At 42.3% G+C, this 139,517-nt stretch overlaps 12 protein-coding genes across 15 annotated transcripts in view; 7 read left to right on the top strand and 5 right to left on the bottom strand.

Moving 5' to 3' along the window:
• The window catches only part of clcn6 (chloride channel 6), a 16,888-nt gene extending 658 nt beyond the window's left edge, over positions 1–16,230 (bottom strand). The window contains exons 1-23 of one of the 2 annotated variants that reach the window (XM_020630379.3): positions 16,109–16,230; positions 14,903–14,962; positions 14,698–14,763; positions 13,968–14,033; positions 13,348–13,414; positions 12,976–13,082; positions 12,610–12,736; positions 12,075–12,142; positions 10,929–10,987; positions 10,692–10,824; positions 9,282–9,395; positions 9,027–9,193; positions 8,825–8,936; positions 7,898–8,027; positions 7,593–7,746; positions 6,562–6,718; positions 6,315–6,421; positions 6,043–6,229; positions 5,573–5,733; positions 4,487–4,643; positions 4,099–4,206; positions 3,473–3,598; positions 1–2,550 (exon numbers count right to left, since the gene is read on the bottom strand). The exon at positions 1–2,550 is cut by the window's left edge and continues 658 nt beyond it. In XM_020630379.3, coding sequence (XP_020486035.2) covers positions 2,470–2,550; positions 3,473–3,598; positions 4,099–4,206; positions 4,487–4,643; positions 5,573–5,733; positions 6,043–6,229; positions 6,315–6,421; positions 6,562–6,718; positions 7,593–7,746; positions 7,898–8,027; positions 8,825–8,936; positions 9,027–9,193; positions 9,282–9,395; positions 10,692–10,824; positions 10,929–10,987; positions 12,075–12,142; positions 12,610–12,736; positions 12,976–13,082; positions 13,348–13,414; positions 13,968–14,033; positions 14,698–14,763; positions 14,903–14,962; positions 16,109–16,183 — 2,589 coding nt within the window. In that variant the 5' untranslated portion in view covers positions 16,184–16,230 and the 3' untranslated portion in view covers positions 1–2,469. The remainder of the gene's footprint in view (positions 2,551–3,472; positions 3,599–4,098; positions 4,207–4,486; positions 4,644–5,572; positions 5,734–6,042; positions 6,230–6,314; positions 6,422–6,561; positions 6,719–7,592; positions 7,747–7,897; positions 8,028–8,824; positions 8,937–9,026; positions 9,194–9,281; positions 9,396–10,691; positions 10,825–10,928; positions 10,988–12,074; positions 12,143–12,609; positions 12,737–12,975; positions 13,083–13,347; positions 13,415–13,967; positions 14,034–14,697; positions 14,764–14,902; positions 14,963–16,108) is intronic. The other variant, XM_065961486.1, reaches the window with a different exon arrangement.
• A 948-nt stretch (positions 16,231–17,178) lies between these two features.
• On the top strand, positions 17,179–24,733 carry mthfr (methylenetetrahydrofolate reductase (NAD(P)H)). The gene is made up of 12 exons (XM_020630419.3): positions 17,179–17,327; positions 17,596–17,857; positions 18,114–18,352; positions 19,351–19,461; positions 19,564–19,757; positions 20,837–21,087; positions 21,443–21,577; positions 21,700–21,880; positions 23,012–23,194; positions 23,275–23,376; positions 23,469–23,588; positions 23,970–24,733. Exons 2-12 carry the CDS (start codon positions 17,610–17,612, stop codon positions 24,189–24,191), a joined length of 1,986 nt encoding a protein of 661 aa, XP_020486075.1. The 5' UTR covers positions 17,179–17,327; positions 17,596–17,609; the 3' UTR covers positions 24,192–24,733.
• A 3,513-nt stretch (positions 24,734–28,246) lies between these two features.
• LOC109981577 (solute carrier family 2, facilitated glucose transporter member 1-like) lies at positions 28,247–39,737 on the bottom strand. Its single transcript, XM_029276703.2, has 10 exons — positions 39,522–39,737; positions 37,830–37,922; positions 35,304–35,464; positions 34,978–35,218; positions 32,330–32,492; positions 31,978–32,165; positions 31,735–31,839; positions 31,537–31,638; positions 31,252–31,455; positions 28,247–30,356 (listed from the first exon to the last, which is right to left on the bottom strand). Exons 1-10 carry the CDS (start codon positions 39,537–39,539, stop codon positions 30,150–30,152), a joined length of 1,482 nt encoding a protein of 493 aa, XP_029132536.2. The 5' UTR covers positions 39,540–39,737; the 3' UTR covers positions 28,247–30,149.
• A 5,991-nt stretch (positions 39,738–45,728) lies between these two features.
• On the top strand, positions 45,729–61,825 carry slc38a5b (solute carrier family 38 member 5b). Its single transcript, XM_020630360.3, has 16 exons — positions 45,729–46,071; positions 51,651–51,779; positions 51,866–51,935; positions 52,799–52,914; positions 53,431–53,504; positions 54,149–54,241; positions 54,401–54,482; positions 55,478–55,560; positions 55,843–55,901; positions 56,574–56,690; positions 56,901–56,980; positions 59,185–59,285; positions 59,374–59,498; positions 59,747–59,891; positions 60,811–60,914; positions 61,019–61,825. Exons 2-16 carry the CDS (start codon positions 51,715–51,717, stop codon positions 61,121–61,123), a joined length of 1,419 nt encoding a protein of 472 aa, XP_020486016.1. The 5' UTR covers positions 45,729–46,071; positions 51,651–51,714; the 3' UTR covers positions 61,124–61,825.
• Positions 61,826–66,735: 4,910 nt separating this feature from the next.
• Positions 66,736–77,614, bottom strand: ccdc22 (coiled-coil domain containing 22). The gene is made up of 16 exons (XM_020630408.3): positions 77,191–77,614; positions 76,261–76,438; positions 75,607–75,739; positions 74,409–74,515; positions 73,456–73,540; positions 72,985–73,154; positions 72,561–72,776; positions 72,247–72,417; positions 70,899–71,018; positions 70,687–70,803; positions 69,925–70,026; positions 69,538–69,645; positions 68,301–68,396; positions 67,908–67,967; positions 67,737–67,811; positions 66,736–67,451 (listed from the first exon to the last, which is right to left on the bottom strand). Exons 1-16 carry the CDS (start codon positions 77,238–77,240, stop codon positions 67,338–67,340), a joined length of 1,902 nt encoding a protein of 633 aa, XP_020486064.1. The 5' UTR covers positions 77,241–77,614; the 3' UTR covers positions 66,736–67,337.
• A 954-nt stretch (positions 77,615–78,568) lies between these two features.
• Positions 78,569–88,722, top strand: tbc1d25 (TBC1 domain family, member 25). Its single transcript, XM_020630344.3, has 7 exons — positions 78,569–79,040; positions 80,508–80,617; positions 80,719–80,873; positions 81,601–81,728; positions 81,824–82,012; positions 82,624–82,899; positions 83,634–88,722. The coding sequence occupies exons 1-7, from the start codon at positions 78,996–78,998 to the stop codon at positions 85,320–85,322; spliced, it is 2,592 nt and encodes an 863-aa protein (XP_020486000.2). The 5' UTR covers positions 78,569–78,995; the 3' UTR covers positions 85,323–88,722.
• Positions 88,723–89,880: 1,158 nt separating this feature from the next.
• Positions 89,881–93,284, top strand: ndufb11 (NADH:ubiquinone oxidoreductase subunit B11). The gene is made up of 3 exons (XM_020630369.3): positions 89,881–90,103; positions 92,416–92,546; positions 93,077–93,284. Exons 1-3 carry the CDS (start codon positions 89,930–89,932, stop codon positions 93,201–93,203), a joined length of 432 nt encoding a protein of 143 aa, XP_020486025.1. The 5' UTR covers positions 89,881–89,929; the 3' UTR covers positions 93,204–93,284.
• Positions 93,285–94,688: 1,404 nt separating this feature from the next.
• rtel1 (regulator of telomere elongation helicase 1) lies at positions 94,689–110,048 on the top strand. Of its 2 annotated transcripts, none has more exons than XM_020630315.3 (33): positions 94,689–95,002; positions 95,502–95,700; positions 95,961–96,054; positions 96,171–96,252; positions 96,546–96,606; positions 96,805–96,880; positions 97,217–97,301; positions 98,245–98,310; positions 98,677–98,833; positions 98,920–98,958; positions 99,037–99,112; positions 99,280–99,377; positions 99,708–99,763; positions 99,855–99,926; positions 100,015–100,093; positions 100,197–100,329; positions 100,685–100,798; positions 101,447–101,487; positions 102,630–102,715; positions 102,797–102,874; positions 102,979–103,056; positions 103,270–103,416; positions 103,527–103,642; positions 104,490–104,613; positions 104,832–105,000; positions 105,104–105,261; positions 105,464–105,559; positions 106,756–106,966; positions 107,993–108,127; positions 108,739–108,861; positions 109,038–109,226; positions 109,486–109,611; positions 109,710–110,048. In XM_020630315.3, the coding sequence occupies exons 1-33, from the start codon at positions 94,898–94,900 to the stop codon at positions 109,778–109,780; spliced, it is 3,540 nt and encodes a 1,179-aa protein (XP_020485971.1). In that variant the 5' UTR covers positions 94,689–94,897; the 3' UTR covers positions 109,781–110,048. The 2 variants fall into 2 exon arrangements, with proteins under 2 accessions (XP_020485971.1, XP_029132537.1); XM_029276704.2 differs by having other exon boundaries at positions 104,832–105,006.
• Positions 110,049–110,827: 779 nt separating this feature from the next.
• On the top strand, positions 110,828–116,946 carry icmt (isoprenylcysteine carboxyl methyltransferase). Its single transcript, XM_020630414.3, has 5 exons — positions 110,828–111,072; positions 111,752–111,840; positions 111,929–112,098; positions 113,025–113,242; positions 113,391–116,946. Exons 1-5 carry the CDS (start codon positions 110,854–110,856, stop codon positions 113,568–113,570), a joined length of 876 nt encoding a protein of 291 aa, XP_020486070.1. The 5' UTR covers positions 110,828–110,853; the 3' UTR covers positions 113,571–116,946.
• Positions 116,947–117,315: 369 nt separating this feature from the next.
• On the top strand, positions 117,316–122,312 carry LOC109981494 (large ribosomal subunit protein eL22). Of its 2 annotated transcripts, none has more exons than XM_020630306.3 (4): positions 117,316–117,363; positions 117,911–118,021; positions 118,494–118,618; positions 122,115–122,312. In XM_020630306.3, the coding sequence occupies exons 1-4, from the start codon at positions 117,352–117,354 to the stop codon at positions 122,257–122,259; spliced, it is 393 nt and encodes a 130-aa protein (XP_020485962.1). In that variant the 5' UTR covers positions 117,316–117,351; the 3' UTR covers positions 122,260–122,312. The 2 variants fall into 2 exon arrangements, with proteins under 2 accessions (XP_020485962.1, XP_020485963.1); XM_020630307.3 differs by having other exon boundaries at positions 117,319–117,363; positions 117,914–118,021.
• A 1,365-nt stretch (positions 122,313–123,677) lies between these two features.
• On the bottom strand, positions 123,678–134,118 carry rcc2 (regulator of chromosome condensation 2). Its single transcript, XM_020630393.3, has 13 exons — positions 133,977–134,118; positions 132,410–132,632; positions 130,876–130,969; positions 128,506–128,649; positions 128,052–128,183; positions 127,880–127,968; positions 127,371–127,485; positions 126,424–126,590; positions 126,143–126,323; positions 125,919–126,024; positions 125,687–125,759; positions 125,519–125,596; positions 123,678–124,829 (listed from the first exon to the last, which is right to left on the bottom strand). Exons 2-13 carry the CDS (start codon positions 132,608–132,610, stop codon positions 124,725–124,727), a joined length of 1,485 nt encoding a protein of 494 aa, XP_020486049.1. The 5' UTR covers positions 132,611–132,632; positions 133,977–134,118; the 3' UTR covers positions 123,678–124,724.
• Positions 134,119–135,760: 1,642 nt separating this feature from the next.
• LOC136181056 (uncharacterized) overlaps positions 135,761–139,517 on the bottom strand; it is an 8,628-nt gene continuing 4,871 nt past the window's right edge. The window contains exons 3-8 of the mRNA XM_065961192.1: positions 138,600–138,734; positions 138,311–138,485; positions 137,850–137,948; positions 137,353–137,444; positions 136,413–136,553; positions 135,761–136,293 (exon numbers count right to left, since the gene is read on the bottom strand). Coding sequence (XP_065817264.1) covers positions 136,141–136,293; positions 136,413–136,553; positions 137,353–137,444; positions 137,850–137,948; positions 138,311–138,485; positions 138,600–138,734 — 795 coding nt within the window. The 3' untranslated portion in view covers positions 135,761–136,140. The remainder of the gene's footprint in view (positions 136,294–136,412; positions 136,554–137,352; positions 137,445–137,849; positions 137,949–138,310; positions 138,486–138,599; positions 138,735–139,517) is intronic.

Below are 139,517 nucleotides of genomic sequence, written 5' to 3'. Positions count from 1 at the left end.
TAAATAAAAACGCAAAGCGGAGGACTAAAAGGAATATTTAAGACATGAAATTCATTCAAAAGGGATTCCTGCAGTTTGTTGATCCGATACACCGTATTCTCACAGCGGCCATTTCTATTTAACATCCACTAAAATTGCTGTCAGGTTGCACATTTACAGAGTAGAGCGTCATCAGGTTTGCAAGATGCGTCTACGCTGCCGCCCTCTTGGAGAGGGCCAGCCGCGCCCCCTCAAAACTGTAAATCTTTAAGTGCTTTCACGCTTGCACAAAAATAAAAATAAAAACTCCTGGAGGTTTTTGGGTTTTAAATCCACCACGAGGCTGATTTGCCTAATCTATGCAGTACTACAGATGCAGATAGGACAGAAATACACATTAAGGACTCTTTTAGTTCTTTAAAGAAATCGGGAGACTATCCGGAGTAGACCTCCTGAAATTATCTGTAAATGTCAAGTGTGCAGATGTTAAACAGGTTCATGATGACAGTAGGTCTTAAAGATGACTATTGAGCTCGCTGTTTGGTGAAAATGGCTGCTGTGAGAACAAAGAGAGTCGACAAAAACCGGAGACTGTGAGACGTACAGTCCTTCAAGCTGTCACACATTCTAATACTGAAGTGACTGAAGGACGGTAAAGTTATATCTACATGATATCACAAGTGCAAATGAACAATTCTAATGTATTTACAAACAGCTAACACGGTCACTAAACTACTCTGAGGTTTAGTTTTTATATTCACTGGCCGTGAGGGACGTCAGCCTGCGTTTAGTGCAGATCCTCCAGTTACTTAAACAAACAAAAATAAAAACATGAAGACAAACAGTCCAAAAATAAAAGTGCTACAGTGACAACGATGATAAAGCGTCATTAAAAAAATGTCAAATAAAAAGATTCTGTTGAGAAGGTCGAAAGGAAACCTTTACAGGTGATATTTCACTTTGGTCATAGTTCAAAGGTCACATATTCTCCTCCTCTTCAACGCAGTGTAAATAAATCTCAGAGCTCCTCAAAACATGTGTGAAGTTTCTTGCTCTAAATCCACTCTGATCCTGTATTTGATCATGTCTATAAACCCCTCTATTTCAGACCTGCTCAGAACAGGCTGTTTATGTGTCTGTATCTTTAAATATGTAAATGAGCTGTGTCTGACCACGCCCCCTCTCTGGAAGGGCTTTGGTGTCTCGGTCTTTCTCGCTCCATGTCCTATTGTTTACAGTGAGAAGGCAGACTCAGAGGGCAGAACAAACACCTAGCTGTGGGAGTGTCACCCACCTGGGGGAGGGGCTACTGCCCTTTGTGATGTCATGAAGGGTAAATCTCCAAACGGCCTGTTTGAGCACACATTTTCTGAAAAGTGGAGCAGGCAGAAGACGGAGAGGATGGACTTTTCTCATGATTGGGGGGTTTGTAGACAGACTAGAGACACATATTAGTGTCGGCAGTAGATTTCCTGTTTTTTAAAATTCCTGTTAACTTTATAAAAACAAATTATTACAACTTCAATATCTGATCTCTGGAGGAATCTTTCCTGCAGATAACATTTTAAAATACACACAGCAGCTTTGAAAGTTTGTGCTCTCATTAATGACACTTGTGTGCAGATTGATTTTGGGGTTATTTCTGTAAATTTATAAGCAATGAACTTTAAGGCTACAGACAGGTGAAAAATTAAAGGAAAGATCTGAAACATGATCTCTGAAGGATGGCGAGTATTTCTTATCAAATGCCATGGCCTTACGGCGCTATTATCAAACTCAAGGTGCATTAAAACATCTCCTTCCTGACACACTTCTGGTGTCTGTTTCCTTTAATTCCTCTTTCTCTCCCAGACTTTCTGCTTCTCTGCGGCTCTCTGTTTTTCAGGTAGTACTTGTGTCTCGAACCAGCAGAAGCAGCAGCTGATGAGGTCACCTCATCTCTTTGAACAACTGAACAATTTGTTCCAGTCGACTCAAAGTTTGACCTTCATGTGTGCAAATAACCACGGAGATAACGCGGAGCAGAGATTTTGTTAAATGAGTCTGAATCATGTCGAGCCTTCTGCAGCGAGCCGGTCGATCACGCTCAGCTGATTTAAAAAAAAAGAAGAATCTAGTGTTGTTACCAGTTCTCTAATTGACAAGAGGTAAATTAGTTGATGAGTTTGGGAGAGATTAAAGACTTTTAAAAACATTTTCTAAACAAATCGAGATGGTGAAGTGAAGTCTAGTTCTGTAAGAGCGCTCGTTTCTGTAGCGACCGCTAGAGGAATGCTGACAACATGAGCCGTAAGTGAAATAAAACTGAACGGTTTCCTTTACTGGAGACCTGTGATCCATACTGTACCACAGAGTGTGCGTGTGTGTGTGTGTGTGTGTGGTAATGTGCCGTTTGGTTTGGGAACGCCTCCATGGGGTCGGGGCGCTGACAGGACGGGTCACAGACGAGGGCTCAGGAACACGGTCTGAATCGGGTCAGGTAGGCCGGAGTCAGATGGTGATGTAGTGTTGTCGCAGTTTGGCCACCAGGAACTCGTGGGTTAAATTATGTCTCGTGATGATCCCGACAATCTGGAAAAAAAGACGGTAAAAAAAAAAAGTTGGTTGACTAACAGATGTTAGTGACAGCGTGCGGAGCTGAAACTTTTTTATTTGGAGGTGAATCTTAATCAGAAAAATGGCCGAAAGAAAAAAACACAAATCATATTTAAGAAGTGGACATAACCTCCGAGTCTGAAGAGTAAAGCGAAGGCTGAAAGGCGTTTAACAAAATATCGGGGGCGTCTCCTGTCATGAAGGGGGAGGGGGATGCAGGTGTGGACCAGGGCGGGGTCTTACAGTTATCCAAGAGGATGGATGAGGAGAAAAACTAAAATAATCCTGAGCAAAAACAAACACGCTTCCTAAACTAAATAATGCACAGATAAGGAGGAACTTCGCCACAGAGCAGCTGACTTCTAACTAAATTGTCTATGAGACCCTGGCGTTTTTTTCTGAGCACCGGCGCCTTTTTTGCGCGGCTGCTCGGAACGTTCAAGATCAACTCTTCAGAAAGGCGCTGTTGACATCACCGGCGCTCTTTTCCAGATGTATGATATTCCCCGTAGATTTTGTGTCACATTGGGAAATAAACAATCTCAAATATAAAACATGCAGTAAAAAGTAAGGGAGCAGTGACGGTCATACAGCGGCCGTTAAAAAAAGGTGTAAAAGAGTAGAAACACATTTTGAAGTGTGTAAATGACATAGTTCGCGAAACAATCTGTAGCAGCAGCTGGTTAGCCATCTCTAGCTTACCCCTCGGTTTACTTTAGCTCCACCCACTTCTCCAAATATCATCTCTTCTTGTCCAAAATAACCCAAGATGGTAGCCGCAAAAACTGAACTAAAGGATGACATCATCATGGTGGCTTCATACACGTCTTATCTTCAGAACACACTCGTCTCGTAGGATCTTAAAACTCCCTCCTTCCTTATTTCCACGAGTACTCACCTCTCCGACTGCATTGACCACGGGTAAATGTCTCAGGCCCATGGTCCTGAACAGGTTGAACACCTGGGAGATGCGGGTGTTTGGTGACACTGTGTACGGACACGGGTTCATGTAGGGTGTGACGTCCTGGAGGAAAAAGGAAACAAGGTGGAATACTAGTCTGCAAACTCAAAAAAAAAAGTGTTCCACGGCTGATCGTGCCATGAATGTTGCAAATCTAGAAACTTCTATCTGCCTCGTCTGCAGCTGAGCTCAATCTCTGACAGCTGAGCATCAGATTATCAATGAGGCTAAATGTTCTTTTAAATAAATATCAGTTGACATAAATACACCTGGCATGACGATGCTTTTGTTATCATCACCTAAAAGTGGAGTTTGTAAATACGACTGTTGTTTTAATCAAGGCTTTTCCACACAGAGAGGAAGCAGATACTGCACAAAGCATGCATGTTGTAAAATGTAAAAATGTGCAAACACCACAGGAGCTGATTCACTGTTTGCTCAGCGGGACAGTAAGAGTTGCCATCTCATCCTCTGGGGATATGGTTCGTCTAATTTGTGCAGATTAAAGTGGACAGAAAAGATGCACGGTGAGTCCATCTGTTTGTGTTGAAAATGGGTCGTACCACTATCATGCGGGGGTTTAGCAAGGCGAGGTCCAAGTCGTGGATGTCAGGGTATCGTGGGTAATCTTCTGTCATCTCTGCGAAGGACAGCCTGGGCTGAGTGGCGCTCTGTGGAGGACGATGTGCAGAGAGATTCAGTTAGACTGACGGGAAACATTTATGCAAAAAAGTACTTAAAGGTGCGTTTCTTTGTTTGTTTGAATCGATTTGAGACATGACCCTGCAGAGTGAAGATATTTTATCAGTCACATCTTCAAAGTTTAAGAAACAGTGTGGAGTAAGTTTTGGTTAAGATTAGAATCAGGTTGAAGGTTCATGCAATCATGTCAAGAGGGTCCTCACAAAGGTATAAGAAGTGTTTTTGGGAGTGTGTGAGTGAGTGACAGACCGACTGGCTCTCGGTGTAGCAGACGCCTCTGATGAGCAGGTTGACGAGCTGCGAGCGCAGGATGAGGCCGTGGAAGGTGAGGGGTCTGAAGCGCTCCTCCATGGTCCACTCCTCGCTGGGGGACTGGTCCGGGCACAGGTTTGGATAGGGAGCGTGTCTGCAGGTGGACAGTTTAACAGTCAACTATAGGACTACCACTCTTTTTGAACAACGACTACACACTATTTATTTTAGATCCGCTTTGTCCCACTAGAGGACGTTTGTTTTGCAGCAGGAGAACACAGAAGACAACATCAGCAGTGAAAACAGACTCAAATGAAAATAAACTTTGAAGTCTGTGAATATGTCTGTGTATAAATGTGTCTTCTATAATATAATAATAATAATAATAATATCCTGAATTCATAAAAGCGGTTTTCAAGGGGCCAAAGGAAGCTTTACGTCAGCATACACAAACAAATCAACGGATACTTAAAGCTGATGCAGAGTCTGTGCTGCTCTCTACTGGAGGCTGATATGCATCACATGTCTTTATTCCCATGAGGTTCTTTGATTTGAATGAAGCATGAAAACTTTATGTTTTAAATCTGTGATTTCGGTAATTGTTATTATTTTTATTTTATTAGTCTGATTTTGTTGTCTGCTTGTTTACGCTCTGCCTGTTGCTTTAATTGTCTCTCTGCTTTTATTTTCTGTTGTAAAGCACTTTGTTACTTGTATAGAAAAGTGCTATAGAAATAAAGTATTATTATTATTATTATATTATTAAACAACAAATCTCTAAGATAAATCGCTGAAAAAGTGAACTGTAACAAATGTTTTTTCTTGAACTAAACCTCATTATATGCATGCATAAAATAAGTGCAAATCATTTAAATGAATGAAACCTTTATTGCCCCGAGGGGAAGAAGCCTTGCACAACCTCACAGCACAGCACATAAAAAACAAATCCACAAACTGATCGCTAAAGCAAGCTGTGCCAAGTTGTTCCTCTCTTAACAGAGCTTGTTGAGAAGATGAACGCTGCTCGTGTGTGTATGTGTGTGTGTGTGTGTGTGTGTGTGTATGTGTGTATGTGTGTCTCACCTCCTCTCTAACATCTGCTGCAGCAGGTCTTCGCCCTCCTCTGCCGGCTCTGCAGCAGCGTTCTGCTCGTCACAAACGTTTCTCAGCTCGCTGGACGGGTACGACTTCATGGACTGACAGCGCCGCCGCTGTTCTCCTGCGCGGGACATCACGCTGGATTTCTACAAACAACGACGGCAGACATATTAGAAATGAGAAAAAACACAAATATTAAACTTTAGGATTCATTTCTTACTTTCTGTCAAAAAATTAACCAATGTAAAAAAGTGATTGTTATAAACCTCCTGCAGACACTACACTCAAACCTATACCGCCATCTTGGATACAATAGGTCCAGTAGGTGGCGCTGTACTGCGTGCTTTGTTTTCAGTGTTGCAGGATGTGAAGAGAAAGAAGTTCAAATTCTCTGAAGCCCTTCTGAACATGAGTCTGAGCTTTGAAAATGTGTGTTTTGATTTCTGAGGACAAACCTTGAATCTGATGTTGTTGCTGACCAGGATGTTTCCCTTCATGAAGTCTCGCTCGTTCTGCCGGTTCTCAGTGACCACGGGGAAGGCGTGGTAGATGGTGGTCCGCAGGATGCTGACCAAAGACTGGACCCGGGTGTGGGGGTACACGTAGGTCAGGTTTGTCTCCATGATGTCGCTGGCTGTCAGCCTTGAGAAACAATACAACAAATAATGTTGAACACCCAGATTGATCAGAGAAACTTGAAAAGCTTCATTGCCGTTCCCACTCTTACTTGTCCATCTCGACCTCCGTCTCCCACTCCAGCAGGGGAACTCCTCTCAGCTGGATGTGGATGTCATAGATCCCCTTATTGAAGAAATCTCCGGTCCACTTTGCAACCTGATGATCAACACAAAAGCCTTTCAAAACTTAAACTGAACAAACAACATCTCACTTTATCAAACTCACTCTAAACCAATCAGACTCATTCCTGCAAACTGAAGACATGAAATGATTTGTATAAATATGTTTAATGTTACCATTAGAGTAATCATGATAGGCAGCCCGTATGTGATCTCATTGGTGGATTCAATGAGGATGACGGTCAGACTGATGGTCATTCTGACCACGCCCCCTAGGAAGGAGGCGGCTCCGATGAGGGCGAAGGTCCCGGCGTAGATGTCCATCCCCAGTTTCCTACCAGAGGAAACACACACACACACACACACACAGTGAGGACCAGTATCACTCCAGTCCGAGCGGTGGGAGGAGGCGGAGCTGAAAAGAACGTGTATATGAAGGGGACAAAGACTTGAGTCAACAGACTGTTTCTGATGCAGTTTTGTGTTGACAGACATTACTGTCAGCTGAGAGGAGCTCAAAGCCTGGAGGAGAAAACCGTCCAGTCAGCAGACGTGGATGGACGGACTGGTGTGGACCTGCAGCACCAGAAGGGATCCTACTGCAGGCTCCTCCTTTTCTCCACCTTTTCAAACAGTCCCCTGTGGTCTAAATGAAACATCTGTGCTGTGCTTTGGTCAAAATATAACGTGAATCAAGCACCAGAGGAGGTTTGTGACCCTGTATAAACCAGCTCTATCAGAACGCTCCGTTTTGGTGTGTGTGTCTCTTTAAATGCAATGAGCCACACATTTTTTTTCTCTAACTAATTTTTCATTTATTTATTTATTTTTTTTCTCACTACACCCCACTAAGTTCCGCACTTTAATGCATCATGCTGTCACGAACACATTCACACCTTTCTAACACACTAACTGAACATAAAAATCATTGCTTGACTTTCATCTCATTTGAATGTATTTGTCTGCATTGTTGCTTTGAATCTTTGCTTATGTTTTGCTATTTTCGGTCTATTTTGTCTGTTGTATTTTTATTTTATTTTATTTTATTTTATTTTATTTTATCTATTTTATTTTTTGTCTTTGTGTATTTGTTCTCGCTTTAGTTGTCATGTCTGTTATGTCTATATATTCTTGTTTTGTTCACCTTATCACCAATATAAAAAAAAAAAAAAAAAGAAAAAAAAAGATGAGCAGAAAACGAGTCTTACACTTTGAGGATGTTGGCGACCAGACGTCCAAAGGCGGCCCCGCAGAGCAGAGAGGGGACGAACAGGCCGCTGGGAACAGACACACCATAGGTCCAACACGCCAACAGGAAGTAGAGCAGGAAGAAGACGGACAGAGTCACAGGGCTGAAGTTACCTGACGGGAAGAACGAGAGGATGTGTCGTTTCAGGGCAGTCGAAAGGTCTCATGATTCCTCCTGAGAGGACTCTTACAGAAAGCGTAATGACTCTAATGTGCAGGAAATGAAATTTAACTTGTTCATCATGTGTGTTTGTGCTTGTCTCACCGTCCTGGTGGAAGAGCTGGTGGATCGCAGCCTCCTGCGGGTTGAAGAACAGCGTGGCCATGTCGTTGTACGTCTTGTTGGTGCAGAAGAACTGGCGGATGGTCGAGTTGATGTCTTCAACGCCTGACAGCTGAAAGAAAGCTCGAGATTTAATACGAGATAAACAAACAAGAGTCTTTTTTTTTTTTTATATATTTATTTTGGGGGGCTTTTTGTGCCTTTAATGGAGAGATAGGACAGTGGATAGAGCTGGAAATCAGGGAGAGAGAGAGTGGGGAATGACATGCGTGAAAGGAGCCACAGGCTGGATTTGATCCTGGACGGCCAGCTTGGAGGACTACAGCCTCTGTACATGGGGCGCGCGCACTAACCACTGCGCCACCAGCGCACCAACAGTCTGAATGTGGAGAGGATCTGGCAGAAGTTCAGCTCTACTTAAGAATATTAAAGACACATTTTTTGCCTGTAGCTTTTGAACCTCAGGTCTCAGACGTAAATGTTTGCATCTACAGTATTAACCGGTTGCTATGGTTACAGATCATAAATCATTAAAATAAGCTCCACTTGTTTGCAACTCAACAGATTATCTGCCATTTTTTAAAATTTTGTCCAACACTACTTCAAAAGGAGAAGGGAGAAGAATATTGGAGAAAATGGGATTCATACAAAGATAAAGACTCGTAAATATATCTTTTTTCATTACAATGTACCATCCATTATGTACTGTACCTGTGCCTTTTACATTCTTGTATTTGATCTTATTCATACTGTCTTGCCCTAGTCCTCACTTGTTCTGTGTTTCTAGTAAAACAAAAATGAAAAATAAAGTATAAAAAATATATATATATTTTGTCCAACACTGTTTTTAGCGACTCCTTTTGAACATTTCTCTCAATGAAAGCAAAAAAAAAAAAGTGTGATGCTCACTGTGCTGTTATGGGTCGTCGGTGTGGACATGTCACGACACTCGCCCAACAACAGGGACGCTGCAAATATCACCATTGTTGTCACCATGGAAACAAGCAGACACTCTAGGACCCTGGAACAAACGCAGGAATCAAATCAACGTCTGGATCACACGTTTCCAAAAAAAACTTAAAGCCGCCTTTAATGGACAGGTAGAACTCACCTGATGAACTTGGCCTTGGGGTGAATGTGTTTGATTCGATACTTGGACAGACTCTTGTTTAAGCAGTTGAAGAGCGCCCCCAGCAGGCCACCCACCACCCCCATCAGGACAAAGAAGGCCAGGTCCACCACCGTCCACAGGTGGCAGTTCTTATCTCCATCGGAGCACTGCTCAGAGTTTCATCAAATCAAATCAAATATGTCATAAGGAATAAATGAAAACTTCTACCTAAACAAGACTGAATAAACTTTTTACCTTGAACTCTCCGAAGTTGAGCAAACCGGGCAGCTGGAAGGAGCCCCACTTGTTGAAGTTGATCCCCGAACGGAAGAAGTTGAGAGTGAAAGTCGCCGACATGGAGCAGAAGAGCTGAAAGAGAAGAAGAAGAAGAAGACTCAGGCTGTGTTTATGTACTTGTATCTGAAGAGTCTTCATAGGGCGGTGATGGCCTAGAGGTCAGGTCGCGCTCAATGTGAGGACGTCAAGGTTCAAGTCCGACCTGTGGCTCCTTTCCCGCATGTCAATCCCCACTCCCTGTCTCCTGCTTTCCTACTCTATCCACCGTCCAATTCTAACCATCCATCCATTTTACAACTTATCCAAAGTCGGGTCTCAGTGGTAGCAGGTGAAGTTAGTCAGGCCAGATTTCCCTCTCCCGATCAACATTATCCAGCTCCCAGGTCAGACAGGATATATAATCCCTCCTCAAGCTCTGGGATACCATTGGGACTCCTCCCAGTTAGGCATGCTAGGAATGGAAGGATCCTAATCAGATGCTCCAAACTACCTCAACTGGCTCCTTTTCGATAGCAATAGCAGTTTTATTTATATAGCACATTTCATTACAGATAAACTCAATGGGCTTTACATTGAGGTTAAAAACAAAATCAAAACACAGCATACAAAAGAAAGTGTTTCCACAGTCATCAATAAGACACAGAGATCTAATCAATAAATTCATACACACGAAAGCAAAGCAAACATCAGTTACCACAAAAGTGATCATACATACACACACACACACAAAAAAAATATCTATTCATATGCTTTCGGGAACAGATAGGTTTTGAGTTTTGTTTTAAAAGTAGAAACAGTAGTGATGGACCTCAGGTCAGCAGGGAGTATGTTCCATAGAAAAGGACGATGTGAAGGAGTTGCGGCTCTACTCCCCAAATATCTGAGCTCCTCCCCCTCTCTCTAGACCAGACACCCTCCAGAGGAAGCTCATTTTGACCGCTTGTGTCTGCGATCTCGTTCTTTCTTTCACTACTCAAAGCTCTTGATCACGGGTGAGGGTCGGAACGAAGATCGACCGGTAAATCGAGAGCTTTGCCTTCAGGTTCAGGTCCCTCTTCATCACAAGTGTTCAGTAAAACGCCCGCAATACTGTCGATAGAGAATCTGTCTGTCAATCTCACTCTGCATCCTACCCTCTCTGGTGAACAAGACCCCGAGAGACTTCAACTCCTTCACTTAGGGCAAAGACTCACTACACCCTAACTGTCCAAAGAAAGTCTTCTAACCAACTAGATTCTCGTTGTGGAGAACAAGAACAATTCTCAAAACAATCTATCAATTAGTTGCTTTGATCTTAAAGCTTCAAAGTGAGCAGAAAGAGCAGAAACATCTCGTCCCTCTTGCTGTCCATTAGATAAGGTGACGTACCACTTTCCAGGTGAGCGCCTGGTTCCAGAACGACGAGCCCTCCTCCAGACTGAAGAGGGTTCCTCCTATAGGAGCTCCAAAGGCGGCAGCGACTCCGGCAGCAGCGCCCGCCGACACAAAGTCCCGCTTGTCCCTGTAAAAAAAAAAAAAAAAAACAGTGACGACACACGATGAGTGAGCTCGACTGTATCCGTCTCCAACAAAATCTGACTCTCTCAGGTTGAGCCACAGATTTACCTGTCGCTGCGGAAGTACGGGAAATCAAACCGGATCCTCTTGAAAGTGATGCTCTGAAACTGAAACAGGGAGAAGAAACATCTGCTGAGAACACAGAAGCCATGATAAGGAAACGCTTTTAATTAGGACCATTTACTGAGCTGCAATCATTAAACACGCTCCAGTGGACGGGAGAAAAGTTCACTTTGTCATTAACTGATTAATAAGGGGTTTAAACTAATGTGTAAGCCGAAGGGGCATTTAGTTAAGGAGGTCCGATTTGATAGGACAGACTCAGGAAGAGACGGGGCAGAGGGAGACCTCACTGAACCCGCTTTATTTCAGGAAGACATCGCGTTCCAGCAAGTTCATGGAGTCTTTAAATGCTGACAACACAAAACGAGTGCTGCATTCAGGAAACACGACCACGAGGTCACATGAGAGGCCGACTGTAACCTCTACAGGACGGATGGGCAGCTTTGGAAACAGCAAGGGCCATATTCGTTTAATTCTCACCGCCAGGGGGCCAAATTGTAGGATACAAAAACGATAACAGTCAATTATGTCTCAAATTTAACTCAACATATACCAGTGATCAAATATTATTATTGACATATTTCTTGTTTTCATGATTTCATGGCAGATTTTGTCATGTTTTCTTCATGTTTCCAATTAATTGATATGTAGAAATTGACTTGAAGGCCACGTTGAGGGTTGATGGGGGGCCGCATGTTGCCCACCCCTGAAGGTGAGTTTAAAGTTAGCTTTACATCAAACACACATTACTGTGATTTATGTGCTGTGATCAGATATCCTTCATTGGTCATTATTTCATTAAGGTGTGCAGTACGACATGAAGTTTAAAAAGAGTGTCATAGTGAAAGAAAAAGCCAAAGATGATCAGAAGCAACATTGTCCTTCTCTCTTTATCTCTGATGAAGCCCACAGTGTGCTGGACAAAGTCAGACATCTGATTCATATTATCAGGAATGACTTAAGTGATGATGAGGATGATGTGCAGCGTCAGTGCTTTAAACTGTACGCTCAAGCTAACATCCTGGCACTCAAATATCTAATGTGCATGGACACCATGTTCGCAGCTTTTCAGAGCTCACTGTGCTCCGCTACAGTAGAGCAGTGAAGGTGTTCAGGTGTGTTGTGTTGTACCTGAGGAAGACCAGCTCCCACGATGGCTCCACTGTGAATCATCGGACCTTCTTTCCCCACAAACAGACCTGAGAGGACGCACGCACACGCGCGCACACACACACACACACACAGTCAGCAGGTGGACGTCCTGACTCACCCACCTCACAATCCCAGAAAGATTTGTGGCTGGTTTGCATTTTAGTGTCCATGTAAATAAGTAACAAAACAGGCTTTTTAGAATGGGTTTGTTTGTGACTTCCTGTGCTTCTGCAGCCAGCCTCTAGTGGACACTCCAGGAACTGCAAGATATTGCATTGCCTTCATTTTCAACACCGGAGGTCGCCGCTTGGTATTACACAACTTACCGCTGATTATAATGCACAGTAATACATGAATAAATATTCTTCTTCTTCTTAGTTATTTCTAATTAAGCACATTTTCCTTTTTTGGTTATTTTAATGGATGTGTTGCTACGAAATGTATAAAAATGGTTTGAGTAAAAATGTCAGCTGTCAGTCTTTTCTGTTGTGAGTCCTTTGTGTCTGTATTTTACCTCCGGCCACACTGAACAGGACTCCAGAAGCTTTGCAGAGAAACGTTCTTAGCCGGACGATTCCGGGAATCTTTACTCCGTTCAGGTAGCTTTTGATTTCTGGGATCCCCGAACCTGCTGCTACGGGCTGAAGTCAAGACAAGAAAAGCTCTCATATGTTAGCATTACGTCGCGAGTCTACAGGTTGGTGTCACAAAATCCTTTGAGTTTCTTAAAAACACAAAACAGAAGAATCTATCGACACAGAGTGGGAAATTGATTCAAAGTACTCAAGACTATATTTTTTTGGAAGAGTTTCTGGAAGAATCCACAGATTTACAAATCGACAGAAAATGAAATAAACCAGAATGATCTCAAGCGTCTTACCTCGATGAGGACGAGCACACTGGCGATGAAGATGAAGGTCATGTTGATGGACAGGAGCTCCAGCAGAGACAGAGCGAGGCAGCCTTTATCTGTGCACTTCTCCACAGCTGGAGGCGTTTCATTACGGTGACATAACCAGCAACCCTGTAGATTACCCTGTTTATGTTTCATCTAATTAACCTGCAGTGTCAGCGTTACATTAAATTATGAGTCACTCTTGTCCTTACAGAGGAAACTGTACTTAAACTTGTTTTTATAAAATGTTTAAAGGTGTAATGAATGTGTCTTTAAGTGTCTCGTTCGTCTGTAGATCTCTGATGTGAGAGTGACTTCCTCTCTGTCATATTGAGTCGTCTGCATGTTGAAGGATACAATCAGCCACCAAAGACAACTTGATTTTGGTGAAGAGACGAACGAAGAAATCCACAAACAAGCCCACCTGAAAGAGACGTGCAGGTCACATCAGAACCAAAGATAGAAAGGTAAATGAGTGAATTCATCAAAAGATTGAAAGAATACGAGGTAGCCTAGCGGTTAGCTCCCATGTACAGAGGCTTAAATCCTAGAGAGGACACGGCCTGGGTTTGAACCCAACCTGTGGCTCCTTTCTCGCATGTCGTTCCCCATTCTCTCTCTCTATCCACTGTCCTATCTCTAAAATAAAGGCATCAAAAGCCCAAAAATAATTCAAAGAATACTCCAGAGAGTGTTTTTGCAGCTTAGACAGTGAGCAGGAGTTTGACTGGAAACAAAGAATTACACAACACTTGTTTGCTTGGACTTCTTTTTTGTTGACCTGACATCGAAACAGGTCATGCTATCATTTGATCTTTTACTAGAATCATACCAACATTTACAATTCTGTGCAGGAATGATCAAAAAATAATAACCAGAGACTTCAAAGGTTTCCTGTTTGCAGTTTGTTAAATATATTTTCTTCTCTATTTAACAGAAAATGTTGTGAAGTCTGAAATATCTCAAATGACACCTACCAGGCCGACTGTGACGCCGATAGCAAACACCATCAGCCACCGCACCGCTTCATACTTTCTGGCTTTCTGTTGGAACACAGAGGGGGAAAAACATTCACTGAGAATTTAGACAAATGAAAATTAACTTTTTTTTGTTTTTATAACTTTTTAATCAGAGCTGAGTTAAGTGACTGTTCGACTTTTATCAACCATTTTTCATTCAGTCCAAACAAAAGGACTGAGTTTTCCTTAACACTGATTCAAAGTGATAAAAAACTAAACTTATTTCATAACTAGTTGAGAACCACGATCTAAAGTAATTTCTAGAAACTAGTTAAACTGATCTAATGCAACATTAATTATGTAATAAATTAAAAGGTCAGTGAATAGACCCCTGTGGAACACCAGGTTTAATAGTTAAAGGAGCTGAGGTCAAACTTAAGTGGGGAAATCCCTTAAAGTAATCTTCAGGGGGACGCTGGTAGTGTAGTGGTTTGTGCGAGCGCCCCGGGTTCAAATCTGACCTGTGGCTCCTTTCCTGCATGTCACTCCCCGCTCTCTCTCTCCCTGATTTCTGACTCTATCCACTGTCCCATCTCTACAATAAAGGCACAAAAATCCCCAAAATAAAATCTTTAAAAAAATGGTATCTTCAGGGACACTGCAGTATATAGAGTACATCTCGACTCTGCAGGTTCCTCCAGTCTGCATGGTCTTCAAACATGTTATCCACCCTTTAAACGTATCTTACCTTGTTGTCCATCCCCTCCAGAACCTCCACATAGGGCTCGTTGATGCAGCGGTCATAATCCAAACTCTGTAAAAGCCAAAATAAACACAGTGTTACTATCGCCAAGGTCACACATCAGACGGTTGCAATGCGTGCCCCAGATGGCATGAAAACATCGACAGTGACCTTCTCTACATGTTTGTTTTCTGCCCCACACGTTTCTCACCTCGTAGTCTTTTCTGGGTAGGATCTCATCTTCTTCTTCGCGGATCTCTCCCAGGATTGTCTTTGAGGACAGACACATCCAGCAAAGCAGAGTTAACCAGGAATTAAACTTCGAGTCAATACCAGCATTTAAATTAAATAACAAAGAGGAAGGCTTTTGAGGTCATTTAAGGTAAAGTAGTGTAAGTATTGTTGTCCTTTTAACCTAGCTGCAAAATTTTACAATCCTAATTTAAAATTGGGCCAACTGATTATCTACTTAGCAACACCTTCTAATTCAATCAAACAGAGTCTGATGGACGTGGACCGGGTATAAAGGGTTATTATTTTAGTTTAAAGGGGACATATTATGACAAATCCACTTCTGCAGTGTTTTTGAACATTTATCTGGGTAACCTGAGTGTCTACTGACCCACAAAATATTAAATAAACCCACCCAGTCCTTTGTTTGTGGTCTGCATAAGTCTTACAACACAGAAAAAAAACGCTCTGTTTCAAATGTGCTCTCCTTGTGATGTCACAGTGGGATTCTGGTAAAAAAAAAATACCCTAACCGCCCCTGGTATTGCATTTAAAGAGACACACACACCAAAACGGAGCGTTCTGAGAGAGCTGGTTTATACAGGGTCACAAACCTCCTCTGGTGCTTGATTCATGTTATATTTTGACCAAAGCACAGCACAGATGTTTCATCTAGACCACAGGGGGACTGTTTGAAAAGGTGGAGGAGGGGGGGAATATGTCCTCTTTAAAGGGTTTGGGATCAATCACAAAGACAAGAAAAGTTAACTTTGCAAACCGGATGAAAGAGGGGGTTGTGATACAACATAAAAATACAAATATTGTTGAAAATAGTGAAATAACACCAATTAAGACAGGGGAAGTCTTAATTGGCAAGATTTTTAGACGGAGTTCGGTTTGAGGTCTTGAGCTCTTGAGCTTAAAGAAACACAGAAAGTAATATCCCCCTTGTGCAAAGTTACGGTGTAAGTATCATTGTTCTTTTAGTCCAGTTGCCACCTTTGCAGAATGAATGAATTGTAAGTTATTGCAGAAGATATGAAACAGAGTAGGGTCAGTGAGCAGCAGCAGGGTGGAGCGAGCAAAGCTGGACCTGTGCTCCGAGCAAAGTCCAGGAGAGACTCTGACTCAAACTAAAACCTGCAAGAGACCCCCACTTTCCCCCAGGTACCATAAATTAATTTACCAGTTCCTCCGGTGTCCGCGTCTCTCCTTCTCGGCAGCAACATTGGCAACAAAAACAGTTTCCACAACACGCCATCTTCGTTGTTGTGTCATGCTGTGTTCAGGGCCCGTGGTAAAACCGCCAAATAGAAGACATAAACGGCAAAATTTGTTAACGAATTTCCAGGAACCCATTTAAAAGCAGGTGAAACATTATAGTTTATATAAACTAAGATGTCCAAACTGTATCCATGTACTGACATTTATTTCCCCAATTCATATCGTTACTTTTGTTAGAATTAGTCATATTTCGCATGACATCTGAACGCAGCATGAGCGGCACTCACAGGGTCATGTGACGACAAAGAGCGTCAAAACTGCTTCTTATTTACGCATAAATAAGCCCGTATTATTCACAAAAGGTGAGAACAAACTCCTTAAACAAGCATAAATTGGTATACAAACAAAACTTTGTCATAATACATGATGATTTTATTTATTTAACAGATCTTTGTGAATAATATTTTTAATTTTTCGTCATGATTTCGTTAATAACATTTTCTTTCTCGTCAAAAGTCAGTCACAAGTTGAAGAAAATATTAAAATAATACGTTAATAAGATAATAATTTGTTGTTTTAATGAATACAATTATGACGCATTTATGATTCTCCGAAAAACTACACTGAGATATTTGATGCTGCATTCAATGCATATTGAAAGGCAGTAAATTCAGCAATCTGCGTACTTTTAACTTCAACAAAATAATTACAATAACCTTTGTTATTATTTCAAATAATTACCACCTTTTCTTTACAATAATCGTGTGATGACCTCGTTTGAATCACCCCATTACTGTATTTTGGATAAATTAATATATTCCCGATTAACATAGGCAAATACGATCAATGAGCAGCAAAAACGAGTTACACTTTGTATTAGGTGGCGAATTACCTAAAGTAATATTATTTGAGTTGGTAATGTTTATCTAAATGTCAGATTCTGAGTCGGGTTTATGGGAGAACAAAGAATTAAAATAGTTTAACGACGACTTCAAGAACCGGCACGAACGATGTGGGCAGCCGTCTGTTTTCTGTTTTCGTGTTTTCCGGGCGGCCCTGAACGCAGCACAGTGTGGACGGGCTCTCCGTTGTGATCATAGATTGTAATTCCCACGCTGCAGCCGCTGTTTTGTCCTGGATAGAAGACAGTCTGGCTCCACAAAGACAACCAGCTGGAGGAGGTGGGAGAGGCGATGTTTCATTTACGTTAACCGGCGTCAACACAAACGCACCTGTGTTTAACTTAACGGATCTTAAATGACTTTATCTGTTAGTTTTTCACAACCAATGGGCTAGCATCGCTCGTGTAGCCTGAGGGAGCTACCACTAACATACATCGGTGTTGATGAAACTTTCTCCACGGTCGTAATCCTCCTCCGTGCACCACAGATCTGACCTTCCTGACATGCACACTCATTTTGTTTCCTGTCCTCTTTGTCCTCCTCCCAGTATAATCTGCCATCATGGTGAACCACGTTCAGCGAGTGGACGGCAGCTGGCAGGCGTGCAAGAGCGACTCAAGCGGGGCCAGCAACAGCGGCGGGGAGAGCTCCAAGGAGAGCTCCCGGTGCTCCACGCCGGTGCTGGATGCAGACCGGTCGGACAGGCTGCGGGACAAGATGCGCAGGAGGATCGAGTCCGGGGACTGCTGGTTCTCTCTGGAATTCTTTCCTCCCCGCACAGCCAGTGGAGCAGTCAACCTCATCTCCAGGCAAGTGCAGTCAAACCAGACTTAAGTGGAATATTTAGTCCAAGAAGAGATGAGAGTAAAGCCCCCCCCCCCCCCCCCCCCCCCCCATGCATGCTCAAAAGACTTAGTGTAAAGTTGTGAGGCAGCCTGGTTCAACAATGCTATCCCAGTTGTTCTGAGAGGCTTTTCTGAATCCCTTCAGCCAAACTTTAGTGGGCTTTTTTTTTTTTTTTTTTTTATAATTCCCCTTTAATCATTTATGAAACATCTCTTTTAGATTTGACCGTATGGGCTCCGGAGGGCCCCTATTCATAGACATCACCTGGCACCCAGCAGGGGACCCGGGCTCGGATAAAGAAACCTCGTCCATGATGATCGCCAGCACCGCCGTCAACTACTGTGGCCTGGAGAGCATCCTGCACCTCACCTGCTGCAACCAGACCCGAGAGAAGATCACCGGCTACCTGGCCAAAGCGAAACACCTGGGACTCAAGAACATCATGGCGCTGAGGGGAGGTAGGGGACAAGTTTGCATTCTGTATGACTTGATGAGGACCACTCTATTACTCCATATTACTATTTAATATCTTTATTTTTATAGCACCTTTTAAAAACAAATGTTTACAAAGTGCTGCGACAGACAGAGCAAATACAGCAAAACAACAACAGAACAGAGGTCAACAGAGAGGGCAAAATTGTAAAAATGCAAATAACAGGAATGATATAGAGTCAACAGGCAGGTATGGAGAGGCAGTTCAATACATTGAAGGAAAATGAGTTTAAAATCTACCAGGAGAGAACAAAATTAAAATTGAGGGAGAGTGGGACGACATCACATCACAGGCTGTAAACACAGAATGAAGATAAAAAGAAGGGATAAACGGGACATTGGTTAAATGAATAAAGCAACAGAGAGCTTAAGAGTTAAACGATAAAAGGAGGAGGAATTTAAAAAAGACTAAGAGCAGTAAAATGAATACAGGAAGGGATACAGTTAAAGGCTAAAACATTTAAAGAAGAGAAAGATAAAAAGGTTAAAATCAATAAAAGGAAGGGATAGACCTTTAAAGGAGAAATCACATAAAAGCAAGTCTATAGAAGTGAGTTTTAAGAAGTGATTTAAAAGATGCCACTGACTCTGCCTGCCTTATCTCCTCCTTCCTTTATAATAGACCGAGCGGAGCACTCACACTGGTCAAACTAACTGGACTTTGGAGGTCAAACTTGCTTGGGCGCCGATTGACTAGTGTTCTGACTGATGATCTAATAAAATATTTTTGATCAATACAGATTATTTTACTCGGTCACCATGATGCTCTGACCACATTTCTTGAAGAATGACTGAACCATTTCCTAAAGCGTTTAAAAAATAAAGTACAGGAACTTTTCTGGCTTCTATAAACTAAAACCACTCAGTTTCAAAAACCTGGATCAGTTTTTCGATGGTAAAATGATTCCACATCAGACCTGGAGTTAATTATCCTTCAATATATCATGTTGTGATGTTTCTGCAGACCCGGTGGGAGCAGACTGGGAAGAAGAGGAGGGCGGCTTCAACTACGCCATCGACCTGGTGAAACACATCCGATCAGAGTTCGATGACTACTTTGACATCTGTGTTGCAGGTTTGTTTTTCTGCCTCCTCGTCGGTAAAAGTAGAGCAGGATTTAAAGCTTCAGTCAGCGATATAAACGTTTGAACATGTTGTTGTTGTTTTTTTTTACCAGGATACCCGACAGGCCACCCCGAGGCAGAGAGCTACGAGGACGATCTCCGACACCTGAAGGAGAAGGTGGACGCCGGAGCAGACTTCGTCATCACTCAGCTCTTCTTCAGAGTCGACACCTTTCTGAAGTTTCTGGACGACTGCAGAGCGATCGGTATAACGTGTCCCATCCTACCTGGGATCTTCCCCATTCAGGTAAAACTCACATTCTAGATGCCAAATCGGTATCTGCAGGCAATCCGTCAATCTGTAACCGCCAAGGAATATATGTTATATCTTTTAAGTAATTTCTAACAGCTGGACTTAAACTCATCTGTAGGAAGTTAATGTTTCCATATTCCTGCTAAAATCAATCTAAAGGAACAACAAAAAACTAAAGCCTTCAATCTTCATGCAACAGAAAGTTAAGTCTTCTGCATCATTAAGTTTTATGATTATTGATGTTGTCATTATGATCCTTTAAAATCCGGCCTTCCCTTTGCCACAGACACCCCCCCCCAGACTACTCAGGGGTCCGTGTCTTTGGCTAGCCCATGGCAACTCTTGTAAAATCATCATTATAGTCATAGTCAAGTGGCAACCTTCAGTGTTTAAAAGTGAAGCCGATGCTGAAGTGAAAAAATCCTGCAGTTCCTGGAGTGTCCACTAGAGGCTGGCTGCAGAAGCACATGAAGTCACATACACACCCATTCTAAAAAGCTTGTTTTTACAGCAGAGATTAACATGTTTACAGCCTGGTTCAAAACACAAAACAGGTGTGATTAGCTCATGTCTCGATCGACACACACTGTACGGGGGATGAATGTTTTGATGACTCATTAGTTTTGATTTGATGAAGGATAAGAGTTATTCACAAAAAGGCGTGTAGCTGACCTGATTGACAGGTGGGCGTGGTGTAATGGTTTGTCAGGAGGTTTAAAACCCGCCTCAGCTCCAGCTCTCAGCCTGTCGTTAGGTTGACTGAAAGTTAGACTGAGACAGCATTTCCAGCATGGAGACCGCCATCGATGGGACTCCAGCGCCCCCTGCAGGAACAGACGGGTGACCTCACTCAGGCTTCAAACATTCATATTTACAGTCTGTGCTCATAGACTTTGTTCGTCTGTGGCTCCAAATACTGGAGCTACCTCTGGGTGTTTTCAGCTGATTGTAAAAATGTAAAAAAGGATGTACAGCTCGTATGAAAAAATTGAGATATGAAGCTTTTCAAAATACACAAAGAAAGGTCTTCATGGCAATAACTGACCACGTCTGCTCCCGTCCCCCTCCTTCAGGGTTATCAGTCTCTGCGACAGCTCGTCAAGCTGTCGAAGCTCGAGGTTCCGCAGGAGATCACCAAAGTCATCGAGCCAATCAAAGACAACGACGCCGCGATCCGGAACTACGGCATCCAGCAGGCGGTGGAGATGTGCCGCGTGCTGCTGGACAGCGGGAAGGTGCCGGGCCTCCACTTCTACACGCTGAACAGAGAGGTGGCGCCCATGGAGGTGCTGAGACAGCTGGGCCTGTGGATAGAAGACCCCCGGTGAGTCACTCGCTCCCTGTCAGCTGACTGCACGTTTGTGATTTAAGGAGGATGATCCAATGACCCATTTTTTTTTAATTATCCCCCCCCCCCCCCCCCCCCCCCCAAGATTTATTTTTGGGCAATTTATGCCTTTAATGGAGAGATAGGACAGTGGATAGATTCAGAAATCAGGAAGAGAGAGAGTGGGGAATGATATGTAGGAAAGGAGCAGGAACAGGTGGGATTTGAACTTAGGCCACCCGCCTGGAGGAGTAAAGCCTCCATACATGGGGCGCGCACACCAACCAGCGCCCTACCAATGACCCATTTTTTATTGTGAAGTGTTTCAAAGCTTGTTTTGTTTTTCCCCCAGACGGCCTCTTCCCTGGGCCGTGAGCGCTCATCCAAAACGGAGAGTAGAAGACGTTCGACCCATCTTCTGGGCGTCCCGACCCAAGAGCTACATCTACAGAACCCAGGACTGGGACGAGTTCCCCAACGGGAGATGGTACGACCAATCACAGGCGGCTACAACCACAGATAAAAACACAACAGAACTATGATGTCACTTTCCCTTAAATGCATCTCATTGAGGGAATAATTCAGTCAAACTGTCGATTCGCTCCTCAGGGGGAACTCGTCGTCTCCAGCCTTCGGCGAGTTAAACGACTACTACCTGTTCTATCTGAAGAGCAAATCCTCCAAAGACGCTCTGCTGCAGATGTGGGGCGAGGAGCTGATGAGCGAAGAGAGCGTGTTCGAGGTGTTCACCAGCTACATCACAGCACAGCCGAACCGCGGCGGACAAAAGGTAGACCGGATTTAATAGAGATTTAACTTTAAACACGACTCTCTCTCTATCTCTTCTCACTCTCTCTCTCTCCCTCCCTCTCACTCTCTCTCTTCTCACTCTCTCTCTATCTCTTCTCACTCTCTCTCTCTCCCTCCCTCTCACTCTCTCTCTTCTCACTCTCTCTCTCTCTCTCACCCTCTCCTCTCTCTCTCTCTTTCTCTCTCTCTCTCACACACTAGCTCTCTCTCTCTGTCTCTCTCTCACTCTCTCTCCCTCTCTCTTTCTCACTCTCTCTCTCTCTCCCTCTCCTCTCACTCTCTCTCTCTCCTCTCTCTCCCTCCCTCTCACTCTCTCTCTTCTCACTCTCTCTCTCTCCCTCTCTTCTCTCTCACTCTCACTCTCTCTCCCTATCTCTCCTCTCTCTCTCTCTCTCCCTCTCTCAATCTCTCTCCTCTCTCTCTCTCCTCTCACTCTCTCTCTCCTCTTTCTCTCTCCCTCCCTCTCACTCTCTCTCTTCTCACTCTCTCTCTCACTCTCTCTCTCTCCTCTCTCACTCTCCTTCTCTCACCCTCTCCTCTCTCTCTCTCCCTCTCTTCTCTCTCCCTCTCCTCTCTCTCTCCTCTCTCTCTCCCTCCCTCTCACTCTCTCTCTTCTCACTCTCTCTCTCACCCTCTCTCACCCTCTCCTCTCTCTCACTCTCTCTCCCTCTCACTCTCTCACTCTCTCTCTCACTCTCTCTCTCTCTCTCTCTCCTCTCTCACTCTCCTTCTCTCTCCCTCTCTTCTCTCTCCCTCTCCTCTCCCTCTCTCTCTCTCCTCTCTCTCCCTCCCTCTCACTCTCTCTCTCTCACTCTCTCCTCTCTCTCTCCCTCTCCTCTCTCACTCTCCTTCTCTCACCCTCTCCTCTCTCTCAATCCCTCTCCTCTCACTCTCTCCTCTCTCACACTATCTCTTTCTCTGTCTCTCACTCACTCTCTCTCACTCTCTCTCTCTCTCCTCTCTCACTCTCCCTCTCTCGCCCTCTCCTCTCTCTCACTCCTCTCTCACTCTCTCACTCTCTCTCACTCTCTCAGTGTGTCCTAACTCGACCGCTGTACAGTCATTCCTATTGCTCCATGTTGTCTTAAACTCGTGTTTTCTCTCCTGCTAGGTGATGTGTTTGCCATGGAACGACGAGCCTCTGGCCCCGGAGACAAACCTGCTGAAGGACGAGCTGGAGAAAGTGAACAGACGAGGCGTCCTCACCATCAATTCGCAGCCAAACATCAACGGGAAACCGTCCACAGACCCCATTGTGGGCTGGGGGCCCGCAGGAGGATACGTCTTTCAGAAGGTAGTGAGTGCTTTAAATCAGAATTACATATTGATTAATTTCTGATATGCATTAAACCTCTTCTTTTTTTAATCTGACAGGCGTACCTGGAGTTCTTCACCTCCAGTGAAAACGTCACAGCGCTCCTCAACGTGCTGAAGAAGTACGAGCCGCGTGTCAACTACCACATCGTCAATGTGCACGTAAGTCTGAAGAGAGAAAAGCCCCAGTTTGATCATGTTAGTGTGTGAGTATCTGTTTATTAATATGTCATTTGTGAACGTTGTGTGTGCAGGGCCGTAACCTCACCAACGCCCCGGACATGCAGCCCAACGCCGTCACGTGGGGAATCTTTCCGGGCAGAGAGATTGTTCAGCCGACTGTAGCCGACCCGGTCAGCTTCATGTACTGGAAGGTAAGATCTAACTGCTCAGAACAGGGTCTGTACCTTTAAATATGTAAATGAGCTGTGTCTGACCACGCCCCCTCTCTGGAAGGGCTTGGGTGTACTCGGGCTTTCTCGCTCCATGCCCTATTGTTTACGGTGAGAAGGCAGACTCAGAGGGCAGAACAAACACCTAGCTGTGGGAGTGTCACCCACCTGGGGGAGGGGTTACTGCCCTTTGTGATGTCATGAAGGGAACATCTCCAAAAAGCCTGTTTGAGCAGTCCTCTACACAACGCTATAATGAAGTCAGAGTGAAACATTTTGAGTATTTCAGGAGTTTTGTGCGCTGTGTGAAAGCACCATGACTAAATGTTTTCTCACTAAACTCCTCCCCTTTCTGTTGTTCAGGACGAGGCGTTCGCCCTGTGGATCGAGCAGTGGGCCAAACTCTACGAGGACGAGTCACCTTCCCGGATGATCATCAAGTACATCCACGATAACTACTTCCTGGTCAACCTGGTGGACAATGACTTCCCCCTGGAGAACTGTCTGTGGCAGGTCATCGACGACATGTTCGAGCTGCTCGACGCCCCTCCAGAGCCGCCGAGCGACGGAGCCGTCTCCGAATAACGAACTTTTTATAACCACACTGAAGAAGTGTCTATGCATTGTCTACAGAAAGCTGCTAACTTTCAACAGAGATAACAGTATTTTTAAAGACTTTTTTTATAAATGTTTGTGAGTGAATGGAAGATGAACTGCACTGTCTCACTGGAACAAAAATCCGGTTGACATCCTGTAGCACTCCTCCCTGATTCTTGACCCCGGCTGTTGAGCTGTGTTAAGAATATCATAACGGATAAATCAACAAAGACAAAAGAAAAAAACACCACAAAATGAATATATTCAAAGTTTTTATTTTCATTTAGTTTTTATTTTCATGAAAGAAAATCCTTTAAAGAATGTGTGCTGTCTTGAGGCGGAAACCTACTAAAGAAGATTTTTTTTTTTTTAGTAGTGCGCGCTGACGATGATGATGATTTGATGAACCACATAAAGAAAGTTACAATCTGCTGCCTTAACATGCTTTAATGTGCATCATATTTATTTGTTTTCTCTGCTCATTAAAGAAATAGTTTTTACGGGACTTTTCCACAAAAACAAACTGAGTCGAGCATCTTTTATTCTTCAGTTTTTGTGGCTGTGGGTCAGTGGTAGAGTCGTTTTTTTTTTTTTACCTAAAGCCTGAAGGAGTGTCATTAGTTTTGCAGGTATTTGGTCACAAATCAAACCATTGACCAGATGTTGGCACTAGAACAAAAAGTCAGAGTATTTCTTTTTTATTTTTAAGATTTATTCTTTTGCTTTTTGTGCCTTTATTCGGGAGATAGGAGAGAGAAAGTGGGGAATGACGTGGGAAAAGAGCCACAGGCTGGATTTGAACCTGGGTTGCCCGCTTGGAGGACTACAGCCTCTGCACTAACAACTGCGCAACCAGCACCCTATAAAGTCAGATTATTTCAAACGTTATTTAGATTCATCCGGGTGCACCCGCTGAAATGTCCGGGCCCCTGAAAGACCCAGTGAACAGGCTCTCCCAGATTCAGATGTTAAAGGTGACATATCCTCCTCCTCTTCAGTTTAAGTAAGTCTCAGAGCTCCTTCTGTGTGAAGTTTCTTGTTCTAAATCCACTCTGATCCTGTATTTGATCATGTCTATAAACCCCTCTATTTCAGCCCTGCTCAGAACAGGCTGTTTCTGTGTCTGTACCTTTCAATATGTAAATGAGCTGTGTCTGACCACGCCCCCTCTCTGGAAGGGCTTGGTGTCTCGGTGCTTTCTCGCTCCATGTCCTATTGTTTACGGTGAGAAGGCAGACTCAGAGGGCAGAACAAACACCTAGCTGTGGGAATGTCACACACCTGGGGAGGGGTTACTGCCCTTTGTGATGTCATTAAGGGAAACTCTTCAAACGGCCTGTTTGAGCACACATTTTCTGAAAAGTGGAGCAGGCAAAAGACAGAGAGGATGGACTTTTCTCATCATTGGGGGGTTTGTAAACAGACTAGAGACACATTAGTGTTAGAGAAACATGGTGAGGTGTGTTTAGCAGAATATGGAACCTCTAAATCAATGTATGCACATTCAGTCAGTACTGTTAGCATTAGCCTCCTTGCTAACATTCGCTCCCATCAGCCTTTGGAGCTGATTGAAAAAAATTTGTTTACAAGCTCTTGTTTGGGTCAAACACCCAAGCCAGCTCCCTCCTTTTCTTCTTTCTTTTCTGGCATCCTCACTCTGTGCACGTCCTGGAATGGCTTTACTCATTTCGACATACCTGGCATCGCAGTTCAGTTTCACTGGGCTAGATCACGTCGGTAACGTTACAACAACAACAAAAGAGGCTCATGTCATTTTAAGAAGAGGGGGTTTTACATTTTGAAACAGGCTACAGTTAAAAGGTAAAGGTGTGTTTTTCTGTGTACTCTGAAACGTGGTCATTGTTGCTTAATATTAAGACTGACCATGTTTTTATTTTTTACACTAACCTCCAAGGACTCTCCCCATGTGACCGGGCCCCGAGAAAACTTTCACCTTTATCTCATAGATGGGAATAAGGGTGAAAGTTGAATTCAGGGGAACATGAAAATGTGTGGAGTTATTGAGACATATAACTGAAAACTACAGTCAGAAACATTGTGGCTGCCTTTCTATCTCTAAAATACGCTCCTACATGTTTTCCAAGTTCATTACAGCATAGGCTCATTGTGTACGGAGCAACATGATGCCACTCTCTCGGCGTTGCTCTCGCTCCTGCAACATTTCATCAGCCAAACTATTTTCTGCACGCAGATATTGGCAGAGCCTCCAGCCCTGTGACTCACGCCGAACACAAGCTCCTACATTCAAGGTCGGCGACCAGACAAACTGTGGTTCAGTTTGTAGTCAGAAAGAGAAAACAGAATTATTCTTCATGTCAAACACGCGGTCATTATCTATCATTCATATGCATTCTTCTTTTATTATTGCGTCTGCAGTAAAGCTCCTGTTGTTTTGAATTAAAGCGACTTGACTTGACATTTAGGTGAAAGTTCAGCAGTGCCATAAAAGTTGCTTCAGGTTGGTTGAACTCCGAACAGGATCGCACGGACTGAAATGCCAACAAGAACTTGTAAACAAACTTTTTTCAATCAGCTCCAAAGGCTGATGGGAGCGAATGTTAGCAAGGAGGCTAATGCTAACAGTACTAACTGAATGTGCATACATTGATTTAGAGGTTCCATATTCTGCTAAATACACTTCACCATGTTCCTCTAGCACTAATATGTGTCTCCACTCAATCTACAAACCCCCCCAATGATGAGAAAAGACCATCCTCTCCATCTTCTGCCTGCTCCACTTTTCAGAAAATGTGTGCTCAAACAGGCCGTTTGGAGATTTTCCCTTCATGACATCACAAAGGGCAGTAGCCCCTCCCCCAGGTGGGTGACACTCCTACAGCTAGGTGTTTGTTCTGCCCTCTGAGTCTGCCTTCTCACCGTAAACAATAGGACATGGAGCGAGAAAGACAGAGTACACCCAAGCCCTTCCAGAGAGGGGGCGTGGTCAGACACCGCTCATTTACATTTAAGGCAAAAAAAGGAATAAAAATGTTGTTGAGCCATTCTGTGAAAAGGTTTACTTTGGGCCTTTTATGCCTGTTTTGAGAGATAGGACGGTTGATAGGACAGATTCAAAAATCTGGGAGAAAGAGAGAGTGGGGAATGACATTCACAAGTCGGATTTGAACCCGGGCTGCCCGCTTGGAAGACTATAGCCGCTGCACATGGGACTCGCGCACTAACCACTGGCCCACCAACACTGCAGAGGATCAAGTTTTAAAGATCTGTGCAACTTTGTTTGAAATAATCAAATTGGACCACTTTGAGATATGGCATGGACTTAAGAAAAGATGATTTACCCCTCCACCAGTAGCACCATCACTAGACGCTCTACCGAAGAGGTGGTTGTGTTTGGTATCGCTGTCCCCTCACCTTGACTGCTCCTCTGTCACACAAGCGTAGGCTGGTAAAAAAAAAAAAAAAACACCAGCAGCAAACAGCTGTGAGATGCAGAAACTAAAACTTATCTAAGGGATAGTTTTCTGAAGCACGTGTTCGTTTTCATGTAGATTAAAGAGCTGAAAGCTTTATTAAACTGTACCTATGTGCCCAAGATTGAGGCTGTTTTAATGCCTGATCTGAGACGTGTGCTCCCTCTAGTGGCCATTCTGCAGTATTGCAAGGCGTGCCTTTTTAGCTGCACATTCACTGCCAATGTTTAAACAGTTCATGTACGCTTGCAGCCGTTTCAAACAGTTTGTCTGAGATTTGTGAAGTGACACCAAAGGGAAGAAACACAGAGACCAAATAGACAGCTAGGTAATCAGACACAGGTGAGACTAATAACACACAGGTGAGGGCAATCAAAAAGGGCGGGAAACCACAATGGGGCACGCACGCATGATACACACGGGCAAGAACTTCAAAATAAAACAGGAAATACTTTAAACTCAACTCAGGAAATACACAAAGGAAACAGAAACACAAGGATACAAGTTACAAAATAAAACAATCATCACAACTAGGCAACAGAATCCTGAATAAACAAACTATACAAAGGTCAATCATGACATCAGCCAGGGAGGAGGGGGAGGGAATGCAATTACCAATTATTTTTTTTAATCATATTTTATTTCCTAAAACCAGACACTGTACAGTTTAACTTTAGGACACAAGGATTTTGGTAACAAACACATGAAACCACAGTTCATTTATCCTGTAAACTTTAGCAGCTCGATAAATCTTCTTATGGACGAGAAATTAAAACGATCGGTTTCAGTGCAGCTGCAAACTCTCGCAGAAAAATCAGAATATACACAAAGTTCAGCCTTACAGTATTTTTTTTGTTTTTGTATAAAATATTGTTCCTTTTAAAAAATATGCATGAGTTAGAATGGTCAAAAAGAAAAACAGTCGGTGGTATGTTGAGGTTTAATTTAAGTAATTATCACCTTCAAAAAGAGTGTAGGGGAGAAGCAGATAATACCCCCACCCAGAGTCTAGGACTCCTATGTCATACCAGTCAGCTGACACCAGTCCATTATTCTCCTACAGCTGTTGAGCCTCAACCCTAAATTCTTCTCTCTCTTACAATCATCCCCATATCCCACATCCCTCGACCTTTATCCCAAAACCCTTGACCCTTACCCCCTATCCCACATCCCTCGACCTTTATCCCAAAACCCTTGACCCTTACCCCCTATCCCACATCCCTCGACCTTTATCCCAAAATGCTTGACCCTTACCCCCTATCCCACATCCCTCGACCTTTATCCCAAAACGCTTGACCCTTACCCCCCTCCATTCATCCCTCAACCCTGACCTTCATCCCTCTATTGCACATCCCAAGACACTTACCTCATCCGTTCATCCCTTATCCCTCCATTGTTACCCTCATCCCTTCATCATCCCTTGACCCCACATCTCTCAAGCCTAATCCTCATTTCATCCCACATCCCTGGACCCTTACCCTACCCTCATCCCCTTCATCCATCCACCCCTCATAATCTTCCCATCATCAAACCTCACTCATCATTTCTATCTCTGCCATCCATATTAAAATATTTTTTTTCAAATCAATACCGTTCTTGGCGTGGTCTTAGTGTTAGTGAAGAATACACTTATCTAAAAAATCAATACATGACAAGTTTGACTCTGAATCAAGTCGCCCTTCACGTCTTAACGTCTCATCTTAATAAGAAGTTAGAAGTCAACTTTACATCCAAATGTAGTGCAAATCGTTTTTCCATCAACTCCTGTTTTGAAATATAAGTTGTCTCAACTCATGCTTCAACTTCTGTATAGAAGCTTCAATGACTAAATGAAATAATGAAAAATATTTACAGTCGAAAACCCACCACGAACTCACTCTCAGATGACAAACTCACTTTCAGGAGCAGTGTGTGAGATTTAGTGACATCTAGTGGTGGGGGTTGCAAATTGCAACCAACTAAAGCCCTGACTCCCCCCCAACATACCCATTCTCCAATCCTTTCCCACCATGTAGAAACTTTTTTTTGCCCTTAAATGCAACAAAAGGCTGTTGCTGAAAGATGGCGCTGCAACTTTGCTGACTCCCTAAAAGACGCTAAATACATCAGTGCAAGGTAATAAAAACACAACAACTCTTAATTTATGGGATAAAACACAAATAAAAACATGATTATATAAACATTTCTGCAGATCGATCCCTGGTTCTTTCATGCTTGACAACTTAAAAAAGCTATGGGTACCATTCTTGCTGCCATGGTAGAGGCAGAGATCATAATTCCTAGACTACAGACTGATCCCATATTTACTAACACCGATAACCTCAGTCAGGTCATCCATCTTTTTTTTTACAGTCCATGTGAAGTCTAAAGCTTGTATGTAACACTCTAATATTGGCGTACACACATGTGAAACATGACAGTAATGCTCTAAAAGTTTACCCCAGGCGTGAAACGTAGCTTCACTGCACAAGAGTGTGTTTTCAGAGACAGGTTTTCAGAGGTCGGGGTCCTCCCCCCGCAGGGTGTTAAACTCTTCAGGAGCAGAGTATTTGTCAGCACCGTGACCCGCCGACTGACGGAAACCGGCTGAGATCTCGTCAAAGGTTCGGCCCTTCGTCTCGGGCACCTTGAAGTAGGTGAAGACGAAGAAGCCGAGAAGCAGGACTGTGAAGATGATGAAGACGTACGGGCCACAGAGCAGCTACAGGGATGAAATGTGAAGGGAAAAAAAAAGTGGTGCATCATATTCACAAGGCAGCAATGTACCTTGGAGGTAACGCTCAGGGAGGGAAGCTGAAATTCTGTTATGATGTTGTACTGCTTTGTTAACGGTTGCAAATAATCAGAGAAATCTGTATTATGTCGGCACATCAACGATTGATTAGCAAAAAAAAAGCCAACAGTATTGATAATCTGAAGGGACCTGTGCCTCTGGATTTGCAATAACCATGGCCTGTTCAGTTGCTGATTGACACAAAGCCATTAAGTGTTAACATTTTGTCAGTTTCCCTATGAGTATACAACTTGGAGCAATGCAACATTAGAATTGAAATTTAGTCTCCAAACCAGGAGCATTCATTAAAGACTTTATATGTGATTTATGTGTATATCCTCTGAAAATAACTCTGTGAGTAATGACTGTCTACAATGGGTGTAACACCCGAGTCCCACTGTCTGTGATGCTTTCAGAGTTTTCCGAGTCCTATCTTCAGTTTGTTTACATTGCCGGTATGGCGGCCGGCTGACTCCTCCCCTCACGTATAAAAGTTGTTTAATTGAGGGACTAGAGAAAAGAAGAATAACATACTGTACTCCCTGCTTAACTGTGTTTCTAGATCACGCTCATTTCAGGTAAATTTACATGCAGTGTGACGATACAAGCATAATAAAGATTGCTAGCATTAGCATGCTAACACAACAATGCAGTGCAAGTTGTTTTGGTTTCATGCTGGTGCTCAAGGGCGACACCTGCTGGATCAAAAAATCGCATATAAAGCCTTTAAAGGGGTACCAAGTAGTTATGGTAAGTGGCATTTCTGCACTGGAGATAAACTCAAGATTAACAGCAATATAGTTTTGGATCAAGGCTGTCTCACCTCAACATACTGGAAGCCCATTCCCACCATGAAGTTGGCAGACCAGTTGGAGAAACCGGCAACTGCAATGGCCGCAGGCCGTGGACCCTGGCTGAAGAGCTCGGCCACGATGAACCACGGGATTGGCCCGGGGCCGATTTCAAAGAAGGCTACAAAGCTAAAGATGGCCACGATGCTGATGTAGGACATCCAGCTGAAGTGGTCCTGATGAGCACAACAAAGCAAACATGTTCAGTCACTTCAGTCTTGGGAGCCGTGCAATAACGGGTGATCTCAGATACTTACCAACAGCGCCATAGCAACGGTTAGAAAAACTGCAGAGATCGCCATTCCCATCAAACCGATGAGGTGAAGAGGTCTCCTGCCCATTCGCTCCACCACAAACAACTGCACAGAGCAGATTGTGACTTGTTACAAAATGAACTGTTTCCCACATCCTGGAGTTAACCATCTGTTATTCATAAAGGTTAGTTATAGACTTACAGAAACCACAGTGAAGGCCACGTTCACCAATCCTGCGCCGATGGTTGCATAGACCGGCTGGGACACACCTGCTCGATGGAAGATCCCAGTCGAATAGTAAAACACCTGAGGGGGATGACATAACAACGAGAGATTGTGGAAGTGTGTTCATGGGCTCTGTGTTTTCAGACTACATAAGAACATGCCTCGACTCGCCGATTGTTAGCAAGTTTGTAAGAAGGACTTTTTGGTCCTTTGACTTACAGCGTTGATACCAGACAGCTGCTGGGAGAGCTGCAACATGATGGCGACAAAGATGGGCTGGCGGTACGATGGGGAACGGAACAACTCGAGGATGGTCACCTTTTTCTCCCTCATCATCTGCTGGCTCTCCTCCTTCATCTCATGCATGTCCTCACTCACCTCATCGGTCCCCCGCAGCTTCACCAGGACTGCAAGACACACAAGTACAAGTTACGTCGACATCAGAATGAAACAGGATTTACTTGTACAGTAAAGCTGAGGGTGCAAGGTGGGGTTGAAGTATGTGAAAAGAGAGATGATGTATGAAGTTGTTTTGTGAAATGTGTGCTAAATGTGTGTATGAGTATCTCACTGCTGCGGGCTTTGCTCTCCTCGTTGCAGTTGATGAGGAGGTATCTGGGGCTCTCGGGGCAGAGGGGAAGCAGGATGCACTGCAGCACGGCCGGCAGCAAAGTGATGCTCAACAGAACGGGCCACAAGGTGGAGTTACCCATGACCCCTTCAATCCCAAGGACCTACATGAACAAACACACACAACATGTTGTACAACACGAACATTACAATGGGAGAAGTCGGTCCCTTTAACATCTTTATTTAGGTCCATGCAGATAAGAAACAAGGTTCTGGACAAGCCTGTTTAATCTTGCTTCAATTGGTGCTTACCCTAAAGTCAAAATCAAAAACCAGAAACTTGGTAATGGCCGTAAAGAGGTGACAAAGAATGACTTTTACAATGGTCTTTAAACAAAAAATAATGTTTGACAAGTGTTGTTGCAAAGTTGAAAGCTTTACAAGCACACAATAATCTAATTACGACCAATTATCAGACTAAGGCTTTACTGAAATTAAGTTGTTGACATCGGACGCTTTTACGCACTCACTTTAAGTACAGCACTGTTGTGGACAGAAGGTGTAATCCTTAGAGACGGACCAGTTGTGTCCACACCAATCAAGTCACACTTTTTACTATTCACAAAATGTAGTTACTGCAAACTATGCATAAAAAACATAAATAAAAACAACGTGATTGCACTAAGCAAAAGTCTGGACAGTCTGCAGGAAGAAAACACCACCAATGCAAGACCACTTCCAATGAAGACTACATGAAGTGCATCATGTATAAGCAAGGTGCCTTGTTGGATAGATCATATGCAAATGCACGGCATAGATTTTTGAGCGTATAAAAGAGGCTTTGTGTCTTTTTGTCCTCTGAGCAGTAGTTCTGCTTCTGTGACCTGACAGTAGGAGCTCAAACTCACTCAGCAGGGAGAGATCAGGACAATTGGATATAGCCTTGGCCTTCCGCACGACCTTCTTAAATCCACAGTTTGTGTCTCGGAATAATAAAATCTGCTTCTTATTATGTCTCTGCCTTAGTTTCCTTTGCAGTGATCAGTGGATCTAGATATATTAAGAGAATATCTTTGTAGAATACCAATCAAATCATTGACTCGCTAAATTGGAAAACCTGAAATGATCCCTGAAACTTTACCCAGTGTTAATCCGTCACCCTAAATTCTACCCGATGGTTACCTTACATGTTAGGGATTTAACAGTCGTTGGTCTTTGTCAACCCTGTCTGGTGGCAGCTTATCAAAAATGGCACACTCAAAATAAAGAAATAACAGAAAACAGACGCCTATCAGAAGTTGCACTTGAGCTCCATCTCCTCGGTTATCTGCTTCCTGATTTTAAAAAAAGCTTCTCAAATGTTTCCAACTGTCAGCAGGAGACCTTTAGATCCAAGACTTATTTGAAGTAACACAGGATGATCTTTGCTCTTCTGATCTGCAACAGGATTTATCCCCCTCCCTGGAGTTTCGCCATTGTCTGGTGGCAAACACTGTGGACCAAAATGAACATTGGCCAATCCCAAAGTCTCTGGTCCCATCTTGGCAGATTGGTAGGTAATCCATTGGTTTGCTGTATCTTCAGCCTAAACGGTAATTGCCATTGCAGTGAAGGTGCAATCTCATGCTGCAGAAACTAATTCAGATTTGTTTGTTTGCTTGCTGCCAACTCAGGTACATCCAGGATTGAAACAGTCCAATTCTATTCACACAAAAAAACTATCATCAAAATCAACAATGTGTTCTTGTAGGTTCAGTGCATCTTAATGGATAGCGTTAATTAATTGTTGGATGTGTCTGCAGTGCTCTTCAGTGCACTGACTTGACCATAACACTCATCGATACATGAACTGTGTACCAACCTTTCAATGTCTAAAACAGTAGCTTTCATTTCTTTTATTTTTGTTACAAGAAAAACTCAAAGTGGGCCAACTGGTTGTTGCATTTGGTGTAGCCATTGTCGCGCTTTAGCCAGCTGCACCAAATGCAACCAAAATGAGGTAACGATGAATTTTCTCTCCCTGGATGAGAGCTATTTAGGCAACTTTGGAAGTCCTGCAAGAAAACATTGGTACATTCATTTCTGCTTTTAATGAGGTGTAATTACTCTCACTTCTGACAGAAAAAAACTCATAGTGGCCTCATTATTGGTGGCCTTTTCTGCAGCATTTATGATAAGGGTCCATTTTCTTGCTATCTCAAGCTGGCTGAATCAGAGACAAATCTTTGGGATGCTTGGGTAACTGCATTTTTTTGATTGGGCTTTGAGGGGGGAATTGGTTGGTTGATAACTACCCTTGGTCCACCACTACAATTTGTAGGAAAAGGACAGGGTAATTGGTAATCACCAGTCAAGTTTGCAGGAATAAAGAAAGGTGGTAATGAGACCAAAACTGTTTTACAAACCAGGCCGGGCGTAGCCGCTTGGTTAAACCAATATGTCCCCACTTGGAGATGTTGGCGAGGAACTTTCTATGGTAGCATCACCATCCAAAGTCCATTAAGCTATTAAATGTGACACCAGAACAGAATACTAAAGAAAGGCTTCATTGTCATTTTACATCACAATATATGGATCTTTTTTTTTTCTAAAGCAACTGGCGTTTGAAAGTAAAGAGGTTAATCAAGTTTCAAGAGATCTTGAACTCACCTGCGCCAGGAGAATGCCGATCACAACACCAAGCTGATGTAGAGTGCCTAATGCTCCACGCAGAGATGTGGGTGAGATTTCCTCAACGTAGAGGGGCACAAATCCAGTGGACAGGCCGGAGTACAGGCCAATGATGAAACGTCCAATGATGAGCATCTCAAAGGAACAGGCCAGTTTGGAGAACCCCATAAATGCAGCAGCAATAAAGGCAAGGACGTTGGCCATGAGCATGGAGTTCTTCCTTTAGAGATAATAAAAACATCATTGGTTGTTTTTTTTTTAGGAGAAGGCGTGGTTGAAAATGTTAGTGATATGAAGACTCATACCTGCCGAAGCGGTTGACAAAGAGTCCAACAGAGAAGGAGCCGAGCATTCCTCCCACAGAGAAGATGGCCACCGAGAGCGACCACAGAGCTGTTAAAGTGGTCTGAGAGATGTCCTCTGAAAACCTGCTGTGCCACGTCTCATTGTAGAAGTTCTCAATGATCTAAAACACAGAATAAAACACAATACCCTCAATGTGTGTGAGAGCAAGACTCTACATCTTACAATGACAGCTGACCAATCTGTCCACCACTTTGCTCAAAAAGAATAATGTTCAACATCTACAGACTTCTTTGTTATTAATTCTCATAGGACCATCCTCATCAGCACCAGGTGCAAGTTAGATGGCCAGTTAGCAATTTCTCTAATGTGCAACAAAGTCTTCCAATTTATCATATGGTAAAGTTTGGCGTGTTTATGTAGAACAAAGAGGTTGAATATTTGTGTAATAATATTTTGATTAAAGTTTCTTCAACATTCCCAAATGTAGTTTTTTTAAAGTTACTCCAAATTTTGAAGCATGTAAAAAAATACTTATTTGGAAAAAATAAACCAGCTGAAACGCTTTAAGATATGGGGAACGCCACATTGCATACATGACAACAAAATCAGGCAAAACTGCAAAAGTCTTTTTAAAATCCTTCGAAAAATTGGAGACAAGCAAACAATTTCTAAAAAGTATTTTGAATAGAGTTAGAGAGTCAACAAAGTCAGCTTGTAAGGTGAAAACCAACGCTGATTGGCTTTTTCCAAAACAGCTTTGCACTAATTTGCTGCTCGAATGGAGAAAAAGCTGATTTAAAATTGCTGATTAAAAATGTTGTGTTACTTTGTCTAAGTAAAGAACTCCACATTACCTTTGCCTGCTTGTTTAAAGTGTGCTTAGCGACCTTATCTCTGCCTGATCATTATATTTATACACAGTTTGGAACAGCTGTTGTTTGCAGTGGTCGATCGCAGCATGCACAATATGCTTAACTGCTCTGATAACCTTGAGCTCCTTTATCCTTAATGCGTCCTACAAACTGTTGCGTTATCTCATTAACCCACTCCGTGTCATTTCAAGTTTCTGTCAGACCACCGTCAGATGCAGTTGACAGGCTCAGAGGCTTCCCAGTGGCCTTAAAGGCTGAGATTAACATCCGAAACACAAGCCGGTGTCACGCAAAGTTGTTGGCATCCCAGAACACAAACTCTCCTCCTCCGTCTCACTGGTGGAGAACAACATCGATTTTCCTCCCAAAATTAACAGTTGAGTTCAATTCATTCACACTCACACAAAGTCCCCTAACTCTTCATCCAGCACGATCCAGATGAGAGGAGCTCTAATTGATCGACACATTCAAATGCTCTGTCAGATTGAGTTATAATTGTGCGCTCTCTGGAGATAAGCTTTGTATTAGGGGTTTTTCATCCTGGATTTAACCTCTCAGGCAATATCCTTTGAGCTGCTGTACCTCCTCTTCTTGTTGGAGGTTTTTGGGGCTGAATGCAGGAAGTTAGAAATCCTGAAGACACTGTAGACTTGAAGCTGAAAATGACCCCAAACTGCACTGCATGTTTTGGGTGAAAAATACATTGAGCTACTTTCTTTGCAGATGATTCAATTTATTACCAAAGTGATAAAGTCAAAGATGATTGTTTTTTTAATAAAGGTAGAATTGAAATAGTTTTACAATTTGGGCATTAAACTTGAGCTTTTTGTCGCTTAGAGTTACTACAACGCTTGATAGCCAATGGACCTGTTTGGTTGGTTTGCCAGATATAGGCTGTGTGACTCCGGCTCTGATCCGAGTGCCCTTGACCTAAAATTCCGGTTCATTTGATCAGAATCAGAATCAGAATCGGGGTTTATTGCCAAGTACATTTACACATACAAGGAATTTGACTTGGTGTATTGGTGCTAAACAATTAACAAGGAAATAAAGCAGAACTAGCAACAACTTAAATAATACAGTATAAGAAGCTATTACAATATTATAAAATAGAATTTAAAAATGTAAAATATAAAATATATTGATCACAAACGTACCGTACTCGTACCATACTCAGGTACGATTTATGTGTACTCGAGTACAGTCTGCAGGAGATGTAAACACAACCGTATATGACGTAACTCTAAACGGCTCCTGTAGCCTCAAAAACTGTCATGTCTGTGCAGCACTGGCTCGTTTCAAACTCTGAGCTGCAAGGTACATGTGGAAGTAGGAAGAGGGTCGATGTTGGCGTCTCAGAAATAACAGCCTGCGAGTGGTTTCCATGGTTGTTTCTGCTTTTTTGCAGATTTGCAAACCAACTATGTGCATACTGCCACCTGTTGTATCGGACAAGTGTAATCAGGCACAGAACGATGATACCAATGTAAATGCATTCCAGTGGGGGAGGGGGTGGAGGGAGCAATCGTGTATGAAATGTGAAGTTTGGGACTGATCCTCTCAAACAAGAAGGTCTGAATAACTTCTTCGAAAGGGAATGGATTCAGGGTGAAGTCATAGAGTTTAGAGTCTCTCTCACAACAAATTACTCACGATCTGAGGAGCATTGATGACACCTGTGTTGTAGCCAAACTGTAGAGAGCCAATCACAGCCGTCCCCACAGCCATCATCAGCTGGGGTGTCACCTGGGGGTTATGGAAGAGAAACACAGATTATGTTCAGCAGGAAATCACATATCTGCATTACATCACACAACAGATCTTAATGAAAACAAATCAGCAATGGAGTCCAGGAAGAATTACTCCAAGGGGACAAAGCAGCGTGCGTATCATATCCATAGACTGTAAATATTAATGTTTGATGCCCGAGTGATGTCGCCCGTCTGTTCCTGCAGGGGGCGCTGGAGTCCCATCGATGGTGATCTCCATGCTGGAAATGCTGTCTCAGTCTAACTTTCAGTCAACCTAACGACAGGCTGAGAGCTGGAGCTGAGGCGGGTTTTAAACCTCCTGACAAACCGTTAGATGGCGCCCACCTGTCAATCAGGTCAGCTACACGCCTTATTGTGAATAACTCTTATCCTTCATCAAATCAAAACTGATGAGTCATCAAAACATTCACCCCCCCGTACAGTGTGTGTCGATCGAGACATGAGCTAATCACACCTATTTGTTTTTTTCAACCAGGCTGTAAACATGTTAATCTCTGCTGTAAAAACAGGCTTTTTAGAATGGGTGTGTATGTGACTTCCTGTGCTTCTGCAGCCAGCCTCTAGTGGATACTCGAGGAACTGCAAGGTTTTTGCACTTCAGCATCGGCTTCACTTTTAAACACCAGAGGTTAGAGCTTGATCGTATCGTATCCTATCTCATCCTATATCGTATCGTGTTGTATCATTTAGTATCATATATCATATGATGTCACATCATGAACAATGTGGATTCAGGAACCATCCATTCCTGCATTTCAGCTTCAGAAAGTAAACAAATGGTCTGTCACAAATCTACTACTGGTAGGACCGCTCGATGGAAACATCCTCACACAGAAAACTTAAAAACACTTTCCAGAGGTTTTTATGTTTGCAAACACAAGACAGAGAACCTCTCACTCAAACAATTAGTAACCCAAACGAACCCTCATGTTCATCTGCTGCATTCAAATTAAACTCCTTTACTGAAGCACATCTTCAAATGTGGACTAACATTGTTATGCAACCTTCAACATACTGGGGCTCAATCCCCCCCCCCCCTTTCACTGCATCATGTTCATGAACCCTATTGTCCCTTAGTGCAAACAGAAGACACCTGCAAAGACTACATGCATTTAAAGAGCACCAAAGACATTCCTCACTTGTATTGCAAACACTTAAAAGTGAATATTTAAGATTTTCTATGAAATACTAAATTTAAGTTACTTGACTTTTGTTTTTATTCTATTGTTTTATATTTATTGCCATGCACCAAAACACTAAAACACTAAAACAGATCCCTCTTTTGTGTAAAACTACATCATGTGTGATTTTATTTTTACTTTTTGCTTCATCTTTGTGAATTAGCAGAGGTCATCAAATGTCAGTTGCCGGTTTCCTGACGCTGCAGAATTGGTGACTTTAAAGCGTTAACCTGTGTCGAGCTGACAGAACTTCCCATAAAACACAAGTTGCATGTGATTTAAAAAAGTGCCACAGTGAGTGCTTCTGTGTGCTCTGCAGTGAAAAATATTGCTTTGAGCGTGATCGTCTAAGTGCGTGACAGTCCTGTATGGCTCACTCGGCATGCAGTTACCTTGCCGCTGCACTCCATCCCGGCCTCCTGGATCACTCACAAACTCCAGACTTCACCTTCACACTGAGAAATAAATCCGGCAGGTTTTTTTTTCTAGTAATCTGTCTGCTTCGCTCGGTTCTATTTTCTACGTCGTCATGATGCTATCTGCACTTTCTTTCATTCCAGCTTCAATGTAAACAGATCTTTCTCAGTTTCTCCCTCCATTCACCTGCGGCCGCGGTAAGCAGCTTAGTGACGTCAACGCTAAGTGGATCTTAATGAGCTGGCGTGCATCCAGAGCATCCAGAGGAGCGCTACAATCTCTGCTGCTGATTGGCTGAGAGGCACACACAGCAACATGGACACGTGTAATGTCCGATGATAATACATTGACAGATTATTACTGGATATGGATCAGATATGGGAACCTTCTTGTAAATACAGCTGATTAAATCTGCAGGCCTGTACTGTGTCTGGTCAGCATATATGCCTTGTTAAAACAGGTGTACACATTCAGCAGGTGGCAGCTATTTCCCCTCATAACTCCATGAATATAGCTGGATTAGCATGTCAAAAACTTCCAACTAAAGCACCAAGATCTTCCAAATAGACTCCACATCTTTTGCAGAGTTTTCTGTAAAACTCCTCCCGATAAGTTTAAGACAAATACATTCGTGCACTTGTCCGTACCTTCTCTTTTTGTTCACCTAAAAGGTCATTATACTTTGTAGTTGCACTATGCATGGTGTCTATAGAGGCTGCAGTGAACATCCAATATGCACAGACTGAAGGGATTAGTGGACATAATCAGGTCCTTCAGCTCAACTTCGCCCCCTGGTGTCCCTGCAGAAGATATAAAATCACTGCCATGATCTTCCGAGTCCGTACACTTGTTTGAATGCATTATTCAGTGATTTGTCTGCTATCAGCATTATATTCATTTGTTGTTGTTTTATTTTTTTAAGGGGGGGTGCTTTTGATGCCTGTATTGGATAGGACAGCTGAAGAGAGACAGGACATGTTGTGAGGAGAGAGTGGCTGGTAGATGACATGCAGCAAAGTGCCGAGGTCAGATTCGAACCCTCAGCTGCTGCGATGAGGACTGCAGCCTCTAATAATGGGGCGCTAAAACGCTTGTATATCTGCACTCCTGCCTGTGGTAAAGAAGCCACATGTCGGATTTGAACCCATGGTCGCCGGCTCGGAGGACTGTAGCCTCTGTGCATGGGGTGCAACCTAACAGCTAGGCCATCAGCACCCATATTTCTTATTTAGTCATTTTTACACCTTTTTTTCCTGATAAAAGTTACACATAACTTTAATTGTTTTAATATTTCCCGCTGAACACAGTAAAAAAATATTCAGAGAACAGGCGTCTGCTGCTGTTAGACACCATGCTAGGAAAACCCATAAAACCTGATAGACGCTAAAAAGATTTGTGGAGCTCAGAAAATAGTGAATGGACTTGAGCTTGTATATTTCTTTTCTAGTCTTCTGACTACTCAAAACTCTTTCACACTGCAGGTCACACCTACACATTCACACACTGATGGTAGAGGCTGCTGAGTAAAGAGTCTATCAGTATTAACTCATCCATTCATACACATTCACACACTGCAGACAAAGCAGAGTGAGCAACTTGGGGTTTAATGTCATGCTAAAGGACACATTGGACATGTTGCTGCAGGAGCTGGGGAACGAACCCCTGACCCTCCGGTTGAGAGACAAAAAACTCTACCACTGGGCCACAGCCGCAAAGATATAAATATTTCTATTTGTATGATTTATACTTAACTCCATTTGAATGACACTTTGTCAGACGATAAGGAAGTGAACCTCAAACCTTTTAAATCAAGGTTTTTGTTTTTGTTTATAAATGTATGACTATTTTCTTAGTTATTAATCAGTCTGAGATTATTTTCATGAGACACGTGTTATCATATTTGAAATATTTGAAACATGATCACCTGAGCGTGCCATTCCACATGTTAGTATCATGAACTCCCTCCAGTATTATTTCTACACACAGACGTGAGCAGTTCAAATCCCTGACTCAACACATCATTGCTTCATAAACTCTCTAAAGCTGTGTGTGTGTTGGAGAGTGTGTGTGTGTGTGTGTGTGTGTGTGTGTGTGTGTGTGTGTGTTCCTCATGTAAGTCCAGGTGAGAGGCAGTGGCTCTCTCCCTCTCTTTTTTAATCCTGTGGGGACAGCAGCTATTTATACGTACACTCTGTGCAGGCAGTGAAGCCAGCACAGAGTGACCTGATGGCCACTCTGCTGGTTATCTATGATTTTTTCTACATTTCATTGTTGCACTGTGTTTTCCAAATCGGGACAGACATTTCTCAAACTTGCATTCTTTCAAATGACCAGCAGGGGGGGTGACTACTCCTGTGTGTTGAGTTCTCACTTAACCTCAAATGTTTCCAACAGTTTTCAAAGCCAGAGAAATCCTTCATGTTATAGTTGTAACAGGACGTGTCTTGTCGACAGGGCCTATATGTTTTAGTTGCCATGGAAACACAACTATTACATCAAAGACCGCTGCATAAGGAAGCGTGACCTGCTACTGAAAGCTGCCGAACTGTTGCTATATGTGCTGCTGTGATAAAAACATCATGTTAATTATACTCTGATACATTAGCTCGTTGTGAAACATATTCTCTTCCTCAGGTCGGATTCACCCGGTCGTCATGACTACAGTCAGCTCAGAGTTTGTTTTCATTGGGGGTGGGGGAAGGGAGTAGCAGAGAGGTTATCTCCCATGATTCCCTGCCAGCCTGGACGTCATCTTTTGTTATCGTTTTGATTGAGAGCCCACTGGTGGCTGAATGTACATACTGTGGGTGTACGTCTGATATAGCTGCTTTCACACTTGCACAAAACTCCTAAAAATTTGATTCGGGGTGGGCTGCATGTAAACGCTAACAGCCGAATTTATACCTCAGACTTTGTGCAGAGTTTCTCCTCCAGCATTCTCGTATTTATTCTGCAGAAAGTCAGAGTGAGCTGATGTGAGAATGCAGCAGGATATAATCAGGAGAATTCAATGCGAGCGAGCTAGTGGTAGGGTATGGTGGCGTTTATTCCCTGCATGTAGACTCTAGCTATATGCACGCCATCTTAAGATATGGGCCTCCACCCAAAAGGGGGAAGCCTCTGTGTCAGCAATGAATCACTTCAATATAAATAGAGAGTTAGAAGCAGAGCCAACAGTCTGCCCAGTGACAGGTGGAGGGTTTAAAATGTGGTATGATTAACGATGTGAAGGATATCATATTTAACCAAACTGAGTATTGACCAATAACAAAAGTGTAAAAAATACCACAAAAATGACTTTGAGGAAAAGTCTGAGTAGCAGAGAAGCAACTGCAACCAAAATGCACATTTTAGATTTCAGCTCATTTTCTCCAACTCACACACTCATACGTTTCTCTCCGACGAGAACCGTGTCAGTGTGTTGAATTTGAGCGGTGCTTTCTTGTTTTTGTGTGAAGACAGTCGAAATGAAATGTGGATCTCTGGTGGAGATTCCAGATGGAGGTCTGAAATTCACTCAGAGGTGTAACAATCTGAAACCACAAAATACACTGAGGGCGAGGAAGGGTCAGAGACTCTCCGAGGACCTGGCGCCTCTTGACAATAACATTTTAGTTTACAGCACATGTAGTTCATCTTAGATTTGTGTTTATCTAAATACTACTGCAGCAAAGAAAACTCCCTGTGGACACCAACATCAAATCCATAAAATCTATTTGCAGTATACAAAAGCAAAGATCTGGAAGACATGCATCCATATACTTTATTAAAAATTATTTTGCCGGTGATAAATAGTAATCTCTGGGTGCTTCCTTAAAGGCTTTATATGCAATTTTTCACACTTAAATGTAATAGAAATCAAGTGAAAATAACTCTGTGAGTCATGACTGTCTACAATGGGTGTAACACCCGAGTCCCACTGTCTGTGATGCTTTCAGAGTTTTCAGAGTCCTATCTTCAGTTTGTTTACATCGTTGGCCCGACGGCTGACTCCTCCCCTCGTGTATAAAAGTTGTTTAATTGAGGGACTAGAGAAACAAAGAATAACATACTGTACTCACTGCTTAACCGTGTTTCTAGATCACGCTCATTTCAGGTAAATTTACATGCAGTGTGAAGATACGAGCATAATAAAGATCACTAGCATTAGCATGCTAACACAACAATGCATCGCGAGTTGTTTTGGTTTCATGCTGGTGCTCGATGGAGACATCTGCTGGATCCCAAAAATCCCTTTAAGATCTTGACATATTTATCTAAAGTCCAGACTTGCAAAAACACAAAACAAACACAGAAACAGTCCTAACTTGTTTGTTTTGTTTTATTTTAACTCACCTCATTAGTGTGGGCAATGGCAGCAGGACGTGTCGGCGTCCGTCCCCTCATAGTGACCAGAATTTTATTTTGTCTTCTTGATTGCCAGAAAATTATCCCGAGATGACATCATGAGTTAGTCGCGGTCTCATAAAAAACAACAACTGGAAACTGTTCGCTAACACAGTGTTAGTGTATGAATACTTTTCCACTTTGGGCTTCAATGTGTCTGGCCATCACGTCTTCATCAGGGACGTTTTCTTGCAATACAAATATGTAACACAGAACAGCACTTTGTAGTTTCCTTCTTTTGCGTCTCTGTGTTTGTTGTTGCAGGTCACTGGTAGGCAGGGTTTCAGTGACCTGGAAGCCCGCTGCTCAGTGTCAAACAAGCAGAAACGTCCGTTTTTTTAAAATGAAGCCAATGTGGAAGTGCAGAATCCTGCAGTTCATGTGCAGTGAATGGGTAAGATAAAGTGACAAGTGATGCAAAGGGGAACTGAGACACTTTTATTTATCTCCTACCAGACGTCTGAAAACACTGAAAAGGTATTTGAATAAAAAAAATCTGAAGTTAAAATCACATTCTTTTATGACCACCATTTTTTATTGTTTTCAAATAACAGTACAATACCAGACAAAAAATTATATAGAACAAAACCCAACAAGAGTAATACTATCAATGCAAGACAAACAGAAAAAAACAAAAACAGACCTGACAAACAAAAATTATAATTAAGTCAAATTAAAAACAGGAATAAAGCAGGACGATTAAAATATATGTAAATAAATAAAAACATTAAAAAAAAATTTAAAAAAAATTCCACAACCACAACATGGTTATTTCAGATTAGGCTGCATGGAAGTTTTAAGTTGGCTAAAATCACATTCTATCTGTTAGCTGAACAGAAGTAGGGTGAGTTACACAGACATGCACAAACAGGATCCTGTGGACATGCACTAATGGAGAGATGTCAGAGTGAGGGGGCTGCACATGAAAGAGCGCCGAGCCGTTCAGGGGTTTAGTGCCAGACATAGTCCTCGCCAGGACTTGAGCCGGTGACCCTCTGGTTCCCAACCCAAGTCCCTACAGACTGCAGCTACTGTAAATAACTCTGCAGCTACTGTAAATAACTCTCTCACTAATGGTGAATTGTCTTTATACACTCTTTATTCTTGAATTCTCCTTTTCAGCTCACGCTCACCTCAGGGGGAATTCAGAGTGTGTGTGTGTGTGTGTGTGTGTGTGTGTGGGGGGGGGGGGGGGGTGGTCTGAATGATTCAACAGGTTGGAAAAGCATTTCAAAACGTTAAATCATAACGAGACGGATCAAATGTGTTCAGGAACATTGTTAGAGTGGCAAAACCTCCACACACACACACACACTCACACACACTTCTAATCAGCACACACACACTCATTTGAAACTGTGTTCCTGTGTGGGAACAATGCACCAAAATAACCCTGGGAATGTGTGTATCCTGGACCATCTGTTGGTTTAAACTGCCTGGTTCAGCTGCAGGACCCGGGACACCTCGGACACTTCAGGGGGGAACACTGGTTTATATATTTACCTCCAGTTTGGCTGGTTTCCACATCGATCTAATGAGGGCTAGCTTTTTCCAGTTTGCTCTCCAGGCATCAGCAGCAGCAGAAGCAGATGCAGGAGCAGGGGCCAGGCTCTTATGCAACGCCGCCTATCACCTCAACATATTTCCACTGTTAGCACTGGGAAGAGAGCTGAAACATGGAAACAATTCAATAGGTCCAGTGTGTGTGTGTGTGTGTGTGTGTGTGTGTGTGTGTGTGTGTGTGTGTGTGTGTGTGTGTATGTGTGTGTGGAGGCCCAGACATTTCCCCACAGACCCATCCATCAACAGAGGCCTGAGAGAAAGTCACAGTTAACTTTTTTAAGAGGACTGCCTTCACATGTGACATCACCAGAAACCTGAAACCGTCATTTCCAGCCGCCCTCCCTCCCTCTCTCCCTCCTCTCACACCCGTTGCTCCTGCTCCAACATTTGCTCTCCTCTCCTCTCTCCCCCCCCCTTCAAACCTCTCCCTGTGCTTCTCTGCTGGGCTCCAAAAACAGGCTAGTGTTCCCGTCCCCCCCCTCCAAGAGCCAAACTGCTCCATTGATCCCGGGACGTCCAGCTCACAGGGTTCCTGCGTGTTGAGCTCTGAGGACCCAGCTGAGCGTCTTCCTGCAGGTTAGTGACTTCTTCATGCTGCACTGTCTGAGCTGGAGCTTCTGTGTTTGCCACGTGGGGTGGACACTTGAGTCGAGTCTTGGGGGAACCATGGGAGAGGAGAGCAGGCAGAACTCATGGACTCTGATTTGTAGAGGCTTATTAGACTCATTGTGTGGGGCACATAATCCAGCTGTGCTCCAGATGTTTTCTTACAGATTTGACACTTCAACCCCTTTTTTTTATTTACTGTAAACTCCCTCAAACTTATTAGCAGAAAGCAGCATGATTATTAAAAAGACTGCAGTGTTATTTGCAGAAGTATCCTGATCCTAGAAGTATTTAAGTTTTAAAAAATGGGTTCTTCTGAAATGCAATTTTGTATAAATATAGTCGGAGTTGGCTGCAGTGTTTGAAGTCTTTGCACCACAGGGAGTTTAGATATTTGCCAGCGTGTATAAAGATATCGTTTCTGCTCTGTTTGCAATTTTATTTTCTGATGTTAAACATTTTAAGACTGTACATTTAAAAGGCACTAATAATGAGATGTGTTTTAGATGTTCATGACAAAAGAAGAGGGTAAGAGTGTTTTAAAAAACAAACAGTTGTGGTTATTCTCTGGTGCTGAGTTAAACTAAAGCTCAGGAGACGTGTGTGTTGTGCTGTAGATTTCAGAGGGTTTCAAAAATAAGGCTATAGGTGACAGTATTACATAAGGCCATAGATATCTGCACAGTCCACGATTGGAAAACAGGGCAGGGCCTAAGTCAGGCACACATTGTACGCTATATGTTCCCTCCCCCCCTCTCCTTACCTCACTGTGTGGTGGTCTCTGTGTCCTGTCACAGCCTGATGAAAACACGGTCTGTGTCTGAGATGTCTAAACAGGGAAAAGGCTTTCTTTAGCCTCTTCATGGTGCTTCAAAAGCCTTGTGTTTAATGTAAAAAAAAATTAAAAGTATAATCTCCAACATGTAGGAAATAATGAGTTTGTCTCCGGGAGTGAGACACTCTCAGGGACCCTTCAGTTGTGCACAGATTAAATAAATCAGATGGATGTTTATTGAGTGGTGTTGCTCAGTTTATTTTGGATTTCTGGAGAGCCTCAGGCTAGCTGTTTCCCCCTGCCTCCAGTCCTTATGCTAAGCTACGCTAACCAGCAATCGGTCTGCACTTGAAGCTGTGGTCCAGAAGATTATCAGTTAGTCGGTTAGAAGACTTTTATTTGCTGATTGAGTTGCCAGAATGATGATTGAGTTAGTAACGACATCGAATAAGAAGAGAAAGCCTTTTAGAAATGCTTCACCACAAAAGTGTACAAACATAAAGGCTACAGGCAATCATCAGCAATAAACAACTTGCATTCAAGCAGGAAAAGAAGAGGAACAATGTTTAAAAATATTTACAGGCGATGACGTATTCTGCAGTATTCTTGCTACAAGTAAAGAATATATTGCAAAGATAACAAATATGTTTTCTGCAGGTAGAGTGTTTAAATAGTACCGGTAAAAAACAAATAAAAATGTTGGGCCTTACCGATATAAAATTTTTGGGGCCGATACCAATAATGGGGGGGCTTATCGGCTGGCTGATTTATCGGTCTGGCTCTGATACATTTATATATATATATTTATAAATGTATCAGAGCCAAAATACCCCAAAAATATATATATATATACATATATATTTTTGGGGTATTTTGCAGGAAAGATAACAAACCCAGCCGAGGGTAGTCCGCATGAGAGAGTAAATAGAAGCAGGGCAGTGTTTCTGTGGTTTCTGCAAAAAGTATAAACGGTTTCTCTGAAGACGAATATAGAAATGACAGATGATTTCACTTTAAAATAAGACTCAATTCAAAGATCTCAGAGCTCGGATGAAGACTACAACTGTCAAAACAATCAGGAAGATCGACTCTGTTAGAAGGATGTCCAGAAACACAGCGTCAGTTTCTTTTTATGAGCGTTCATTCTGCATAAAAGGAAGAAATGGAGCTTGATGAAATAGTTTCAAAAGCCTGAAATCCATCTGAACATCTCGCTCTCAGAGAGAGAATCAGAAATGACCCAAATGTTGGACTTGTCATGTCCTTTGTTATGATGGATCAAGTGTTTATTCACTTCAGTTTAATTTACCTTGTTGTGTTGATACCTGCTGGTTTCTGTGCTGGCTGGACGTCGTATTTTTAAATCTGAGGTCAAAATAATCTCCACAGCGGATTTCTGTCAGTTACGTAATGTTTGAGCCCAGAGTCTGGCATAAATAGACGTTTCTGTTTACAGTCGTAAACGTGTCTACGGTCTAAAAAACGTTGGCAGGACACTGTTGAAGCTGATTGGTGCTCAGGGTGGGCGGGTGTACCTCCAAACAATCCGTCAGATAGTGACAGGTGAGCACGCGGATCTACCAGACTTTGACTTTACTCAATGATCTTTATTTATTTGATATATTTTTATTCTTATATGTGGAGTTTCTGAGCGTCCATGTTTAGGTTGTTTTTGGTATTTTGTGGATGTATTGTCTGGTGTATGTCATTTAATGTGGATTACAGATATGACCTCACCTGCACATGTACTTTTCTTTTTCATTTTCTGCTTTTGCATATTTTTCATGCAAAATAAATAAACTCAACCTCACTGAACTAGTACTGAATGAAGATAGATCCCTGCAGAGACTGATTATTCACCTAATGTAAAACAACAAGAAGCTAAAGATACATGAAAACACTTTTTGATCATGTTTGGACATAATGCTGAAGACTCATGTGCTTCACAAATCTTATTATTGAAAGAAGGATACTGAGTATTTTTTACGGTTTAATTTTAGAATTTTTGGGCCGTTATTTTAGAGATAGGACAGGATAGAGTCAGATATCAGAGAGCTAGACAGAGAGTGGAGAATGACATGTTGGAAAGGAGCCACAAGTCGGACTCGAGCCTTGGCCGCCCTTCTGGAAGACTGTAGTCTCTGTACATGGGTCGCCCACCAACCACTAGGCTATCGGCGCCCCAATACTGAGTTAAAAAAACAAACATTTTAGATAAATTTGCCGTATAACCAACGATTGCTGCTCCAGAAATCTGTCAGTATCTCCAAAATCCCTGTTACTGAAATGATTTTCCACACACACACACACAAGATTAGAGGTACCCAAGAGGACTTGCATGACAACCTCCTCCACAAAAAGATCAAATGATACGTGTTACAGCAGGAGGAAGCTTTAATAACTATATTTTCTCCTGATTCAAACACATTTCTTTACCACCTCGCTTTGAAATATTTGAGAATTTATCGGTTTTGCACACACAGCATGAGCGTGAAGGTCCTCTTCCCGGGGACAGTATTTTACATATTATTTACAAATAGAGCCCACATGAGGACTAGCGAACAGAGAGTCAAAGTCTGAGGAAGTGGCCCGTCAGTCATGTTTGAGCAGGAGGTCATTCTCAGCTGTTATCTGTGCGTCTATGGTTCAGCGAGCCGGATGGGCCTGGCTGCTCTCTACACTCTTTATCTGCACAGCCACGTTGCTTTTAGCTCGGGTTTCAGAAAGATGTTGGCACATGTTGGCTGATGTAGCATTGTTTGTTTTAGCAAAGAGAGATTAATACCTTCTGTTTGTCAATAAAGTGATGAGAGGAGATGTTTAGAGACCAACGCTACAGTCAATATTGGATGAAGCCTGAGTGTCGTCACCCGTCTGTTCCTGCAGGGGGCGCTGGAGTCCCATTGATGGTGGTCTCCATGATTGAAATGCTGTCTCAGCCTAACTTTCAGTCGCCCTAACGACAGGCTGAGAGCTGGAGCTGAGGCGGGTTTTAAACCTCCTGACAAACCGTTTTAAAAAATTCACCCCGTACAGTGTGTGTCGATCGAGACATGAGCTAATCAGACCTATTTGTTTTTTGAACCAGGCTGTAAACATGTTAATCTCTGCTGTAAAAACAGGCTTTTTAGAATGGGTGTGTATGTAACTTCCTGTGCTTCTGCAGCCAGCCTCTAGTGGACACACGAGGAATTGCAGGATTTTGCATCAGCTTAATTTTTCAACACTGGAGGTTGCCACTTTAGTTAGACTAGGTATCACAATATCCCAAGCCAGGGCAGGGCTACACCAATACAGTTACATTTTTGAGGTGTATGTCAGGTTTTAAGCCTCCTGTGTGCCAATCGAGACATGTGCTAATCAAGCAACATAATGAATTCTAATCGAAGAGGCCCATCAGTTACCCAATTTGCCGTGGGTTAGTTTTCAGTTGATCACATTAATAACCAAGGTCTTGACATCTTTGTGTCATTTCTTAACTAAACAAACACTACGAGGTGAATGTGTGTGTGTTAATAATGTCATATAGTGTTTGACCTGAGTCCTTGGAGAAACTCTGCACTGTTTGTTTGATTGGCTCGTCTGTCGGTACATGCAGACCGGATACAGACACATGGAGAGGAGTGTGTGTTCCACATGTGTGTACTTTGATACCCTAGGGTTAAACCGAGCTGCTGAGCTCCCCTAATTTACTTTCTCTCTCTCCATCTCTCACTGAAGCCTGTGTCATAAATCATAAATATTGTATGGATCACATTAACAGATGATCTAGCTAAAAAAAATCTGTGAGATCCTACGTTGCCAAAAGTCAAAGCCTACTAAGCAAATATGTCTGATTTATAGTCCGAAATATTTAATTACACTTACTCAAAAGTCCAGATAAACATTGTATTATGAGGCATAAAACCACATAAAAAAGGGCCATACTACTTGTGATTAGTAGGGATGTAACAATTTGTTTATTTGAAGTTTCTTTAAACAGGAAAACCTCATTGAGATCATGAATCTCATTTTCAGGAGCGTCCTGGCCAACAATATCTCGCAATACAATTTTTACGATGAACAATTTAAATCCATTTGACAAAAACCTTCTTTTTTTTACCAGCAGAGGGCGCTAGCTTCTTTTGTCTCCCCTTGTGTGATGTCAGTAAAGTCTGGCGGACACTGTGCGATTATTTTAAAAAGTCACACTGTACGACTGAGTTGTTTACGACGCACGACCAAAGCTCAAGATTTATGTGCTCACTCTGTACGGCCGGATTGTCGAGCATGATATAGCATTCACAGTTGTCAATGTGCATTTCAGTTGTCTCATATGCACGGCTCAAATTCACACACCTGCAAAAACGCACACTCACACTGATATAAACACAAGCCAACTGATACCTAATCATAACAAATATTTCCTGTCAGCCAGATGTCCTCTAAGAAACTTCCTGCCAATGTTTCTTTAATAATCGGAGGGAGAAAGCAGATTAAACAGGGATGCCTGCTGTTGCCACAGTGATTTTTTCTGAGAGGGTTAAACCAAAGACTCCGATGCAGAGATGAGCAAGACAGAAAAAGAAAGTTATGAGCTTTAGGGCAGCCCGAGCGAGCACACAAATTCAGTTAAAGAGAAGGCAAAAATACCAAAATATCTGAAAATGAAGTCATGAGTCAAAGCCGTGAAGAACAAAACTGCAAACTGCGGGAAAGTGATGCACACTAAAGGTTAAAGGCAAACCTGCGGCTGAAAATGAGAAAAGTAAAAATGTTGTCCTTTTTGTTTCAGATTCCCTGATTTGAAACTTGACATCTATCCAAAGAAATAAGTCATCATATGTACCTGCCATAATATGGAGCTGCAGAAGCTATCAAATGGAAACCACCACCATGACGTTGAAGTGCCTTCGGATGGCGGGTAGGCGTACGCTGAGATTGACGGTCATCAGAGTTACATATGGTTTTAAGCTGATTATTCCTCATGTGTTTGTTATTCTATCACAGAGTTCCACCTGAGGAGGAAAAGTTCCTGCCACACAAGAGCGATGGATTGAAGACAGCTCAGTTCACAGACGTGAGTACAAGAGAAAGAATAACCCTGCGTGAGTACGTGGACTACAACAACAATGGTGGACTCCCAAATTCAGTTTATGCTAATCACTCCCAGCTAACTTGATAGCATTGTTAGCTTAAAATACTGGTGAGTCCACATCAAACACATGGAGGTTCATGATACAAACAAAGGACTTAAATTATCGATCGAGACATGAGCTAATCAAACCTATTTGGTTTTTTGAACCAGGCTGTAAACATGTTAATCTCTGCTGTAAAAACAGGCTTTTTAGAATGGGTGTGTATGTGACTTCCTTTGCTTCTGCAGCCAGCCTCTAGTGGACACTCGAGGCACTGCATGATTTTGCATTGGCTTAAATTTTCAACACTGGAGGTTGCTGCTTTAGTTAGACTAGGTATCACAATATCCCAAGCCAGGAGAGGAAAATCTAGACCAATCACAGGGCTTGGGGTCTACGCTGTTTTGACACAGTTACACATTTTTGGAGGAGGTGAACGCGTCAGGCTACGTACGCAGGCTTCTCCGTAAGTACAGGGCTACACAATCAAAGACTCTCACCATTTTTGGCCATGTTGATGGCGGTTTGCTGCCGTAGTAGGCCATCAGGAAAAGATGTTTTCTTTTCATTTTAACAATTGTATTAATCATTTAAAGACATATCAGTTGCACTTGAAAATTAACATAATTCAAGCAGCAGCGAGTTCCCCCAAAAACTAAAATATTAATGCACAACAGTTGCATATTATATATATATATGGTATGGTAGGTTTTACACTGTTTTGTGACAGCATACAAATACAGGCTATAATAAGATCCCTTAATATGTCTTTAAAGTTAACTTTACAGTCTTGTGTCTTCTCCAGTTTGAGGGTAAAACCTCTTTTGGGATGTCCGTCTTTAACCTGAGCAACGCCATCATGGGCAGCGGCATCCTGGGTCTGTCGTACGCCATGTCAAACACTGGCATTGTCCTCTTTCTGTGAGTAATACAAATACACACACGGCGGTGGTACACAGAGTCCAAATGACCGTCACACACACCCCTACACACACTGTACCGCTGTATGCAGTTCTCTGAAAACGACAGTCGACAAACAGACGCACGATGAGACAAGGTGCATGTTACTCAACTCCGATAGTTGTGTACGTCACAGTTATGACATAGTGTGTTCTGGGTAATGTTTATGAAACACAAACAGACAAAGTTAGCAAATAAACAGAGTGGACAGTAAGAAATCTAAATGTGTCTTATAATACAAAGACAGAATATAGAAACACATGATTAATAAGCATGCAGTGTTTCATTACAATGTTTGTTTTCTTTAAATTAATCATATGAACTCATAATCTCCATACGTCAAATACATTGTGGAAGACCTGACCTTATGTAGACTTATAAGGCTAAATAGTGATATTTTTATATACATGTGTCCTTGTTTGTTTCAAGTAAAGGGTCACAGAAAATGAAACTGTACTGTATCTGTACTTTTTGCAGGTTCTTGCTGACGTGTATCGCATGTTTATCCTGTTATTCCATCCATCTGCTGCTAACCAGCGCGGGTGTTGTGGGTAAGACGATCGATTTACAAACTGTTGTAGTTTACCTAAGGTCTACGGATGTGTCACAGTGTTAGGAAAGTAGGACCCCAAGTGCAAAAAACAAAACTAAAGATTTGGTTTAACAAAAGGCAGAAAGGCAAACAAAAACAAACTCAATTTCAAATCTAAAAGAAAACAAGTCCAACAAAAATCCACATGTGGAAACAAGGGGACACATATTACATAACACCAGGAAGATAACCACATAGTACATACTGCCTACTACATACTCAAATATATACTGCATACTAACTTGACCTTTAGAATGCCGTTAGCAACAGACGTTTGATGAGCTAGCATCAAGCTAGCGCAATCGTAAATTATATTTACGGGCAGACAGTCGCGCTAGCTTGCTTCTAGCTCGTCAAATGAAGCTTGGGCGGGAAGTACGTCACATGACCCGTATTTGAGTATGTTGGCACAGTATATTTTGAGTATGTTCCTCTCTTACCTATGTCTAATGAGCATTTTATTATTTATTGAAAAATGATAATACTGGATGCAACCTTAAGAGTCAGAGAATCGAGTACCATATTTCATTGTGGTAGTCCAGTTGTGTAAATACAAAAGACATCCGCTTGATAAACATGCCTCTTTGTTTTTGCTCTCTGCAGGTATTCGTGCATACGAGCAGCTCGGCCTGAGAGCTTTCGGTCATACTGGAAAGATTCTAGCAGCGGTCATCATAACACTTCATAACATTGGAGGTAAGACTCTGACATACAGGTGTGGTATTTGAAACATTGGTGTCGTTTGAGTGGGTGGTGGTGGACACTCATCGGGAGTGGGAAGACACAGTTTTTGGAGGAACATGCGCGGAGATGTCGACTTATAAACACCTTTTCTCTGTTTTTTCTCTTCTGCAGCCATGTCCAGTTACCTGTTCATCGTCAAATCTGAGCTACCGCTGGTTATACAGGCTTTTCTCAACCAGACGTCCAGCTCGGGGTGAGTACTGATGACACCTTTCAATTAACCAGAAAGTAATTTATCATCAGTTTCACAAGTACAAGAGTAGAAGATAAAAAATTAAACTGCCTGTTATGACTTCATACTCATGATGGTAATGAGGGAATGTGTCACTAAAATCCAGTTTCCACCAAGCGGTCTGGTTCAGTTCAGTTCCAATGGCTACGCATTTATTAACATTTCCACCGTGAAAAGTTGGGAGTGGTACCAAAATAACCGCTCCGTGTTGTCCTACTTTTTAGCTACCCTTGTGTTGGGGTTCCAGGCGAACTGATTGGACCCTAAAGGGTGGAGCTAGACACACTGCAGTCCATTGATTGGTGGAAAGAACCGTCACCATCTGTACGACAGCAGCAAATAAGGACAAACGCAAAACGTGACATGCTAAAATATCCCCTGGAGTAATTTCAAGACTGTTTATGCTTTTGGTAGCACCGCCTGACTGATGACCTCAAAGGTCAATTCAATTCAAAAAACTTTATTTGTCCCCGGGGGGCAATTCAAAAGGTGCAGATCTTCCTGGGGAAGAACACAAAATGCCGGACATTGTGTGTCGTTTCTTTTTTTCATTGAATATATGGGCGGCTGCATTGCGCCGCGCTACCATGATGTAATGCTCCAAAGTAGCTGACGCGGCTATCGCCATCTTGCTTACACCCAGCCATCAAAGTCAAGGTACGATCGGCTGTGGAAACACAAGCTAGATCAATATTTACCGTACTGGACCAAACCGCACCACTTAATGGAAATGGGGCTTTAAGGAGGTGACGTCCTGAATCATTGCTGTGATTTCTTTTACAACAATAGAAGAAGAAACGACAGATTAGAAATGTTCTCAGTTGCAGACTACAAATGCAGAACTCTTCTGATTTAAAAAAAAGAAGAAACTTCATCTGCCTACAGACTCTGTGTTCCAGTACAGAATCTGTAAAGAGAAATAACCATCCGTGTCATGTTGTGTTTTCTCCCTCTAGTGAATGGTTCATGAATGGAAACTACCTCATCATCATCGTCACGGTGTGCATCATCCTCCCGCTGACCTTGATGAAACACCTCGGTACGTCACTTCTTCTCATGTTACCGATTTTGTTTTTTAGGGACATACTTTGGACATTTTTTAACAATTACTTCAAGTCTTTGGAAATATTCTGCAGTTATTTTCTTAATGTATACGTATAAGCTCAATTCAATACAGCTTCCACAAACCTTTGTCAAATTAAGGACCAGTTCTGCTCACAAATATGAGTAAAACATTGATAGAAACAAGAGCAAGAGAATCATGTAATTCATGAATTGACCAAACGTGTTTTTGAGGGTTTGTTTTTCTCATGTTCAACAGGGTATCTCGGTTATACCAGCGGCTTCTCTCTCTCCTGTATGGTCTTCTTTCTCTCTTCGGTGAGTCACTAGAATTATAAAATTAACGACCACTGAGCTAACCTATTACAGCCACTAACAGATCATACCTTGTAATTTACCTAGCAGTAATTTACCTTATAAACTGCATGTTTTGCATGTTAAATTATAGATTCAATATCAATATTATTCTTAAACCAATGAGTCAAACAACAGACTCATTGCATTTTAGCCTCTTTTAGCTCTTGTTTCAAAAACTACTTCGCAATAAAGTTTCGATCTGTGTGCTGTTATCAACCTGTTCTCCTGGAAAGTGTGTTTTTCAGAGCAGAAAACTTATAGTATCGAGATTTAAAGACCCGGGAAGGAACATTTTAAACGCCAGACTAAACAACAAAACAAAGAATGACAAAAATGATTCTGGGCGCTGCAGCTGACGGGCGATGAGCCCAGGAGGAGGAGCCCAGTTTAAATGTTGTGTTTACAAGCTGCAAAGAAAAATGCCATTGACCCTACCTTTAAATGTATGAGGGTTTGAGCTGCGCTGAACGTGGTCATAAAAACATAATTAATCTGTGCAACACTTTTGGGAAAGTGGGAGACATTTTTACAGGACAAAATAACTCTCCATGTCACGTCCATGCTGCCTTAAACCCGTTTATTAACGGACGATTGGGTGGGAGTAAATATAATGACTCTTCTTTGCTTCATCAGGTCATCTACAAAAGATTCAACATCCCTTGTCCTCTGGAAGCGTTCGGAAACTTCTCAGTGAGCCCCGTCGTCCCAGATGAAATGTGCACGGCCAAATTCTTCACCGTCAACCAAGAGGTCAGAGAGAAAGCACTCCCCGAACTCCCCTTACAAAAAAGATGACCATTCAAGCTGCTCATGTATGGTGATCTGTGTTCAGAGGAGTCAGTGCTCAGCACGTGTACAGTGCGGGAACTATTTGTGGTTGCATCGTGTTTCACGGGGTGCTGTAGGGTTCATGAGCTTTCTGGAAGACCTTGTGATGTCTCTGTGTTACTTGACTTGCAGACGGCGTACACCATCCCCATCCTGGCATTTGCTTTCGTCTGTCACCCTGAGGTGCTTCCCATCTACACGGAGCTGAGCAAGTAAGATGCACCTGTTATCACATTCCTCACATACTGTACTCACCGAGCACTTCCACCGCTCGTATACCCGACACCTTTTAGTTCCTACAGTGTAATGAGATATAAGGACATGCTCTTAAGTGCATCCACTTTCTTCTGGTTTTTGAAGTTGCTCTCCTGAGTGTAAGGGGTCACAAATTACACAAGTGTTCAGCTAACATTTAGGTTTTTCCCAGCACCAACTCTGGTTTCCAAATATTGAGCGTAGCGACAGTTCAGGCAGGTCACAGAGTCGTGCTCTGCTAACATGCTAGTGTTTTTATTTTATTTTTTATACTTTATTTTTCATTTTTGCTTTACAAGAAACACAGAACAAGTGAGGACTAGGGCAAGACAGTATGAATAAGATCAAATACAAGAATGTAAAAGGCACAGGTACAGTACATAATGGATGGTACATTCTAATGAAACAAGACATATTTAGGAGTCTTTATCTTTGTATGAATCCCATTTTCTCCAATATTCTTCTATTTTTTTTTCCATAAAGCTGATGGAATTCACAATGTTCCTCAAGAGTCTCATGGTAGGAGGGTTCCTCTGAAGCCAACATTTAGTAATCACTTTTTTACTTGCCACCATAAGAATCTTTTTTATGTCCTTTTTACGAAGACCTTCAGGAATTTTTCCGAGGTAGAGGGATGTGAAAGAGAAATCCAATGTGATGTTCAGAGTCTCTGCGGTTAATAGTTTCACATCTTTCCAGAAGGGAACACGCTAGTGTTTTTGATAACAGCTGATCTCAATGCAACCCTCATCAGCTGATGGCCAGTGGCCAATTGGCTCATCACACTCGTGCCGCCTTATTTAAGCTACTCTTTTCTGCTCCCTCTGCAGCCCTCCTCCACCCCGGCTCCTCCTTTCATGCTGAGTCTGCCTAAATCCATATCACTATGTTGTCAGTGATGCCCGCTCTGTTTGGTGTTTTGCTGCTTCTCTCCCTGCCGAGGCTTTTCCTCGAATGCACAGGAAGGGCAGGAATGTGTGCTGTTCCTGCTCGATGCTTTCCATGTACATGTGCATGTGAAAGGGCAGGGAGGTCCAGGAGCAGAGGTATACCACCAAATATAACTTAACTGCAAAGGAAGTTTTGACTTAGTGGTCCTGACTCAAGCACAATTTGGCTGAGTAACCTTGCCATACCAGAATATTACTCTGAATAACTGCGGTGTACTTCTACCCTGTAGGGATTTAAAGCTGTTATCACTCCTGAAAATGTTGAGAACATTTCAGGACAGCCTGCTACCGAGCTGCTTATTCCCACGTCCCTAACAGCGTGGAGTTTTCCCTGAAAGATGGGAAGGGGAGTGGAGGGGTTTTTGCGTCCAAGAAGGCAACACATGATGTAAAAAAAAGATGCTGCAGAAATAAAAAACAGCAGACAAAGCGACAGAGTCCGACATAACAATGGGAGTTTTTGCCTTACTCTAAATGGAATTGGAAAAATTCAGAGTAGAGGCGAGTGTGAAGCATCCTCATTACTTACACAAAAATAACAACCCTTCAACAACAGTCGCAGGATATAAACATGGGACATAGTTCAGCTTGTATAGCGTGTTTTTAGCCTTCAGACAACTCACCGCCAACGAAGCAGCGGGAGAAACTTGGGGTTAAGGACACTTTGACCTTGACCCTAAATGTGCCAGCAGGAGGAGCTTGGGATTGAACCCTTGTACTTCCTGTTGAGAGATGACCGACTCTACCACTGATCCACAGCCCCGATCCGTTCACCCGCAGTAAATGTTAGTGAGTTTTACCTGCAGTGTTCACACTTGGGCTCATCCTGATTTTTTGCGGAAATTTTACTCAGAAGCTGACTGCATAAAAAAAGCGACTTAAGTCGTCTCATTTGCGTTCACAAATGCAGCCCAGTCCAAAGAATTTTGAGACATTTTTAGGAGATTTGTGCATGTGTGGAAAGGCCAATATTGACAACTTTGAAAAACATTTGTCCAAAGTGTGTTGCCCACTTTATCTCAAAGTCAAAGGAAGTGACTGAACCTTAATTGTCTAACGTGAAGTTTTGTTTACAACCTGCACAGATGGCCAAAAAAAGAAATCCATGACAGCAGCTGATTTCATGTTTGAGAGCTGTAACACTCATGCCTCTGTCTTTAAAGACTGTGGTACTGTATCAGTAAAACATCTAACACTTTGATTCCTTTCAGCCCAACAAAGAGGAGAATGCAGAATATCGGAAATGTTTCCATTCTGGGCATGTTCATCATGTACTTCTTCACCGCCATTTTTGGATATCTGACCTTCTACGGTGAGGAAACTTCTCTTTAAATCATCTGCAAACGTATCCCGGTGTATTGAGGATGAGGTTTTATATTTCTGTATCTGTGTTGATGTAGGCTTTACGGAGGCAGAGCTCCTCCATACCTACAGTAAGGTGGATCCTCTGGACACCCTGATCCTCTGTGTTCGTCTGGCCGTCCTGGTGGCCGTCACCCTGACCGTCCCCGTCGTCCTGTTTCCTGTAAGAACACTGTAAACAGGTCACAGAATGCAGGAATACAGAATGAGATCATTAAGACACCTTTTCATGAGACATGAGGAGCTGAACTCAAAGTTTATTTTGTGGATTTTCAACCGACTGCGTTCACTTTTTCCAACATTTGTAAATGGCACACATGAGCAATAAATTATGCACTTTCATTTTAATAATGATGACTTCCAACACACTGACTTGGTGTCATACTGAATCAGCGTCTGTGTTTCTGTCAGATCCGTCGCGCTCTCCTGCAGCTGCTGTTCCCAGGTAGACCCTTCCACTGGCTGCGTCACATCGCCATCGCCGTGTGTCTGCTGTTCGCCGTCAACCTGCTGGTCATCCTCGTTCCCAACATTCGAGACATCTTTGGAATCACTGGTGAGATGTATTTTAAATTAACAGACCCTAACTCTCAGTCTTTTCGATGGCTAGTGTGTCCTTTTAATTCACTCTCACTGTCACTTATGTGACTCATACTCGTTGGCAAAAGTGGAGTCATCAAAAAAACAAACTGAGTCATTAGTTTCAGTTTTAAATGCAACATCTATCTTTAGTTTCTAAAAAGAAGCATCCTGGATCTCTTTGGTTTTACTGACGCCGAGTTCAGCTCTGTTTTTGAAGTAGCTAGCTAGCGTACTTTGTCCTCTGTCCAAAGTTTAAGTCTTGATTTGGAACATAAGCCATGGTTTGGAGGATGCTGAGCCTGATTCACCAGTTGCTCTTCTTTCTTACCCCTTACTTTGGGTCATAGTTACCAAAAGAGACAAGCCCCAAAAATGTGTTTTCTCCAGGTGTCTAGGCTCAGATTTACGAGCTCGGAGTAAATCCACTGCTCCTCACATCGAAAAGAGACAGTCAAGGTCAAGGTAAACTTTATTATCCCTGAGGGGCAATTTGCTTTACAGCCAGCAGTGAATCTGAAATACACACAACAATAAATTACACACACCAAAGGGGTGAGGTGGTTTAGGCTTCTGATTAGGATACATCCTTGGCGCCTTTGAGGTTTTCTGGGCACGCCCAACTGGGAGGAGACCCCGGAAAACCCAGAGCTCAGTGGAGGGATTATATATCCAATCTGGCCCGGGAACACCTCAGAATCCAGGAGGAGCTAGGAAAAATGTTGCTAGGGAGAGGGAGCGCTGGATTGGCTCGCGACCCGACCCCAGATAAGTGGAATAAAATAGATGTATGGTTTATGAATTGTACAGTTGGTTACAGTTTTTAAAGTGAGGATAATTTATTGTGTTGAAGAATTACAATGACTTGATCTATTTTGTCTTCTCTGTTTGTCCAGGTGCAACCACTGCTCCCAGTCTGATCTTCATCCTTCCAGGACTGTTTTACATCCGCATTGTCCCCACTGACCAGGAGCCCATGAAGTCCAGACCCAAAATCCAGGTAGATTCATTCCCCCACCCCCGCAGACAGCAGAACGACAAAGTCAATGGAAGTGAGAACAACAAAAGTTGAATCCTACGTTGTGTCTTTTCTTGTGTTTCCAGGCTGCATGTTTCACAGCTCTCGGTTTCATATTCATGTCCATGAGTATAACATTCATCGTGCTCGATTGGACGAGCGGAGAAAAGCGAAGTCTTGGTGGTCATTAAATTCCAACACCCCAAAACCCTCCAGCACCTGCAGGCCAATGCTGCACCCCCTGGTCCTCCAGTCCTCTGGACAGGAACCAAGACTCAACCTTTCTGCTGGAAGGTTCCCAGCTTTTGTGGGACTGTTTTTAGTAATCGTAAAGACAATCTGTCCCTAAAAAGTGGTGACAGGAGCCCACCCAGGTTGATATAAACCATCCATCAGCATATATCACAGGTGGTGTTCCTTTGTTCACGAAGAGCCGCCAACATGTTGACCATGGACGCCCCGTAACCACTCAAAGCTATTTGCCTTCACATAGGTATAATGTGGTGTTTTATAACAGCTACAATAAAAGCAAATTGGACGAATGTCACGATAAAAAAAGTTTAATTTTAACAGCAGCTTTTGATGGAGTAAAGTTATTTTAGGATGTGCTTTCAATTTTCTTTTGTATTTAAAAAATGGATTCCATCGTGGTGTTCAAAATCAAAGTCCAATCATTTGTGTTTATCAGTGAGCTGAACCGTGTCAGATACCTAAACTAAAGTGTTCAGATGATTCATTTTAATTCGTCTGTTTTTGGTTATTGTAAATCTGAAGGGAAGTGGGCTTCAATCAGCCTACGTGAAGTTTACACGACTGTGAACCAATTAATTTGGGAGAATTAATTAGTGAATTTATTCTTGAGTGGATATTGTTTAATAAAAATTCACAAAAGATTTAACCTGTTGGTGTCATTTTTGTAGTGCAATCGAAATTCCTGTTCATAGGAAGAAGACACCGATGACATGACCTCATCAAAGAAGCCACACCACTAATTATGCATGGATTAAACTCAGAATAGTTAATTGACGATTTATACCAAAACTCCCCTCCCATACTGTTGTCATGAGTAGAGAAATGAGCTATAGAGAGGCTGTACACATGTTTAACATTGTTGGACATTTTAACATGGGGCTCTATGGGGACTCACTTTTCAAACCAGCCTCAAGTGGACACTCAAGGAACTGCAGTTTAGATTACTGCCAAAGTCCTCATGAAGAAGAACTTCGAGAGTATCTTATTGCCGTGTCTTGGTGTATTTATTTCAAACTGAAAGGGGATGAAACCAATCACAAGAGAGAAAGAAGGACTTAACATTGGGATGAATTTAATTGGATGGTGGTTTTTTAAAGAGATTTTTGGGCCCTTTTTTGACTTTATTGGATAGGACAGCTGAAGAGAGACAGGAAATGATGGGAAAAGAGGGGAAAGGGCCAAGGTCGGATTCAACCCATGGCCACTGTAACAAGGACTATAGCCTCTGTAAAGTGGGCGCGTTACATACCTCCTAGGCTATCTATCGTTTTATTTCATAAGAACTTTAACAGGAAAACAGAGAAAAGAACACTGAAGAGGAAACAGAACGGGTGTCTGAGGACTGACAGGATGGGAGAGATGTTTTTCTTTCTTGGGGAATTCCCCTGATAAGTAAATCAAGTACTGAAGCCTCCTCATAACAAAGGAATCTAATCATCACACCAAGATAACAATTTACTGTCTTCAGGGTGAAACATGACTTAAGTAATCCTTAAATCTAAAAAGCTCCAGACGAAACTAAAAGTAGCATGATCTCAGTGTAACATTCAACTTCAACTTTTGAACTCATGGATTTGCTTGAATAGAGAAGTATTATCAGAAAAATGTTCTCACAGTCTCAAATGTAAATGTACTTTATGATGTACTAATGATTCCCCTCCATCGCTGGATAGTAGTTTCATGTTAAAATAATATTCTTTACATTAAAAAAAACAGAAAGAATGTAGAGATTTAAAGAAATACTCCCAAACCATCCTTCAACTGAAACTTTTTTGTTTTAATTAAGTTTTAGCATGATAAAACTTATTTAAGAAATTAAAATATTTGTGTAGAATGGAAACAGGAGTGGGCCTAACATTGAACCCTGAGGAACCTCACCAGTGTACAGTCTACAACCACGACAATTCATGCAATCAACATTATTGCCTTAATGATAATAATCCAGTAATATATCAAAGCACTCAGGAGTTATTTTTTATAATCTAATATGGTTTTGCTGATAATTTGTCTATACATTTTCAAATGTTTTACGACAAATTGTGGGTTTTACACTAAAGTACTCCTTATTTTATCAAAAATCATTTTTCGACCAACAACATGAGCAACGTTTGGAAGCTTTTAGACCTTTCACCGAAAAAATGTTTTAACGTCAAGGAAATGTCTTAATAACATAGTGTTCCTGGTCACTTTTGTTGCCATGAGAAAGCTGAATAACTTAATTTACACATCAGGGGAATTCCCCCTTTCTTTCTTTTTAAAAAAAATGCATGAGACAGTCATCAGAAACCTCCACCCTTTCCGCATAACTGTGTTTATACTCTAACATGGTGGCATTCATTTAAAAGCTAATAATTATCATCACTGAGTCTGCGATGTTGCTTTTTAAGCCATTCACATCATTCTTTTAAAGTCGTGTCCTACCTACTTAGACCCCCCCACCCCTCTCCTGTCCAACAGGGATAGTCTCCTGCTGTGAGGTACAGGTGTGAACAAGCAACTCAGGAAGATTTCAGGAGCAGCCTGCCGGAAATTGTCTCGAACTTTTATAGGTGCATGTGTGAAAACGGCTTTAATATGTTTTTTTCTTGTCAGTTTGTCAGTGGCTCCTCTCTCTCATTTCAAACACCCAACATAAGCACTCATTTACATAATGTACATGAATCAGGTATGGTTGATTCTTAAAAACATTTTCATCTAGTCTAGTGAAAAGCTGAGATCATAAATAAGAAAGAAGAACCATGACAAAGAGGAAGTAAAATCTAAAATATTCCAGGGAATGTCTGAGGGGAAAAATGCAGATCGACAAGTAAGACCCAGGTGAGTTGTGCTCAGGTGACATGGCAGGATTTGAGGTAAACGTTGATATAAAAGAGACTGCAGCTCAGATTCAGAGGCAGTGAACAGGATGGGTGAGACTCTGTGAGTGTGACAATATATTTATGTGCTTTTAAACAGGAATGTATTTCGTGTTTGTTACATTTATGCGTTTAGATGGTTTTTTTTTTTATAATTCTAAGTTACTCTGAACTTTTGTTTAAACCTTTCAAAAGGCTTCTCTCATGAATATCGGGCTCTTATAATATCAAATCTCTTTGAAATAGAAAAAATCAATTTGCAGAATGCTTCAAATAAAAAAAGACAGAATTAATAAATAGATCAAATACAGCTGAGTAATAGATTTTTGTTTTGCAAATAAACCTGACCTGAATTCTAAAAATATGCTCTTAATGTTTTCCTGTTTGCAACATTTTATTACAGAAAACTCTTGTGTTCAAGTTTCAGACATCATCATGGCAAGCCGTCAGGTCACCATTGAGTTTTCAAACTTCTCCGTGGTGAGTTCAGACTTCACAAGGAGAGGAGTTTCAAGCTTTTCATTTTTCTGTGGTAATAAAACTATGTTAGCAGTTTTCCCCTGCATTTGGTCTTTGTGCTATGCTAGGCTAACAACATCCTGGACACAAGCCTGAACTGGATGCTCCAAAACAATATATTGTTGAATGAATTGCAGGGGTGTGTCCAAGATTTCTGGGCCCCATTAGTAGCTCTCACATTGGGCCCCTCCACCACAGCCTCAGCCAACCCTGTTTTAATATTATATTATAAAAGCAATAGAGTTTAAAAGAGGGACAACTTTAAAACTCTATTTCTATTTAACTGAAACACTAACAATGAATTACACTACGTAGTACATGCATCTTTCTGGCATTTTAATTATTTTTAATCTTTAAAAAGGTTGTTAAAATTGTGTTTGCTGTTTGAAGAGTTAAGAATGAAAGCAAATTTTTTTCTGCAGATATGACCTTCACTGTGACAGTTGTAACCAAGGCCTGGTCCACACGTAGGCGGGTTGTCAAAAACACCAGTGACTACGAGTACAGTGGATTCTGTGTGAGTCCTTTGCCCCCGTATCTTGACTCGGACTCGTCTAACTCTGGCAGCGCTGTGTTCTCAAAGTTTGACAACTCAATGTGGGGAACTGCAAGAGTCTGTTGGAACAATGGCCGTCATGTTCTCTAACCCCAACAACTTTGCGTCGTACTCTAACTGGTTTGCAGTGGGAGTGTTTGAATCCGGTAAAAGTTATCTACTATAAGATGTATTACGGGAAAGAGAAAGGGTTCGTCCGAGGTAAAGCCAAAGATTTGGACCTGACTTATGATGGTCAAGCTGTTGCCATCAGCGGCACCATGTCAGACAATTACACACCTGTCATCAAGGTTCAGGTGAGCAACTACTAAAAAAAATTAAGCAGCCTTCAAACCATCAGACTGCTAACTTTATATAAAGATGGATGACCTGTCTCTACCTCATTCTGTTGTATGACAATTGAGCCATGACACCCCCGGGACTAAAACACACATTTCACCTCCTGATAAATCGTCAGATAAAAGGTCATAGGTCCCTCAGGTGTGTGTCCGTTTGAAGCAGATACTCACTCCCTCTGACTCGTGTTACTCGCAATCGCCACATAATCCATGCGAGCCAAATTCTGAAGGCGACATCCGCTCCCACTCTAGTCAATGATTGTGATTCCACGCTTATGCTCCAGAAATGGATCAAGTGGACTTTCAGAAAAAATTACAACAGGACATGAATTAGCATAAGAACTAACTTTGATGACGAAACCCTGCTTAAAATGTTATAGGGTAACCCATGTGTTAATATAGAGGAGGCGGAGCTTATGACCTAAACTGCAGACAGTCAGTAGGGGGAGCTCTAACTGCTTTGGCTTCACTTTGGTGAGCTGTCATGTCATCCATCTTTTTATAGTTTATGCTTCACACTTTTTTTTTTTTATCTTTGCTAACAATATTATTTTTTTATTTAGTTTTTTTTTTTTTTTTTGCAGAAGGTTAAATATTTTCTTCCATTCCGTAAAACTTAAATTAACAGCTCAGGCTTTTATTTACTTCAATCAATAAAATGACCCTGGATTTATTTGGGACAGGCGTCAATACGAGCCGGGCCCCTTAATTATTTTTAAAACAAACCTCGAGCACAGCAAAGATGGCGCAGACCATTATATCGTAAAGTTCTGTGCACAGAAATGAGGACATCGATAAACAAATAAAATAACAAACCACTGATTTGGTTTGTAAGATAGACCATCCAAACCAACCTGCTGCACACGTGAAGGGAGACACTCTATTTATATATCTTTAATCTGCAAAAAAATAAATCAAGCTAGGAGGTTCCTGGTTTGAATCCCCGTCTGACAGGAGTCTCTCTGTGAGGAGATTGCATGTTCTCCCCATGCATGTGTGGGTTCTCTCCTGGTACTCCGGCTTTCTCCCACAGTCCAAAGACATGATCGTTAGGTTTGGTGATTCTAAAATTGTCTGTAGGTGTGAATGTTTGTGTGCTTCTCTGTCTCTGTGTCAGCTCTGTGATTGACTGGCTGACAGTCCAGGGTGTAACCCCACCTCTCTCGCTATGACAGCTGGGATCGGCCCCAGGACCCTGAATGGGAAAGGCGGTAAAGATAATGGATGGAGGGTTATGTTAAAGGTTAAGGGGATCCAAATAAACAAAAAACAGAGAGCTACTGTTCAAGTTTGTAAGGCATCTTTATTGAAGCTGGTACCATATTTACAACAATACTCTGCTGATGGGTTGGACGACATTGTTCATGGATTACATTCAAAGGCCATTCACTCATCATACTCAGTTCAAATAGAATCATGACCACAAAGGGACCGCTAATGTCTGAAAACCGTGGACTAACTCCTGTATTAAAAATTCAAAGATTTAAATTTAATCAAGAAATATCTTATGAAAACATTTTATACATTGATATGAATGACTTTTACATTTGAAGAGAAAAAGGGGCCGACAGCGCCCTCTGCTGTCCAGTGTTGTGTTTCATTTGGGTGCAGAGCGATCAAAACCAGCATGAGGACCGTCGGGGAGCGAGTCCAGCCACAGCAGCCCGTCTGAAATGAACATCCTCTCCATCCATCCACTCAGCTTGTGCATCGATAGGCCAGGTTAGTTCAAACAGCAGCTCGGTCTCCGTCAGAGGGGGTTTGGTGTTAAATGAACGGCTGTATCTTCAGGTGTGAAAACTGCGGCGCTGTTTCAGGTCCGTCTGCAGCTCCGGGGGTTTGGGTTCAGCCTCAGCGGGCAGAGCGGAGAGAACCGGAGCTTCCTTCAGCCTTCTCTCACTTTGGCAGCGAGCGCTGAGTTCTCCTGTCGGATCGCCTTGTAGTCGTCCAGAATCCTCTCCAGGTTGGCCACCGTCTTGTTGCCGTTTTCCGTCTCAATCTGTTGATAAAAAAGAAGAGTGTCTAAGACTGTTGCTGTAGGGTTGTTTAAGCCAACATGAAGACCTCTACACTAGGATTGTCTCAAAACCAGAGATTTAAACTTTAATACGATGCTAGTAAAAATCAAGCGACACAGATACCAGTTTTGAAACCATGACAACAAAAATAGAAGTCCTTTGCACCAGGTATTGGGTAATCTCTTGGTCTTTTTTTCACCAACAACTACCTCCTCTCTGATTCTCACTGATGATGTGATAACACAAAGTTTGACTTTGAGTCCTACCTGCTCCTCCAGATCTCGGATCTCCCTCAGGATTGTACCAGTGTCCTCGATGGTTTGGATCAGCTGATTACAGTTCTACAGAGAAACACAGGATTTTAAGATGATGAATAAAAAACGTTTTCTGATCACAGCGATGGATAAAATGAGATACATGATGACAGGAGGACTTACTTCGTGCAGGGCCGCCAGGTACTTGTAGGATTTGCGAACAGATTCATCCTTTTTGGCGTCCTTAAAACAACAAGAATTAAGTTATTTATTAACAAACTGTTTATAAAATTGTGTGCACACAATTGATGATCTGTTGAAAATGGAGAGAATTACACCCTTGCACATTCTTAGTGTGATGAATTGAGTTTGTTTGTTGGCTTTAGTTTGCTTCCTTAACTTGACTGCAGTGATATTTACGCCCCTGTAACGTTTCTCCTTTAATCTGAATGACATGGAGGTGTAATAAGGGGACGAAGTGACCCCCCCCCCCTCCCCCCTCTGAATCGTCTGTGGAGGTAGTAACAGTTTTTCCGAACCTTAAAATGTAAAAAGTTGTGATTTTTAAAAAGCTACCTTAAAAACGAGCTCATCGGTCACAGCAAAGGTCCGGTCCAGTTTCCCCGTCAGGTTGTTGATTTCTTTCTGGAGTTCTTTAGTGTCCGATAAAATCTGAGGGGAAAGTGAGCACAGTCATTATGAGGGAAAAACAGCCGGTACAGAGGACAAGCTTAAAGGTATGATACATTTGTGTTCACTGAAATGTTTGCAGCTAAATCCACTTCCCCATGTTCCTCTAACTCTAATGTGTCTCTAGTCAGTCTACAAACCCCCCAATGATGAGAAAAGTCCATCCTCTCCATCTACTGCCTGCTCCACTTTTCAGTAAATGTGTGCTCAAACAGGCCGTTTGGAGATTTTCCCTTCATGACATCACAAAGGGCAGTAGACCCTCCCCCAGGTGGGTGACACTCCTATAGCTAGGTCCCTCGCATACAGCAGATCTTTTCAAAATGTTTTAGAAGCTGGGGCGCTGGTGGTGCAGTGGTTTGAGCGAGCGCCCCAGTATGGAGGCTGTAGTCCTCCAAGCGGGCGGCCCAGGTTTGAATCCGACCTGTAGCTCCTTTTCCCACATGTCGTTCCCCACTCTCTCTCTCTCCCTGATGTCCAGCTCTATCCACTGTCCTGTCTCTCCATTAAAGGCACAAAAAGCCCAAAAATAAATCTTTAAGAAAAAAAAAAAAAGAAGGTTTTTGAGGCTGAGTTAAGAAAGAGGACGGACTGAAGTCTACCTCGGTTCAGTTTGGTTCGGCACAGTATGCATTCATTTTCGTTTCCATTGTCTTAAAGGCTTAATATGTGATTTTTCACACTTAAATGTCATAGAAATCAAGTATATCCTCTGAAAATAACTCTGTGAGTCATGACTGTCTACAATGGGTGTAACACCCGAGTCCCACTGTCTGTGATGTTTTCAGAGTCCTATCTTCGGTTTGTTTACATCGCCAGGACGGCCGGCTGACTCCTCCCCTTGTGTATAAAAGTTGTTTAATTGAGGGACTAGAGAAAAGAAGAATAACATACTGTACTCACTGCTTAACTGTGTTTCTAGATCACGCTCATTTCAGGTAAATTTACATGCAGTGTGAAGATACGAGCATAATAAAGATCGCTAGCATTAGCATGCTAACACAACAATGCAGCGCAAGTTGTTTTGGTTTCATGCTGGTGCTCAAGGGCGACATCTGCTGGATCAACAAATCACATATAAAGCCTTTAATGGGATAATCTCTTGAGTTGCTATAAGGCGTACCTTAGTAATTTCCTCTTTCTGTTTCTTGATGTTGCCGACGATCTCGAGAATCCTCTGAGTGTACGCAGACCGAGACGCGTCCTGAGGCAGATTCTCTAACTCTGTAACCTGCGTTTGAAGAGAAACAGGAAACAGACAAACAAGTACATTCAGAATAGAGCTGGATCACCTGCAGCTAGCCACAGTAACTTTAACGTTTTATTGTACACTTCCTGTTTTACTCTTCTTTATGTTTACTGTTAGCTGTGTTGTTTAGGACGGCCATGTTGGAGCAATCTGGGAACAGAAACTCTGTCTGACTCTGGACTAACAAAGTTCTGTCTCATAATATGAGCTAACAAACATCAGTACTCGTTTGCTGCTCCTCAAAGAGCTTCAGCTCGTTACCAGCTGTTTGTAGATTTCTTCCTTCTTCTTGGCCTCCTCTGTGGACACGCGGATTTTGTTGTGCAGCGACTTGATTTCCGTCAACTTCCTGGACGACTCCAGCTGCGGAAAATGGAGAGCAATGGTCAAATCAAATGTGCATATCGTGTTGCATAGACTTTATTTTAAAAAAATGGACAACGTGACAGCTCCCCAAAAGTGAAGTCAAAACATTCAGAGCTCCCTCAACTGACAGGCTGCAGTCATAGTTCTTAGGCTCCGCCCCTCCATGTAAACAGATGGGAGTCGAACAACAAATGCAAATACATCAAATACATTTTTTTCAAACATGGTTTCTGTCGTTATACTTTGTTCTTACGGTGCTGATTTATGTCTGTTTTCAGTTTTTTTTTTATAAAAGTTGATTGCATCTTTTATACTTTGAAATTTGAAATACCGACACACACCCCCACCATCACCCACTGCTCGTGACTTGGAGCAACTGAAAATTCACCCTGTATTCATTGAGTGTAGCAACGTAGTCCAGGCTTCACTTTTTACCACCCTGTCTCTCTCATGAGGTCATAGTCATGCATTTAAAGGAAACGGCCGTCTATTGGAGTGCTCTTTTAAATGACCTTTGCTCTGTAAGTTTAATTGTTTTTTTTGGTAGGCAGGAGCGAGACATCAGCTCCACCAGTCGATGTCTCCTGCAGAGACTCCGCCTCAAAATCAAGAAGACGTCTATCTTTATACAGTCATCTGTTGTAATGCACCACTCACATCCTGGTTGCTGCAGATTTCTTTGAGCCTGCGGTGCTCGTCGATTAGCGGAGCGCGGTGTTTCTCCCACTGAGTGGCCAGGTTCACCACCCGCTTGGCACTGGCCTCCACCGTGGCCTTGAGGAGGAGGAACAGACAGGTTAAGGACTTCCTGCTGAGTTTTAAGAGTTAAATAAGTGATCAGAAAAATCCCACTCAGCCCTCCGTCCTACTTGAAGCTCCAGCAGGTTCTCGTCTGCTTCTGGCAGGAGGTCGATGGTTTTCTTCTTCACCTGCATCTTCTCCCCTTTTTCTGAGTTTCCCAGCTCTCTCTGCTTAAACTCATCCAACACCTGGAGCAAAGAAACACACGAGAAAGATTAATGATGCCGTCTGGACAGTCTGTCGGCTGAGGCCCACATTCGGGGCGCTGGTGGCGCAGTGGTTAGTGTGCACGCCCCATGTATGGAGGCTCCAAGCGCCCCAGTTTCAAAACCAGCCTGTGGCTCCTTTCCTGCATGTCATTCCCCACTCTCTCTCTCTTCCTGATTTCCAACTCTATCCACTGTCCTATCTCTCCATCGAAGGCACAAAATGCCCAAAAATAAATCTTTAAGAAAAAAAAAAGAGGCCCACATTCAACTCATATTGCTCTAAAGAATCACAACAAATGAATCCACTGACTCCTGTAGGTGTTCTTTGTTTTGCTTTTATCAAGCAGATAATTTTATCTCTGTACTGTAGCTTGTTAGTTTGCAATAAATCAGTAAGTAGTTAAAGCATCATGACAGGGCAAACATCCTGCATGGAGGGACTGATTTCTTATCGACTTTCCACCAGTAAAAAAAAATGCACAACTAGAATATTAAAACTGTTAAAAAAGGTAATCCCAGGGGCGGCGGTCTGCATTTAGACTCACTTTGGCACATCTTGAAGAACCTCCTAGTTCATCTCAGTTACGTTGATATGGTGTTGCAGCAGCGTGAAAGACTTCAAAACGGGCTCAACTTTTGACGTAACAGCGGTTATACATGCCTGAATAAAGACATTGTGAGGTAAATTCACAATGTCTTCTAGCAATCATCATGAATAATGCCGAGGTCAGACTGAATATCATAAGCACAATTAAAGCCAGATTCGGCAGACGTAGGGTTTTGGGTCCTGATATCGGCCCAAGAAATTGATTTTTCTTTTTTTTTTTAAATCTTGTGTAGTGTGTCAGAGTGAACGATAATTAATGCCACATCTGGGACGCCTCCCGACAGAATGTCTGGCATGTTTGATCCCCCCCCCGCCTTCTATCTCAGTGACATCGACCAATGAAAGCACAGAGCTATCAGCATGCGCAAAGGTCATGAGCCTTAACACACAAAAATGGCGAGGCTAAAGAAGAATGATGAAGGTGGTGCTGCGAGACGGAGGAGGCGTTTGTCGAGCTCTGGCAACATTTTTGTTTTTGTTTACAATCTTCTTTCCAGGTTTCGTCTAGCCATCGACCATCATGAAGGTAAGCGTTGATTCTGTCTTTTTCTCTGTATTCAGGGATGTGTGTGTGTGTGTGTGTGTGTGTGTGTGTGTTACCTGTGTATTTGTGACACTCATGTGCTTCAGGTCTGCTGCGAGCTGGTCGACGTCACTGCAGAGCTGCTGGAACTGCTGCTGAAGAGAAGTCAGCTCCTCCTGCTGACGGAGCTGGATCTCACTCTCTGACTGAGGCCCAGTGGGGAGGGGGCTCGTTACTGGTGCAGCCTCCTGGAGGACACACACACACACACACACACACACACAGACAGACACACAGACACACAGACACACAGACACACACACAGAGTTAGAAAATGCTGCATGAAGCTCTAACTGCAGAGTCAGTTGTTTCAGACCGTTGTGCTCCTCACCTGTGTGAAGGTGAACTTCTGTGTGTGGGTGAAGTGGGTGCCCTTGGTCAGGATGTGGTCAGAGGGGGCGGAGCCTCTGAAGGCCTGCAGCAGCTCAGACAGGTCAGACGTGGAGCAGGGACCACCAAAGGCACTTTCAGGAGAGGGCAGTGCAGCAGAACGCAGCTGCTCCTCGATGCGTTTACGCAGCCGGGTCAGTTTCCTGGAGCGATACTCCTGTTCGATAATAACGGTCAAGATTAGTTTGAGTGAGAATGAGAGATGGTCATGTGACCCGATGCAGGTTTTAAACCGATACTTAATATCAATAATAGTAAAAGTTGAAGTAGCTTTCTTGAAGGATTTTCACCGGATCAAAAATCCTAAGTTTAACATGCAAACTGTCTGGACTCTAAATAAGATCACTATGAGTTTAAAGACTCGCCTGAGGTGTGAGGCGGGACAGGAGCCCCTGACTGTTCCACTCATTGTCCCACTCCTGAGCAGCACTCAGCTCAGCCGTGTGCTGCTCCAGGATGGACGCCACCACAGAGGCATGATGGGAAGGCTGGGCGGTCACAGGAGGAAGAACGTCCCGCTGGTATTCTTTCTCCTCTGAAATCACAGCGACACAAACACTTCATTCAAACCGCTGTGACGGGCGTGATGCAAACACTCTGTTTGTCCTGTCGATTGTCAAGCCTCACATTGCTCTAAAATCTTTCAATATTATGTTTCCACAAGCTGGAACATGTCTTATATCTGCATAAACTAGAGCACTTTTTATAGTTAATGATGTTTTTAAACACTGGTTCAGACATTAAGGAAGAAATATTACAATTTCATCACAATTTTTAGGAAAAGTTGCAGCTAATTTTTAAATCAAGACCACAATAACGTGCAGGAGGAGGCTTACCTTTCAACTGCTTCTTTCCTGAACCTTTAGTGCAGTGTGCTAAACTCAGCGGCTGGACGTGGAATCTGTGCAGTTCTCCTGGACTCTGAAACAGGAACAGCATTCATGTAGTCAGGAAGTTTTCAACATGTGACACATCGTGATGAACAAGTTTTCTCCCTGCGTCCTGACGCTGAGATGAAAGACACAATGATTTCATTCTGACTGGAAACTTCCAGATCCTAAAACAATTAACATTTGCTGATAGAGTTTGCTAGCCTACAGCCAGTCAGCAGTAATTCATAAACACTACACTGCCGGGTGAAAAGCTTTGCATTGAGAAAACATGACAGCCATCACAGCCTTCCTCGGTTTGGTTACCGGTACATATCTTTGTAACAAGTCAAGTACATTTCCAACCATCCACTTAAAAATCTTATAAATGTTCAGGATTATCCAATGGTGGGGCCCAATCACACAGAGACGCGTCACCTAAAATCACCTGAACTCATCTGGAGCCTAAGCACGCTTCACCCCTAATAAAGTTTTAAAAAATTAAAGTCCAGTTCTTTTGACTAGTGTGAGTGCTTCCTTGCTACGTTTGGAAGAGGTGTGCTTCAGCACGGTACAGTTCATGCAAGAGCAAAAACATGCGGGTACACATCGTGGACAGCATTCATTATGGAGGAATCCGGAAAATTGGAAAGATTTTCAATTTGATTGCTCAGAGCAGCCACACAAAAAAGGCGACGCACTCAGGAGAGGGGCGCTCCAAAAAAAAAAAAAGCTAGCCCTGCATACCACTGACTCAAACTGCTGCCTGATGTTTACTTTCTGTGCTCAGGTGTTTTATTTTTACAGCTTTACAGACTAGACGTCTGTCTGTCTGATTCTCTTGACTCCTGTTCATCGACTTCCCAATGAATACAAACTTTATGCAGATAAACAAATATATAAAGATGTAAAGTTTTTACTTGTGTTTCACAGTTCAGTGGCAGTCTGCAGTTTGGAGGCAGCCAGGGCACAGACAGCTGGGCTTTGATAGCAGCGGCGATGGATCTCTGAAGGACCACCGATTTACCTAGAGGAGGAAAAACAGCTTCAGTTGTCTCACAGATACACAAGAATAATTAAGAGACATCATCTTCAGAGAGCAGGACGCACAAACAAGGCTGAACTCAGAGCAGCACTTCCTAATTTCTGCAGAACTGTGTGAGTGTTTGTTAATCATTTCCTGTCATGCACAATGTTTATGATTACTAATATCTTTTAGGGGATTGGTTATGACAAGATAACTGACACTGAGCTATCTCTTAAAAAGCATTATCTAAACACACAGCAGGGGTTTATATTTTAAACAGAATATTAACAGTTTAAAAACCTGTTCAAAATCCGCAGAAAGCACATTTTACTGACTAATTGGTTCTGTCTCTGAAAGTGCCCTTATCCTTTTAAGAGGCTTTGCAACATTGACAACCTGCAAGCGGAAAAACTAGACATCACATATTCTGCAAAATCCACTTCTCCATGTTCCTCTAACTCTAACATGTGTCTCTAGTCTGTCTACAAACCCCCCAATGATGAGAAATGTCCATCTCCAAACAGGCCGTTTGGAGATTTTCGCTTCATGACATCACAAAGGGCAGTAGCCCCTCCCCCAGGTGGGTGACACTCCCACAGCTAGGTGTTTGTTCTGCCCTCTGAGTCTGCCTTCTCACCGTAAACATCCTTATTTGGATAAATTTGCCAAATCTTTCCCTCTATGATTCTGACATATCATCAAAACTTCACTTTAGTCTTGAAACAACCATGACGTTTATTTTAAATAAAACAGTACTCGATGTATTTGACTCCAGCAAATCTTTCGAGGTCTCAGATGAACAATAATTTGAGCTAAAGTCCAGGATGATGCTGTCTTACACTACGACACAAATAAAACCTGTAGGAGTAAATGCACCATGAGTCATCTTTCCCTCAGAGGAGATATAAACTCTCTGACACACACACACACACACACACACACACACACACACACACACACACACACACACACACACACACACACACACACACACACACACACACACACACACACACACACACACACACACACACACACACACACACACACACACACACACACACACACACACACACACACACACACAGTACCTGTTGGCTGGTCTGAGGTCTCTGCACTTTCTCTGGGCAGTTTTTCCACCAGGTACATGAGCAGCGAACGGATCTCAGGCTCGTTGCTGTACAGAAACGTCTGATAGCCGATCTCTCCTTTATAACCAATGTCCTGGAATAAAAACAGTTTGACATGTTAGAGAAACGAGCAGAGAAACAACAACTAGTGGTTATATATATACATCAGCCCCTCAGTGTTTCCTTGTCTCTTTAGGATCTGAGTAACAATACATGCTGACTGTCCTGTTGCCCCCTGATATGCTTTCTGATTGGATTGTGATTTTAGAAAAAGTATTACATGATTAAAAACAAATTAATTTTAGCAACAAGCTGTTTGTGTTTTGGATGTCTGGGGGGTGCCAGAGTTTTGTCAGTGGGGTCACAGGCCAGAAAAGATTGGGAACCACTGAGTTAAGTCGGACTTGAATGTGCCTGAAGATGATCTGTGAGACGGAAACTCTGCTTCTGAAATTGAAGTTGCTGGGACATTTTAATACAGAGTGCGGATCTTTTTTTTCATCCTAACCATCCTGACCCTTTGATTTTCCATCCAGCACCTGTGTACATTTGTCTTTGCATGTGCCTTGTACCTTGTCCTGTCTCAAGGTCATAACCCAGAGGGAGGAGTCTTACCTGACAGGCCTGAGCGAGGCTCATTCCCACCCTGAAGCGGGCAGACATGCCTGGAGGGAGGGAGGTGGGCAGCCCGCCGCCCAAGCCGGGGTCTATCACCCGGATACATCTGACCACCGACTCCACAATCAGCTCACTGGTGAACTGTTTGACACTGTCCACCTCGTCGCTCACCTCTCTGCGGGTCACACACATACAAACTGTCATTTACACACCTTGGTTTATCTCACTCAGGGCTATGAGGGACAAAAAATGACTAAAGTATAAATAAATAAATACTGGGAGAAATGCATACAATAATGTATAAATAAATAAATAATTAAATAAATAAATGTATCAATAAATATATAAATGCTGAAAATAATACATCAATGAATACATAATAAATACACTTTGTTAATGAAAAAGGCTATTTATATATTTTTACATGTATTCATTTATTAGCGTATTTCTACAGTTATTTATGTATCAATGCATACATTTCCACATTAATTGAGTTATTCATTTATTTCCGTATTTTTACATTTACACGTCTATTTATTTCTGTGTCCAGGTCGTAAGAGGAAAAGTAGATATGTAAATTAATTGACATATTTACTTTTCCTTGTACAAGATGGACACAGAAATACATAAATAAATATATGAATATATGTATTTATTATTTTTTATATGAATTGTTGCATTTACTTATATCTTTACTGATGCATTTATTTAATTATTTATACATTATTGTATGCATTTCTCCCAACATTTATTTATTTATACTTTAGTCATGTTTTGTCCCACACAGCCTTCACTCTGTGATGTCTCTGATCATATGACAGGCTAACAGTGACTGACAGTGACGTTACTAACCAGCTAACATCGTTCCCATAACAGGGTTAGCACTGACACACAGCTGGTCAATAATAAAGCTCTATTGGTACTTACGTGCCGACTTGTTTGAGGGCGTGAATCAAAATTCTGTCCACTTCTTCCATCTTTTTTTCTGAAGATATGCTTTGCTGGCTAACAAGCGGGTTTATAGCAGAGCATCTGATGCTAGCTGGGTTATTTATTAACACTCAGTTAGCTCATGTTAGAGAGGGGTTATCCATGCTAGAGAACTAGCTTCCATCTTCTGCTAGCTAACTTAGGAACTAGCCGTTGACAGAAACCATCGTAAATATCCGCTGCAACGACACGAATACGCTTTTTCGAGAGTAAACGAGTCCGCTACATCGCCCGCGAACTGGACCTGACCCGGGTTAGATGACACAAACGTAACAAATCTGACATTTCTGCCTGGTTCACTGTGGAAACGAAGTAATGAGGGGATGTAGCGCCGGTGTTGGTGGGAGGTGGAGTTCCATCCTGAGCTCCAGTCGAGAGGAACAAATGGGGGAGTGAGTGACGTGGAAATACACTTCCCAGCATGCACCGCGAAGCACAGTCTCATGACCGGAAAAGTGCTGGATAGTTGGATGATGTTTGGTTGAGATTGGATATGATCTGTCACAGTTAATGAAACTGTGAATCACATGATCTTATTCCACCTTTGAGTGAAACTGGAACTGTTTACATTTAATAAATGTTTTATTATTTTACTCCATCCAGAGGTTTTAGCTGTTCTGTTTTATTTACACACTTTCTTATGGTGGCTGGGAAGTGCAGAATCATAGTTACAAAGTGTGAAACACATGCAAAACTTGAGACAAATTTACATTTTGGAAAACATTTTTTAAATGTATTTAAACAAAATTACATTTACAGGCCTACATACATTTACTTTTACATTTTAGAAAACAAATGTATAAGATGCAAAACACTTTTACGAGCGCTGACACACATTTATAAGTGACCAGACAGACAGACAGACCGATATTCCAATTTAAGACCTTGTCCCTTTCACTACCCTGATGTTGCTGCACATTTTGACAAAAGAAAGCAGGTATTGATTACAGGCCCTAATGCCTCTAATGCTATCTTTGCATTGCAAAAATATTCTTTCAATAATTAAAGGCCCATCTGGTATTGAAGCCTGTCCAGTGGCGATTCTACAGTCTCTTAGATTCCTAGGCAAAAATCATTCGGGGGGCCCCAACCAGCATGTCTGCCAGTCGACGCTTACTCCTCTTCCTCTTTTTTCTCACTTATAGACGGCTAATTCTTCTTAATTTTTCTTGTGTGACATTCATTGAAAAACTTAGTTTTTCACAGCAATAGAGTGAGTGCTGTCAGATTAGGCCCCCCAAGTTTCCTACTGTCATTTATATTTTTTGCCTTACTTGCCTGTTGTCAAGCAGCATCTCTGCACCTGTCCCAAATAAAGGCAGGGTCATTGTGTAGACGGATGTAAATAAAGGCCCTGGCTATTAATTAAAGTTTTATGCTAGACAGATAAATACTTTATTAATCTAGAGGGAAATTCAGAACCAGGACTAATTTGTTAATGCTTAGAAGAAGATGGTAAAGATGATTGTCCAGTAGATGGCGGTAATGCATCACATTAGATACGAACCGCCCTTTAAACCAACAAGGAAAACGAAAGCGCACACTCAGCTTTGTCCACTAGAGGGCGGTGGCGCAGCCGTGAATCCGCAGTGAAACGAGAGCAGAAGAAGATCCCGAACTAGAGGATCTTGGCTGGAGCTGCTGCTGCCCCCCCTATCATGTTATTGATGCTCACCATGTCGATGTAGAGGGGGAAACCAAAACCAAGAACGACCATCCTGACCCGAAACGGAGTCTGTAAGATGGCCGGAGAGGAGGAGAGGGGGGTGGTCCGCGTCAAAGTCAAGGTAGGATGTTAATCAAACAGTCCGCCGACGGCTGCTAGTCAGCTAGCAACCCAGTTCTCCTGGTTATTGAACTAACTGCTTGACTGTGAAAACAAACACGTCGACAGGTGAACACACCTATGAGGACACCTGCTGTGTGACCGTGTTTGTTCAGAGCGAGTCTCCACCTCTGTGTTTTGTTTACCGACTGCTCTGTTGTTGTTGTTGTTGCCGCTGACTGCAGTGTGTGTTATCTGGAGGGGGTTAATCATTATTCACACCTGTCAGGTGTGTTATTAAGACCTCACGTTTAGACGGACACTTTGACCATCATGTGTCAACAGCTGTTATTATATGTAACCGAACAGCAGTGAGCCCTCTCAGACTCGAGCTGACGTCACCTGCCTGCTCAGCATTTACGTGCGTGGACGTGGATGCGCGCGTAACTAGGCTTCATGACGTCACACGGTACCTGAAGAGGAGGCTTTTTTTGTGCTCTCCACTCATAATGACTCATATTTGTGATTTAATCAATGTTGCAAGAATAAAATAAAAAAAGTAGGTTCAATTATAGAGTATGTTGTGTTTTTCCGTACACATCGTCCAAATATTCAAAGATACAAAACAACAATTTAAGAAGCAAATCTTGGTCAAAAACGCTAAAACCACAAACACATCAGGGATAAGATCTACAGCCAGATGTGTCCACCTTACATCCTCTTAAAAGCATCCAATGAGAGCAGCTCGTTAAGTTACAAGTAGAGGGAGCAGCAAACTTAAACAGCTTTTTTTCAGGCTCAGGCTTGCCAGGTAAGACCCCTCCCTCTACAAGTCGGTTCTAAGATCCTGAGACAGAAGATTATAAGTCTCTGTTCTCGTCTGACTGATGGAGGTCATAAAGTATGAAAGACCTAAGATAGACTCATAAATAAGAATACGTCTTGTGTGTGGACAAAAAATACCATCCAAGTGTTTCTTGATGACCCTGATGAAGGCCACAAACCGAAACACGTTGGTCTAACATGTCTATAAAGGTGATCTTCGTACTACAAGTGTTTCTGGAACTTTTTGACCTCTGAAGTTGTGCCAGAAAATCCCACTCTTCTTCTTTAAATTCGTGATGAACCTCAGAGTTCAGAGCATCCCAGCTTTGAGACGAGGCGTGCATTTATAAATATCATCATAGTCCAGCACAGGAATAAAAGTGGCAGCAGCTATAGCATCTTCTTGCAAAATCACGATAAATATTCCTCCTCAAAGAAGTTTTTGATACTTTAAAGTCAGCCAAGAACAGTTTTTAACCATGCATCACTTACAGACACTAATTGAAAAAGTACCTGAAACAATGCAAGGCCACTCTGTACCAATACAGCAGATTATTGGTGTTATTGATTGATTAATATAAAACTGAGATACTGTCCACGTCTTTCTGACAGAATCTTTATTGTTTTCTAATTATTTGGTGTTGGTGCTGTATGTGTTTTTCAGAAATGCGATGGCGTGCTGCCTGTGGAGTTTCGCTCCTTCGCTGTCGACCCTCAGATAACTTCCCTGGAGGTCCTGCAGCACATCCTCATCAGAGCGTTTGATCTGAACGGGTCAGTAAAGACACAAAGGCTTTCTGAGTTTGTCCCCAATGAGAGCTTCACTCTGTGGGTGTCAGCATTTTCTTTCCTTTTTTTTTTTCTTCTCCAACCAGGAAGCGGAATTTCGGGATCAGTTACCTTTCTCGGGACCAGAGCGGAGCTGAAATGTATCTGCCTCTGCTGTCCGACCGGGATTTGGATGTCGCTTTTCTCTCTGCAGCCAAACCACATCTGCAGCTCAAGATGGACATCAAGCCGTCAGAAGACAGTAAGAACACCAATTTATCCCCAAAACAACAAAACACAAAACCCGTTCATACATTTTTCTGTGTTTCTTGCGGTATATATGACTGAAAGCAGATGTTCCTCAAAGAGGTCACATTTAAAGAAAATACACAACGTAGAGACAGACAGAGGTAGCAGACATGCACTACAAAATTTAGATCAATCTCTACGTCTTAGATGTGAAGGTTCTGATTTGTTTTTCAGTGGAAAAACTGAAATCAAAAAGTCTTAACGACCAGAAAAAAAGCAGAGCAGATCATTTCAAAGTGGACTCGAGATTGAGCCGCTGTGTGGTTTGAAAGTGGTTTCTGTTTTAGGACACAACATTTTCCCTGTATTGAGTGGGATGTCTTAGAAGAGAGGAACACAGTGCCATAAATAGAACTACAAGACGTTTGGATTGTGTATCCAGGAGAGCAGTGTCTTGAATGTGCGCTGCACAAAAGCTGCAAAGATATTTTTTTTTATTTCAGACGTCTCAGCAAGCCGGGATTAACGCCGTTTAAAGTGTGAGGATTTTATAATGAAAATAAATAAAGTGTGACTTTGTAAAATAATAAGTCAAGAGAGAGAGTGATTTATAAGACGTCAGAAGTGCATAAAGAAGGAATCTCTTAATATCTTTAGAAATGAGTTAAACGCCTCTTTCATGTTGGGAGCTCAAGACAGGTCAATGATTGTTCAATGTGCCGTTGTCCAATCACCTGCAGGTCCTGTCATGGAGGACTGGGACATCATCAGCCCCAAAGATGTGATTGGCTCTGAGCAGCTCCTTGCAGAGAGGACCAGGTCTTTGGCATCTGCAGCTCTTCCGTTCACACAGTCTCTACTCTCTCAGGTTCGTCCCCCGTTCTGTCCTCGTCATCATAAAGTCTCTTTAACCGTCTTCGAGTCAGGAGTTTTTCTCACACACTCTGTTTCTCTCATCTTCAGGTGGGGCGGACCCTGACCAAAGTGCAGCAGGCGTTCAGCTGGACGTACGGGGAGGAGATCAGACCTTTCAAACCCCCTCTGAGCGACGCAGAGTTTCATAGTTACATGAACGGACAGGGTCAGCTGACGCGGCCCGAGGAGCTCAGACTGAGGATCTACCACGGCGGCGTGGATCCTTCACTGCGCAAGGTGCCGCGCCGGTGTTTGTTTTACCAGCATTACATTACATGACGTGAATCTGAGGTTCTGCAGGCTCTCAAATAAACAGAGTTTGATGTCAGTTCATGGACTTTTAGTTAGAAATTAAACCTTTCACAATTTTAATAAGATTTTAAACTCTAACTCTGCACTGTAACTTTTAACTCTTTTTATATTTTTACTTCATTTATTTATATTAATTGCATTTGAATTATTTTTATTTGAACATATTTTCAGATTTAATCATTTTTAAATTTTCTATTTTAATGTTTCTTTTCTTTCCTCTGTCATGGTGCTTTTGATTTCTTGTGTGAAGCACTTTGCCTGGCCTTGCCTAGAAATGGACGTTAATAAGGAAATGCCTTAAAGCTGCATTTTCTCTTAGACCGGCAGGAGGAGGGACCTGCTTCCAAAAATAAGTCTGTTTGTAAAGAAGTTTATGAAAAATAGGCCCACGTCTCATGATTTATTTTAACAAGAAGATAAAAAGAGCAAAATAAGGCTTAATTTGCTTAATTTGCTACATGTCATACCCCACTCTCTCCTCCCACTGTAGTGAACAAACTGTTGATTAACTTCTGTGTTGCTGCTGCTGCTGTCAGGTGGTGTGGCGGTACCTCTTGAACGTCTACCCCGACGGCCTGAGTGGACAGGAGAGAATGGACTACATGAAGAGGAAGACGCGGGAGTACGACCAGCTGAAGAGGGAGTGGACGGCGCGGGTCAGCGGCGAGGACCTCGAGTTCATCCGCGGTAACGTTCTCAAAGACGTCCTGAGGACCGACCGGGCTCATCCGTACTACGCCGGCTCAGAGGACAGTCCACACCTGACGGCCCTCACAGATCTGCTCACCACATTTGCCATCACACATCCACAGGTGTGTAGGGATGTGTTAGGATTAGGTCGGGGATATACCTGCTTTTTAACCTTGTATGTGCGTACTCAACTGGATGTTGAATGTAATTGTTCACACTGGCTGGATGCAACTACCAGTTGGATGTAAACTATAAACACTCAAGGAGGTTACATACTATATTATTATTCTTATTTTAATATACTTTATTGCAGGCTGTTTAACTACATTACAAGTTGTCATATTTCATCACAGTTTTGTTCATCCTGGCACATTTTTATATATAATTTTTTAAACATACAAGAATACATTCAACATAAAATAAAATAAAAATCCAAAGAAAAGGTACGAAGAGAAAATAGATAATTAAATTAAGATTTAGAAAGAAAAAAAATGACTAATAATAAAATAAAAATAAAACCGTAAAAGGTCCGGATAGTAAAGAGACAGTGGTGCAACTTCCTTAATTTTTTTAGGGTTGTGCACCACCAACACTCCAAACAGACGCAGGGAACGCCTGGCATCTGTCATAGTTTCACAAACACGTAGTTCAAAGCAAGAAGATCTGCAGCCTTAAAATGAAGTAGCTATTAATATAATCCAAAGATGTTTTTCCATATCATCCTTCTGAATCTCTTTAACCCTTTTAGATCTCATCTGCAGTCACATTAGGTCTTATTATTATTATTATTATTATTATTATTATTATATGTAAACTTCAGACCTCTGTAACTTTGTGTGGCTGTGTTGTTTTTCAGATCTCGTACTGTCAGGGCATGAGTGACATCGCCTCACCTATACTTGCTGTAATGGACAATGAGGCCCACGCATTCATCTGCTTTTGTGGCATCATGAAACGTCTGGAGGGGAACTTTCGTCCGGACGGTCAGCTCATGTCCGTGAAGTTTCAGCATCTGAAGCTTCTTCTGCAGTACTCGGATCCAGAGTTCTACTCTTACCTGGTGTCCAAAGGAGCAGACGACCTCTTCTTCTGCTACCGCTGGCTGCTCCTAGAGCTGAAGAGAGAGTTTGCGTTCGACGATGCCTTGAGGATGCTCGAGGTGACCTGGAGCTCCCTGCCTCCAGATCCCCCTGAAACCGAGGTGGAGCTTCTGGGATCGCCGCAGGAGGCCGAGGAAACAATATCCTGCAGAGACAAGAACAAGGCTGTGGAGAATTTCCTCAGAGAAGATAAGGAACAAAAGGAGAAGCAGCGTAGACGACACATGCTGAGGCCTTCAAGAGAAGAACCAGATATGAGCAGGAATAATGTCTCAGAAGAAAAAGGAACTGAGAAGGGAAGCGAGGGCAGCGAGTGTCCTACCCCTCGAGTGAACATGGAACAACCAGACATGCAGGCCGTTCCCTTTGAGAGGCAGACTAGTTTCGGAGAGTTTAAATACTACACAGCTCGAAACGAGGATAGCTTTGATATGGAGGACGCTGAGCAGCCACGGGACATGGTGGTCTCAAAGTCCTCCACGAGCATCCAAAGTCGTCAGTCCACAGTGGACAGCGAGGAGGACCCAGGAGAGAGAACACCTCTCATAAAGAACTGTGAAAACGGTCTCTCTCCAATGTCCTCCCCGCCTCTGCTTCCTAATGGCCTTCCGATCTGGAAAGCAGGCCCCTCTGCCTCCCCCACGTCTTCAGCTTCACCCTCCAGCTGGCCGGGCGCTTCTCCAGACTCTCCTCCCAAATCCACATCCCCATCCCTGTCCACTGGAAGAGAGGCCTTCGCGAGAACTGTCCAGAAAGTCTTGACCTCCTCTGCCCAGGTGCTCGGCAGCACAGGGATTAACTCGCCCACGACCCCCACTCTAAAATCATCTGTTGCCTCTCCCTCCCACACTCAGAGTCGCTCCCTACTCTCCTCGCCCATTCTGTCCTTTGGAAGAGGCCCGTCGCTGTCTGGCAACAGGTTATCTTCCAGCAATCTCCCTTCACCTGGCAACAAAACCCCCAGCACAGCAGCTAACACGCCCGGCTCCTTGAAAGCCGAGACCACCAGCATCAAACCGTGCTCCCTGCCGCCTCCTCAGGAGTTCGGCAAAGGAAACCCCTTCATGCTGTTCCTGTGCCTGTCCATCCTGCTGGAGCACCGAGACCACATCATCAAGAACAGCTTGGATTACAACGAGCTGGCCATGCACTTTGATCGCCTTGTGCGGCGCCACAACCTGAGCAGGGTGCTGCAGCGAGCCAAGGCCTTATTCGCAGACTACCTGCAGAGCGAAGTGTGGGACTCAGAAGAGGGGGACGAGGTTAGCTCGGACTCTCCGACGACGGCCACAGCTGCTCCACACTCCCCTTCTTCCCCCGTCTCTGCCAGACCCATCTACAGCCCTTTAGCCTCGCCTCAGGCATCTTCTCCGAACTCAACCTACAACCTCGCCACCACCATTCCCTCCCCTACAGCTCAAGTTGCAGTTTCTTCCTCGTCCTGAGTCCTTAGAGCATCCCCGGCTCCCCCTCCTCACTGAACTCCTCCTAGGTAGACTGTTTGTTGGAGGTGCAGAACTTTTTTTTAGAGCAGCCTCCCACATCGGACTGAGCTGTTTTTAATCTTCTCATTCTGCGTATGCTTGAAAACATATATTCCTTGCGTCTGTAGTCATCGCAAATTTGTATTATTCATCAGCCTTTGAACTTTTTTGGTTGTCTGTCTTTAAAGAAGGGAGAAAGGGCAAACTTTCTTATCCCACCCTCTGTAGTTGCTGATGCATGAAATGTAAAAACCCTGTGATTCAGGTGTTTGAAGGTCAGACTGTTTGTCTGCTCCAGTTTGTCCGAACCAACAGAAGCCACTTGGTGCATTTAGTCTGTGTTGCCCTCTTTATTAACCTTTTTTTACACGCTCGTCTTTATGTCCAATAAGCCACAAAAGTGTCTTAACAAAAGTACTCAAGTTACATTACTTACAAGTAAGGAAATGAGAGTCTGATTTGTTGAAAGTTTTTTTTTGCTCAAAAAAAGTTTTCTCAGCCAAACTTGGAATCAAAGCAAAGCCAGCAAACGCTATATACTGACCGATTCCTCCAGACCTAACCTGTCACTATTAACCCCAAATAAAAAAAAATATGAATGATAGGGTGTTAAAAACTTCTGCTGAGACGCTCCTTAAAACTGTGTTCTCAGTAAGCATATGAGAAGCAGCGCAGCAGCATTCAGAGTCGACGCAAACAGAGTCAAAGGATTCAAATACGTATGAATTATTTGTGCGCATTCCGGAGATGATTTTAAAAAAAAAAAGTTCTGTCTCTTTATCCTGTTATCTTGTTGCCGTGGACTGAATCATTTTGCAGATTCTGCCAACAAGGTTAAATGTTTCTGGAAAGGCTGACTGCTTCTGTAAAAAGTTCCAACAGGATTTTATTTCTCATAATGCAGTAACTGTGACGTTGAGGAGACGTTTGTGTCACAGACGTTTTGAGCTTCGTTCAAACTCGCATCAGCAAGAGATTCTTGGGTTCGTGCAATGATTTAATGTAAAGCTAAAAAATGCTGAAACACTCAGAAATGTTTTCATTTGCTTTTTGTGTTTAATGTGTTTGTAATTCACAATAGAAAGAAATAATTCTCTAGTTGAACATGACAAAGTAGATGATCATGTTTTGACAGACTGTGTTAGGAGTGAGGTACTTTTCAATACCACATGTTTACAATCCAATCTGGGTTATTTTGATAACCTGGAAGTAATGAAGCTTTAGAAAAGCCCATCAGATCTTTGGTCGTTATTTTAACTAAAAGCTGTGAACAAAAGAGGGAGAGCACTGTCGATACGTATCATCAGAATCAGAAATACTTTATTAATCACTGGGGGGAAGTTCAGTAAATACGTTGGCACATTTCAGTCCTGAAATATTAACCATGTACCTGTATTTGTGTGTCCACCTCTGCTCTCTTGCTGTTTGTAAGAGACCTCAAAGTTTCTTTCCAAACTTTATGGGACACCAAAAGGATTTGAAAAAGTCAGAGTGGTCAGTATTTGGACATACGCTAATCTCTCTCTCTCTTGCTGTTGGCGACTTTGTGTTAAAAAATATGACAGAAGATCTGAGGTGTTTTGAAAGCTCCCGCACTTTTCGACACTATCCATTGTTAAAAAAAACTTTATTGATACAGTTTAGACATTGTGCTGGAATTTGCCTGCACATTTTGGTAAATAAAAACAAGAAATTACCCAACATTGGGGGCCTAGGACTTCTAAGTATTGTTTCTGTGGTATTGAAACAGGTATCCATAGTGATGAATTTGAACAAGTGTAGTACCTACGTTTAGAAACCTGGTATTGCGACGACCCTAGTTAAGCTGTAAATGGGTGCAGTTCTGCAGAGATCAGTTTATAATTGATCTGTGCTGATCCCATTCTGTTGATTCTCTGTGTGTGCTGGACTCATGAAGTCAAACTGCAACAGCAGTCAATGAAGTACTGTATTTAATGTAACGCCGTGTCGGATCATTTCTCAGAGATGTATTATTTCAGCACTTGCTTTTTCCCAAAGGATTTTTTTTTTTCTTCTGAACTTGATTTCCTTTTCTAATTGAATGCATAATAACTGACAGTAACTGTTCTTTGTGTTGTTGTGATGAGAAGGGGAATCCTGGCTGTGTAATTGTCTTGTCGATAGCATTCTTCTGTGTGATAGACAGATTATAAAGGGGAATACGACGTGCTAAAACTTGACATGACCAATGACAAAACGTTTATCTTGTGTGCAACCTTTTGGCTGAGAAGTGCCTCACTTGTTTTAATCAGTCAGAAGCCTTGTTTTGTGTTTGTTTTGTGCTCCTCGTCCATGTCCTTATCGTCTCATCACGGGCTGACTTATAATTCTGGGCTGCGTGGAACTTGAATTAGATAATTATTTGACAGATTTAAAGGGAATCCTGTTGTGGGAAAAGTGATGACTAACTCCTGATCCTGTGTTTCCATTTGATTTAAAATTGCTGAAATGCAACTTCAACTTTAATTTTCATTTCCAAATTTGAAAGAGCTGAATGTTCAAATGTTTAAGATTCGTAGAAATGTAAGTTTTGACAAAAGAAATCCACCGGTCAGCCGTAGTGTGCCCATGTGGAACCACTATATTCCTTTGTTTTCATGATGTGAACATATGGACATGGCTCAGCCTTATATGATGTGAACTATCAGTTAAAATAATGTGGATGAACGCTGTGCATGGCTGCAGACTGAAAGGGAAACAGTTTGAACTAATGTGTGTATCATGTGTGTATAAAACCTAAGACGTAAACAGCTTGGTTATGTAACGGCGAGCCCAAAACCTTAACTTTTCTCTCCGCTCGTTGCTGATGTTTTGGATCTCTACTCAAGCCGTGTGAGAAATGAAGGATTTGGTGCCACAAAAGCAAAGACAAGGAGGTCATTTAATCTCTGCATTGCTTAGCTTTACTTAATTATTTCTTTTCAGTGGCCTATATTACATATCCTCAGTAGTCTGTGATGCAGCAGGCTGAACAGGAAGTCTGATAAATCCACCTCCAATGGGGAGATCCCTCTTTGACGATTTAATCTGTCAAAGCAGAAGCTAAAATATTCTGATATGTTCAGAAAGACCCCATGTGATTATTGTGGTTGTTATAATCCAACATTTGGTTTTTGACTCCTTTTTGTATATCAGTATTTAACAGCGTATTTAAAAAGAACTAACATAACTGGATCGGCTGGACTACGAGCTGGCAATATGTGCATTTGTAAAAAGGAAAAAAAAAAGGATTTGTTTATCTCGTTAAATTATATATGTGCACAAAAGTTACAATTTTTAAACATACGACACAACAATGTTACTGATTGTATATTGGACACAAATAAATAATCAATGCAAATTTCTGAGTGAACGATGTTGGTTTTTTTTCTTAGCACATCCAGACACAGATGATGTAAACATAATCTATTGTGTCCAATTTAAAATATTGGACCAGATGACCTCTGATGTACTAAAAGATACATCAGAGGTCATCGACACATTATTTGCTCATCAAGAATAGCAGCACAGTGGTGAGAGCTGTTGCTTCACAGCGAGGAGGTTGCTGGTTTGAATCCCCGTCTGACAGGAGTCTCTCTGTGTGGAGTCTGCATGTTCTCCTCGTGCATGTGTAGGTTCTCTCCGGGTACTCGGTCTTCCTCCCATAGTCCAAAGACATGCTCATTAGGTTAACTGGAGACTTCAAATTGTCCATATGTGTGAATGTGAGAGTGGCTGGTTGTCTGTCTCTAAATGTCAGCTCTGTGATTGGCTGACAGTCCAGGTGTATCCCGCCACTCACCCAATAAGCTGGTATCATCTCCAGCCCTCCTTGACCCCAAATGGGAAAAGCGACATAATGGGTGGATAGATGACTAGCAGCGGGGGGGAACATTTTTTAAATTAAACTGCTAGTTTGTGAGTTAGCTTGTCATTTAAAATACGATCAATGAGATATATCGACTTAAAGAGAAAGGTACAGTAAATCTCATTTCAACTCAAAAATTAGGACTGATCCTCTAAGAAGCATGAATTCATAAAACAACAGACTTTGCATATCGATATAAGAAACTTTTTCTAGCAGCTCTGACATAATTTTTTGCCTTATTGAGAAAAGTTTTTTGTCACAGTTTGTATGCAATTGAAGATGCTTAATAAATATAAAAACATACATTATTGATAATAATGTACTGAAATAGATTTATGCTAGTGTACTTAAATAAAATGTAATAAAAACAAACACTACAACATGATGACACATGGGTATAAAATACATTGTATTGTGTTTTTTTATCAAAGAAATCCGCCATGTTTATATTTATTCAGATATTTTTTAAACATCACATTATTTATCAATTAATCGTAAGCAACACAGACTAGAAAATATAGTTATAGTGAAGTTTGTAAGAGGACCATCTATGAAGCAGTATTCCCAGACTGCATTACCGCTGATCACCTCTTGGTGGCGGCCATGTGCCACACAACCCCTAAAAAAAACGAAGAAGAAGAGAAAAGGGTTACTGTTTCCAGTTCCGGTACAGTGGTGGTATCCTTCACAAACAGGCGAAATGTTGACCCGACTGTTGCGGCTCGGGCCCGCTCTGCCCCGGTTATTGTTAAACCAGCCGGCCCGGTTTGTGTCTCAGTCCAAACCGAGCGGTTCCGCCGGTTCGGCCGCTGTGACGCAGCTGCACCCCGCGGTTGACCAGGGTGGACATGGCGAGGTCGACCCGTACCTCAAGGTGAGCTTCTAGCTGTCTCCATTAACTGTTCACTGTTTCTGTGCTTTACAGACATTCAGCTGCTTGACTAGCAGGGACTGTGAAAAGTTCTTAACATGTGTGATGTCATAGTTTGGATCCACATTGAGCTGCGTCAGAAAGTTAACGTGAGGCAGCTACAGCGTTTATACAATACTGCACTTTAAAGTGTTTCTTATTTGATTTGGCTCAGTTATCAAATGAGAGTGACTTTGTTTCAAAACATGAAGTCCAAATCTCTGGACAGCTAAATGTGTTTTTCACAACATATTATAATTTCTCATCCATTCAGGCAAACTGCACGTTTTGGTAAATCATGAGTGCAAAAGATTGAGTATAAATGTTTGTGCAAAAAAATAATTGCACAATAACTTAACTACCTGTACCTGACCCAAACTGATGAGTTGAGTCTCAGTCAAAATGTCAAGCTCTTCACAACTTCTTTTTTTTTCATCATCTTTTTATTTGGGATGGGTAAACAACGATCTGTACACAGAATGTCATTATATCCCTTCCCTCCACCAACATGAACACACACATACATGTCTGCATGCATAGGCCTCCATGCATACACAGAAAAACAAAGCAAAAACAATCTTAACTGTAATACCAGTCATCAAAATGGGAGTCAGACATGCATGTTTATTCCATAAATATCCATAACATGGGATGTTTTGTTGTCTGCTAAATTGGCAAATGAGCTGCCAGCTGATAGTAATGAACTAGGAAACACATGGGTGTCATTCTGTGGCAGATTTTCTGTATACAGTACATGTAAGACATTTTTACACAAACAGATTCACTGCATACAGATGTATTGATCCTTATGTGTACTGCTATATTGTACAGAATAGAAATGTTTTCTCTCAGTAAAACTTTACCTAATATTGAAATCTTAATCTAAAAAGCTCAGTATGATGAAGGAGCATGCAGCAAGTCGAACGGGATTGTAGAACAGTAAGCAATCAGTGTCAACAACAATGATGGAAAAATAGAGATTTTTACATCGTAAACTTTTCCAGGTCGACTGACATGGTGACATAAAGATGAGAAAAGACAGAAACATTTTGACCAGTGTGGATTAATTTGTTGTTTATTTCGGAGGCATTGACCAATTATCTGACAAGACGACTCCGTTTTTAAACAAGAATGAAATGTTTTGGGTGAATTAAGACCTTTTGCAAACATGCACACATAAAGTTTTGCTGTCCGATTAAACAGTTGTGACAATCTTACTAATGGTTTAGAGACATTTTCGAAATATGAGCCAAAGCGATGGAGAAAACTATAAATTCAGCTTACATTTTTAAAAGAAGTTGCCAGTGGTAATCCTGTTGTTTATACATGAAACAAGGTATACATAATAACTAGCTAAGACAGTATCCATATAGAGAAGTCAGTATTTTACATTTCAGAGCCTTGACTCTGTAGGATAGGTATGTTTAGCTGTTGCTGTTTTGATTTATTAATGTAAAATAAATTGTAAAACCTCTTAGGGCTCTATTCAAAAAATGGATATAGCAATATATTGTCATGTGCTCCTTGCAAATACATATCAATGCAGATGTTCCTCGATATGGCTGCAAAGCTGTGACGACAGTTTGATGCACTTCACTTAGCTACAGCGTTGGGATTAAATTGTATTAATGTATTATAGTAGGATTTCTGAGGACCTGAATTGAAGTGTTTTAAATTGTTGGGATCCTGATGCCCCTGCTGTTATTCTCTACAACAACAACATCTGTTGTAGTGAACTCTGTGTAGGACAGGGTCATTATCCAAAATCAATGTGGAGTTGTGGGATAAATACAAAAATATACTTAATTTTGAATGATGTTAGTGCTGCATTATGTGCTTACAATTAATTCGATTGTTGTCCCAATCTCACTGCTGCTGACTGGAGTACAGTATTCTGAAGGTTTATTGATGTAAAAAAGTTTCCATATCTAGATCCAAGGTGTAGAGCTTCAATATTGTGTTGAATTACCAAATGTTCCTTTGACATTAAATGTATGTTAACTATTTTGATAAATTGTTAACCTGTTTGTCATTTTCCTTGAAAAAGATTCACCGGGAATGAAAAAGATTATCTTTTTTTTATTTTTTTTATTACGGGCACTGTCAGAGCGTTGCAGATTAATCAAAAACACAAATAATGGTTTATTTTAGCCATATCAGTGACCTAAAAGCAAAAAAAAAAGACACATCAGTTCAAACCACTCAAAGTACTCTGCTGTATCAGAGTTCACTATTATGCTGCCTAAAACCTCTTCACTCTTTGTTTTTTTGCTCAGAATCCAGACTACCATGGCTTCTCCCAAGACCCTCATGTGGATTTGTGGAACATGAGGATGGCCTTCTTCTGTGGTATCTCGGTGGTTCTCGTTATAGGAGGGACTTTTCTCGCCTATATACCAGACAACGCGTGAGTTCTGAAGATTTGATGTCTGCTGTCAAACGTGACCTGATGTTGTCAGTAGTGCACTCAACTTTTTATTCTTCCAGCGGTCTTCAGTTTACATTGCAACAGGTCCAATTAACACATTCATATTATTACTTCTTGTGACGCAGTATACATCAGACATAGAGTAACTAAAAATAACTCCTGACACAAATTAATTGACACTTTGAAAAATTGAATTTCAAAGGCTCATACTGCCGGTTTAGCTCGGATGTTATTGCGTGTGACCTCTGCACAGAGGCTACAGACCTCATCGCAGCGGCTGTGGGTTTGAATACAATTGTGCACTTTGCTGCAATTTTCCCCTCCGACATTTCCTGTCTCTCTTCCGATGTCCTGTCAAGTGACGGGAAAAATTTACCAAAAAATAACTAAACAAAACCTGTGTATATGTGAAAACGACTTCAGAGAGTTTTTTTGGGGTTTCTCTTTTTTTTTTTTTGTTGATTTTTTTTAAATCTGAAGCTTGTTTTGTCTTGCTCTGTGTTTCACAGTGAGACTTGGGGCAGGAGGGAGGCAGAGCGTCTGATTGTGCAGAGAGAGGCACAGGGTCTACCTCTGATAAGCGAGAACTACTACGACCCGAGCACGATCGTCCTGCCCACGGCTGGAGAGGAGTAGAGTCCAACCTGCACTCACTGTATTCATAATTATTGTATTTCACCAGGAGAGAATAAAATATGTACTTGTTTAATTGTTTAATTCTTATGTGTGGACAATGATTTCTTGAAACAGCTTCTGAATCTTATATTGACGAAGAATCTGAGTGAGTAACTTAAACCTCTTAATGCCATTTTTCAGAGTTGAATAACTTTTAGTGCTTGTGTTTAGCCTTAAGTCAGTCTTGATTCCAAACCCTTAAAATAACTTCTCTCAGATACAATAGACATGCAAGGTTACTCAGAAGTCAGTCCTCTTTTTAGCCACCAATGAGATGCGTTTAAAGTGCATCCTATGATTGCTGTGTTAATGTAAAAAAGAACAATAAAACCAAAAGAGAAAATATATCAATTTACCACATGCAGTCACAGAGTTGCAGCCGTCAAAATCTAAAATGTACCCCTGGAGTGTGTTCTCTGATTTGCATCTTCATGGAGGTGAATGTTTCTATTTCAGTATTTTCTGGGCTAAAAGTACTGATTATGCTCACCTTCCAATAATTTACAAGTAAGAACCAATAAATGGAATAGTTGATGAAGCCGTAAATAAGTACCAAAAAAAGATTTCTGTCCCAAATCCCAAGAAAATGCTTTCAAATTTCCATGCTATTTTCGACACCCGAGAGCTTATAGATTTATTTTCATAGAGAATGAATGCAACCAGAAAACATCACATTTTAAGAAGCTGTAATCAGAGAACCTTGTATTTAATCATGTAATACACATCCAATTAGTATTATTATTGAAATAGTGCAAGATTATAGAAAATCTTAACCAATCATTTCATTTTTGAGGCCTTGTACAAACCTGATAAAGGACGTGTGGAGCTTTTGGGATCCATTCCAAGTCCATTTTTGCATTCATGATGCCATTCCTTGCCACATGTATATATGGTTATTGTATTAAAGGGGCAGCTGTAGCTCAGTTGGTAGAGTCAGTCATCTCTCAGCTGTAAGGTCAGGGGTTCAATCCCCAGCTCCTGCAGTCAACACATGTCCTTGTCCACTTAACCCCAAGGTTTTTTTTTCTGGTTCCTGTTTTTCTCTACTTTGTTTTACAAGTTGCTTTAATTGACAATTCCTAAATATGGGATAAAATCAGGAGAGTTAAGCATTGCATCTTTTTGTTCTCTTAACCACTTATCATAATGGCCTAAATAAGAATATTGTTTTTTGGAAAATGGAAGAAATTACAATAAAATAAAAATGTTAATGTTACTCAAACACTAAATTATAATAAAGAAGAACCAGAGAGAAACACATTTTTACAGTGATGTCCTTTTTTTCTGGAGCTGCATATCTCTGAAACAGTCCAGTCTCAGCAGTAATTGAACCATTGTTATTATTATTCCGAGGTATAAGGAACGCATAATGTGTTAAATATTCCGAGGGTACGTGAACGCAGCGGAGGCGTATCGTTGTAGTGCGCATGCTCTGTAGACTGAATGGAGGCGCCAAGCTAAGAAATGTTCCCAGAGTTGAGTGACTTTAAACTACTTTTTACAGCGGCTAAAGCTGTCAGTATTATCTGCTAAATTGACCACACGTTTATAAGTTTAAGTAAACCCGCAGTCAAGAGGAAGCTTCTCAAAGTGCGTCATTTTTTAAAACTGCGTTATCTTGTTTATTGCTGCTACTGACTAAAGCTAAGAAATTCATGATGACTTCACTGACTCTGAACGGAGTCACGGTGAAGTTTCCTTTTCCTCCTTATGACTGTCAGAAGGACTACATGAGCAAAGTGGTTGAATGTCTTCAAAAGGTAAGTACAGTTTACACTAGATATGTCTAGTCGTTAAGCGAAGTTGGTTGCTAAGGAAACCTGCTGTAACCAGGGTGGTCTTACATCAGTTTCGCAGCAGCTGTTCAGTGATGCAGGACACTCATTCACAGTTTGATTACTGCCTATAGAAGCATAACTAGGAGCTGCTCCAAGCCTGAGCCTGGTCCCCCAGCAGTCTAAGCCTATAGCAACATAACTAGGAGCTGGTCTAAGCCTGAGCCTGGTCCCCCAGCAGTCTAAGCCTACAGCAGCATAATCAGGCCTGTATGAGCCTATAATATCACTTCTTCGATATTTCAGTTGGGCTTTAATCAAAATAATAAGAGTTACATGACTCACATGCTAACATTGATCTTCTACATTAATCACAGTTGATTGGTGCAAACTAGCAAATCGTGAGGATTAGTGAAACATGTTTTTCTGTCACGAGTTCTCTGCAAAGATGAAACCAGTGTTTCTGTGTACCTGTGTGTTGCAGAAGGTGAACGGGGTCCTGGAGAGTCCCACGGGTACAGGCAAGACCCTGTGCCTGCTCTGTGCCACCCTGGCCTGGAGAGAGCACTTTAAGGACACCATCTCCGCTCGTAAGATATCAGAGAAGCTGGGCGGGGAGGAGATGTTCCCGAACACACCCATGGCATCATGGGGGACGGCCGCCACAGACGGAGAGACACCGAGTACGTTCAATGAGTGCTCACTGCAGATTGAAGTATTTCCTACCACACATGTACACTTCACAAACTAGTTTTAGATATTTTGAGCTCATAAATCACCTGATAACCTAATAGAGGACAGCTCTTCAGCAAAAGGTCAATGGAAAATCATAAAATCTACTGCAGAGATAAGAGGGGCATACCTGTTTAACTCGAGTACTTTTCAGAGAAACAGCTGCTGACTTGTATGAATAATGATCATTTGGTGTTTTTCTGTTTTTCAGCCTACTACACAGATGTTCCAAAGATCATATATGCATCCAGGACACACTCTCAGCTGGCACAGGTGATCAATGAGTTAAAGAACACTTCATACAGGTAAAATACATCTTCCTCTACAACATATAAGAACATTCTGACATAGGCTATTTGTCTTTATACGTTTACTTTGATGGACGAGATCAAATAACTCCAATCTGTCTCTGCTGGTTCAGACCTAAGGTGTGTGTGCTGGGATCCAGAGAGCAGCTGTGTATCAACCAGGAAGTGATGCGTCAGGAGAGCAACCACATCAAGGTGAGGAGCAATGGCCTATTGACACTATAATCTTTAAAAAGATAGATGCGCCAAGGACGTTCAAGCTGCACATTCTCCTGCCGTTATCTCATTATCAACATTTTTTTAAATCAAACTCTTGAGTTGTTTTGAGATTTTAAGCAAAGTTGAGCTTTTTATATTTTGGGTAATGTTCTGACATTAGTTTAGTAAGTGATGCTACTTCAGTAGATCACACACATCTACTTGTAATAGTGTTACCTCAGTGTGTGCAGGTACAATGAACAGTGTGTTTCTTTGTGTTGTATTTTCAGGTCCATATGTGCAGAGCAAAGGTCTCCACCAGGTCGTGTGTCTTCTACAATAATGTTGAAGGTAGAGAGATTGATATATTTAATTTTTCCTGCACGTGAAACATCTTGTCTGTTACACAAATATCCGTAACACTGTGAGACACGTGGAGCTCTGATGCTTCTGTTTTTGCAGCAGTGATGGTTATAGAGCTTTGAAAATATGTCTCTCATTGCCTAAATCATTTTTAAGCTGCTTATTTTTTTGTCTTTTCTGCTTCAGAGAAGAGCACTGACAAAGACTTGGCAAACTCTATCCTCGACGTGGAAGACTTGGTGAAATATGGCAACAAACAAAGGTGAGACTTGAGTGTTTAACTAACAGGTCACTGTCATGGTTTATTTTAAGTCCAGTGAAACAGCTGTTAGGAACAAGTCCTTGTCGTTTAGAGACATAAACCAGAGAATTTAATAAATTTACAAATGGCCAATATTTGACTGTAAATATAGCTGACGATTAAGCAGCAGATATGATTTTTTTTTTAGCTCTCAGGCTTTTAGCTTCAAAAGAAAGTTTATTTCAGTCTTAATATTTTTGTATTTCTTTTCCAGAGCTGTATTTTAGAGCGAATCTAGTGACTGTGCTGTGTTAAACTAGCACTTCCATCTTTCAAAGTTAAACTTTTCTCCTGCAGGGTTTGTCCTTACTACCTCTCCCGTTCCTTGAAACAGCAAGCAGACATCATATTTATGCCGTATAACTACCTGCTGGATCCAAAGGTGAGCCGACTCCTCAGAGACTGATGTGAATGAGAAGCAAGAGCTCATGGCCTGCTTGTAAAAAGAGAAATACAAGTTATGGATGACTTTAATTTCAGATATTGCACTTATCTTATTTGAATTTCATAATAATGACACATTTTATTTTAAACCCAGGACAATAATTAACTGTTCAGTTAGGGACTGAGCCAGCGGGTGAAGAATAATAGAATCTAGCCAGTTTGCAAATATGTCTCTTGATCAGACATTAAGGAAACATGCTATGTTGAAGTGCTTGCTTCTCTGACAACAATGCAGCAGCCAGTATGTCCTCCTTCTAACTTTAGATTCTGGTCCTGAATGCTCTGGATTTGTTTGGAACCAGAGAAGGTAGGCGCTTGTAAGATGACCCCCACACACGGCCGTTTTGGACGCCCCTCGGTTTGCCGGATATGAGAGCAGTTATCAGGTCAAAGCAACAGGTGTTGCAGTGATGGAAGCGGGCAAGAGAAGTGGTTCAGAGAAGTGATTGTACCCGACCTAAAAACCCTCTGCATGTTTCTAATAAGCTCCACGAGTAGAAACGTGCTCAAACTAGGATCAATATTGGAGATGCTTTTGAAAAATGGAGAGAGGTTAGAACACAGAAAGGTTTACAGACCCATGCAGAGCTGGATAAACACTGAAGCTTCAGTGTCCACCACATGGTGACCTGTGTGAGCTTCCACTCTAGAGAGGAGGGGGCGGGGGGAGACAGATCTCTACAATGTTTAGAATTTAGACTGCAGTACCCACTTTAAACACTAGGTGTCAGAGTTACATACTGCTCCTTTAAGGTATTTTTCAACATAAATTTTCACTGCTTAATAAACATCACATTGCATCAATGTAGACTTTATTGTGATGATTGTGACGTCATATCCAGATACATGCTGATATCCTGTTTCGTCTGTTTGTTCCACAGAGTCGCAGGGCGCACAACATCGAGCTAAAAGGAGCTGTGATCATCTTTGATGAAGCTCACAATGTGGTGAGACTCTGCTCTCTGTGACCAGATAATGTATTTGATCCATTAACTGATACAAAATACAGACGAGGGTCAGGCTATTATCATCGGAATATGTAGAGTTTGAATTCAAGATTGTCTTTCAGGTCGTCAGGGCAGTAAGGGAAAAGCTAACAAACATGACAGCAGTGTTTGATCCTTTTATCGAGGCCACATTTTTTAATATATAATGTAAATTTAGCATCTCATTAAATGTGTGAGAACAGTTTCCTCAGCTTTATTAACAAAACCTTTTTGGTCTTATCTAGAAAATCTAAATATTAATGCAGATAACTGTCACATGGATCCTGCAGACTGTAAAAGGGAGGTGATGTTTCTGTTGTTCTGCAGGAGAAGACGTGTGAAGAATCGACCTCATTCGACCTGACGCCTTACGATGTAGCCTCGGCCATCACAGCTGTGGACCGGCTGCTGTCTGAGCAGGCGAAAGGCGTCGGCAACGGAGACTCTGTGTCCGAAGACTTCAACGTAGAATCACTCAACTCGGGTCCGAACCAACATCTGTGCCGTTTAAAAGATTCAAAGATGGAGACTTTCTGTGTTACTGAGCCGGTATTCTTTGTTGTGTTTCAGGTTTAAAATTAGACATTCAGTCGGTCGCTAAGATCAAACGTAAGTAACAGAAAAGGTTTAAAGATGATGAATAATCAAAGTGAGATTTTGAGTCTCATGAACCGTTTGCTCTGACAGAAATTCTGCTGGATCTGGAAGCCGCCATCGATTCCTACGATGTTCCAGGTGACAGAGGCATCACAAAGCCAGGAATGTAAGTGAAACATGGCGGTCGCACTCACGCTGAAACAGAATCATTTGATTTCAGGCTCAGTTGTTGCAAACATTAGGCTCTAATTAGTCCTGTCACTAGAATAAAAAAAGAGTCTAACCGGAAACTTTTGTGTGGCTTTTACTCATGTCGCCTTCTTTCTGCCTCAGCTTCATCTATGAGCTGCTGGAGAGAGCACACCTGACCTACGACACCAAGACACCCGTTTATGAAGCTCTGGAGCAGATCAGCGGACACTTAGCAGGACGTCAGTGTTTTATTTTTTTCCCAAGTTTGTGTTCACAGAACAACATGTTGCCTGAGTACACAAGTTTATGTTGAGCCTAAAAATACAGCCTAAGAGTTAAAGACAATGGCCGACGTACTGAGAGTTACAGCAGGCCGCCAGAGACGTTCTCCATCTTCTCCAGGGAAGTCAGATCGTCCAATTATAATGCACGGCATGTTGTGGATGACTTCATCTACAGATTTGATCTGGCAGTTTATTGACCTCTTCATCCTGTATGTCTGCTTCTGCATGATACAGAACCAAAAAACTCTCATTAACTAATTTCTTGTGTGACATATTTCTCACCAGAATCGGGAATATTCATGAACACAGGGGGACTGCAGAAGCTGTCGGATATCATTCAGGTATGCTGCACGCTGGACTTAAAGGAAATGGACTTCTGCTATATTGAACTATGTGATAGAAACAGTGACTCTTTGTGTCTCTGTCTTGTAGCTCGTGTTTTGTGGTGAACCAACAGAAAAGGACAGACAGCTGAGGATGCAGTCCAACACGGCTCATTTTAAGGTGTGTGTTGGTTAAAAAAAAAAAAAGCCTCGAGCAGCTTTGTTGAAATTATGTGATGTCTCATGTAAACAGTGAAGTCTAACCTCAGGTTCACATCCACCGAGACACCAGCAATCAGAAGAAGAAGAACACTGACGTTTGGGCTTCGTCTTCATCAAAGAAACAAGGTGATGATGCACAGCCTGTCACATAAAAATCTGATTTATTTTCTGAGTCATCTTCACTAAACTAAACTAAACGAGCCCTTTTGTGTCTCTGTCCTCCTCATAGGAAACATTTTGAGCTATTGGTGCTTTTCTCCGGGCTTCAGCATGCAGGATCTGAAGAATCAGGAAGTCCGCTGCATCATTCTGACCAGCGGGACTCTCTCCCCTCTGACCTCGTTCACCTCTGAGATGAGGATGTAAGTTACCCGTCTCTCCTCAAACCTCAACTCACCCGCAGAGGTTCAAAATGAAGTCAATAATAATCAGCAAAGTCTCAGCAGACGGCTGAGTCTGATTCTGCTCGAAGTTTCTTTCTCGTAAAGGAAGTTTTTCTTCCTCTCCGCTTTAACTTTTCTAAATGTTGCTTAGTGCTTGTGATGGATTAATCTCAGGTCTTTGTAATATGACAATGAGTAAGGTCTTTAACCTGCTCTTTTCTAAAGTGTCCCGCAATAACATTTGTGATGAATTGGCAATATGCAAACATATTGATTGTTATTACCACATGTTTCTTCTTGATCTTGATCCTCCGGTGTTGGTGTTCCTCTGTAGAGAATTCCCGGTGACTCTGGAGAACAAACACGTGATCGAGCGGGATCAGATCTTTGTCACTGTCATTGATCGAGGCCCCGATGGAGTCGAGTTAAGTTCAGCGTTCGACAGAAGGTTCGTACTCCGATCCAGTGGCCAACATCTGCACTTTAAACATATTTAACAAGTTCTGATGTATAAATTGTTGTGTGACGTAGGAAGCAGGCTGAACTCTTTACGTCAAATTTTTTCTTTTGATTAGTTTTTATTTTTTTAGCTTTCTAAATATAGATTAATCTACTGCAGAGGTGCCAAGGCCGTTATTTAAGCAAGCAGGACTTCATTACTAGGGACTCATGTAGCATGAGTCGATGTTTATTTGTTGAGCCAAATCATTGCTGCCTTCTTGTACCACTAACTACTTATTCAGAGAAGAGGTTTTTTATGAGCAGGTGATGATGTCACCTGTTGGACCAACTCCGACTTGTTTTTATTGTCAAAGATGAGACAAAATGGCGGCATTGTGGGAGTCTGACACCGAAAGAAGATGTGGAAAAACACATTGAAAACAGCAATCTGCTAATTTTCTCTAGTTATGACAACTTCCCTCTGATTGGAAGAAAAATAACTGGCCACTCGAGGACGAAGCCGCCTTTTGTTCTCTTCTGCAGCCTTTTGTTTGGTTAAAGTTTTATTTTGAATACAAACTCTATTTAGTGAGTTTGTAAGTGTAAGCTCAAATTGCATTTGATACTCATTTCATTTCCTTGACTCTTGTTGCAGGTTTATTCCTGAAAACATGGCGTCCTTAGGAAACACAATTGGTAAGATTAAAGATTGTGTTTTTCAAGTTTGTATGAGAACTATGACTGACTGCATGTTACGAAAGCCCTCTTCAGACTGACGCTTCAAGCTGCAATATTTACGCCCCTGTGACGTTTCGGCCAGAATCTGAATGTTACAGAGGCATTATGGGGGGGGACGAAGAGGTTCCCCCTCTGTCTGTCTTCAGAGGCGTTACAGAGGAGAGACAGTCTCAGGAGGGGAGCGCTGTGTGTGTGTGCGTCGCCGTGCGTCGCCGTGCGTCGCCGTGCGTCGCCGTGCGTCGCCGTGCGTCGCCATGCGTCGCCGTGCCGTGCTTCTGCAACCCAGAGACGAAATGTGACTTCATAGACTGGGACAGAGTCAGTCAGTAATCAGTATGAACGTACAAAGTACAGTCCAACTGATTAATCTGCCAGCCGATATCATTGTATCCAGTGACTATCAGTATTGGCTAATTTTATCTCTGATATTACTCGATTTATTCACCAGTCAAAGAGCATTTCATTTGAGTTTCATTGTATTACACTAGCAGTTCTCTGTCACCAGTAGAGGGCGCTATATGGATTACAACTATCATTATCACTCTGCAGAGTGTCAAGCGGTGATGCAGGTTCACGCTCAGTTATTTTCCAGTCGAGTGACTATCTTCATCTTCATTAAATATCTTTTCCACAAGTGTAACTGCATTTCAGGGATCAACAAATGTGTTTGTTTATATCTATCTAGCTCTACAGATCGACGATAGATCTTGGAAAGATATTGGCCGAGATCAGATACCAGATTTGTTCTTTCCCTGAAAAAGGATTTATTTTACATATTTAAAATACATTTAAAATCATTGTTGTTAGACTAGCAGTTCAACGCTGCTCGCTGCCTTCAATGCGACATATTGCACAGTCTGACTTCATATTTTCTCTCGTCCTAAATAGTGCAAAAAATCACATATCGATCGTGCCCTAGAATCAAGACCTGATGACGACTGAGCTAAGTTATGGTAGTCTTGGCAGTCTGAAAAGGGCGATGTGCTGATTTTAGTTTAGTCCCTACAGAAACATTTGTGATAAAGAAGAGCGTTCTGTTGCCTTAATGATGTTTTATCATTTTGTTTCTCTCTGTGTTTATTGCCGGGTTCCCTCCTCAGCCAACCTGAGTCGAGTGGTCCCTCACGGCCTCTTGGTGTTTTTTCCCTCCTTCCCTTTGATGGAGAAAACTCTGGAGTTCTGGAGAGTAAGTGGAGATCAATCAGAAAACGTAATATCTGAATAAAACGTAGGATGAGGTGAGAGTTTGTGTCTTCTGTCTCTTCAGGCTCACGGACATGCAGACCGCATAGAGAACGTGAAGCCCATGTTTGTTGAACCGAAAGGAAAGGGAACCTTTAACGAGGTCTGATTTATGAAATATTCATGCAATAGACTTTGAAAGGTTGTTTTTTTTAAAAAAGGTGTCGTGTCAGCTACAGTTCATCTCCTCTCTGCTTCCCTTCTCAGGTTATTGACGGATATTACAGCAAAGTCAACGATCCAGCATCCAAAGGGGGGTCTTTCTTTGCAGTGACCCGAGGGAAGGTGAGGTGATTTAATTACCCTGAGACTGAAAAGTCTGAAAAATGTTTCAGTATTTTATGTTCCAGTGACAACTCCGCCTCAAAGTGATTTACTTTGATGATTATGATCCCCGTTTTAAAACTCAACATGTAGTGTTGGAGAGCAGCTCTCACCCTGGCAGCCCTGCAGCGTTCTGCCGACACACATCCCATCTAAATGTTTCTTTTGTCTCAGGCCAGTGAGGGTCTGGATTTTGCCAACACCTTTGGTCGGGGTGTCATCATAACCGGCCTTCCTTTCCCTCCAAGGATGGACCCTCGAGTCGTCCTGAAGATGCAGTTCTTGGATGAGATGAGCAGAAAGAAAGTTCCTGGAATGAAGGTGAGGAGAAAATGTTCCCAGAGGAGTCACTGAAAAGGCTGGATATATGTTTATGTCTGTGTGTGTCTGTGTCTGTGTCTGTGTCTGTGTCTGTGTCTGTGTGTGTGTAGTACCTGTCTGGTCAGGAGTGGTATCGGCAGCAGGCTTTCAGAGCCGTGAATCAGGCCATCGGTCGAGTGATTCGACATAAAGACGACTACGGAGCCATCTTCCTGTGTGATCAGAGGTCAGACATGGAGCTGTTGGTCTCATAGGTAGAATATAGACTTCTACACCAATAGGCTGATAGGCACTTAAAGGCTTTATATGTGATTTTTCACATAAATGTGATAGAAATCAAGTATATCCTCTGAAAATAACTCTGTGAGTCATGACTGTCTACAATGGGTGTAACACCCGAGTCCCACTGTCTGTGATGTTTTCAGAGTTTTCAGAGTCCTATCTTCAGTTTGTTTACATCGTCAGGACGGACGGCTGACTCCTCCCCTTGTGTATAAAAGTTGTTTAATTGAGGGACTAGAGAAAAGAAGAATAACATACTGTACTCACTGCTTAACTGTGTTTCTAGATCACGCTCATTTCAGGTAAATTTACATGCAGTGTGAAGATACGAGCATAATAAAGATCGCTAGCATTAGCATGCTAACACAACTATGCACCGCTAAAGGGCGACATCTGCTGGATCAAAAAAATCACATATAAAGCCTTTACCATCCCAAGGTGAAAAAACAACCATCTTTTCAAACATAACACCAGTAAAACTTGAATGTAAACCTACATTTGGTGGCATTAGAGGAAATGTGCAGCCATATCTAATTCTCTCATTTCATTCATTGTACAATAAAAATATCAAACATTCTTCAGGTTTGTCTCTCTGCTCGGGAGAACTTCCAGATTTTCTCTGTTCAACATTTTGATACTCTGTATCAGTTGTTTTGGTCTTGTTGGTCGGACAGAACAAGGAATGTTTCGCTTCATCTCATGTCACATTAGACTTCTTCCACACAAAGGATGTTTCCCTTTACACTCACAGGTTCTGCTTGTGAGACTCATGTGTGACTTTTTTCTGACAGGTTTAAAGGCTTCTCCGCTCGGGATCAGCTTCCAGCGTGGGTCAAGCCTTACGTGCGTGTGTCCGACAGCTTCGGGAACATAGTCCGAGACGTCTCTCAGTTCTTCAGGGTCGCACAGAAACTGGTAAGTCATTGATTTAACAGTAAGTCTGTGCATGCAGCGATAGAGCAAACATCACTATAAGCAGAGAACGTATGAGTGTGAGAGCAATGAGAGAGTCCACATGTTCATGCAGATGTGTCACAGCTGAAAAGCATGAAAGCTTCCAGAAGTCAAACCTGATTGTGAGTTGGCAGTGAATTGTGTTGAATTTTTCAGCTCATATTGATCGTTTTTATCAGAGGCCTTTTGTGGAGAAGAAAGCTCCTGCAGAGCAGAGCGGTGGGACAGCGTGGGAACCCGCCCCTCAATCCTCTGGCTTCACTTCGTGCTCCGCCTCCCAAAGCTCGAATGCGCAGAAGGCCAAGGCGCTGGACGCTCACCTGCCCAGCCTGAAGAGGAGGAGACTCAGTGAGTGTAAAGTTTTTTTTTTGTTTTTTTTTGCCAGAATATTTCACAGAGAGAATTTGCGGCTCCATCTTTGACTTGCTTCCTGTTTTTCCTCTTTGATCAGACAATCAAGCTGGAGCGGCCGGGATGGCCAAGATCTGCATCGAGTACGAGCAGGAGGTGCAGGAGAGTCACAGGAGGCCGGTCAACCTGCTGGATGCTCTGGAGCGAGGAGACCACTGCGGCGGAGAGGACGGGGATACTCTTGTGGGAGAGGAGAGGGTAACTTAATGTGGTATCTTCTACCCGTCACAAGATTTAAACATGACAAAACAGGGTTTGTGGGAAAAAGCATCCAGTGTTTAAAATGTCCAGTTTTGGGGGGAGGAAAGTGAGACTCATGCTGTGAAGTGGGTCAGAACAACTATTACCAACAGGACGTCGATCTTTGTTAAGTTGTACATATTTTTTTTTAATTTTGAAGGCAAACCGTTTGTCCACGCTGTCTCTTCAATATGACAAGAGGATGGAGGACGAGCTGCGGGGGGGCAAGCGGAAAATCAAACTGGTCCAAGAGCAGGTACGTGTGTGATGTAACAAGAAGCCGAGCCTTCACAGCGTTTATCAGAGGCTTCAGTCAAGAGCCTCCACTGGATTAGTCCACACTCAGTGCTTCCTTGTTGACGGCTCAGTTACACACACACACACACACACACACACACACACACACACACACACACACACACACACACACACACACACACACACACACACACACACACACACACACACACACACACACACACACACAGAGTGAGAGGAAGTACGCTGAGTAGAATCTGATCGACTATTGTGCTGGAAATTTCTGTTCTGGATGGTTTGCTCCTTCTACTTGCAAGAAGAATAAAAATCAACAGAGTGTCAAGACAGTCTGCAGGAAATTTCAAAGTAATCACAATATGCATACAGATGCTTCACAGAAAAACCTTCATGTCTAAATAAGGAGTGTCGATACAGGCGCAGTCACAAATAACGAACAGATTCTGTCATACATTTCTCACAATTTCAACTCGTCGCACAAAAGTAATGTCAAGACTTCAGGTTAGGATATCTTTGGTATTTTGGTATGTGTGAGAACCCTTTATCCACGCAGTATAAACAAAACAAGAATATGCCTTTTAATAAGGCAGTGTTTTTCTTACCAATGTAACTTTTGCTGCTTTGCTAAATTGCTCATGATGGATTAAGCCGGGTCTTTGTAATATAGCAATAAGTAAGGTCTTTTACCTGCTTTTTGTAAAGTGTCTCGAGATAACACTTATGAGTTGACACTATACAAATAAAAATTGATTGAATATTACTTATGAAATTGTTGTTGCATTTCTCACGCGAGCTGTGAGTACAAAGTGTTCTAGCCAGAATTTTTCCATTACCCTGTGGGCAGGTCAGATTTCTTCCTCGGATGGCTTTTTGAAGATGGATTTGTGTAAGTGGTCAGATAGACGTTGTGTCCAGACATCAGCATGGGTTGCCGTAGTAATGACTCAGGTGTGAGTAACTACGTACGATGCTGAGGAGGAAAGAGAAGCATCCAGAATCATCTTTTCTGCACAGAGTTCTATGTGTTGTCCTGCACACTGCTCGGCTTGTAGCGTCATGGATTCATCATCAGCTGCTCTGACACACACGTGTGTTGTCACTGTTCATTAATTTGGATATTTGCCAGAACTCACTTGTGAAGACTTTGTTGTTTAGTGTCACTTTTCTGTGTTGCAGAGAAAGAGCTCGTCTGTGGACGCTTCTGATGAGGCGAAAGCCGGCAGAGCGAAAAACTTCCTGGCAGAGATGAAGAAGTCTCTGAGCGCGGTGAACTTTGACCGCGTCGTGAAGGCTCTGCAGACGTACAAAAAGACGGACGACCTGGACGCTCTGCTGACTGAAGCCGCCGTCTTAACTGAAGACGCTAACACTCACAATCTGCTGCGGGGTGAGTCTGCTGCCGAAACATTTCTGCGCACAATGAAACAGTTTAAGAGGTGGCTATACTCCACAGCTTGATCCTTGATATTGAGGTTGTTTCCCCTCTTATCATCCAATAATCAACTGAGCTACATAGATAAGCCTCTCTGGGTCATGATCACAATAATGTTTGTGCAATAAATTGGAAGTTGTTAACCTCCTGTGAAGAATCATGCAACTTCTCAGCATATGCACAAGTTTTAAAAAGATATATATATAACAAGTGAAATCCTGCAGAGTGCTTTGATTCTGCAGAAATAACGTCAGAAGGGACCATTTTAAAAAGAACTTGCTTGTCTGGTTTTGTAAACAGAGCCTAACAGTCCTGACAGAGTTTACATTTTTATTTGAGTAAATCTGCATCACAGAGTAGTACACCTTTGACCTGTATGTTGTAATTAAATCACAGGAGAAATCTGTTTATTTTTGGTTCACAAGAGTAAGACCAAATTCAGCCAACGTGTGACTGAACTCCGAGAGAAATTCTGACACTGATCCAAGCTAACGGGTCGTCAAACTGGGAACTCGTAGCTGGAACTCGTAGCTGGAAGAAGCGGGAAAGTTAATCTAAGTAATGTTATGAATAGAGGAGAGGGCAACATGTTTGGTTTTCTGACTTCACAAAAGTGTGAAGATTGAAGGATTTTGTTTAAGCAAAGTGAGCAAACTCAAATAATACTGCAGGGAAATGTGTAAGGAAAGTGTTAAGGCAAATCTGCACTTCTTTTAGACAGCGTTTTCTGAAAAAAATACCGTAACTAAGCTCAGCGTTCATCACATCTTTGTACGCCTATAGTGTTTCCACTACGGCGTGATATTGGTGTCTTGGTTTGTGAAGTCACATTGGGTTTCGGTGTAGCAGAAACTCCACATACACACACACAGTTAGACATGCACTAACACACAGCGATTCACTCCCCCACTGGCTCAGCTGAACCGTCTGGCCTCTGTTTCTACCTCTGAAGAAATGTGTAATGATTCCTCCGTGTCTCAGGCCTCTACCAGTTTGTTCGGCCTCATCACAAGAAGAGGTTCGATGAGAAATGTCAGGAGCTGACGGGACACGGCTGCGGATACAAACCGGAACACTCGCTGGCAAAGGACATGAAGAAAGCTCTGGTGCAGACCGGTAAGAAACACTCATCACGAACCAACACACACACACATACACACATACACACATAAGAACAACTGAAAGTATCCGGTAGTCTTGTAGTCAAGACCACACTAACCGAGACCATGGTGCTCTGAGACCGAGACAAGACGAAGACACTTAGGGAGTAAAAGCGGTGTAAAAGCGCTTTGAGTAGTCGGAAGACTAGAAAAGCGCTATATAAGCTCAAGTCCATTTACCATTTATTCAAAACCAAGACATTTAGGGATCGAGACCTAGTCAAGACCAAGACCAAGGCAGGGCGAGACCGAGACAAGACCAAGACATTTAGGCCAAGACCATAAATATCACTGAAGAAAAATCATCAATCTTATGTGCAGCACTTAAGGTGAAAAAATCAGTGGTGGTCTTAATTTAAAATCCTGAGTCCGCCCAGTCCGAGACCGAGTAAAAATGCTTTCGATTCCGAGTTGAGACCAAGAACTTCAAAAAATGATCTCGAGACCGATCTTAAGACCAAGACCGATATCGAGTACTCCAACACGAGTATCCGGTATGTCCTTGTCTGTACTATCAGAAATCTGTTCCAAAGTCCAAAATCATCTTTAAATGTTGTGTTTTGAAAGCGTCAGACAGACAGCCTGCTGCAGGTCTCACCTCCTCCACCTCCTGCACTCAGCTGAACACTCAACAGCTCAACAAAGGAGGAGAACACCTGAGCCAGCAGGGACTAAAAGAACCTCCGAAAGGTCAGGAAAAAAAAAAATTACGTTTTAATTCTTGCTTTCTGAAGTGAACTTGAGAAGTTTAGATACCAGGAGTGATGCTTAAGTTATCTTTAATTAGAAATATCTTTCTTTGACTTGTCCCAACAGATACCTACATTATTATGCATTAAATAAAGTGTTGTTCTCATGTTCTCCAGGTTCTGCTCCAAAGAGTGAAGTCCACACCGCTTTTCTGGCAGATGTGAAAAAGTCTCTCGGCGCAGAGAAGTCGTCTCAGCTCTTCCAGGCCGTCCTGAGCTACAAGAAGAGCGACAGCTATGAGAACCTGGTGAGCACGGTGGTGAGCTTATTAACCGAGAGAGACGAGGACTTCAACCTGCTGATCAGTAAGTTCAAATCACTGTTATGTACTGTATATTTCCATTTTTTAAACATTTATAAAGGTATGAACCTCTTGATTCCGAAGATGGAGGTCTGCGCTTTCTGAGAATGACCTGAGATGTTAAAAATATGATTCAATGGACTCCTTCTCACGAGCAGAATCCAAAATAAAATACTGGAGCAGACAATTCTGAGTGAAGGAGTCCACTGAATCCTCTTCTTAGTGTGTTGATCTTTGTTATTAATGTATTTTCTTTTCTTCAGGATTTGGCACGTTTATTCGCCCTCACCATAAGAAGCAGTACAAAGAGATGCTGGATGCTCTGATCGGTCGGTCGGATTCTGCTAACGATGTTTGTGCTGCTGTGAGGAACGTCCAGCAAGAGAACAGTTAAGGACGACCCTATGTACTATAACCATTATGTGAATAATAAATATTACATCATTCTTGACAGCTTACCACATGTTTATTGTTTTTGTTGTTTCAGATTTATCGTCGACGCCTTTGAAGACACAAAGCAAGATATCCGGTTTCTTTTCAAGCAGCCAAAGAAAATAGAATCATGAACGTGTTTCACAAAGTTTGTTCATGTTTCTGCTGAATTTGAAAAAACATGAAGCAGCCGAGCTCTGTTTCAGGGCAGCGGTCTGACTCAGTCCGTGTAGACGCTGAAAATGGATCCACCTCTCTGACTCGACAATTTAAATAATGAACCTGAATCGTTTTTGGACTCCTACCTTGAAGACGACACTCGGATGTGAAAAATGATGTTGATGGACAGAATACTTTTATATGTTTTTATTTAATTAAATGTAAATGAAGTCTACACCTGCCTCGTGATTCTTTTGAAACAGCCGTGCTCTCTGCGATTTCTGACTCTGTCCTATCTCTCCAATAAAGCCAAAAAATACATCTTAAAATAAATAATTAACATATTCACAAAATTACCAAAAAATACCTTCTAACAAGAAACCCAACACCGGTCCGGATAAACGCACTTTGAGTCACTGCTGCAATCCATTTTAACGATTTTAAACTAAGAATATGAAAATGTTCAAATGGTTTTATTACTAAAAAATAAATTTGAACTAGTGTCTGGTTTTACTCATAAACTGTCTATAAAGGACATTATTTATAGACAGTTTATGTTAACTCATAACATTTGACAAAGTTATGGGTCAACATGTTTTTAAATACTACTTAGAACATACTAAACAAAACTTAATGCGCAAGAAATAACCAGTTTTGTCGTTTATACGCTAATTTTTTTTATTATTATTATTTTTTTAATTCTTAAAATATTAACCGTCTTTTATCGACTTTAAATAAACAGATACAATAACGTTTGTTGCAACAATTACATTTTAAACAGGTTTTATTTATTAATTAATCACATTTATCAGTATCCAACGTAAATGAATAAAAGCCGTAATAGTTTTTTTTATCATTTTGAAATATAATTATTTTAATGTAATTGAACGTGTGTTCATGTAAACATTTGAAATAAGTGCAGAATTTGTTAAATAAATAAAACAAATATGCGTAACTTAGGAATTTGATGTAGAAAACATTGAACTCACGTGGTTGCCTTTGGAGTATCGCGAGAGTTCCTGAAGCAGAGTACTTCCATCATGGCAGGCTGTAAGTTGGTGCTAGAAGGTAGAGTTAGTGTAAACGCGTTTATTTTAGGAGTCAGCGTGCTTGTTATTCCGCTTATCAGAACCTTTTTCGGACACCATGACTGGGTCTTTGATTACCTGACGGAAACTCCCGGGAAAGTCGTGATTTGCGTTCATATCGCGGTTGTCAACGGCCTCTTGCTAACCATATACAGAGGACCTCTTTACAAGGTAAGCGTCAACTTCCTGTTCTCTGTTTCATTCATCTCTCTCTTTTTGTGTCGTTTAAAGACTACATGTTTAGTCGATCGGTGTTATCTTTCCGTAAGCTAACGCCGCGGGGTCTGATATAACTTCCTTCACCTTTTATTGAAACTGTAAGCTAACATTAGCCCCCCTTAACATGTCTTATGTTAGCTGATGGGATTAGCTGCAGCAGAGAGAGAGAGACAGCTGGTGTTTATGTGCTCAATATAGAAACCTAAGCCAGGTAAATCCGCTGTGTCTCACCTTCTTCTTGTCCCTCAGAGTCTTTAATTAACTTATTAGCAGCCCTGGCAGCTTCTGCATGCACAGTGAAATCAATTGATACAGAACCTCATTTAGAAATGTGCTCATTTTGTGTCACCTTGGTGTGTTTCTGATGTTATTTGTATTTATGACATGACTTGAGATATTTTAACGATTATACAGACTCCTTGTGCAAATTCGGCGATATCAACTAAATGAAATAGTGTCAAATATGTTGGCTATCATCACATCAGTGAAGTGAAGCCGTATTTAACAACGTTGTACAAATGACACTAGCAGGGTTTCCCACGCGTCCTGGAAAAGCTGGAAAACAGTTGAACAATTTTCCAGTCATGGAAATAAGAGGAAAAAGTAAAATAAGTGTTCTAACTTGTTCCAGGTTGCTGTGAGAGCCTGCTTTCTGGGAGTTACTTTTGGCCTCGGCTTAATGATAAGCTGCTCCGACACCACATGGACACACTTTGGCTGGTATGTAGATATCCCTCCCCCCTCCCCCCTCGTGTTTTTGGCAGCAGTTACATTATTTGTTCTGTAAAGTAACGGTTCCTCTCTGCAGGTACATGTGCTCCCTGTCGTTTTTCCATTACTCTGAGTACCTGGTGACGGCCATCATCAACCCTCGCAGCCTGTCACTGGACTCGTTCCTGCTCAACCACAGTGTGGAGTACACGCTGGCGGCTATCTCATCATGGGTGGAGTTCACCATAGAGAAGCTCACAGTTCCAGGTTGGTCTAATCTCCGCTGCGCTCATCCACTTAGAAATCATGAGTGTAGCAGTTTACACATGTGCACACCTGAATCTAGATAGATTATATCCTAACCCCAAGGACATGCTGATGAACTGAAAACATAAATCAATTACCTGCACGGAGATCGAAGTGGTTGCATGCAGACAATTTATGCGCCCAAATATCAAGATATCAATTATCGAGTTTTCTGCAAGTGTAAAAGTGTTTTCTTCTCTCACTTCATTGCTTCTCTGTCTTAAAATCAGAAGTGGTAAGGTCTTTAGTTTGAAAGTCATTTAAAAAAAAAAACAGAGCAGCTTTAGTTTAAGTTAAAAAGGTTGAAAGAGAAGTGAGTGAAAGCAGCGGCTTCCCTTGATTGCTCGTACTTTTTCAGGATTTTTTATTCAACCTTGATCAAGCGCTCATCCCGTGTCTCTAAAGTTGCATCAATGCATTCCACGCTTGCGTCTTTTTCTTGGGTCTTAGTCCCTCCCACCAGAGATGCACGGGGGGCATAAAGAACCAAATCAAAGGAGAGAGGAAATGTGTTTTGAGACACACAGGTGATGTCTCTCCTCCCTCCTCCCTCTTCTCTCCTCTCTCCTCCTCCTCCTCTCTCCTCCCTGTTCCCTCTTCTCTCTTCTCTTCTCGATCCTCCCTTTTCCCTCCTCCCTCTTCTCTCCTCCCTCCTCCTCCTTCTCCTCTCTCCTCCCTTTTCTCTTCTCCTCCTCCTCATCCCTCCTCCCTTCTCTGAGCAGCAGTAAGAGCTTTGGGACGATCCTTAATCTGCCGCGCCCTGAACTACATCTGGTTCGATCGAGGGAAACATGATATATGAGACATGAGACGCAGCGCGCATTTGTGCAGTATTTTTAGTGTGTAAACTTTTGGGGCGTTTAATCATCCTCTCCTCCCTCTCTCAGAGCTGAAGCAGCTGAGCTGGCTGAGCTTGGTGGGTCTGTTCATGGTGCTGTGTGGGGAGGGTCTGCGGAAGGCGGCGATGTTGACGGCCGGCTCAAACTTCAACCACATCGTTCAGAATGAGAAGGCCACGAGCCACGTGCTGGTCACCAGCGGGGTCTACTCCTACTTTAGACACCCGTCCTATGTGGGCTGGTTCTACTGGAGCACGGGGACCCAGGTGAGACACAACAGCCGGGTGTGTTCGATCTGTGTTAACCTTTTTAAACAGCCAAGTGAACGTGTCATGAAGTCTGAGATAGAGTGATGTAACAGCTGTTTCCCACACCTCCTGTTCTGATCACTGATGAGCCTGCTGACTCTTGCAGGTCATGCTGTGTAACCCCGTGTGCATACTGGGCTACACGATAGCCAGCTGGAGGTTTTTCCGGGAACGTATCGAGGAGGAGGAGCTCTCCCTCATCCACTTCTTCGCTGAGGACTATGTGCAGTACAAGAAGAAGGTTCCCACTGGCCTTCCCTTCATCTCAGGGATCCGTGTTAACTAGTCCCGAGCCGGATTCTGGACTGAGCAGACTTTAAGCACTGAAGCAGATCAGACCTGGTGGGTGTGTGTAGCGTCCGTCATGGCGGCTGGCTGCCCTCCAGCAGAGACCCGAGCAGCTGGCTGAGAGCCTCACAGCTCACAGACAGAGACAGTGATGGCTGGGATGGCGGCACGCAGCTGGGCTGCTGATTTTCTACCAACTTCCAAAATCCAGTTAACGACCAGAGAACCTCCACTGTACTCATTTACTCCAATAATATCCACGTCATGTGTTTTGTTGTGTTTCTGTTTGCATGCTGTGACCATGCCGAGTGTTTTCACAGATGACCTGTTCAGATCAATGCTGCACTGTACCCACTCGCAACCAGTGAGAAGTTAAAAAACTGATTCTTTAGACGGACGAGTTCAAAGGTTTTTCACAGTATTGTTATTGGTTATGTTTTCAAGAGGTTGTCACAACTTTCACTACACTTAAAATCTTAAAAATCATTAATGGAGTATTTCACTAAAGGACAGTTATCCCCCGTAGGGTCGTCAGGATATCAGATTTTAAACTTTGATTCAATACCAGAAAAAATACCTGTCTCGATGCTGCAGGAACCCCCTAATGGCTTTTTTTATTTTTTTTAATTACCAGAATTTGCAGCACATTGTATAAATTACACAAACGTGGTCAATGTATTTGTGTAATTTAGACAGTGCTCTCTCTTTGGGTTCACAATATGACTGAAGATCTGTAGTTGTTTTTTGATCGTAAAAAAAAACAGAGATTGTTGTGTTTTTCCAACACATGGTCAAACATTGTGACGCGATCGTCCCCTGTAGCTGAGGTCTCCGTTGTGTGATGCAAATTCAAAGCACCTCAGCTGTGAACTTTGACCCCTCCATTAGAACCCAAAATGATTGTTCTTCTCAGTGTAGTGTTGTAGTACTCGAGATCAGTCTCTGCCTGTTATTACAGCGTCTCATTCTTGAGTTAAGAAGCTCGGTAACACAGGACTATACATTTATCACAGTATAACTTAAACATGAAGATCTTACCTGTCGACTGCAAAGCCATCTACAGCGGCGGTGAGTCGACGGATGAATCATGTCAGATAATCGTGGTCACCTACTGTTCATGCCACACCGCTGCATCCTCAAAGATCCAAAGCACTATCGATGTCGTGTAGTGAAGGTTAAAGCAGCACTCACATAATCTCTGTCAGAAAAAATTTAGACCACTGAACCAAACATTCGATTTTTCACTTAGCCGCTCCTTTATGACGACAAGGGAGAAAAGAAGCTTTTTTTCTGTTTACGATTTTATCCTCCGAACGATTATTTCACTGTAAATGTTTTTAGTTGTGTGAAGGATGTTTACGTTTCTATCAGGTCAGTTAGAGATGAAGCTGCAGCTTCTCCAGTCGACTGAATACATTAAAGGTTCTTTTTTAAATATATAATTTAAGAGATTAAATGTTGAAAAAGGACCAGTTGGCTTGAGCTGATGTCCCTGACTGTGGTGTAGCCTCTTTTTGTTTAATTTATTCTTCATTGGATGTTTTTCTTTGTGTTTGTGATGAACAGACCTTTCTTTTCTTTCGGCGTCAGTTTGTCGTTATCTGCTGTTGATCTGTCGGCTCACTTCGTGTAAGGAACCGACCAAACCCCTGAGTTGTGTGTAGATGAAGTGGTTGAGCGAGGCTGACTCTCTCTCTTTCTCTCTCTCTCATATCTGAGTAGCGTTACAGTGCTGCTCTTCACTCTCTGAACACAGATTGTATTGTGTGTGTGTGTGAGAGAGAAAAAGAGAGCGGGTCAGCAAAGAGTTCATGACCACTGTTGGTGCTGTGTTTGGTGAAGCTTACATGTTTGAACTGTAGACTGTCTGTGTATCAGAAGTGGACGTGCCGACGTCTGAGGACTACGATGTTAAAGCCCTCACTTTGGCTGTTTAGCATTCATGTTGTTTTTGGAGCCAGATTTTGGATGGGGTGGGGGGAGGGAGCTGGAAGGACTCGAGAGGTTTGAGTACGCCAAATGGTTAGGGCTAGTTAGGTAAGATGTATTTGTAATTGATTTGAATTGAGAGTGAATTTAGCCGACGGGAAATATGCTTCAAACAAACGGTCCTAACTGAACATTAACAGCCAACTCCTGAAGCATCAACGACTTGGTCCTTTAATTTACTCTAAATCGTACCTTAAGCTACAAATGAACATCTCGCTATGTTAAAGGAGCAGTATGTAACTCTGACCTCTAGTGTTTAAAATGGGTACTGTAGTCTAAATTCTAAACATCATAGAGAGCTATCTCCCCCCCCTCCTCTCTAGAGTCCATGCTCACTCAGGTCACCATGTGGTGGACACTGAAGCTTCAGTGTTTATCCAGCTCTGCATGGGTCTGTAAACCTTTCTGTGTTCTAACCTCTCTCCATTTTTCAAAAGCATCTCCAACATTGATCCTAGTTTGAGCACGTTTCTGCTCGTGGAGCTGATTAGAAACATGCGGACTTCAATACAATAAGTGAATTCACCCCCTGCTGGACGCTAGAGAGAAGGCATATTTAAGGCACTACCGCATTGGCGGCACTAACACCACTTCTCGTAGACAGTTTATAGTTTTAACAGTTCAAACTTTACATGTCCTTTAATCCTTTGATTTCAGAGTGTTTAGGAGTACATCAAGATCTGGAAGATTGTCCCATTGGTCGACTTATCTATTAAAAATGTCAGAAATCTTATTGTCCTGCTGTAGAATTGAATTATGTGCAGTATGTAATGGGTCTGCTGTTACTTGTGTTGGAGGAACGCAGAGCTCAGGAGTTGTTTTAGCTTGCCTGAAACCAAAAGTGTGAACTGTACAATTTTCACCCATAAAATGAATCAGGATTGAATCTGACTTCAAAGAATGGAAGATCTCTGCGTAAAAATAAACAGACCAAAACATGTTTTAAAAATCCTGCTACTCTTGCTCTGCATCACCAATTTATCAGGAAAAAAAATCCATGTTTCAGTCCCTGTGAACATTTGAGCAAGAGTAGTGTGCAAGGTCCTTTCTTTTATGTCCTACACAAGGACTTTGATCTATGGCACAATCAACCAAATCCAGTGTTCCTGAAATGCAGTTTAGGATTGAATGTGTGTTTTCAGGTGTTTGCAGTTCAAAGTGACGCACTTGTAGCATATGTAAGAAGTGCACCGTGTAAGGTTAGACAATGAAAACACTGAAGGGTTTTAGGATGACCATCTGCTGCATGGCACGCCTCAGTCCAGTTTTAGATTTGTTGCACTTTTTACTGTATAGGAGAACCATTTATCACAGGTCAGAGGGAGAGAACTGTTCACAGAGTTTCTCAACATCACATGTATGAAATAAAATCAAAGCAATTATTACTCAGACTCTGTCTTTATTGTTCTCAATGGAGCTGATTTCAAAAAGATGATATTTATTTACTTAACTCACCATACAGCAATACATATATCATAAAACAAATTGTATTTACTTTTTGGGACATTTTTGCCTTTATTAGATCTGACCGCTGAGGGGAGACAGGACATGTTGAGAGGAGAGAGGGAACCGAACTCACGGATGCGTAGATTATTTGACTTTCTACTTTAATAAATATTATTTTCTTGTGTTTTTATTTACACATTTTTCGCTTCATTTAGTATCCGCGGACACTTTCAAAGCGTGTTAATCAATCCCAGAAAACATGATTCCATCCATAATTCTGCGTTCGATTCGTACATGTAACGCATGCGCACTGCTCACTCTTCCTTTCTGCTAGCTTCTCCGCCATGGCGCCCATTGTAAGTAAAATCGCGTGTCAATAAATGCCCTGAAATGTCGATTTTTCTGCGTGAAATCCAAAGAAACCCAGCGGCATGAGATGATAGTGTTTCCACAATAATTATTATCTAAATTTGGAGTTTTTAGTTTTAATTTTAAGTGTTTTTTTTAACGGCTTAGTGTTTTCCCGTGGCCTTGTAGCTAGCATTAGCTTCGGTAGCGACTCCAGGCAGCTCACCACGTTGTGAACACAGCGAACATGTCCGGACGGCTGCATGACAGCATCTTGTTTAACATGCATCACACATCTCTTGGTGATAGATAGGATTGATTTCCCCTCGTTTATATTGTGATTCAGATACCTGAGCGTGAGATGGCGTGAAACATGGATTGATGTACCGGTTTGGGGCTAAATCGTTGATATGTTTGCGTCCTGCAGCGACTCAGCATGTTTACCCCTCTCTCCAAACCCACCCTCATCGGATCAACAAATATAAATAGCAACAAACCGCTTAACCCGGATGTAGCTCTGTGTTACAGTTGTTTATGTTTTGTGTGTTTCGTCAGCAGAAGAAGCAGAACACCGGTAAAGGTGGTAAGAAGAAGAAGCAGGTCCTGAAATTCACTCTGGACTGCACCCACCCTGTGGAAGATGGCATCATGGATGCTGCCAACTTCGTAAGTGAACCCCTCATCAGATGCTTCCCCAGCTTTTATTCAGTTTACCTTAAACTACAAAATAAAAATGAAACATTCTTGAGAATTTCAGGAGGACTGCCCCTTGAAATCCTCCTGATCTGAACCTCACAGCGGGAGACTACACCTGTTGGTTGGGGGGGGGACTGGGGGTGAGGGGGTCTCCTGAGGCAAGACTACATGTAAAAAAAAAAAAAAAAAAAGATGCAGCAGTCTGACAATATAATGAGAATATCTTCATATCAATGCTACTTGTAGTTGAAGAGACTCTCAATGTGAACTTAAGAGTGGAGGTGAATTCTCCTGATTATATCCTGCTGCGTTCTCACATCAGCTCACTCTGACTTTCTGCAGAAGAAATACGAGGAGGCTGGAGGAGAGTTTTGTGTCAGATTGAAAGCACTATGTGTCAGTTCTGTGTCTGACATGTTTCCAAAAACTTGTCGTTCTGCAGGAGCAGTTTCTTCAGGAGCGCATCAAGGTGAACGGGAAAGCTGGCAACCTGGGAGGCGGCGTGGTCTCCATCGAGAGGAGCAAGAGCAAGATTACAGTGTCCTCTGAGGTGCCCTTCTCCAAAAGGTGAGCAACACTTCATACTGTAAGTCCACTTGTATGGTAGACTGTGATAAGAACATGGGACAGCATCTGCACCAATCTTCTTTGGAGCAGGAGATGTTCAGTTCAGTGTAGCCAATGAGCATGTGTGCTGTGGTTGGAGCAGAGATGAGGATCAAAATGCTGTTCTACTAAGGACCCAGTTCTGCATTTATTAAGAAAACCTGAAAATCAAAAACGTGAGCTGATTGATACTGCTATCCAGTCTTGTGGGTCTTGTAAGGTGATGTGTGAAGAGGTCTTAAGTGTGGCAACATTTTACCACAGATAAAAGATGAATCAACCAAAAAATGCAAGTTATGCTGCAAAATAACAAAACCTTCATGGCAAAGCTCGTCAGCATTCTGCCTTCAAATTGATCCTAAATGCTGACCGTCTTTGAGGTTGAAGAGACGGCTGTTGGCTCCCCCTGTTGTCGATGATGCAGCACCTCCCTCCTTGTCGTTGAGTATTTCGTCTGATTCTGGGGCCCAGTATGGCGTCCCTCTGGAACAATAGTTGAGTCTGTACTCAAAGGGTTAAGTCATATTTTTTATATCACAGTTCTTAGAGTTCCATTGAACTCCAATCCGGCTCATGAGTTGGTCCAGACTTAATCCGGTGACTGAACACTTGTTAGAAAAGTCCCCGTTGGAAGAGGTCCGTTAGCACGATTCCTCTCAGCCCCGACGGAGCCCAGAGGCATGCGACCATGGTTTCATTCATCCCTGCTGTTCCACAGGAGGAGGAAAAGGTAATCGGAGCGGGACGATCCTTTAGCGTTAGATGGTCGTGTTCAGGAGGAAACAAAGCTGCAGTCCCTGCCTTGAAATGAACTCTGAACACCTCGTTGAAACTGATGGCTGATGAGAGCACAGAGGAGCCGGTGTTACTCTGATTATTAATGAAATGCTATTAATAAAAGTATCGTAGCTCTGAATAAACAGTTTGTGTGTTTTTAAAAACAGAGCTGCACAGTTAAAGGTTCTGACTTTGTTTTGATCCTGAAGCAACAGCTGTGACTCTGTTCTCCAAACGGCTCAGAGCAGACAGCTGATACTGAACAGATTTAACTCAAAACTAAATATAACTCAAGCCCTGTTGGCTGTTTTCTTCTTTGTTTTAGTCTCTGTGCTAAGCTAACTGGCTGCTACCAGTTAGCTTAGTTGTTTAAATCCTCTTAAATAGCAAGAATTCAAATAAGTGTAATTCCCAAAATGTTAATCTTTCCTTTTAAATCGAGTAGAACCTGAAAGTTTCTCTCTGCTCTGAGCTCCACTTGTGTTTCTGTGAGGACATTTTGTTGAAATGGTGTGTATTCCTGAGTTCCCTTCAGAGGAGGGGTCGCTGCAAACCCCGGTTCGATTTTGACGCTTTTTTCGTTTTTATTCTTTAGGTAGATACTTTATTGATCCCGAGGGAAATTCAAACAAACTTTAGACAAAAGCTCTGAAACGTTTGTCACAAGTAGTCGTTTTTAACCCTCTCCAGTTTAGTCCAGTTTTAGGCGATGACAATTCAAAACATTTAACGCGAGTTAGTCTCTAAAAAGTCGTCAATGGGGGTTTTAGGGCGTTGTGATACACGACGTTCTCCATCACCAAAATGCCAAATCAGGGAATGTTTGGAAAAAATGTCCCTCGCTCACTCTCTGGAGTTTAAAGACTTCTACAATCAAAGCGTGGGAGCATTGAGCTGCTCAAAGCACACGCTGAGAAAAAAAACTAAACTGAAGAACGCATTGCTGAGTTTGTGTAGGAGAGCAGCGTGTTTTTCATCTTTTCAGGGACGATCAGTCGGCCTGACAGACGATGTAAAGTATATTTAAAATTGAATCCTGCTGCGGTGCGTTATTTCATGGGTTGGGATGTGAGAGGACAAATGGTGGTTAGTAAACGCTGCAGTGTGAGCACGGAGGAAAATGAATTCTTAAAGTGATCGTGTGTCCACTCTACATGGACCAGATTTGTAGGCAGGTATCAGAAGGATTCTGCTTTGTCTTTGTTCTGATAGGAACAGTCACTTTGGGTGTTTAAGCCCACCAAGCGGTCTGATTCAGTTCGCATTTATTTTCGTTTTAAAAAGTTGGGAATGGTCCAAAAATAACTGATCCTTACCGTCTTAATTAAATGCTACCCTTCTGTTGGGGTGCCAAGATCCGACCCTAAAGGCTGGAAAGAATCATCACTCCTTGTGCAGCGACGATAATAAAGGACAAACACAAAAAAAAGATTTTGAGGGAGTAATTTTTTGTGACTTGTATCAATCAGCATGTAGCTCCGCCCTAAGGACGACCTCAGGGGTGCCAACCTCCAGTGTACATCCTCCATTGTTGCCCTTCTTTAACTTTGTTGCATTCTTCTTTGTTTTAATTTATTGGTGGGCTTCACTGTGTCGAGATGATGTGATGTCACGCTATTACACAGCTGACGAGGCTATCGCCATCAGGCTGAGACTCTCTTACCATTTAAAGGCTTACTATGCGATTTTTATTTTTATTTTTGTTGATCCAGCAGATGTCGCCCTTGAGCACCAGCATGAAACCAAAACAACTCGCGGTGCATTGTTGTGTTAGCATGCTAATGCTAGCTATCTTTATTATGCTCGTATCTTCACACTGTATGTAAATTTACCTGAAATGAGCGTGATCTAGAAACACAGTTAAGCAGTGAGTACAGTATGTTATTCTTCTTTTCTCTAGTCACTCAATTAAACAACTTTTATACACGAGGGGAGGAGTCAGCCGGCCGTCCCGACGATGTAAACAAACTGAAGATAGGACTCTGAAAACATCACAGACAGTGGGACTCGGGTGTTACACCCATTGTAGACAGTCATGACTCACAGAGTTATTTTCAGAGGATATACTTGATTTCTATTACATTACATTACGTGTGAAAAAGCACATATAAAGCCTTTAAGGGTACGGTTATCTGTAGAAACGCAAGTGTGATCAGGGTTTATTGTACCAAACTGTTCTGGACCGCCTGCTACAGATGGTTCTCTAGTGTTTTCAGAAAAACGTCCCAGAAGGAGGTTGAATGCAGCAGCTGTGATGAAGTCTTGAGTCCCCTTAACTTGGATCTGACCACGATTTCAGTGTGATGAATCTGAACTGAAATCTGTCTGCAAGTGGCAAAATTAGAATCAGAATCGGGGTTTATCAGCAAGTACATTTACACATACAAGGAATTTGACTTGGTGTATTGGTGCTAAACAATTAACAAGGAAATAAATAATAAAGCAGTTCTACGATGTCGCCTCCCATTCCAATTCTAATCTCAATTCTCAATGTTTCTTCCTTTATCAAGAAGAAAACTTTAAAAAGTCGTGAGCTGGTTCTGAGATTGTCCACTTCTCTAATCTGACTTTCAGTTTCCTCTATCAGTCTTAGAGGATTTGTCCATCTGTTCTTTAGTGAAGCACTTTCATGGAGTTGAGATGATGTGCTGGTATAAACTGACTCTGTCCTGTCCTCCAGATACCTGAAGTATCTGACCAAGAAGTACCTGAAGAAGAACAACCTGCGTGACTGGCTGCGCGTCGTGGCGAACACCAAGGAGAGCTACGAGCTCCGCTACTTCCAGATCAACCAGGATGAAGAGGAGGAGGAAGACGAGGATTAAAAACAACAATTCATTTGATTTTGTACATTTAAATAAATGTTGTTTACAGTACAGAGGCGACTCCCCGAGGGTTTTTTATTTTGAGGTCAGAGGACAAAAGAGCTCCTGGACCTGTTTATCAAAAAACAATATGGCCGACAGGTGGAGGACTGAGTGGGTTCAGTATCATGTTTAAGAGTCTAACAGGGGGCTCCAAGAACTACAGATGAACCTGAATAAAACAGTGAAAGTGCAGGTAAATGGTGTGAACCTACAGAAGCCCAAAAGAGACAAACATCAATGTTCTGTTCTTCATCCTGTGATAACAAGAACACTTGGGTTGTTTTCTCGAGCTCTCAGGGTTAAAACTCTGGTTCCTCGTGATGACTGAATTTCAGCATTTCTTTTGAGATCTTAAGAGTTTTAAGAGCTTTGAGATCCTGAGATAACGAGATAAATAAGTTGACACCTCTATTAATAAAAAGTACAGATTTAAATCATCTTTGGGCTTCTGGGTGAACCAGCAGAAACTGCAATCAAACTTTGATAATCTACACAATAAGAAGACTCACCTACAATATAATAACCAGACCATGATCTTCAGACTTTTTAAAAGTGTATTTCCTTCCTCAATAAGACACTTGAGAATCTCAGTGAATATACAACAAGGTAAATGTAAGGATGTGTGAGTGGTGTAGTTTCTGTGTTCTGATATTAAAGATAAATATAAACATGGAGAAATCTACTCAGTTAGCTGGTTCAAGTTATTTAGGGGTCATGTGATGGGGTAGGTAGTGTCAGTGTCGTCACTACATGGAGCTTGCATGGACGGTGCACGGGTCTGTTGAAGGTGGAGATGCTGTAAAGTAGGTTATGTAACTCATCAGGATATCAGGGCATGACTGGAGAAAGGTGTCTCACTTAGTTGTGGTCAAGACCACTAACAGAGACCAAAAGCCCAGACCAGAATGCTCCGAAATAAATACTTTAATTTTGTATGATCTATTTATTGGATCAATAAAGTATTATTCTACCTGAGACCAGAATAACCAAGACAAGAAATATCACTGAGAAATCCTCATCTTGTGTTCAGAGGCTGTGCCACTAACTTAGACTGTAACACCGGGAGATAAAAATTCAACTACAAATGAATTAAAGTTGTTCATTCTTTTATGAAGAGGCATTTTCCTTCTAATTACAGTTATGATGTGGAAAAGCAGCCTGTCAGTGATGGTCTTGATTTAAAATCCGGAGTCCGCCCAGTCTGAGACAGCAAAAAAAAAGCTTTCAATTCCGATGCGAGACCTTTCAAAAGTGGTCTGGAGACCGGTCCTTGTTTCACTGAGCGCTTCTCCTTTCATCAGGGAACAAGTATCGTGTGTTTATTTAGAAGTGTAATGACTCAAAGCGTCGGCTGTAACACAAACAAAGAAGACAGATTTATTCATGTGAATCTTTATTAATCCATTTCAATGAAAATAAAACAACAATAACCCAGAGAAAGAATTTCCACCATAAAAAAAGAACGAGTAAGAGGGAAACACGTCGGCTGCTTTTTTTTTTTTTTTTTTTTAAGGACAAGCCTGCATTTTCAGCACGACGTGACACACTGAACCATCACCGCTCTGCTTGTGAAACCGCTTTGAGCGTTGGAATCGTTACTTTTACTCAAAATAAAAAATAAAAAGACTATGAAAAACGAGCAGACCCGGAGGTCTTGGAAGGACTGAGGTGTGCATCGTGGATGCAAACACAAGAAGAACGAAAGGAATGTAACATCGAGTGGAGTGCACTAACGCAGAACATCACGTTCTGAATCCTGATTGTAATCTGTGGCAGCTGCACACACGCACACCTGCTCACACTGACGTATATACACTGACGCAGAGAGATCAGCTGATCCTCCAGACGACACAAACGAGACTTCCATATCCTGAACGAACACGTAGAAAAAGGCACAGGTATGGAGAATTGGTCTTTGAAAAGCCCTCAGCGAGAAAACGCCGAGGGTCCTGATGTAGCACCCGTAAATGTGACAAACATTTGTATTTATTTTTTAAAATCATTTCAAATACTGCAACACCGACAACAGAACGAGAGACGTGAACACATGGATGTTTGGCTGTATCACAAAATAGAAAAAGGTTTTTTTTTTTTTGGGAAGCACGACCGGCTGGGTGTGAAGTGCTTAGGAGCGAACTGTTGCAGGTTCACTCGAGGTTGGGATGTGACTGTTTGAGGAGAGACACAGAACGTCGTCTCCGGTCCAGTTAAGCAGATTTCAGAGTCCAAATTGATGTAGAGCAAGTTTTGCTGGTAGTTGAGATGTGTAGGAATCCTTCCCCTCCCCCCCTTCCTCCTCCTGAACTCAAACCCTGTAGACCTCCACCGAGAGCGGCAGAGACCCTCAGATCCGGAGTTCCTGCTGAGCAGCGCTGGCCTCTGCTCAGGAGAAAGAGGTTCAGGTGTTGCTGCAGGAGGACCAATCAGAGTGTTCGGGGGTTGTACTCGGGCAGCTTTTTCAGTTTCTCCTTTTCCTGCTCGGTTTCCTGTCTGGCAATGACCATCGAGTGAGAGTACCCCATCACCACCTGCAGGAACACAAACATCATAGGGTAAGGACCAGAACTATTCACATCCCCCCCGCTGCTTCAGCCATGAACGTCTTCACGACCACCAATCTCTGGTCTGAATCATGGATCAGTTTGTTCCATTGTTAGAGTTTGGTCTGTGTTCACACAGGGACGTTTACAAGCCAACCTAAATGTGTGATGCACGAGGAAAATGCTCTCTGATTAGTCGGGAAAAGTCCCTGAAGTAAACTAAGACTAGCTGAGTCCTGATTGGCTGTGGCTCCTCCAAAGACACTTTACAATCTCTAAATGGACCGACGACTACACGGACTGATGTCGGTATCGAGACCGTTGAGGAGAAGGAGCACCTTAATCCTCTCCTGATCCAGGACCAAGTTAATCCTCCTGATCCAGGACCTGCTCATCTACCCAAACTGTTTCTCCAGGGTTTGATTGACAGCTCTCACAACCGGCGTAAAACAAACCGCACTAACTTGGCAAACAGACTCGGGTTCATTTTAACCGAACTAAAACAGGTTAGGTGTGAAATGGCTCGAGTTGTGCTTTGTGTTAACTGCAAATGTTACCATGGTAACCATGTGTGAGATATATATATATATATATATATATATATCTCTCTCTCTCTCTCTCTCTCTAGTTTCCCCAGTTTGAGCCAATCAGAAAGTGTTGTTGGTCCACCCATTTACCTGCTCCATGAAGATGCCATCCAAGGTCTTGACCTCCTGAGCGGTGGTGGATGACTTTGGTTTGTTGTCTCCGTATCCCTGAAAAAAAGAAGACCAGAGAAAAGATCAGCGCTGATCGTTTTTCCGGTTACTTTGGTGTCCAGTAGAGATCAGGCCAGCAGGTCTTACCAGCTCTCCGAATGTGGGAGAGGGTCCCCAGCTGATAGTGCTCTCATCTGCGGCGACGATGACGCTGCTCTTCCTGTTTGATTCAAAGACACACAAACACACACACACAGGATTTAGAGCGAGACGAGAAAAAACATGCAGTCTCTAGGCGGACCCATGTTGAGACTTTCAAATCATTCCTTGAGGGATAACTTCCTGAACAGAATTTACAAAAAAGATCGTCCTCACTCACCCACAGGCCAGACTGCGGATCTTCCAGCCACACAGATCCTGCACAGCTTTGGGGTACATGGTGGACTCTCTGGAAGTGTTTGTCACACCCCAGAAAAACAGACCCCCTGGAATAAAAAAAACACAGATCAGACATCTACACATACAGAAGGATGCAAACCGCCATTTTTACATTTCACAAGTGTTAGCATCTTTTCCTTTAGCATCAGCTGCGTCTCGTCTTACCCATCTCACTGACGGCAAATGAACACTGGTAGCCTGAACAGATCTGAGCGGCTCCGCGTCCAGGGAAGTCAAAGAGTTTGACGAGTCGTGGAACCATCTCGTCCTTCTGCTCCGTGTGACCCAGACGCCCGTATCCACCGAAACCCCAACTGAACACTCGTTTCTGAGAGTCCAGAACAAGCTGCAAACACACACACACACACACACACACACACACACACACTTACTCATACGCTCAGAGGATCTGCTTATCTTTCTGTATTTGGGTGTTATTTTCTCACCGTGTGGTTGGATCCACAGGCCACATCTCTGACCACCACGTTGGGTACAGGTGTGACCTGGCCGTCCTTGGACTTCTCGATGAAGATGGCAACACGACGAGGGATGAGCTCGCAGTCAAACTCGATGCGCTGAGCGCGAGCTATGAACTTCCCGTCGCTGTTGTGGCCTGCAAAAACAAAGACAGAGGGACTCAGATTTACACAAAAACAACAGAAATAAAACAATATTCCTGAAGTTCCAACCTCAGTGTTCGGACACTCAACCTGTGAAACAACTTCTCTGCAGAACTGTCAGAGGCTGCTAACACGTCGGTCAAGAAGACCCAGAGGTCACTAGCATTCAGATGATTCTTTGGATCCTCACTAGTCATAAAAAGGGAGTAACTATTCTTCCTGGATTCACGTTATAAATCTGCATTGCTCTGACGCTCTTAGGTGAACGCAGGATGTCAGGAGGAGCCGAAGTGACCTCAAGTTAAGTTTTGGATTTCCTCAGATCCCCTTCTCTCTTAGGTAAGGAGGTAAGTTGTGAAGTCAATTTAGTACCATTTAAAACGCTGAATAAAACACTTTAGCTGCTGTCACGCCTGCACTAAACTCCTGAAGTTTTCATTCTGAGTCATGTGTAAACACAAACATCTGAATGTTTCTCTCTTCACCCGGAGTTTCTCCTCCAGCCTCCTCGTATTTCTTCTGCAGAAAGTCAGAGTGAGCTGGTGTGAGAACGCAGCAGGATATAATCAGGAGAATTCACTTGGAGCCAGTGGGAGGGGGTGGTGACCTTTATTCCCTGTGATCGCTGCACAACCATAGACTGTCTGCACGCCACCTCTACCATCTCCGTGAATGTAATTAAACTGGTTCAGTAAAAAAAACAACTGCATGAAATGACCTGAACATGCTAATATAATATTCTGCTGGAAACTATGTCTATGTCTTGAGCGTACCCAGCTGTCCGTACTCGGGGCAGCCAAAGGAGTACAGGTTTCCTTTGCAGTCCACCACCATGCTGAACTCAGCGCCACACGCCACCTTCACCAACGGCTGACCGTTGTAGGAGACCTAGAGGAGAGAGAGAAGCGTTTTGTTTAGTGTTCTCACAGTGTGCATCTCTTTAAGCCGCAGTCTGTGTTCTGCAGTCGGTCTGTGTTCTGCAGTCAGTCTGTGTTCTGCCCTCTGCAGTCTGTGTTCTGCAGTCAGTCTGTGTTCTGACCTCTGCAGTCTGTGTTCTGCAGTCAGTCTGTGTTCTGACCTCTGCAGTCTGTGTTCTGCAGTCAGTCTGTGTTCTGACCTCTGCAGTCTGTGTTCTGCAGTCAGGGGTCTGTGTTCTGTGTTCTTCAGTCTGGGGTCTGTGTTCTGTGTTCTTCAGTCTGTGTTCTGAAGTCAGTCTGTGTTCTGCCCTCTGTGTTCTGTGTTTCAGTCTGTGTTATTTAGTCTGTGTTCTGTGAGGGCTTACCGGAGCCGGGCTCAGGACGGCGTCGGTCTGGTTCCCTTGTCCGAGCTGGCCCAGTTTGTTCTCACCAAAAGAGTACGCGGTGCCGTCCTCTGAGGAGGGACAGTGACGTCAGTAAACAAACACAGCACATGGTGATGATTATGATATCAGTCAACGGGTCCTCTCTGCTTACCTGTGAGTGCCAGGGTGTGATTGCGTCCGCAGGCTGCAGAAACGATCACCTGATCCGCAAGCGCCTCGATGAGCTTTGGAGCCTCCAGACGTTTGGTGTCTCCGTGACCCAGCTGGCCTTTGTCGTTACGACCTGAGGAAGCAGCAAACGAGCGCTCAGTGATGGATAACTCTTGATGAAAAAAAACCTGCATCTAAAGCGACTTTTAGCGATTATTCAGAGCTGTGAATGTGTGAATCTTTTTCTTTGGTGTCTTAGTTCAGTCGTCTGATAGCTACCTTTATCTTAAACAATGACTCCCATCCTTTGATTTTAAGCTTCTCCCCTCTGGTCTCTGGATCTATTGTGTAATGTGTGTCATGATGGATGTCACTATCTTGCTGGCTGCAAAACCACTCTAGAACCTAAACCAGAACGTGACCTGACGCTGTAGGCGAGTCGGCTTGTTACTCACCCCAGCTCCACAGTTTGCCCTCAGTGGTCATGAGCAGGCTGTGAGCAGCACAGGGACCGGCCACCACGCAGCTGACCGGCACGTCGTTCAGGCAGCCGTAGCGGTGAGGACCCCACAGATTCTGACCCAGGTTACGGAAAGCAGCTGGAAACAATAAACACACACACATTAAACCTTATAATAGTGATGCACCTGGTAACAAAAGAGAAGCTTTAAAAAACACAGACTGAGAATGTCATAGATGCTCTGCCCTAAATATTTCTTCCACTTGAATTTGTGCAATTTGGTGGTGGGTGTTGTGGCCTTAAATTAATCATGACTCACTGTAGTGCGTGAGCAACATAACGTCTCGCTGCCCCACATGCCCACTAGAGCACAAAATGTTGTTCTGCTGAAAATAGTCCCCAACTAAAGTACAACCTTGTCCTGATTGAGTAACCTCTGATAAAAGCTGCTAAGCACCTCGGTTCGAAGGAATAAATAAAAGACGTTTTTTTAAATTGATCTCCAGAACATCAAAGATGATTTAGTGAGTTTGAAGCTAAAGATCATTTTAATCCTCTTAATTAGCTCAAGTTTGTTTTAGCCAGTTTAGCACAATGTTTTATTTTTTAAAGGTTTATTTTGGGGCTTTGTATGCCTTTATTTGAGAGACAGGACGGGAGTTAGAGTCAGAAATCAGAGAGAGAGGGGACAGACGTGCGGGAAATAAGTCACGGGTCAGATTCAAACCAGGACAAAGCGGGTCTCAGAAGCCCCGCCCCTTCTTCATTTTGACTGGTATGTGAGGGACAAGTGACATTGACATGCGCCGCGCTGTTCCAAAAGTTGAGGGTGATGCTGAGGGCGCTGAACTGCATTGGTTAGTTGATGAGTGGACACAGGCCCTCATCGTTCTTTAACTGTGTTGTGCGTTGCCTTTATACTAGTTATGTTACAGTTGGGTTTTGTTTTTTTTATTGCAAAAAACAAAAAGCAAAAGAACCCACGTTTTGCCGCCTGCAGCTGTTTGTCTCGTTCACGGTTTGAGATTAGTTGCAAAACCTGAGAAATTAACTCTTCCAGTGTTGGTGGAAAAATCAGTGAAGACTGAGTTTGGAAGTCAAAGACAATTCAAACATCGGTTTGGCTCTACAGATTGGATGTTTTCAAGTCAGGAAAACACAGAACAGCACCGGCCTCATCCTTTAGATAAAAGTGTTACTGAAATAGTTTACCGTCTTTGGATTTTAAAAAGGTGATAAAAGAAATGACCGATCTGGATCGTGGACTTCATTTACGCTGTGAAGACGGTTTGACCGCGTCTTTGTTGAGACTGTCACTTATTATGAACTCAATCATAAATATATTTAAGGTCTCCCTTCAACGTCTGGAGGCACATCCTCAGAAATTAGTGCTGAAAATAAAACCTTTTTTTTTACAGATATATAAACAGGACTTATTTGAGTGCATTTTTTGAGTCTGGTAGACGCAGCATCTTGTCCATTTAAAGATGCTCTTTGTCTATGCAGCTGCTCCTGCTGACACCCCCCCCCCCTTCCAATCCCAACAAAGCAGATTTATCAGTGTGTACCAGAGGAGTGAGGCGGGGATTGAACAGAGCACAGATCGCCTCAGGCTGCGGGGGGCGCTCAGAACATGCATACATATGAATAGAAATTACTGTCACAATAAATTAATGGGATCTCACTGGCTTGAACACATATGTGGTCTTTACGCCCTAAAACAAAGAGACACGGACCACCATGTGGTCATCCTTCATTTTCTGCTGCAGACACGTTCCAGATCCTGATCGATCTTTATTGATCCCGTCTGGATCTATAACCTCCTTCAGTACGCTGCGCACCACAGGGAGGGGAGTGAACACACACAGTCCTCACAGCTGATCAAAATGGAAGAATAGAACATTTTTTATTCTCCTAGAATTAAAAGTTGTTTTACTTGATAACTCATTTTTTTGTGTGGTAATCATTTCACCCCGTGACACTGTGCAGCGGTACGACTTCAGCGCAGGTTAACACATGAAGTCAGAGATTTCATTTCAGTTTTGAGCCAAGAAAAATTAGCTTGTTGTGAGAACTGCACCCAGATATGTACCAAGTGAAAACTTCCAGGATAGCAACCATTTGAAACACAACACATGTACGCCTTGCTCAAGACGGTCAGCTGCGATTACTTTAGAAAAGTGACTCATTCCTCCCTAAGATAGAGTAACTATGACTGCTGATCCTGCCTCTTGAGATATTATGACAACACACTCAAATGATGTTTTGATCACTATTATAAAGGTTACACAGTAGTGAAGTATAAAGTTATAAAGGGGGGTATTTGGAGACTTAAGGGGGGAATATAAACATCAGGATATGGTACCTTGTTGTTTGGGCACCTCCTTTCTTCCAATCAGATCCCAGTTGGTCGCTCCGAAGATGAGCAGCTGCCCTTTAACCTTTGAACAGTCCAGTTTCTGTAGCAAAGACAAAATGATGTTAAAATTAAACGTAGCTGCACAAACTCTTAAAGCAGATTATGTCAACAAAGGTTGCCAAGAAAACAATGATTTTTAAAATGACACGTGATACCAAAAAACCCCAGACACTCGTAGAAACCTCTTTCATTACCATGGCAACAAAAATAGAAGTCCTGCGCTCCGAGTAGCGAGATTTTTTTGTTTCTAAAAGCCAAAATTGCATGAACACTCCTGCACGCCATCTCATCGTATAAATTCATAGGTACCAAATTTAGTACTCCAAATCAGTCTCTGTTTCTAAACCACTTTTTGAAGGACTCGGTCCCAAAATTGAAAACATTTTTACTCTGTCTTGTCTCAGTCTGGGCGTATTCCTGATTTTAAATCAAGACCAGTCCAGACCACCACTGATCAGCTATTTCTCCTCATCATTACTGGGATTAGAAGGAAAACTCCTCTTTCTAAGAACTAATCATTTAAATTCATTTGTATTTTGATTTTTATCCCCCAGGTTACGGCTGCAATCTTTCCGGTGTTACGGTCTAATAAGTGAGTGGCACGTCCCCTGCATACAAGATGATGATTTTTCAGGGACATTTATAGTCTTGGTCTCGTCTCGATCCCTAAATGTCTCGGTCTCAGAGCACTCTGGTCTCGGTTAGTTTGGTCTTGACTTCAACACTACAGGAGATGTTGCCAACTCATTTGTGCCTCTTAGACAGCGCTCTCTCTCTGCAGCTTCCAGTTAAAAACATGACTGACTTTAAAAATGTGGTACTTTTTGATACAATAAATCGCTAAAATGATGGAGATGGGATTGTTTTAAAATGTATTGTACTGAAAAGTATCAACACAATGAGTATTGGACTGTTACACGTATTCTACAAACTTCATTTCAAACGCCGCTGGATCACAGCGTTTGTTTTTTTTAAATTTAGAGAGATTCTGAAATTCAGGAGGAACTAAATGTTGTGTCTTTAAGACATTCATTTATGATATTTCTGACCTGCAAACTAATTACCTGATTATCAATTATTGTTTGAATCATTTTGATTAAAGTTATTATCTTAGTGCATCCGTCTGTAGAGACCTACAAGCATGCATGTAGGGGGAAAATATATAATTGATATTATCAGGGAGCAGACATGTCGTAGAGAATCCCTGCTGAGGGTCGGACCGTCCTGCATAAAGAGAAACAAATCTACAAACAAGAATATAACAAACAAAAAGAGTGCACAGCTGATTTGCTGGCTGCACGTCGCTCTTACCGAGGTATTAACTCAGTTTTCTGACTCATTATTAATCTGAATCATGAGATCCATGTGAGAATGTAACGTCTGTCATTCCTTTTTTCCTCATGGTTGACTTATTCTCCTGACACAAAAGGCCAGATAATATCCACAATTCAGACAAAACATCATCAGACAGTAAACCCACTATTTTCTCCTTGACGTCGTCTGCCACCGTGACAGGTTGGAGGCCGGACTTGGCGGCGGGTTTTCCGGGTTTCTTGTTGTTCTCCTGCTCATAGTCGAACTCGTCATCGCTGCTGAAGTCCCTTTCTTTTCTTTTGCCGCTCGTCCTCTTCTTCTTCACCCCACCGTTCCCTGAGACATCTGTCACCTTCTTGCGTGGCATTTTTTATTTTTTCAAACAGAAGCTGTGAAAGAGGCGGTGATCAGTTCGTACCCGCAGTGAAACAATAATGTGTAACAAACATTTGAACTGTACTCAAGCTCAAGGTTAGGCAGATACTGGATGATTGTGCTTCGTCTTCCCACTGGCTCACACGATTTGAGAATAACAGTTTAACAGGCGGGTAAACATGTAATCATGGACCTGAGACATGCAAATTAAACCTAAACAATGACACTATAATAGCCATGGCCATGACATAACGCACAAAGTCCCAAAAATATGCCCCAAGCAGAGAGAAAATATATAAAACCCAGCAAAATAATAATTCCCTGAGAAGGTTGAGAAAGTATTATTAAAGTTTTAAGCCTAACACTTTAATCTTTGCATAAATAACAATTACAAAACCCTGAAAAAAACAGCTTTAGTTCCTTGAACAACACAAACACTTGCGTCTCACAGCTGACTGCTACAGTACTATCTGTGGCTTTAAACTGACTAGCGTTAGAGTAAGTTTACTATAAATTATTAAAGCTACTTTTATCGTCAAGTTACAAGAATTTAAATTCATTTGTTTCGTCCCTTTGTCCTCATATTACCCATTTGAGTAGGTGTTTGATGGAATCTAGTTCCGGTATCAAAAAACAGACAAACTAAAACATTAACAGGTGTATCGATTTAAGTAGTTACCGTGTTAATTGCTGACTTCCAACCGAAGCGTTTCTGGTTGTCCTAATTACTTTTTCATTATACACACATCTGATGATTATTTTGACATTTTAATAAAAACTTAAAATAAAGAGGCATCGGTTTGTAAACTTTCCGTCTTCATTTACTGTTGTATCCACGACAACCGCGGACGCATTCGGCCAAAAGTCTCCAGTTTACACGGTAACTCGTTAAACCGAAACACCGGCGTCCCGTGTAGCAGCTAGCGCTTAGCTTCATTAGCCTAAGCGGCTAACCACTGTCGCTCTTTGTTCACATAATGGTTTTGGCTTTGGCAGCGAGCTAGCTGACATGCTAACGTCCAGTATGGGAACTCATGCAGCTAGCTGCAACACAAACTTTTTTTTATTTCAACTATTTACACGAAAGGCGTATAATCCTTAATCCAGTCGTAAATACGCGAGTTTAATTTCGCTGAGTGTTAAAATGCATGAAGCTAACGTTACCTCGCTGCTGTAAGCTAACAGCCACTCTAAATAAAGACGCACTGACGTTACATGAAAAAGATGCTACAACAAAAACTTTTTCCTACATTTTCTTCCTTTCCCTCGTTTTCTTTTTACGCGTACTTGCAGCACATGTGTTTTCTCTTAAAATATGTTAAAAGTAATTTCCCCAAACAAAGAATAAATAGATGTACCGGTGATTTCCTGATTCAGCAGCTCTGAGCCCGTCTCTCCGGTTTGATTGATTTGAACAAAAGAAGCTGCAGTCTTGCTTTCACACCACGTGGTTAACATTAACTATTCATACAGGAAACACTCACACACACACACACATGCAGCTGGACGTCGACATGACGCAAAAAAAAACATGCAGTTATAACATTTTGTCCTGAAATACACGACACAAGCATTGGAGAGAAAACTAACAAAAAAGTTTATAAAAACTGGGAAAAAAGTTGCTCAGATGAAGAAAACCGTGACACAGAGAATAACCAAACCTTAAAACAAGAAATAAATATGAAAAAAACCTCATGTTCTGTTTTTGACCCTTGTAATGTATCTTAACTTATACAGACCACAGACTTCATATAGACTACTGTTTTGTTTTGTAGGTTTATTTGCTTATTTCTTTAGTTTATATTTACTACTGTTGCTAAATCCTTAATTCAGGGACATCTGCTGACTTTCCTTGATGCCTCGTCGCCTAGAGAAGTGGGGGTACACTCTTAATCTTTACCTCAAATGTTTTTGGAAGTGTCCCGTCCAGCAGAGTATAAACAGCCTCTCTAGTAAGACTCCTCTTACATATTTAGTTATTGGTACCAGCCCATGAGAGACAGAGTAGAGAGGGTCATACCTTCACCAGGCATGGAAAAAAATTGCAGCATACTACTGAATATTGTCAGTCAATAACTGGTGTGAATCAGAGGAGGTATAGCAGTGGGCATACCCTATTGAGACAGAAAAGTAAATGGGTACACTCTTCATATTCCTCATACTAAACGACTGACTCTTCAGGCAGATTATAAAGAATCACAGTACTCATTACCATTCTCTCTTTGGTTGGATACAGATCGCCCAATATGCATAGGTAGACCTGGAGCCTCGTGCTCCAAGGGGCCCCAAGTCATTGTCGATATAAGGTCACCCAGGATGCCACCCTCCAAGGGGGTGCTGGCATGACCCTGAACATTTTGATTCATCCCAGAATCATTTATTTCTCCCTTCCTTCTTAACTTGGATAGCTGTTGTCAAAATAGTGCAGCGTCAATAAGTTTCCTTCTGTGGACAAATCAAAACAAAAAAGTTACACAAAGCAAACAAACACAGATGCAACAGGATACACAGAATACAAAAGATCCACGACAAAGGAGAGGGCACATACATACATACTCTGACCAGCAGATTCTTAAAACTTTTTTAAAATGTTTTTACGAGTGTGTAGTATTCAGAAACGTGTATAAAAGTTGTATTTTGTGCATCAGAGGGGAAACAGGTGAGAGGACAATGCAACAAAGGTCCTCTGCTGTAGTCAAATCAGGAATGCTGCAGTTCACTCAGTAGCCACTAGAGGCCCCCCTTTGTTCTCCTTTAAAAGTAGACATGATTGTGTGCATTTAAAATAAAGTAAAGGACAAGTTGAGGTTATTATTCTGATTCAGATGCATATATACTCCTTACAATCCTGCTGTTTTTTTTTAAAGCAGATGGACACAGTTTTTTGTATATCTTTATTTAATCAAAGATTGTAAATTCTGGAACATTAAAATTGATCTCAGACTTAAAAGGATCATGTCATAGACTGAACTAAATAGAACCCTGGACTGTTAATTTGAGGTTTTATTGTATAATACACTGATATACAGGATTTGAATGCTGCTATTAAGTAATTTATGTGCAAAGATGAAATGTCATATAACCCGTGATTGTTGCCGTTAAATGTTAAAGTCTTCCAAAAGCAGTAAAGACAAATGAACTGTAAAATAGCCACAGTTTTATTAACCAAGCAGCACAGACAACTTTATTTGTCCTTCACATTTAAGAGACGATTTCTCACAGTGACAAAAAAGGAAATACAAACCACAAACACTCATACCACATTACTAACAAACAGTTTAAGTTTCTTAAACGTTGAGACGTTACACAATCAGAAAATTATTATAATTTTTCACCAGTAATTACACTAACCAGGTATCTAACACAAACTCATCTCTATCAATATTCTGTTCTGATTGATGTTCCCATAACTTCCAATCTGGTATCTGTGGTCCTGCAGGGTGCAGAAGGTCAGGTTTGTGCACACTGCCGATCCTTTTAGAGTCCTGTAGAGGGCGCCCTTCTCCCTCCCTCTGCAGCCCCTCAGTCATGACTGCTGGTGGGCTCCATCTGAGCTGCCACGCTCAGTTCAGGCTTGTCCGTGTGAGTCTGTGGGGGGGTTTGGTTGGACACCGAGGAGGGCATTGAGACTGGGGTGGTGGCGTTCTCACTGAGGCTCTGGACGGTCACCGATGACTTGAGGAGAGAAGAACAACAGAAACATGATTAATCTAACGGGCAAATTAGGCACATGAAAGTAGGGATGGAAATCAGTAAAAGCAAGCATTTGGAAAACCTAAACCAGTTCCACTCACGTTCCCCATAGAGATGTCACTGCTGGCCACCTTCTTCTTCTTTCTCGCCATGTTGGGGTTCCAGTGACAGACCAGACTGTCGTTCAGCACGCTGTAGTTCTTATGACCAACCAGCCAGTATGTGTTCATTTTACCTTTACCCTGTGAGGAGAAACACAGACAGGAGAGATCATCTTTGCTGTGCCTACAATTACATCTTAAAGGTGCCATGTGGAGTTTTTAAACATGTAAATATCTGGACATTAAAGGTCACATATTCTCCTACTCTTCAGTGTAAATAAGTCTCAGAGCTCCCCAAAACATGTATGTGAAGTTTCTTGTTCTAAATCCACTCTGATCCTGTATTTTATCATGTCTATAAACCCCTCTATTTCAGCCCTGCTCAGAACAGGCTGTTTCTGTGTCTGTACCTTTAAATATGTAAATGAGCTGTGTCTGACCACGCCCCCTCTCTGGAAGGGCTTGGGTGGCTCTGGCTTTCTCGCTCCATGTCCTATTTTTTACCGTGAGAAGGCAGACTCAGAGGGCAGAACAAACACCTAGCTGTGGGAATGTCACCCACCTGGGGGAGGAGTTACTGCCCTTTGTGATGTCATGAAGGGAAAATCTCCAAACGGTCTGTTTGAGCACACATTTTCTGAAAAGTGGAGCAGGCAGAAGACGGAGAGGATGGACTTTTCTCATCATTGGGGGTTTGTAGACAAACTAGGGTCACATATTAGAGTTAGAGAAACATGGAGAAGAGGATTTTGCAGAATATATGACCTTTAATACTTTAAAATTGCTTTTTAATGATATTTGTCAGAGGATTTTGACCTGACCTATTTTCCACCCTAATTGCACCTTCTATCCAACTGCAAGAGCAAAATTACCTTTTAATGGCTTTAAAAAAACCTGTAAAAACAGAGAATTCATGTCAGTGCATGGCTGAATCTTTTACCTTCACATCAATCTCTCCACGTAGCTGCAGCTCATAGGCGTTGTCTTTGATCAGAGCCAGGTAGGTTTCTGAGCTGGCATGGATTTTCTGAGCTGACACACAGAAGATTAAAAACCTTAAAACACGGAAAAGTTTGGGAAAAGCAAATCGCCCTGGTTTGGATCCGACCTGAGGCTCCTCTCCCAGATGTCATTACTCACTCTCTCTTTCCACGATTTCTGACTCTGTCTACGGTCCTATATCTACATGAAAAATCCCAAATCCTTTAAAAAAACATAAATATTTGCACATTAGACATTGAGCCTGATAAATCTCAATTCAAGTTTTAGCTTTGTGTTTATCCGTAGCATAGACTAATCTGTTGCATACGTATACGCGGCAAAGATCACCCCAGAAGTAAATCAGGCTTTGCACTCTCGTTTGATCGAGTAACTTTTTAGATCTCTCAATTCTGAGATTGAAGTGTTTGACATTTTTGAAGATCTAGTTGTACATACGAAGGCTGGTGGACTCCATCCTCGAGGCCGTGTTGACCGTGTCTCCAAACAGACAGTATCTCGGCATCTTGTACCCAACGATTCCTGCCACACATGGACCTGGAGAACGAGGTGAAATAGAGCGAGGAGCTACAACAATTACAGGAAAACATGAATACAATGCACAATCCAACAGGACTACAGAGGGGGGGGGGGGGGGGGGGGGGGGGGGGAACTATCATGAAACTTTTAACACCTTGCAAGTAAGAAGAAATTGAATTGATGGTCCCATCTTGGTCATTAGTTTGCAGATATTTTGATTTTGAAAAGTTAAATACTCAGCAAAGTTTTAACATTTTTGTCCTTAAGAATATCAGAATCTCTGGGGGGAGGCTCGTCCTTTAAGAGGGTTTATGTCAGTATTTGCATGGCGAGTGAGGAAGGCGCCTCTGAGCCTGCTCACCAACCTAAGCTCGTCTCACCTGTGTGTATGCCGGCACGGAGCTGCAGCCTCTGGTTGGGCATATGAGGGACGTTCACCTGTCTGACGGCTGCTACCAGATCCAGAGCCATCTTGGCGATCTCGTCAGCGTGTCTGTCCCCGTTCCTCTCAGGCAGACCGCTCACCACCATGTACGCATCACCAATCGTCTCCACCTGATTTTTTTATGTTTTCAGAAGGTCATGAATGAAAGTTTAAACTTTAAGGCAAAAGCAGCGAGTGGATTTTTTTTTTGTGCATGTGTGAGTTTGACAACATGTTAAGGTCACCTTGTAGACATCGTAGGAGTCGATGCGTGTGTCGAAGCACATGTACAAGTTGTTGAGCATCTCGACCACTTGAAGAGGAGTACAGGACGCAGAGATCGACGTGAAGCCCACAATGTCTGAGAAGAAAATAGTCACCTGCAGCAGAAAGGAGAAAAGAGATTCCATAAGTGTGAAGAAAGGTATCGCTGGCTGTACGCTCGGGAGTGCTTGCATGGAGCGTTTGTACGCTGAGATGAAAAAAGCTGCACGTCTATCCTGTCTCTATGACAACAGTCTGATGACAATGCCCGCTGTATGACCGACACTGCTCAGTTACTTTCCACTGCATGTTTTATATTTGAGATCGTTTATTTCCCGATCAGACACGGAGCGAGGAGGATGTGGAGACAAGACACGATCAATAGGCGTCAAAACTACGGGGAATATCAAACATTTAGAAAAGAACGCCGGTGATGTCAACAGCGCCTTTCTGAAAAGATTTTCAACTTGAACGCTCGGAGCGGTCGCACAGAAAAGGCGAAGTGCTTATCAAAAAGACGCTGGGTGCTGCTCTGTTTCTCCAGGAGGCCTTTTTCTGCTGCGAACACTCTACTCATCAGGAACAATTGAAAAAGACGCTGACCCTCAGAAAAACACTAGGTGGATACAAGGCCTGATGCGTTCCCTGTCCAGTTTATTCAGGACACCTAGCTGAATATACTCAAACACAACAGTCCTTTAATAATTCCTATGATAACAAACAAAACTAGTGAACGTGAGAAGCATGTAGATCTCAAGAACACCATCGGAAAATACTTTTTATCACGATGAAGCAGAGTGAATAAAAAGTATGGATGCATGTTCTCATAGGGCTTCCGTAGAATAATGTTAAGTACAAACACGTTTTCATATATGTTAATATGATTGTGTGTGTGTTTT

Source organism: Labrus bergylta, chromosome 12 (assembly GCF_963930695.1).
Source record: "Labrus bergylta chromosome 12, fLabBer1.1, whole genome shotgun sequence".
NCBI lineage: Eukaryota > Metazoa > Chordata > Actinopteri > Labriformes > Labridae > Labrus > Labrus bergylta.
The sequence above is the reverse complement of the archived record's forward strand: the minus strand, read 5'-3'. Positions and strand labels throughout refer to the sequence as shown.

Bases quoted from the DNA above. Each gene is read 5' to 3' on its own strand.
- ndufb11 (XM_020630369.3), top strand. From the start codon at position 89,930: ATGTTGACCCGACTGTTGCGGCTCGGGCCCGCTCTGCCCCGGTTATTG. The intron at 90,104-92,415 runs GTGAGCTTCTAG...TTTTTTGCTCAG, and splicing joins AGGTCGACCCGTACCTCAAG to AATCCAGACTACCATGGCTT. The intron at 92,547-93,076 runs GTGAGTTCTGAA...TGTGTTTCACAG, and splicing joins GCCTATATACCAGACAACGC to TGAGACTTGGGGCAGGAGGG.
- icmt (XM_020630414.3), top strand. From the start codon at position 110,854: ATGGCAGGCTGTAAGTTGGTGCTAGAAGGTAGAGTTAGTGTAAACGCG. The intron at 111,841-111,928 runs GTATGTAGATAT...TCCTCTCTGCAG, and splicing joins ACATGGACACACTTTGGCTG to GTACATGTGCTCCCTGTCGT. The intron at 112,099-113,024 runs GTTGGTCTAATC...TCCCTCTCTCAG, and splicing joins AGAGAAGCTCACAGTTCCAG to AGCTGAAGCAGCTGAGCTGG.
- rcc2 (XM_020630393.3), bottom strand. From the start codon at position 132,610: ATGCCACGCAAGAAGGTGACAGATGTCTCAGGGAACGGTGGGGTGAAG. The intron at 128,184-128,505 runs GTGAGTAACAAG...CTGCTTCCTCAG, and splicing joins GGGCAAACTGTGGAGCTGGG to GTCGTAACGACAAAGGCCAG. The intron at 127,969-128,051 runs GTAAGCAGAGAG...GTCCCTCCTCAG, and splicing joins TCACACCCTGGCACTCACAG to AGGACGGCACCGCGTACTCT.
- slc38a5b (XM_020630360.3), top strand. From the start codon at position 51,715: ATGGAGCTGCAGAAGCTATCAAATGGAAACCACCACCATGACGTTGAA. The intron at 51,936-52,798 runs GTGAGTACAAGA...TGTCTTCTCCAG, and splicing joins AGACAGCTCAGTTCACAGAC to TTTGAGGGTAAAACCTCTTT. The intron at 56,691-56,900 runs GTCAGAGAGAAA...CTTGACTTGCAG, and splicing joins TCTTCACCGTCAACCAAGAG to ACGGCGTACACCATCCCCAT.
- LOC109981577 (XM_029276703.2), bottom strand. The intron at 35,465-37,829 runs GTGAGTAATTTG...TCTGTGTTTTAG, and splicing joins TCATCAATGCTCCTCAGATC to ATCATTGAGAACTTCTACAA. The intron at 30,357-31,251 runs GTGAGACAGCCT...TCATCCCTGTAG, and splicing joins TGGGCTTCCAGTATGTTGAG to CTGCTCTGTGGCCCGTACGT.
- mthfr (XM_020630419.3), top strand. From the start codon at position 17,610: ATGGTGAACCACGTTCAGCGAGTGGACGGCAGCTGGCAGGCGTGCAAG. The intron at 21,881-23,011 runs GTAGACCGGATT...CTCTCCTGCTAG, and splicing joins CGAACCGCGGCGGACAAAAG to GTGATGTGTTTGCCATGGAA. The intron at 23,195-23,274 runs GTAGTGAGTGCT...TTAATCTGACAG, and splicing joins GAGGATACGTCTTTCAGAAG to GCGTACCTGGAGTTCTTCAC.
- tbc1d25 (XM_020630344.3), top strand. From the start codon at position 78,996: ATGGCCGGAGAGGAGGAGAGGGGGGTGGTCCGCGTCAAAGTCAAG. The intron at 80,618-80,718 runs GTCAGTAAAGAC...TTCTCCAACCAG, and splicing joins AGAGCGTTTGATCTGAACGG to GAAGCGGAATTTCGGGATCA. The intron at 82,013-82,623 runs GTGCCGCGCCGG...TGCTGCTGTCAG, and splicing joins TGGATCCTTCACTGCGCAAG to GTGGTGTGGCGGTACCTCTT.
- rtel1 (XM_029276704.2), top strand. From the start codon at position 94,898: ATGATGACTTCACTGACTCTGAACGGAGTCACGGTGAAGTTTCCTTTT. The intron at 106,967-107,992 runs GTGAGTCTGCTG...TCCGTGTCTCAG, and splicing joins CACTCACAATCTGCTGCGGG to GCCTCTACCAGTTTGTTCGG. The intron at 109,227-109,485 runs GTAAGTTCAAAT...TCTTTTCTTCAG, and splicing joins GGACTTCAACCTGCTGATCA to GATTTGGCACGTTTATTCGC.
- LOC109981494 (XM_020630306.3), top strand. The intron at 118,022-118,493 runs GTAAGTGAACCC...GTCGTTCTGCAG, and splicing joins TCATGGATGCTGCCAACTTC to GAGCAGTTTCTTCAGGAGCG. The intron at 118,619-122,114 runs GTGAGCAACACT...CCTGTCCTCCAG, and splicing joins GAGGTGCCCTTCTCCAAAAG to ATACCTGAAGTATCTGACCA.
- ccdc22 (XM_020630408.3), bottom strand. From the start codon at position 77,240: ATGGAAGAAGTGGACAGAATTTTGATTCACGCCCTCAAACAAGTCGGC. The intron at 68,397-69,537 runs GTACGCCTTATA...CTTTCCCCTCAG, and splicing joins AGAAAGAGGAAATTACTAAG to ATTTTATCGGACACTAAAGA. The intron at 67,812-67,907 runs GTAAGTCCTCCT...GTTTCTCTGTAG, and splicing joins ACCTGGCGGCCCTGCACGAA to AACTGTAATCAGCTGATCCA.